This window comes from Coregonus clupeaformis, chromosome 28 (assembly GCF_020615455.1).
Source record: "Coregonus clupeaformis isolate EN_2021a chromosome 28, ASM2061545v1, whole genome shotgun sequence".
Lineage (NCBI taxonomy): Eukaryota > Metazoa > Chordata > Actinopteri > Salmoniformes > Salmonidae > Coregonus > Coregonus clupeaformis.
Genome location: NC_059219.1, coordinates 10,299,189 through 10,425,786, shown reverse-complemented (window position 1 = coordinate 10,425,786; position 126,598 = coordinate 10,299,189). Strand labels below are relative to the sequence as shown.

At 44.7% G+C, this 126,598-nt stretch overlaps 11 protein-coding genes and 2 pseudogenes across 27 annotated transcripts in view; 5 read left to right on the top strand and 8 right to left on the bottom strand.

Moving 5' to 3' along the window:
* The window catches only part of LOC121542767 (derlin-1), a 14,521-nt gene extending 11,554 nt beyond the window's left edge, over positions 1–2,967 (bottom strand). The window contains exons 1-2 of the mRNA XM_041852298.2: positions 2,596–2,967; positions 209–320 (exon numbers count right to left, since the gene is read on the bottom strand). Of these exons, the coding sequence (XP_041708232.2) occupies positions 209–320; positions 2,596–2,748 (265 nt within the window). The 5' untranslated portion in view covers positions 2,749–2,967. The remainder of the gene's footprint in view (positions 1–208; positions 321–2,595) is intronic.
* Positions 2,968–5,332: 2,365 nt separating this feature from the next.
* Positions 5,333–30,663, top strand: LOC121542769 (TBC1 domain family member 31). Of its 4 annotated transcripts, none has more exons than XR_006657550.1 (23): positions 5,333–5,833; positions 6,051–6,197; positions 6,496–6,611; positions 6,829–7,007; positions 7,171–7,322; positions 7,495–7,654; positions 7,861–8,061; positions 8,223–8,384; positions 8,838–8,917; positions 9,303–9,449; positions 9,646–9,779; positions 9,970–10,103; positions 10,336–10,515; positions 14,874–15,106; positions 15,329–15,481; positions 18,514–18,649; positions 22,514–22,606; positions 23,108–23,248; positions 23,465–23,659; positions 24,484–24,634; positions 25,304–25,456; positions 27,278–27,655; positions 30,571–30,645. XR_006657550.1 is itself a non-coding variant. In XM_045208560.1 (23 exons), the coding sequence occupies exons 1-23, from the start codon at positions 5,760–5,762 to the stop codon at positions 30,577–30,579; spliced, it is 3,186 nt and encodes a 1,061-aa protein (XP_045064495.1). In that variant the 5' UTR covers positions 5,333–5,759; the 3' UTR covers positions 30,580–30,663. The 4 variants fall into 4 exon arrangements, 3 of the variants coding, with proteins under 3 accessions (XP_045064495.1, XP_045064494.1, XP_045064496.1); XM_045208560.1 differs by having other exon boundaries at positions 27,278–27,333; positions 30,571–30,663; XM_045208559.1 differs by lacking the exon at positions 30,571–30,645 and having other exon boundaries at positions 27,278–27,909.
* LOC121542768 (protein FAM83A) lies at positions 29,889–34,303 on the top strand. The gene is made up of 5 exons (XM_041852299.2): positions 29,889–30,701; positions 31,712–31,986; positions 32,557–32,724; positions 32,909–33,033; positions 33,206–34,303. Exons 1-5 carry the CDS (start codon positions 30,455–30,457, stop codon positions 33,837–33,839), a joined length of 1,449 nt encoding a protein of 482 aa, XP_041708233.1. The 5' UTR covers positions 29,889–30,454; the 3' UTR covers positions 33,840–34,303.
* A 176-nt stretch (positions 34,304–34,479) lies between these two features.
* LOC121543791 lies at positions 34,480–39,084 on the bottom strand (annotated as a pseudogene).
* Positions 39,085–41,530: 2,446 nt separating this feature from the next.
* Positions 41,531–47,819, bottom strand: LOC121542771 (zinc fingers and homeoboxes protein 1-like). Its single transcript, XM_041852307.2, has 6 exons — positions 47,731–47,819; positions 46,954–47,231; positions 45,419–45,903; positions 44,743–44,964; positions 44,358–44,519; positions 41,531–44,214 (listed from the first exon to the last, which is right to left on the bottom strand). The coding sequence occupies exons 2-6, from the start codon at positions 47,117–47,119 to the stop codon at positions 42,736–42,738; spliced, it is 2,514 nt and encodes an 837-aa protein (XP_041708241.1). The 5' UTR covers positions 47,120–47,231; positions 47,731–47,819; the 3' UTR covers positions 41,531–42,735.
* Positions 47,820–48,438: 619 nt separating this feature from the next.
* Positions 48,439–61,677, bottom strand: LOC121542770 (ATPase family AAA domain-containing protein 2). 3 transcript variants are annotated; one of them, XM_041852304.2, is made up of 28 exons: positions 61,022–61,677; positions 60,357–60,523; positions 60,120–60,187; positions 59,803–59,968; positions 59,462–59,543; positions 59,059–59,362; positions 58,756–58,870; positions 58,599–58,613; positions 58,163–58,394; positions 57,496–57,611; positions 57,183–57,357; positions 56,907–56,995; positions 56,603–56,762; positions 54,649–54,739; positions 54,137–54,454; positions 53,710–53,830; positions 53,310–53,496; positions 52,539–52,724; positions 52,040–52,175; positions 51,626–51,822; positions 51,263–51,422; positions 50,926–51,048; positions 50,504–50,650; positions 49,639–50,087; positions 49,468–49,534; positions 49,233–49,357; positions 48,800–48,928; positions 48,439–48,649 (listed from the first exon to the last, which is right to left on the bottom strand). In XM_041852304.2, the coding sequence occupies exons 1-28, from the start codon at positions 61,196–61,198 to the stop codon at positions 48,617–48,619; spliced, it is 4,335 nt and encodes a 1,444-aa protein (XP_041708238.2). In that variant the 5' UTR covers positions 61,199–61,677; the 3' UTR covers positions 48,439–48,616. The 3 variants fall into 3 exon arrangements, with proteins under 3 accessions (XP_041708238.2, XP_041708239.2, XP_041708240.2); XM_041852305.2 differs by having other exon boundaries at positions 49,639–50,084; positions 61,022–61,672; XM_041852306.2 differs by lacking the exon at positions 58,599–58,613 and having other exon boundaries at positions 61,022–61,674.
* Positions 61,678–67,683: 6,006 nt separating this feature from the next.
* LOC121542774 (proteasome subunit alpha type-2) lies at positions 67,684–73,156 on the bottom strand. Its single transcript, XM_041852308.1, has 7 exons — positions 73,063–73,156; positions 72,486–72,562; positions 71,268–71,400; positions 71,027–71,149; positions 69,202–69,283; positions 68,163–68,294; positions 67,684–67,974 (listed from the first exon to the last, which is right to left on the bottom strand). Exons 1-7 carry the CDS (start codon positions 73,101–73,103, stop codon positions 67,858–67,860), a joined length of 705 nt encoding a protein of 234 aa, XP_041708242.1. The 5' UTR covers positions 73,104–73,156; the 3' UTR covers positions 67,684–67,857.
* Positions 73,157–73,174: 18 nt separating this feature from the next.
* Positions 73,175–74,706, top strand: LOC121542775 (39S ribosomal protein L32, mitochondrial-like). The gene is made up of 3 exons (XM_041852309.2): positions 73,175–73,348; positions 73,660–73,838; positions 74,250–74,706. The coding sequence occupies exons 1-3, from the start codon at positions 73,255–73,257 to the stop codon at positions 74,502–74,504; spliced, it is 528 nt and encodes a 175-aa protein (XP_041708243.1). The 5' UTR covers positions 73,175–73,254; the 3' UTR covers positions 74,505–74,706.
* Positions 74,575–79,757, bottom strand: LOC121542772 (annotated as a pseudogene).
* A 22,720-nt stretch (positions 79,758–102,477) lies between these two features.
* On the bottom strand, positions 102,478–109,362 carry LOC121542776 (succinate dehydrogenase [ubiquinone] flavoprotein subunit, mitochondrial). The gene is made up of 15 exons (XM_041852310.2): positions 109,245–109,362; positions 108,778–108,861; positions 108,327–108,488; positions 107,854–107,997; positions 107,545–107,709; positions 107,019–107,167; positions 106,638–106,762; positions 105,922–106,090; positions 105,497–105,692; positions 105,095–105,266; positions 104,842–104,960; positions 104,565–104,676; positions 104,020–104,150; positions 103,508–103,621; positions 102,478–103,339 (listed from the first exon to the last, which is right to left on the bottom strand). Exons 1-15 carry the CDS (start codon positions 109,293–109,295, stop codon positions 103,253–103,255), a joined length of 1,980 nt encoding a protein of 659 aa, XP_041708244.2. The 5' UTR covers positions 109,296–109,362; the 3' UTR covers positions 102,478–103,252.
* A 273-nt stretch (positions 109,363–109,635) lies between these two features.
* Positions 109,636–112,618, top strand: LOC121542778 (coiled-coil domain-containing protein 127-like). 3 transcript variants are annotated; one of them, XM_041852318.2, is made up of 5 exons: positions 109,642–109,723; positions 110,231–110,236; positions 110,357–110,486; positions 110,901–111,154; positions 111,718–112,618. In XM_041852318.2, the coding sequence occupies exons 3-5, from the start codon at positions 110,366–110,368 to the stop codon at positions 112,162–112,164; spliced, it is 822 nt and encodes a 273-aa protein (XP_041708252.1). In that variant the 5' UTR covers positions 109,642–109,723; positions 110,231–110,236; positions 110,357–110,365; the 3' UTR covers positions 112,165–112,618. The 3 variants fall into 3 exon arrangements, with proteins under 3 accessions (XP_041708251.1, XP_041708252.1, XP_041708250.1); XM_041852316.2 differs by having other exon boundaries at positions 109,646–109,723; positions 110,231–110,254; XM_041852317.2 differs by lacking the exon at positions 110,231–110,236 and having other exon boundaries at positions 109,636–109,723.
* LOC121542777 (acyl-CoA dehydrogenase family member 10) lies at positions 112,509–124,012 on the bottom strand. 4 transcript variants are annotated; one of them, XM_041852313.2, is made up of 13 exons: positions 123,900–124,012; positions 123,493–123,667; positions 123,164–123,312; positions 122,802–122,996; positions 122,275–122,433; positions 121,899–122,052; positions 121,207–121,333; positions 120,915–120,983; positions 120,545–120,726; positions 119,059–119,209; positions 118,695–118,840; positions 113,842–114,018; positions 112,509–113,532 (listed from the first exon to the last, which is right to left on the bottom strand). In XM_041852313.2, exons 2-13 carry the CDS (start codon positions 123,662–123,664, stop codon positions 113,387–113,389), a joined length of 1,827 nt encoding a protein of 608 aa, XP_041708247.1. In that variant the 5' UTR covers positions 123,665–123,667; positions 123,900–124,012; the 3' UTR covers positions 112,509–113,386. The 4 variants fall into 4 exon arrangements, with proteins under 4 accessions (XP_041708247.1, XP_041708246.1, XP_041708248.1 ...); XM_041852312.2 differs by having other exon boundaries at positions 123,493–123,664; XM_041852314.2 differs by having other exon boundaries at positions 119,059–119,206; positions 123,493–123,664.
* Positions 124,013–124,083: 71 nt separating this feature from the next.
* The window catches only part of LOC121542779 (PHD finger protein 20-like protein 1), a 28,213-nt gene continuing 25,698 nt past the window's right edge, over positions 124,084–126,598 (top strand). For all 7 annotated transcript variants that reach the window (XM_045208558.1, XM_045208554.1, XM_045208556.1 and 4 more), the window contains exons 1-3: positions 124,084–124,189; positions 125,985–126,110; positions 126,229–126,403. In XM_045208558.1, coding sequence (XP_045064493.1) covers positions 124,176–124,189; positions 125,985–126,110; positions 126,229–126,403 — 315 coding nt within the window. In that variant the 5' untranslated portion in view covers positions 124,084–124,175. The remainder of the gene's footprint in view (positions 124,190–125,984; positions 126,111–126,228; positions 126,404–126,598) is intronic.

Genomic DNA, 126,598 nt, shown 5'->3' with positions numbered 1-126,598 from the left:
TCTGTGACCTGGCGTGAACCCACCTGTCTCCGCTGGGGTGTAGGACTATTCAGTGATGTGAAACATTCTGAATGTTGTTGCAGATTATAAGATCTATTCATTCTATTTCTATGACAATTCCATATTCTACATGGACGCTTCTATTTGAACGTTCTGTAACGTTACATGCTCCTGAACAGAACCCTGCTAGAGGACTGTGTGAACCCACCTGTCTCCAGCCTGGTAGAGTACTGGTAGAGGAAATACAGATTGACTAGGTAGAGGAAGCCTGTTCCAGGGCCCACGGGGAAGTAGAGGGTGGAGGTGATTGGTCTCCATACCTGTAGAGAGCGAGAGACATATTGGACATTATTACCAACCACTCACAGAGGCTACAGTCTGTTAGCATTTAGGCTACAGTCTGTTAGCATTTAGGCTACAGTCTGGTGGGGGTGGGTGCCAGGGCAAAATGATGTACTCAACTGCCACATTCACAGGTTTATGAAAAGTTTCTTGGCATTGGGCATGCTTTCCTTTTAATGTAAACACACTAGGGTATCAGGATACCATACCAGTATTGTGATACCACGAAAACACAAAGCAGGCTAAACTCTATGGTCCTTTAAAACCTGCCTGTATGTAACATATTGTCCTTTAAAACCTGCCTGTATGCAACATATTGTCCTTTAAAACCTGCCTGTATGCAACATATTGTCCTTTAAAACCTGCCTGTATGTAACATAGTGTCCTTTAAAACCTGCCTGTATGTAACATATTGTCCTTTAACACCTGCCTGTATGTAACATATTGTGTGATACAGGCCTAGTTTGGAGAAAAAACGAATGTGACTGCTGACAACATAAGGCTGTGTGTTTGCAACTTTAGAATGTTTTTTTCTCAAGAAATTAAGTCTGCTTCATGTTTTGTTGACAACCCTAAAACATACACCCTGGGCTATATGAACAGCTGACTGGGTTGGGGCACTGCACTGATTTCTTTCTCTCCACAAAAACCCAATGGAACAACAGCCCAGCACAGGTGTGCCAGCTGTGGCCTCGCCAATGGAAACCTGCTCTGCCCTCACAAGATAACATTTTACATTACATTTACATTTTAGTCATTTAGCAGACGCTCTTATCCAGAGCGACTTACAGTTAGTGAGTGCATACATTTTTCATACTCGGTCCCTTGACAGCAATTTTGCTCTCTGAGAACATAAAAATGTCAGCCAAAGTGCAATAAATCCACACATATGAATGAAAACATCACTGTGGCGTCAAATTTGTTTAGCCTTTTAGGTACAAGCTAAATGTAGGCTAGCATGTAGGCTAGTTAGCTACATTGTAGATATCTGAACGGTGCTAGCTAAATAAATACATTTTAAATAATTTAGATAGCTAATAAACTGTAAGGAATATATGATACGCTACATGTCCTCATTCTTACCTGCATAACCAACGTACAGCCATAATAGTGAAAAGATGGATAAAATGCTAAACATTACCACGCACAACCACAAACCGAGATGTAGCGATTAGCATAACCAGTAGTCAGCTGAGCTGTCAGGGCGGAGAACTGAAACTGTCCACCCTGGATGTGTTTGTGGTTTGTGTGGGATAGACCAAATCAACATGTGCACAATGGGGCCAGTTTGGTCAAGTTGTAAGCGCTGGCGGTAGCGCTATTGATTCACGGGTGTGTCAGAAATATTTTTGCTATTTTCACAACCAGAATTATGGGCGCAGTAGCTGGTGGTGGCTACTGTGCCACCACTACCTTCAACTTGAATAAACAAGTTAAAGGTGTAAGCAAGTTGAAGGTGTGTCAAGGCTTGACCCCTCACTGGCCAATCAGAACGTGCTCCATGGCTAAATATAGTTGAAGTCGGAAGTTTACATACACCTTAGCCAAATACATTTAAACTCAGTTTTTCACAATTCCTGACATTTAATCAGAGTAAAAATTCCCTGTTTTAGGTCATTTAGGATCACCACTTTATTTTAAGAATGTGAAATGTCCTGTATGAAAATGTATGCACTCACTAACTGTAAGTCGCTCTGGATAAGAGCGTCTGCTAAATGACTAAAATGTAAATGTGTGTGTTTGTGGTGTGTGTGCCTGACAGCTGGGGTCCAGTAAGAAAAGAAGGGTCTAGTGACATCTAGTGACACCACCTGTCAGAAGACGATGATGATGAAACCCTTGCTTGCTTGAGTCATGATGACTACTGTATGTAATGTGGGAGGTGCCAGTTAGGCTGTCCAAAGGTGGATGGGATAGCACCACCTGGTGGAATTGTATTGAGATGATTTTGGTGAAACCTCACGACCAAACCTATAACAAATGCAGGAATATCACCATATATTTGTGAGATATTCACCAAACCTTTCGAAATAACCTTGTAGTTAATTTGTACATATTTACTATTGAAATTGCTGCTATCCTATCATCGAACTAGCGTCTTCATGCATCCCGGAAGTCCAACCTCTTTGTTTTGTGATTGGACTGAATTCACACCCCTCGTACAATCCAAGGCCTACTAGCCTTGATGCTAGGCTATCATAGCAACACAGCGAATTGTAGCGCACATAAACAAACCCACTGCCCATAACGTACCTGAAATTTGTGAAAGAAGTTCTCTGGCCATAAGACGAGGTACATGGGACTGATTAGTCCCAGTTTACCTATCAAGGGAACCGCAATCGAACCAGCAAACCAGTACCGGGTGATGAACGGGATGCTTTTGAACCAGTCCCCGATATCTGACATCTTTCCATACGATCTTGGCAAAACGACCACAGTTAAATAATTGCCTAAAGGCAAATTAACAGACCCGAAGTCCTGTGGCGACTGGCGATATCCCTTGTGTTATAACTCCCTTTCGATGACAACAATTATTCACGAACGTTGTGTTCCTCAGTCAAGTTTTCATGACGTGGCTTCTTATTATACCTCAATGTTCTCGCGACTAGCTCTTGAACTGCTCACTTCCTGTCAAATTTGCACATCAGTCCTTGCTATCTGGGATCCTTGGGACGTCACAACTCTGACGTTACCCCATTGAAGTTGACATTTTAAATGATTTACACTCAACAAAAATATAAAAACACAACATGCAACAATTTCTAAGATTGTACTGAGTTACAGTTCATATAAGGAAATCAGTCAATTGAAATAAATAAATTAGGCCCTAATCTATGGATTTCACATGACTGGGAATACATATATGTATCTGTTGGTCAAAGATACCTTTAAAAAAAAGGTAGGGGCATGGTTCAGAAACCAGTCAGTATCTGATGACACCACCATTTGCCTCATGCAGGGTGACACATCCCCTTTGTATAGAGTTGATCAGGCTGTTGATTGTGGCCTGTGGAATGTTTTCCCAATCCTCTTCAATGGCTGTGCAAAGTTGCTGGATATTGGCGGGAACTGGAACACACTGTTGTACACGTAAATCCTGAGCATCCCAAACATGCTCAATGGGTGACGTGTGGTGAGTATGCAGGCCATGGAAGAACTGGGACATTTTCATCATCCAGGAATTGTGTACAGATCCTTGCGACATGAGGCCGTGCATTATCATACTGAAACATGAGGTGATGGCAGCGGATGAATGGCACGATAATGGGCCCTCAGATCTCATCATGGCATCTCTGTGCATTCAAATTGCCATTGATAAAATGCAATTGTGTTTGTTGTCCGTATATTATGCCTGCCCATATCATTAGCTTATGCCTGCCGATTCCATAACCCCACCGCCACCATGGGGCACTCTGTTCACAATGTTGACACCCGCAAACCGTTCGCCCACACGACGTCATATACACTGTCTGCCATCTGCCCAGTACAGTTGAAACCGGGATTCATCCATTCATCCATTGAAGGTAAGCATTTGCCCACTGATGTCGGTTACGACACCGAACTGCTGTCAGGTCAAGACCACAGGAGGTTGGTGGCACCTTAATTGGGGAGGACGGGCTGGTGGTAATGGCTGGTTCCCATGTGTTTGATGCCATTCCATTCGCTCCGTTCCAGCCATTATTATGAGCCGTCCTCCCCTCAGCAGCCTCCTCAGATCAAGACCCTGGTGAGGACGACGAGCACGCAGATGAGCTTCCCCTGAGCCGATTTCTGACAGTTTGTACAGAAAGTCTTTGGTTGTGCAAACCCACAGTTTCATCAGCTGTCGGGGTGGCTGATCTCAGACGATCCTGTAGGTGAAGAAGACGGATGTGGAGTTCCTGGGCTGGCGTGGTTCCACGTGGTCTGCGGTTTTGAGGCCAGTTGGAGGTACTGCCAAATTCTCTAAAACGGCTTATGGTAGAGAAATTAACATTAAATTCTCTGGCACAGCTCTGGTGGACATTCCTGCAGTCAGCATGCCAATTGCACGCTCTCTCAAAACTTTAGATATCTGTGGCATTGGGTTGTGTGACAAAACTGCACATTTTAGAGTGGCCTTTTATTGTCTCCAGCACAGCTGCCAGGTGGATGGATTATCTTGGCAAAGAAGAAATGCTCACTAACAAGGATGTAAACAAATTTGTGCACAACATTTGAGAGAAATAAGCTTTAAGCGCTTATGGAAAATGTATTTTTTTTAAATTTCAGCTCATTTACATGAAACATGGGACCAACACTTTACATGTTTCATTTATATTTTTGTTAAGGTTAGGGTAGGTGCTTTTAGCAAGCGGGTGTAGTGTTTACATACAGTAGCATTGCATTCAATTGTGTTGGGTTGCACAAAAACATTCCGTGGGAAGCCAGAAGTTAAATAGAACTGCATTTGAACTTACTGTGCCGGTAGGCAGGACGGTTGACCATTATGGCTGGGGAATTTGAGACAAAATATCTAGAGGATCAAATTATTAAACACACTTTCCAAACGTGGGTCTGTTGTAGACCCACATCCTCTCTAATTACCTAATGTCAAAATAAAAGTCCCGACACAAGTTTTTCCTTTTTTGTCCACATATGGTGCACGTGCAGGACTTGTATTTTGACATGAGGTCAGCAGAGAGGAAGTGGGTATACAACAGACCCACGTTTGGAAAGTCTGTTTAATAATATGATCCTTTAAGATAATTTGTCTCAATACAATTGAGAGCAACGCTAGTGTATGTAATTACACCCGCGTTGCTAAAAGTGCCTAGGTTTAGGGTAGGGACTTCCCAAGGGTTCCAGATAGCACTAACCTTTGCACAGCTAGCTAACATTCAGCCACAGAGAATGAGCTACAACACATGAAAGGGGCGTTTTTTGCACTAGCACAGGCAAATAAGACAGTTGTCAAATACTGTAGCTAGCTACATACATTTGATACAGTATTGTATTGTGATCACTTTTTAACTGTGGTAAATCTACACAGGGAGGTTTCAAATTGCAAATCCTCAAATTTAACCAATTTGATCCTAAAGAACACCAACACCCACAATTCCTGCTACTGTTTACATGCCATTCGTGACGTCAGTCAAGAAGCGACAACATAACCGCTGACAACTTTCTAACTGAAGACAGATTTATAATTACGGATTTCATTTGAGTTTTGTTCTCAATAAATCATTTAGCGCGATGTTGATTGCTCGATAATATACTTGTGAATTTTCTTCTTGCGATTGGAGACCAGCAATAACGTGTTCTTTCAAATTTCGCGCTGTACTGACTGCCAGACGATAGGCTGGTATTCCGGCCAGCTAATCAACTGTGATTAAGTTACCACTGCTAGCTAGCTAGATCCAAACAAATAATATCTCAAATTCTGCTCATTAAAAAAAATGCAGACGACTGACATTGGAAACAAGGAGGAGGGAAAAGTATGGCATCGAAAACCAACACCAAGTAATGCTGGGTAGGTAGTTTCAAAGGATTACGTTAGCTCATAACCCACTTGTTGAGTCTCCATCATCTTGTGATAGGGAAGCCTGGCTGTTGAGTGTTTTTGATCGTAAACGAGAGGCGATTGTTATTGTCTGTTTCTACATATCTTCAATAGAAGCTGTGCTTTGCATTCTTGTCTAGACGCGCATCTTGTATGTTGACCATAATAACCGTTTTTGCTTTAACAGGGTGATGGTCACAGTGATTCGCAGTGCAGCTGCCTACCAGTCCAAAACAGTCCGCTTCCTTCATGTCACCTTTGACACTACAGGGGACTCTTTCCTGGCTGGAGACCACCATGGGAATATTTATGCCTTGGACATCACCAGAAACAGGTGTGGTATGTCAGTCACTGTCAACACCACAATATTGCATTGTGTAACCGGTGTGAAATGGCTAGCTAGTTAGCGGTGCGCGCTAGTAGCGTTTCAATCAGTGACGTCACTCGCTCTGAGACCTTGAAGTAGTTGTTTCATTTACATTTTACATTTTAGTCATTTAGCAGACGCTCTTATCCAGAGCGACTTACAGTTAGTGAGTGCATACATTATTAAAAAAAAAAAAAATCGGTTTCATTGCATCGCAATACTCTTACTTATGCAGGCCGTGCTCATCTGTTCTGTCTCTCTCCAGATTTAGACTTGTTCAGAAAACGGGTCAAGCATGCACTGCCTTGGCTTTCAACTTACGCAGAACAACGGAATTCTTGGTTGCTCTTGCAGACTACTCCATCAAGTGCTTTGACAAAGGTATGACTCCCTACATTGCTGCTTAATTGTTTCCCAAAAGGTTAGGAACTGATTAGCTCATTGAGGAGGGTAAAGTCATCTTCTGTGGTATATTTGCCTGTATACCCAAACTTCCAGTACATTGAAAGACCAATGATTCCATCAGATAATGGAGTTTTTGGTGGGTGTTTGCCAATTGGAACAATAAACTGATTGATTGTTTGTTTGATTCCATCAGATACGAAGCAGCTGGTGAGCTGGATGCGGGGTCACGAGGGGGCAGTATCCTCCGTGTCGGTCCATGGCTCTGGCCGCTACGCCATCACTACATCAGCTGACACGGCTCAGCTCTGGGACCTAGACACCTTCCAGAGGAAGAGGAAACTCAATGTCCGTCAATCTGTCGGCATACAGAGGGTTAGATCATTTGGATTTACAGAACAGAATCATTTCATTTTTCAGATTAGACAATACAATGAATACATAATGGCAAAATTCATACAGTGCCTTTTTATATTTTACATTTTGTAGAACTCTAAACAATTTGTAGAACAAACTGTGTGTGTGTTCTTTTTTCTAGGTGTTCTTTCTTCCTCTGAGTAACACCATCCTCAGCTGTTTCAACGATGACTCCATCTTTGCCTGGGAGAGTGACACGTTGTTCTGCAAATACCAGCTGCCTGTTCCTGATGAGGGACCCAGGATACACTACAAGGCATTTGCAGTCACACGGTGTGTGTGTGTGTGTGTGTTTTTGAAAGGTTAAGTGGAAGTCTAATGTACAAAAGTGTGTCTGTCTGTGGGGTTATGACTATTACAGATAAGCCCTGATAAATCCTGAACAACAAAACAGATAGTCAGTACCAGTGATGTCTTCCTAAAACCGTCTGTGTTCTCATCACAGTGATGGGAAGACATTGGCTGCAGGGGGAAGATCCAACCTTCTCCATCTGTGGTGTCTGGACACCAGGCAGCTGCTTAGAGTGGTCCAGATGCCTCCTAAGGTCCGCTCTGTCAGACAGCTGGAGTTCCTACCAGACAGCTTCGACGGTGGGGCCAGCCAGGTATGTATTTATTCATTCTATTTATTTAACCAAGGAAGTCACATTGAGTTTTACATCTCTTTTTCAAGTGAACTCTTGCCAAGGAAGCAGCCAATGTACAGCCAATGCTATCTGATACTTATGTTTTTTTGGAGAACATGCTTTATTTGTCTCGGCGGTTGGTCTCAGACAAGTAAATTAGAAAACATTTTGTTTTTGTTCTTCAGACTCTTGGGGTGCTGAGTCAGGATGGTATGATGCGTTTCATCAACATCCAGACCTGCAAGCTGCTCTTTGACATCGGATCCCATGATGACGCCATCACCTCAGCCACCATCAGTCCCAACGGACGCCATATTGTCACTATAATGGACAACGGCAGTCTGAACATCTACAGTGTTCAGTGTCTGACCCAGGACTACAACAAGGTAGCAATAATCAGAATGATTAGAAAGGCAGTTCATCTGATAAGTCTCCTTGAATTTTGCTAAATGACACAGGCAGCTTTGTTTACTCTGTGTAGTTGTTAGATTAGCACGCATCAGTCATGTTTCTGCCTTCCCCTGAGCCTCTCCCTATCCTCTCCTAGCCTCTTCCGCCCCTGGTCAAAGTGGTGTCTGGTGGAGCGTGTTCTGCTCTGACGATGAAGGTGAAGTCAGAAGATGTCCAGCGGCCGGCCAAAACCTCCGGTCGACGGGTCAAGACCAAAGTCCTTAGGCCTCCAGCTGTCCCCATGACAGAGGATAAAGAGGTACATATGTAGGATCTTCATTTGATCACTCTTTTGTTGCGCAACAGGAAATGCAAACTTATTTTCAAGGTTTTAAAAGGCTTCTAAAGTTAGTAATTTCCACTTAAAAGTGTCAGACTTTAACCCCTACACAAAATGTCCATTAATTAAAATCAACATTATAATTCATATTTCCTGTTGCTGCAGAATTATTTTCCTTCTGTAGAAAACTGCCTCAAATGAAGATCCTACATCTGTAGAGCATACAGAAACACATGGCAGACAGAAGCATAGATACTTGTGGTATAATCTCATAGTCACCGTATAATAGCATGACCTTATTTCTCTTCTCTTCTCTGGTCTGGAGACACGCTGTCTGATGATTTCAGCATTGGTTTTCCTCATCCAGATTTTGAATGATGTTCTTTTGAATCAAGTGAGGCATTCAACTGATTTGTGGATTTGCTTTTTCAGAATGAACTGCCTGACGTTCTAAACAAGAAGAGGCTCGTGGCGTTACTGAAGGCATTTGGAGAATATCCAGCTAAATACAGGTAACTAGCTACAAATCAGGAATCGGGGCCAAGGTGTCACAGTTTAACGAGGGGCAGCAATCTGCTCCTTATACACTACAGTACATGGACTCCATTATGATGATCTTATACACTACAGTACATGGACTCCATTATGATTATCTTATACACTACAGTACATGGACTCCATTATGATGATCTTATACACTACAGTACATGGACTCCATTATGATGATCTTATACACTACAGTACATGGACTCCATTATTGATGACCTTATACACTACAGTACATGGACTCCATTATGATGATCTTATACACTACAGTACATGGACTCCATTATGATGATCTTATACACTACAGTACATGGACTCCATTATGATGATCTTGCGTTTATTTCTCCTCAGGATGTTTGTGTGGAGGTCCCTGCTGCGTCTGCCAGAGAACCACGCAGCCTTCAGCAGTCTGACCGATAAAGGCCTGCACTCTGCCTACCTCAGCATCCAGGAGCGGTACCCCATCAAGAGCCACAAACTGCAGCGCGGACTACAAAGGTATAATTACCACTTACCTGGCTGGCACTATAGGCCTGCTGTCATAATGGCCTGGCACGGGCAGGTTCAGATGATCTGGAACTATTCATAGTAGGAGTTAATGGTCCTTCAATATTTATAAAAAAGTCATAGATTATTAATTATTGTGGTTATATCTGACAATGCTGTCATTTCCATCTCTTGTCTGCCTACACAGAGTGTTGTCTGCACTAGCCCACTGGGCGGCCATCTTTGGAGAGACTGACTACCTCCCTCTGGTGGCATTTCCCTTCGTCAAGCTCTTCCAGAACAACCCACTGCTCTGTTTTGAAGTGGTCGCCACCATTCTAGGTTCTGGACATACAGTACTAGAAACTAAATCATGTTTCACTTGTCCTTTTCATGTTGGCCCTGTTTGCTATCTTAGAGTTGAATATTTGTCACTTTTTCAGTTTGCTTGTCATGTACCTTGTTTATGTAACTTTGTTGATGCACTTTGGTTGGAAAATAGGATATCAACAGTTTTGTTTGTACTTTCCAGTGAACTGGTGCCAGCACTGGTTTGAATACTTCCCCAACCCCCCTCTCAACGTACTGAGCATGGCAGAGAATGTTCTGGCTCACCATGACAAGGAACTGCTGCAGCACCTCATCGACTGTGGAGTCACCTCTCAGGTGAGACGACCAGGAGATCTCTTTTTAAACTCTCTTTACAACTTTGTTGTAATGACACAAGTGTTGTATGATAGTTTTTTTTTTATCTGCTCCCACAAACAAGAGTTCAGTGATATACATGTTCTACTGTTGTTCTTCCGTGGCCAGCTCCTGTGCCAAGTTGGATGTGCGTATAACAGGTTTTACTAGTATTGAATGGTGCATCATTTCCTCCTCTCCCTCTGTCCTCCAGCTGTATGTCTGGCCCCTGTTAGAGACTCTGTTCTCTGAGGTGCTGACCAGAGATGAGTGGCTCAAACTGTTTGACAACGTCTTCTCTAACCATCCTGCCTTCCTATTGGTTTCTGTGGTCTCCTATGTCACCTGCTGCCGCGCTCCACTACTGGTCTGCAGCCACAAAGAGGACTTTGAGGTAAGATGTTTTTATATAAACCATGGGAAGGTTAGAGGTAAGATGTTTTTATATAAACCATGGGAAGGTTAGAGGTAAGATGTTTTTATATAAACCATGGGAAGGTTAGAGGTAAGATGTTTTTATATAAACCATGGGAAGGTAAGATGTTTTTATATAAACCATGGGAAGGTTTGAGGTAAGATGTTTTTATATAAACCATGGGAAGGTTAGAGGTAAGATGTTTTTATATAAACCATGGGAAGGTAAGATGTTTTTATATAAACCATGGGAAGGTTAGAGGTAAGATGTTTTTATATAAACCATGGGAAGGTAAGATGTTTTTATATAAACCATGGGAAGGTTAGAGGTAAGATGTTTTTATATAAACCATGGGAAGGTTTGAGGTAAGATGTTTTTATATAAACCATGGGAAGGTTAGAGGTAAGATGTTTTTATATAAACCATGGGAAGGTTAGAGGTAAGATGTTTTTATATAAACCATGGGAAGGTTAGAGGTAAGATGTTTTTATATAAACCATGGGAAGGTTAGAGGTAAGATGTTTTTATATAAACCATGGGAAGGTTAGAGGTAAGATGTTTTTATATAAACCATGGGAAGGTTAGAGGTAAGATGTTTTTATATAAACCATGGGAAGGTTAGAGGTAAGATGTTTTTATATAAACCATGGGAAGGTTAGAGGTAAGATGTTTTTATATAAACCATGGGAAGGTTAGAGGTAAGATGTTTTTATATAAACCATGGGAAGGTAAGATGTTTTTATATAAACCATGGGAAGGTTAGAGGTAAGATGTTTTTATATAAACCATGGGAAGGTTAGAGGTAAGATGTTTTTATATAAACCATGGGAAGGTTAGAGGTAAGATGTTTTTATATAAACCATGGGAAGGTTAGAGGTAAGATGTTTTTATATAAACCATGGGAAGGTTAGAGGTAAGATGTTTTTATATAAACCATGGGAAGGTTAGAGGTAAGATGTTTTTATATAAACCATGGGAAGGTTAGAGGTAAGATGTTTTTATATAAACCATGGGAAGGTTAGAGGTAAGATGTTTTTATATAAACCATGGGAAGGTTAGAGGTAAGATGTTTTTATATAAACCATGGGAAGGTTAGAGGTAAGATGTTTTTATATAAACCATGGGAAGGTTTGAGGTAAGATGTTTTTATATAAACCATGGGAAGGTTAGAGGTAAGATGTTTTTATATAAACCATGGGAAGGTTCGAGGTAAGATGTTTTTATATAAACCATGGGAAGGTAAGATGTTTTTATATAAACCATGGGAAGGTTAGAGGTAAGATGTTTTTATATAAACCATGGGAAGGTTAGAGGTAAGATGTTTTTATATAAACCATGGGAAGGTTAGAGGTAAGATGTTTTTATATAAACCATGGGAAGGTAAGATGTTTTTATATAAACCATGGGAAGGTTAGAGGTAAGATGTTTTTATATAAACCATGGGAAGGTTAGAGGTAAGATGTTTTTATATAAACCATGGGAAGGTTAGAGGTAAGATGTTTTTATATAAACCATGGGAAGGTTAGAGGTAAGATGTTTTTATATAAACCATGGGAAGGTTAGAGGTAAGATGTTTTTATATAAACCATGGGAAGGTTAGAGGTAAGATGTTTTTATATAAACCATGGGAAGGTTAGAGGTAAGATGTTTTTATATAAACCATGGGAAGGTTAGAGGTAAGATGTTTTTATATAAACCATGGGAAGGTTAGAGGTAAGATGTTTTTATATAAACCATGGGAAGGTTAGAGGTAAGATGTTTTTATATAAACCATGGGAAGGTTTGAGGTAAGATGTTTTTATATAAACCATGGGAAGGTTAGAGGTAAGATGTTTTTATATAAACCATGGGAAGGTTCGAGGTAAGATGTTTTTATATAAACCATGGGAAGGTTAGAGGTAAGATGTTTTTATATAAACCATGGGAAGGTAAGATGTTTTTATATAAACCATGGGAAGGTTAGAGGTAAGATGTTTTTATATAAACCATGGGAAGGTTAGAGGTAAGATGTTTTTATATAAACCATGGGAAGGTTAGAGGTAAGATGTTTTTATATAAACCATGGGAAGGTAAGATGTTTTTATATAAACCATGGGAAGGTTAGAGGTAAGATGTTTTTATATAAACCATGGGAAGGTTAGAGGTAAGATGTTTTTATATAAACCATGGGAAGGTTAGAGGTAAGATGTTTTTATATAAACCATGGGAAGGTTAGAGGTAAGATGTTTTTATATAAACCATGGGAAGGTTAGAGGTAAGATGTTTTTATATAAACCATGGGAAGGTTAGAGGTAAGATGTTTTTATATAAACCATGGGAAGGTTAGAGGTAAGATGTTTTTATATAAACCATGGGAAGGTTAGAGGTAAGATGTTTTTATATAAACCATGGGAAGGTTAGAGGTAAGATGTTTTTATATAAACCATGGGAAGGTTAGAGGTAAGATGTTTTTATATAAACCATGGGAAGGTTTGAGGTAAGATGTTTTTATATAAACCATGGGAAGGTTAGAGGTAAGATGTTTTTATATAAACCATGGGAAGGTTAGAGGTAAGATGTTTTTATATAAACCATGGGAAGGTTAGAGGTAAGATGTTTTTATATAAACCATGGGAAGGTTTGAGGTAAGATGTTTTTATATAAACCATGGGAAGGTTTGAGGTAAGATGTTTTTATATAAACCATGGGAAGGTTAGAGGTAAGATGTTTTTATATAAACCATGGGAAGGTTAGAGGTAAGATGTTTTTATATAAACCATGGGAAGGTTAGAGGTAAGATGTTTTTATATAAACCATGGGAAGGTAAGATGTTTTTATATAAACCATGGGAAGGTAAGATGTTTTTATATAAACCATGGGAAGGTAAGATGTTTTTATATAAACCATGGGAAGGTAAGATGTTTTTATATAAACCATGGGAAGGTTAGAGGTAAGATGTTTTTATATAAACCATGGGAAGGTTAGAGGTAAGATGTTTTTATATAAACCATGGGAAGGTTAGAGGTAAGATGTTTTTATATAAACCATGGGAAGGTTAGAGGTAAGATGTTTTTATATAAACCATGGGAAGGTTAGAGGTAAGATGTTTTTATATAAACCATGGGAAGGTTAGAGGTAAGATGTTTTTATATAAACCATGGGAAGGTTCGAGGTAAGATGTTTTTATATAAACCATGGGAAGGTTTGAGGTAAGATGTTTTTATATAAACCATGGGAAGGTAAGATGTTTTTATATAAACCATGGGAAGGTAAGATGTTTTTATATAAACCATGGGAAGGGACACTTTCATAGGTTAGGCCCTTTCTATGACTTCATGTTATAACTATATGCTACTATGTATGTTGTCATGACTACTGCACCAGTCTCAGAATTGTATATTAAGCATGAATATTGAATAACAGAACATTATTTGCATCCTTTTAACATTGTTACTCTACTCTAATGTATTAGCTGTTCACAGCAAAGCTGCATTTATTTTTTGACATGGTCAAATAACCCAAGCATAGATTGGTACATTTTTCTCTTCAAATTTGGCACACATAAACTATAAGCCATGACTAACTTGATCAAAAAGAATGGCACTAATTGACCTATAGTTGACCTATATTATTTTGACCTCTCCAGAATATTTGGAACAGGAAGTGTAAAGTTCTAAAACCTGTGTCAGATATTCCACTAAGTTTTTAATTGGCTCCAGTGAGTGTAATTTGCTCAATATTAGGAGTTGAGAAATAAAGTTGACGTCATTAGAATGAAGATATTCTCCTCTTTTCTACTGTAGGTATGTCATTCAAAATGCGTTCAGCCCCAGTTGAATACCCCTGACTTAGAGACTTGGAACTTTGTATGTAGGTGTCTTCCTCATGCTGAACAAATTTGCCTCAAGGACCCATCAAAGCACTATCGCATGAGTGGATACTTGCACTGTTCTCAGGGCAGGTCTGCCGGTTTGGACTAACAGGAGTTACTTTTTGTAGCAGGTTAAGAGAACTTACGCAGCAGGTTAGGAGAATTAACATGGCAGGTTGGGAAAATTAGGTTAAGGGTTAGGGTTAGCTAAAATGCTATAGATTTTCCCTGACGCAACTCTAACATATCTATCTACAACCAGGCCTGCCCTGAGAACAGTCTTGGTTTCCACTAATGCCTGTCAACTTCAAACTTTTTAGGGTCATCAAAGACATTACCATGATGAACCATGTTAAATTGGCATTGATATATAAAAAAATAAAATTAAAAAAAGGAAACTATGAACAAGGTGTTCTTTCAGCCATCTTGTGAACCCTGTTCATTGCTGAAATGCACACTTTTGATTCTCTCTCTCTCGCCCCCCCAGTATTTCTTCCACCACCGTAACAACCTGGACATCAGCTCCATAATAAAGGAGACATACAGGCTGATGGAGAGCACCCCAGCAGACATCCACCCCAGGACCATGCTGGCTGACTTTCAGCCTCTGACCAGGGGTCAGTACCCTGTCTTCAACAAGTACCCCACCTACATAGTGGAATACCAGTCTCAGGAGAGAGAGAGGATACGCCAGCAGGAGGTGGAGTACCTCAGAGAGAGGTCAGATTACATCATTATCACCTTGTCCTTTCTGTGGCATTCTAGAACACTGGCAAAGAAAAAATAAGGTTCACACAAAGTAAACTCGAATATCTTATGTCTGTTTTTTTTTCTTGCAGTAGCAGGGGGGGGGGGGGAAGCTTGACACGAACGTTTCGGTCAAAGCCTTCTTCGGTGTTTGTGTCAAAGAACAGTGTCGGATGTGTGCGTTTGTCTCTCCAGGCAGACGGTGCAGGAGCTGCGTGCGGAGGCGGTTCAGAGGCAGGCTGAGGACCAGGCGTGGTACACCCAGCAGGAATTACTACAGCAGGCTGAGGAGAAACGCAGGGACATCCTACAGCAGGAGGAGAGGAAGCTGGCTGAACAGAGAACCAGGTCAGAGAACAGACATACATACAGTCATCTATGTACACCAATTTATTACATCAGTCATTCACCCTCCAAGCCAGAATTGTGCATGCATCGTGTAGGAGCATTCAGTCAGCATCCTCAGAAGGAAGTACATTCTCGCGTAATATCACCCTCAACATGACACTCCGATGTCATAGTTATTGATCCTCATAAATGACTTGGTAGAAGCTCATTAAATGTGATGTCACCAATTAAGCTGAAATAGACTTGAGTTCCCTGGTCCAAGGTTAATTTATCGAACAGTCTGTAATGTGTCTCCAGGTTAGTCTCTCTGACAGTGTGTAATGTGTCCCCTGGTTAGTCTCTCTGACAGTCTGTAATCTGTCTCCAGGTTATTCTCTCTGACAGTGTGTAATGTGTCTCCAGGTTAGTCTCTCTGACAGTCTGTAATGTGTCCCCAGGTTAGTCTCTCTGACAGTCTGTAATGTGTCTCCAGGTTAGTCTCTCTGACAGTCTGTAATGTGTCTCCAGGTTAGTCTCTCTGACAGTGTGTAATCTGTCTCCAGGTTATTCTCTCTGACAGTGTGTAATGTGTCCCCAGGTTAGTCTCTCTGACAGTCTGTAATGTGTCTCCAGGTTAGTCTCTCTGACAGTGTGTAATGTGTCCCCAGGTTAGTCTCTCTGACAGTGTGTAATGTGTCTCCAGGTTAGTCTCTCTGACAGTGTGTAATGTGTCTCCAGGTTAGTCTCTCTGACAGTGTGTAATGTGTCCCCAGGTTAGTCTCTCTGACAGTCTGTAATGTGTCTCCAGGTTAGTCTCTCTGACAGTGTGTAATGTGTCCCCAGGTTAGTCTCTCTGACAGTCTGTAATGTGTCTCCAGGTTAGTCTCTCTGACAGTGTGTAATGTGTCTCCAGGTTATTCTCTCTGACAGTGTGTAATGTGTCTCCAGGTTAGTCTCTCTGACAGTCTGTAATGTGTCTCCAGGTTAGTCTATCTGACAGTCTGTAATGTGTCTCCAGGTTAGTCTCTCTGACAGTGTGTAATGTGTCTCCAGGTTAGTCTCTCTGACAGTGTGTAATGTGTCTCCAGGTTAGTCTCTCTGACAGTGTGTAATGTGTCTCCAGGTTAGTCTCTCTGACAGTGTGTAATGTGTCTCCAGGTTAGTCTCTCTGACAGTGTGTAATGTGTCCCCAGGTTAGTCTATCTGACAGTCTGTAATGTGTCTCCAGGTTAGTCTCTCTGACAGTGTGTAATGTGTCTCCAGGTTAGTCTCTCTGACAGTCTGTAATGTGTCTCCAGGTTAGTCTCTCTGACAGTCTGTAATGTGTCTCCAGGTTAGTCTCTCTGACAGTGTGTAATGTGTCCCCAGGTTAGTCTATCTGACAGTCTGTAATGTGTCTCCAGGTTAGTCTCTCTGACAGTGTGTAATGTGTCTCCAGGTTAGTCTCTCTGACAGTCTGTAATGTGTCTCCAGGTTAGTCTCTCTGACAGTCTGTAATGTGTCTCCAGGTTAGTCTCTCTGACAGTGTGTAATGTGTCTCCAGGTTAGTCTCTCTGACAGTGTGTAATGTGTCCCCAGGTTAGTCTATCTGACAGTCTGTAATGTGTCTCCAGGTTAGTCTCTCTGACAGTGTGTAATGTGTCTCCAGGTTAGTCTCTCTGACAGTCTGTAATGTGTCTCCAGGTTAGTCTCTCTGACAGTCTGTAATGTGTCTCCAGGTTAGTCTCTCTGACAGTGTGTAATGTGTCCCCAGGTTAGTCTCTCTGACAGTGTGTAATGTGTCCCCAGGTTAGTCTCTCTGACAGTCTGTAATGTGTCCCCAGGTTAGTCTCTCTGACAGTCTGTAATGTGTCCCCAGGTTAGTCTCTCTGACAGTCTGTAATGTGTCTCCAGGTTAGTCTCTCTGACAGTCTGTAATGTGTCTCCAGGTTAGTCTCTCTGACAGTGTGTAATGTGTCCCCAGGTTAGTCTCTCTGACAGTGTGTAATGTGTCTCCAGGTTATTCTCTCTGACAGTCTGTAATGTGTCTCCAGGTTAGTCTCTCTGACAGTGTGTAATGTGTCCCCAGGTTAGTCTCTCTGACAGTGTGTAATGTGTCTCCAGGTTAGTCTCTCTGACAGTCTGTAATGTGTCTCCAGGTTAGTCTCTCTGACAGTGTGTAATGTGTCTCCAGGTTAGTCTATCTGACAGTCTGTAATGTGTCTCCAGGTTAGTCTCTCTGACAGTGTGTAATGTGTCTCCAGGTTAGTCTCTCTGACAGTCTGTAATGTGTCTCCAGGTTAGTCTCTCTGACAGTCTGTAATGTGTCTCCAGGTTAGTCTCTCTGACAGTCTGTAATGTGTCCCCAGGTTAGTCTCTCTGACAGTGTGTAATGTGTCTCCAGGTTAGTCTCTCTGACAGTCTGTAATGTGTCTCCAGGTTAGTCTCTCTGACAGTCTGTAATGTGTCCCCAGGTTAGTCTCTCTGACAGTCTGTAATGTGTCCCCAGGTTAGTCTCTCTGACAGTCTGTAATGTGTCTCCAGGTTAGTCTCTCTGACAGTGTGTAATGTGTCTCCAGGTTAGTCTCTCTGACAGTCTGTAATGTGTCTTCAGGTTAGTCTCTCTGACAGTCTGTAATGTGTCTCCAGGTTAGTCTCTCTGACAGTGTGTAATGTGTCTCCAGGTTAGTCTCTCTGACAGTCTGTAATGTGTCTCCAGGTTAGTCTATCTGACAGTGTGTAATGTGTCTCCAGGTTATTCTCTCTGACAGTCTGTAATGTGTCTCCAGGTTAGTCTCCCTGACAGTGTGTAATGTGTCCCCAGGTTAGTCTCTCTGACAGTGTGTAATGTGTCTCCAGGTTAGTCTCTCTGACAGTGTGTAATGTGTCTCCAGGTTAGTCTCTCTGACAGTGTGTAATGTGTCTCCAGGTTAGTCTCTCTGACAGTGTGTAATGTGTCTCCAGGTTAGTCTCTCTGACAGTCTGTAATGTGTCCCCAGGTTAGTCTCTCTGACAGTGTGTAATGTGTCTCCAGGTTAGTCTCTCTGACAGTGTGTAATGTGTCCCATCTCCAGGTTAACAGCCATGAAGCGTGAGTTGAAGGTGAAGGAGCTCCAGCTGATGGATGCGGCCAGGAGACGCTTCCTGAAACACCAGCAGGACCAGAGACTGACTGAACTACACAGACTGGACGACCAGATACAGAGGAAGGTCTGTTTTCACTTCAGGCACCGCCCTGTGTTTTAATATTGAAAGGAAGAGATGCATTCTTTCAACCATCGTTTTATTTTGTGTGTAATGTGATGGTGTTTACATGTACTATACTGTATATAATGGTGTCTATATGTACTATACTGTATATGATGGTGTTTACATGTACTATACTGTATATAATGGTGTCTATATGTACTATACTGTATATGATGGTGTTTACATGTACTATACTGTATATAATGGTGTCTATATGTACTCTACTGTATATGATGGTGTTTACATGTACTATACTGTATATAATGGTGTCTATATGTACTCTACTGTATATGATGGTGTTTACATGTACTATACTGTATATAATGGTGTCTATATGTACTATACTGTATATACTGGGGTGTCTATATGTACTCTACTGTATATGATGGTGTCTATATGTACTATACTGTATATAATGGGGTGTCTATATGTACTCTACTGTATATGATGGTGTCTATATGTACTATACTGTATATAATGGTGTCTATATGTACTATACTGTATATACTGGGGTGTCTATATGTACTCTACTGTATATGATGGTGTCTATATGTACTATACTGTATATAATGGGGTGTCTATATGTACTCTACTGTATATGATGGTGTCTATATGTACTATACTGTATATAATGGTGTCTATATGTACTATACTGTATATACTGGGGTGTCTATATGTACTCTACTGTATATGATGGTGTCTATATGTACTATACTGTATATACTGGGGTGTCTATATGTACTCTACTGTATATGATGGTGTCTATATGTACTATACTGTATATGATGGGGTGTCTATATGTACTCTACTGTATATGATGGTGTCTATATGTACTCTACTGTATATGATGGTGTCTATATGTACTCTACTGTATATGATGGTGTCTATATGTACTATACTGTATATAATGGGGTGTGTATGTACTCTACTGTATATGATGGTGTCTATATGTACTATACTGTATATGATGGGGTGTCTATATGTACTATACTGTATATAATGGGGAGTCTATATGTACTATACTGTATATGATGGGGTGTCTATATGTACTATACTGTATATGATGGGGTGTCTATATGTACTATACTGTATATAATGGGGAGTCTATATGTACTATACTGTATATAATGGTGTCAATATGTACTATACTGTATATGATGGGGTGTCTATATGTACTATACTGTATATAATGGGGTGTCTATATGTACTATACTGTATATGATGGGGAGTCTATGTACTATACTGTATATGATGGGGAGTCTATGTACTATACTGTATATGATGGGGAGTCTATGTACTATACTGTATATAATGGTGTCTATTTGTACTATACTGTATATGATGGGGTGTCTATATGTACTATACTGTATATAATGGGGTGTCTATATGTACTATACTGTATATGATGGGGTGTCTATGTACTATACTGTATATGATGGGGAGTCTATGTACTATACTGTAGATGATGGGGAGTCTATATGTACTCTACTGTATATAATGGTGTCTATATGTACTCTACTGTATATAATGGGGAGTCTATATGTACTCTACTGTATATAATGGGGAGTCTATATGTACTCTACTGTATATAATGGGGAGTCTATATGTACTCTACTGTATATAATGGGGAGTCTATATGTACTCTACTGTATATAATGGGGAGTCTATATGTACTCTACTGTATATAATGGTGTCTATATGTACTCTACTGTATATAATGGGGAGTCTATATGTACTCTACTGTATATAATGGGGTGTCTATATGTACTCTACTGTATATGATGGGGAGTCTATATGTACTCTACTGTATATGATGGTGAGTCTATATGTACTCTACTGTATATAATGGGGAGTCTATATGTACTCTACTGTATATAATGGGGAGTCTATATGTACTCTACTGTATATAATGGGGAGTCTATATGTACTCTACTGTATATAATGGGGAGTCTATATGTACTCTACTGTATATAATGGGGTGTCTATATGTACTCTACTGTATATGATGGGGAGTCTATATGTACTCTACTGTATATAATGGGGAGTCTATATGTACTCTACTGTATATAATGGTGTCTATATGTACTCTACTGTATATGATGGGGAGTCTATATGTACTCTACTGTATATAATGGGGAGTCTATATGTACTCTACTGTATATAATGGGGTGTCTATATGTACTCTACTGTATATAATGGGAGTCTATATGTACTCTACTGTATATGATGGGGAGTCTATATGTACTCTACTGTATATAATGGGGAGTCTATATGTACTCTACTGTATATAATGGGGTGTCTATATGTACTCTACTGTATATAATGGGGAGTCTATATGTACTCTACTGTATATAATGGGGAGTCTATATGTACTCTACTGTATATAATGGGGAGTCTATATGTACTCTACTGTATATAATGGGGTGTCTATATGTACTCTACTGTATATAATGGGGAGTCTATATGTACTCTACTGTATATGATGGGGAGTCTATATGTACTCTACTGTATATAATGGGGAGTCTATATGTACTCTACTGTATATAATGGGGTGTCTATATGTACTCTACTGTATATAATGGGGAGTCTATATGTACTCTACTGTATATAATGGGGAGTCTATATGTACTCTACTGTATATAATGGGGAGTCTATATGTACTCTACTGTATATAATGGGGAGTCTATATGTACTCTACTGTATATAATGGGGAGTCTATATGTACTCTACTGTATATAATGGGGAGTCTATATGTACTCTACTGTATATAATGGGGAGTCTATATGTACTCTACTGTATATAATGGGGAGTCTATATGTACTATACTGTAGATGATGGGGAGTCTATATGTACTCTACTGTATATAATGGGGAGTCTATATGTACTCTACTGTATATAATGGGGAGTCTATATGTACTCTACTGTATATAATGGGGAGTCTATATGTACTATACTGTATATAATGGGGTGTCTATATGTACTCTACTGTATATAATGGGGAGTCTATATGTACTCTACTGTATATAATGGGGAGTCTATATGTACTCTACTGTATATAATGGGGAGTCTATGTACTATACTGTAGATGATGGGGAGTCTATATGTACTCTACTGTATATAATGGGGAGTCTATATGTACTCTACTGTATATAATGGGGAGTCTATTTACTATACTGTAGATGATGGGGAGTCTATATGTACTCTACTGTATATAATGGGGAGTCTATATGTACTCTACTGTATATAATGGGGAGTCTATATGTACTCTACTGTATATAATGGTGTGTATATGTACTCTACTGTATATAATGGGGAGTCTATATGTACTCTACTGTATATAATGGTGTGTATATGTACTCTACTGTATATAATGGTGTGTATATGTACTCTACTGTATATAATGGGGAGTCTATATGTACTCTACTGTATATAATGGTGTCTATATGTACTCTACTGTATATAATGGGGAGTCTATATGTACTCTACTGTATATAATGGGGAGTCTATATGTACTCTACTGTATATAATGGGGAGTCTATATGTACTCTACTGTATATGATGGGGTGTCTATATGTACTATACTGTATATAATGGGGAGTCTATATGTACTATACTGTATATGATGGGGTGTCTATGTACTATACTGTATATGATGGGGAGTCTATGTACTATACTGTAGATGATGGGGAGTCTATATGTACTCTACTGTATATAATGGTGTCTATATGTACTCTACTGTATATAATGGGGAGTCTATATGTACTCTACTGTATATAATGGGGAGTCTATATGTACTATACTGTATGGTGTGTTTGTTGGGGTCAGATGAACACCAGAGACCAGGAGACGGCAGCAGCAGTACAGGATATAGAAGTCAGACAGATGGAGCTGGAAGCACAGAGACGCCTGTTTGAACAGGTCAGTGACTGTCCTCATCACAGCAACAATGTGCTGGCTCTAAGGTTATCTACCACGCTTGTTTGAACTGGTCAGTGGCTCTAAGGTTATCTACCACGCTTGTTTGAACTGGTCAGTGGCTCTAAGGTTATCTACCACGCTTGTTTGAACTGGTCAGTGGCTCTAAGGTTATCTACCACGCTTGTTTGAACTGGTCAGTGGCTCTAAGGTTATCTACCACGCTTGTTTGAACTGGTCAGTGGCTCTAAGGTTATCGACCACGCTTGTTTGAACTGGTCAGTGGCTCTAAGGTTATCTACTTGATAATCAGCATTGTGCACAGACCTGCCCCTGAGACAAACACTTGTCATTCACATTTTCACCACATTGTATTCCTTGCAGCATAAAGTTAAGACACCGCACATCATTTAACATTGGCCATTTTAACGATATCCTTGCTACAGTACGGCTTGGTCTTCATTCACCAGACAGTGATGTCATGATGTAATCCTTGTGTCGTAGCAACTGTCCAAGGAGCAGGTGCGTGTGACTCAGGAGGTGAGAGCAGAGGTGGACACCAGGAGACACAGGTCAGAGGTCGAGGAGACCACCTTCCAACACCTCCTTAACAACGACACTGACATCAGCCTGGGAACCAAGAAGGTGAGCATTAATCTTCTGCATACTTCCAGAGACTGAATATAGTATAATAAGAAGATCTGGGGAGGGGGTATTAAAACATTATTTTTACAATTATTCCGATTTGTGACAGCTGCACAAAAGGAAAATATGAATATCTGTCACGGACCTGAATGGATTAAAGAAGCTCTCTCAGATAGGGGCAGTGCGTTCGACAGACTGACCTCCTCCCTGTCTCAGGTTCTACAGGAGGGTCTAGCCGAAGCAGGCCAGCTGGGAGTGGACACAGAGTGGCAGGCTGAGGTGATGAGGCGTCTAGACCAGGAGGATGCAGACCAGGACAGACACTACCACCAGCTGGCTGGACTACACAGAGAGACCCGCACCAAGGAGGAGCAGTTGGTCGACATCATGAAGGACATGGAGGGACAGGGGGTAGGACGAGAGATGATCATGTTGTGTAGGCTATATGATGTCTGTGGTAACAATAGCAGAGGAGGCTATATTCAGTAGGTTATTGAGGGTCATTGTCAACAAGTCTTATTAGTTACTGTACCTGTTGATGAACTGTACCTTGATCAACTGAATGCTCTTACACTGGGCGGGCTAGTGTCATTGATTTACAGTGGGGAGAGGTGGTGTGTAGTGTGTTTCAGTGGGAAGAGGTGGTGTATATTACATTGTGTGTTTCAGTGGGAAGAGGTGGTGTATATTACATTGTGTGTTTCAGTGGGAGGAGGTGGTGTATATTACATTGTGTGTTTCAGTGGGAAGAGGTGGTGTATATTACATTGTGTGTTTCAGTGGGAAGAGGTGGTGTATATTACATTGTTGTGTTTCAGTGGGAGGAGGTGGTGTATATTACATTGTTGTGTTTCAGTGGGAAGAGGTGGTGTATATTACATTGTTGTGTTTCAGTGGGAGGAGGTGGTGTATATTACATTGTTGTGTTTCAGTGGGAAGAGGTGGTGTATATTACATTGTGTGTTTCAGTGGGAGGAGGTGGTGTATATTACATTGTTGTGTTTCAGTGGGAGGAGGTGGTGTATATTACATTGTTGTGTTTCAGTGGGAAGAGGTGGTGTATATTACATTGTTGTGTTTCAGTGGGAAGAGGTGGTGTATATTACATTGTTGTGTTTCAGTGGGAAGAGGTGGTGTATATTACATTGTTGTGTTTCAGTGGGAGGAGGTGGTGTATATTACATTGTTGTGTTTCAGTGGGAAGAGGTGGTGTATATTACATTGTTGTGTTTCAGTGGGAAGAGGTGGTGTCTCTGAAGGCCCAGCTAGAGGAGAGGCAGGCTGCAGCCACAGCTGAGGCCAACAGGAGAGTCTTCCTCAACCAGGAGGAAGAGGAGACGGCGCAGCACAGAGACGACCTCCGCAGGAGCCAGGACCACTCACTCAGTGAGCCCAGCACCATAGAAATACATGTTGTAGGACAGACATTCTTCTGTGTTGTGAAGAGAGTAGGCAGTTGGGTCCCACTCTATAGATTATATTTCTATCTGCTACATGCTGAGCATTCTACACTACAGTCCTATCACCTAATGTTGCAGTATGCTTTTTATTCATACCAACATACAACACTGACAGAAGGGTACAAATAGGCAATGGTTCATGTTGAAGGTTTCAGCGTTCCTCTAAGCCAATGGTTCATGTTGAAGGTTTCAGCGTTCCTCTAAGCCAATGGTTCATGTTGAAGGTTTCAGCCTTCCTCTAAGCCAATGGTTCATATTGAAGGTTTCAGCGTTCCTCTAAGCCAATGGTTCATATTGAAGGTTTCAGCGTTCCTCTAAGCCAATGGTTCATGTTGAAGGTTTCAGCGTTCCTCTAAGCCAATGGTTCATGTTGAAGGTTTCAGCGTTCCTCTAAGCCAATGGTTCATGTTGAAGGTTTCAGCGTTCCTCTAAGCCAATGGTTCATGTTGAAGTTTTTAGCGTTCCTCTAAGCCAATGGTTAATGTTGAAGGTTTCAGCGTTCCTCTAAGCCAATGGTTCATGTTGAAGGTTTCAGCGTTCCTCTAAGGCAGGCAGTGTATGGCGTGTTGGTGACTAATAGAGAATGTTTTGGCAGGTCAACAGTGGGAGATGAGAGCCAGGTCTCCGTGCTCCACTAGAGGCCTGCTTCCCAAACCTGTTGCTTCTCCTGTTCCTGGTCAGTCTCAACAGCGTCACAGTCCCAACATCTGTCTAAACAACCAGTCTACCTCAGACGACTCCACTAGCTGTGAGTATTGCTGGCTGTCCCTACCACATTCACTGTTTACACCACTGCATTTATAGTTAGGTTTGTCAGATCTGTACTCCATAAGAAAAATATCAAAATAATTCAGATCTACCAAGACATTATTCAGTGTTCCCAATGTGCCTGTTCCCACTGTAATCTTGCTGAGTGTAGATCCATACAGTAAGACCCTGATGAGTCCTGTGGTACAGTGGGGAAAAAAAGTATTTAGTCAGCCACCAATTGTGCAAGTTCTCCCACTTAAAAAGATGAGAGAGGCCTGTAATTTTCATCATAGGTACACGTCAACTATGACAGACAAAATTAGAAAAAAAAATCCAGAAAATCACATTGTAGGATTTTTAATGAATTTATTTGCAAATTATGGTGGAAAATAAGTGTTTGGTCAATAACAAAAGTTTCTCAATACTTTGTTATATACCCTTTGTTGGCAATGACACAGGTCAAACGTTTACTGTAAGTCTTCACAAGGTTTTCACACACTGTTGCTGGTATTTTGGCCCATTCCTCCATGCAGATCTCCTATAGAGCAGTGATGTTTTGGGGCTGTCGCTGGGCAACACGGACTTTCAACTCCCTCCAAAGATTTTCTATGGGGTTGAGATCTGGAGACTGGCTAGGCCACTCCAGGACCTTGAAATGCTTCTTACGAAGCCACTCCTTCGTTGCCCGGGCGGTGTGTTTGGGATCATTGTCATGCTGAAAGATCCAGCCACGTTTCATCTTCAATGCCCTTGCTGATGGAAGGAGGTTTTCACTCAAAATCTCACGATACATGGCCCCATTCATTCTTTCCTTTACACGGATCAGTCGTCCTGGTCCCTTTGCTGAAAGACAGCCCCAAAGCATGATGTTTCCACCCCCATGCTTCACAGTAGGTATGGTGTTCTTTGGATGCAACTCAGCATTCTTTGTCCTCCAAACACGACGAGTTGAGTTTTTACCAAAAAGTTATATTTTGGTTTCATCTGACCATATGACATTCTCCCAATCCTCTTCTGGATCATCCAAATGCACTCTAGCAAACTTCAGACGGGCCTGGACATGTACTGGCTTAAGCAGGGGGACACGTCTTGCACTGCAGGATTTGAGTCCCTGGCGGCGTAGTGTGTTACTGATGGTAGGCTTTGTTACTTTGGTCCCAGCTCTCTGCAGGTCATTCACTAGGTCCCCCCGTGTGGTTCTGGGATTTTTGCTCACCGTTCTTGTGATCATTTTGACCCCACGGGGTGAGATCTTGCGTGGAGCCCCAGATCGAGGGAGATTATCAGTGGTCTTGTATGTCTTCCATTTCCTAATAATTGCTCCCACAGTTGATTTCTTCAAACCAAGCTGCTTACCTATTGCAGATTCAGTCTTCCCAGCCTGGTGCAGGTCTACAATTTTGTTTCTGGTGTCCTTTGACAGCTCTTTGGTCTTGGCCTGGAGTTTGGAGTGTGACTGTTTGAGGTTGTGGACAGGTGTCTTTTATACTGATAACAAGTTCAAACAGGTGCCATTAATACAGGTAACGAGTGGAGGACAGAGGAGCCTCTTAAAGAAGAAGTTACAGGTCTGTGAGAGTCAGAAATCTTGCTTGTTTGTAGGTGACCAAATACTTATTTTCCACCATAATTTGCAAATAAATTCATTAAAAATCCTACAATGTGATTTTCTGGATTTTTTTCTCTCAATTTGTCTGTCATAGTTGACGTGTACCTATGATGAAAATTACAGGCCTCTCTCATCTTTTTAAGTGGGAGAACTTGCACAATTGGTGGCTGACTAAATAATTTTTTGCCCCACTGTATCTTGTTTTCTCAGTCTCTCTGGACCGGGGTCGAGGGGAGCTGGACTGCAGAGAGAGGGAGTTGATGCAGGTGATCAGAGAGCTGCGGCAGAAACTGGCGGCCCGCGCCAAAAACTCCAGCTCAACCACCTCACACTCCCCCGTCTCACAGTGACCACAACACACACACACACACACACACACACACACACACACCATCTCTCAGGTGTCAGCTGTGCCTTTTTTGTTTTGCATATCTAGATTTGAAAACGAAACTGAAATGTTTTGTGGTTTTCTGCTCGTTTATCGTTTTGAAAGAAGATGCTGATGTTATTTGATTTAAGGAACATCTGTCCTCTAACCACCACCCTGGTGGTCACTAGCCAATGAAAACATTCCATGGTCTTAATGAGGTTTGTAGCAAAAAACTCTCTCCTGTGTGCATTTTAAAGTGTATTTATATTATGTTATTTAAGTTGTTTTTAAATGTGTTTTTAAGTATTGTTGAATCAACTTTGGGTCATTTAATCTCTGCCATGTTGACTAGTTTTAAGTCTTTGCCAGACTATACTCACCAGTCGTGCTTTGATCTGATGGTAAGTTATGGCTTGCTTACCTCAGCATAGGTATCCAGGTAATTATCCTTTAATAAAGCCTTAGCAAATTGTATTTGTCAGACGCTTCGTAAACAACCGGTGTGGACTAACTGACTCACGGGCCCTTCCCAACGATGCAGAGAGAAAGAAAATAGAGAAATAATAGAAAAGTAAAACCAGTTATAATAAATACACAATAAGTAAGGATAACTTCCGTACCAGTACCCAGTCGATGTGCAGGGGTACGAGGTAATTGAGGTAGATGTGTACATATAACTTGGAATACATTGACAGATAATAAACAGTAGCAGCAGCAAATGTGATGAGACAAAGTTAGTGCAAAAAGGCTCAGATAGTCCGGGTAGCTATTTGGTTAACTATTTCGCAGTCTTATGTTTTGGGGGTAGAAGCTGTTCAGGGTCCTGCTGGTTCCAGACTTGGTGCATCGGTACCGCTTGCAGTGCGGTAGAAGAGAGAACAGTCTATGACTTGGGTGGCTGGAGTCTTTTTTTAGGGCCTTCCTCTGACACCACCTGGTATAGAAGTCCTGGATGGCAGGGAGCTCGGCCCCAGTGATGTACTGGACCTTACGCACTACCCTCTTTAGCGCTTTACGGTCGGATCCCGAGCAGTTGCCATACCAAGCGGAGGCGTGCTCGGCCCTCCATTTCCTGTAGTCCACAATCAGCTCCTTTGTCTTGCTGATGTTCGAGGGAGATGTTCTTGTTCTGGAACCGCACTTCCAGGTCTCTGATCTCCTCCCTATAGGCTGTCTCCTCGTCGTCGGTGATCAGGCCTACTACCGCTGTGTCGTCGGCAAATTTAATGATGGTGTTGGAGTGGAATTGGAGTGGGTTCAGGTTGCCTGGGATGATGGTGTTGATGTGAGCAATGACCAGCCTTTCATGGCTACAGATTGCAGAGTGCTACGGGGCGATGGTCGTTTAGACAGGTAACCTTGGCGTTCTTGGGCACAGGGACTATGGTGGTCTGCTTGAAACATGTAGGTATTACAGACTGGGTCAGGGAGAAGTTAAAAATGACAGTGAAGACACTTGCCAGCTGGTCAGCGCATGCTCTGAGTACACGTCCTGGTAATCCGTCTGGCCCAGCGGCCTTGTGAATGTTAATCTGTTTTAAAAGGTGTTACTCATCGGCTACGGAGAGCGTGATCACAGTCGTCCAGAACAGCTGGTGCTTTCATGCATGGTTCAGTGTTGCTTGCCTCGAATTGAGCATAGAAGACATTTAGCTCATCTGGTAGGCTCGCGTCACTGGGCAGCTTGTGGCTGGGTTTCCCTTTGTAATCTGTGATAGTTTGCAAGCCCTGCCACATCCGACTAGCGCAAGAGCTGGTGTAGTAATATTCGATCTTAGTCCTGTATTGACGCAATGGATTGTGTATGTGTGCCATTCAGAGGGTGAATGGGCAAGACAAAAGATTTAAGTGCCTTTGAACGGGATATGGTAATAGGTGCCAGGCGCACCAGTTTGTGCCAAGAACTGCAACGCTGCTGGGTTTTTCACGCTCAACAGTTTCCCGTGTGTATCAAGAATGGTCCACCACCCAAAGAACATCTCGCCAACTCGACACAACTGTGGGAAGCATTGGAGTCAACATGGGCCAGCATCCCTGTGGAACGCTTTCGACACATTGTAGAGTCCATGCCCTGACGAATTGAGGCTGTTCTGAGGGCAAAAGGGGGTGCAACTCAATATTAGGAAGGTGTTCCTAATGTTTTGTACATTGTGTGTGTGTGTGTATATATGTATGTGTGTGTATATATATATATATATATATATATATATATATATATATATATATATATATATATATATATATATATATATATATATATATATATATATATATATATATATATATATATATATATATATATACACACACACACACACACAATGTACAAAACATTAGGAACACCTATATATATATATATATATATGTTCCTAATGTTTTGTACATTGTGTGTGTGTGTGTGTGTGTATGTGTGTGTGTGTATGTATGTATGTATATATATATATATATATGTATATATATATATATAATACAATCATTTTATTTCTTACCAATGTTTTGTATTGAATCTATAATCTAAAACATGAGTGGCTCTGTGGATCCATCAGGCAGGCTTGACAATGGTCTCACAGTGCGAGCAAGGGATCGATGCACATTGCAGTGACAGTCTGTGAAGAGTTCAGTCATGTGTTATCGGCCTCCACTGAGCTGATCAGACAGTCATGTTCACCTCTGTCACTCAACTAGACTTCTCTCCCCCTCTAAGGGCGGGAGTGCTTTAAACAGCCGGTCTCTGTCACGCTCTCAATCCCATAACAGCTCACCTGTCCTGCCTACACCTGTCCCCCACCACAAAGCAACCCACAGGTGGAATGTACTTATAGCAATACCTGACCCCATTCAAGTCAATGTAATTCTATTTCTATGGGTGTAGCCAACTGTACAATTGATGGGGGCAGGCCTCAGAAACCTCACAGCTGCTCTTCCATCCCTGTCTCTACCAGGGTTTTTCACTCAGTAGCAGCAGTAGGTAAGTACAGTTAATACGTGTTGATCAGAGAGCCTTGTACAGCTTCACTATGAACCTGCAAAGCAACGGCCTGTCTGTTCAGTGGTACCTGAAGTCCAAGCCGGTGGGAAAGGTGAGGCGGCGTGTACAGGAGATGAAAAACCCATCTGTCTCCCTGGTGTCTAGCGACGTTGACCTCAGCCACAACGAGAGCACCCGATTGGCCATGGACGCCCTGCTGAACGAGGGATTGGACATGTACCAGGAAGTACTGGCCAGAGAGGGCGAGGTGGACTTCCTGTCCAAGGAGGAGAAAGGTTGGTCTTTTTTTTTCTACTTTTTTACCTTTTCCTTTTATCTGCCTTAAACCATCTGTCTGTTCCTGCCTCCTCTTATCTGCCTTAAACCATCTGTCTGTTCCTGCCTCCTCTTATCTGCCTTAAACCATCTGTCTGTTCCTGACTCCTCTTATCTGCCTTAAACCATCTGTTTGTTCCTTCCTCCTCTTATCTGCCTTAAACCATCTGTCTGTTCCTGCCTCCTCTTATCTGCCTTAAACCATCTGTCTGTTCCTTCCTCCTCTTATCTGCCTTAAACCATCTGTCTGTTCCTGCCTCCTCTTATCTGCCTTAAACCATCTGTTTGTTCCTGCCTCCTCTTATCTGCCTTAAACCATCTGTCTGTTACTGCCTCCTCTTATCTGCCTTAAACCATCTGTCTGTTACTGACTCCTCTTATCTGCCTTAAACCATCTGTCTGTTCCTGCCTCCTCTTATCTGCCTTAAACCATCTGTCTGTTCCTGCCTCCTCTTATCTGCCTTAAACCATCTGTTTGTTCCTGCCTCCTCTTATCTGCCTTAAACCATCTGTCTGTTCCTGCCTCCTCTTATCTGCCTTAAACCATCTGTCTGTTCCTGCCTCCTCTTATCTGCCTTAAACCATCTGTCTGTTCCTGCCACCTCTTATCTGCCTTAAACCATCTGTCTGTTCCTGACTCCTCTTATCTGCCTTAAACCATCTGTCTGTTCCTGACTCCTCTTATCTGCCTTAAACCATCTGTCTGTTCCTGACTCCTCTTATCTGCCTTAAACCATCTGTCTGTTCCTGCCTCCTCTTATCTGCCTTAAACCATCTGTTTGTTCCTTCCTCCTCTTATCTGCCTTAAACCATCTGTCTGTTCCTGACTCCTCTTATCTGCCTTAAACCATCTGTCTGTTCTAGTATTGTATTTGTTGCACAATTGTAAAGGGCTTCCTCCCTGAAAAGCGTGGTATAAAAAGCACTAGATATAAATCCAATGTATTATCACTATTATGTTTCTTTAAAGGTTACATCCTGGAGAACGCTACAGACCTGAGCACCAGCAGTCTCTGTGAGACGGAGAACGACGACCAGGCAGAGGGCTCCACCGCCTCTTCCCAGACAGAGACCTGTTGTCCATCCATGTCTGAGAGCGAGCCCCCTGGCCTGGACCATGGCTGGCCGGCAGAGGGCTGGAGCTACCGCCTGCAGGATGAACCCAGTGTAGAGGTCTACTTCCAGTCTGACAGAGCAGCCAGCATGAAAGACCTGCTCAGAGAGTTCATCAGCAAGGCCACAACTGTACGTGATACAACTTTCACCGTTAACTATTTTTTGAGATGTCAATCTACTCTCATGATTATACCTGCATTGTTTTTGCAGACTTTCAGAAAGCTGCTGATGTTTGAATGCCCTTGAACGTTGGATAATGATGTGATGTGTGTATGAGAGTTTGATCAAGCAGATTCAGTACAGTCTATAATTAAGCAATAAGGCCCGAGGGGGTGTGGTATATGGCCAATATACCACGGCCCGAGGGGGTGTGGTATATGGCCAATATACCACGGCTAATGGCTGTTCTTAGGCACGACGCAACGCAGAGTACAGCCTGGATACAGCCCTTAGCCATGGTATATTGGCCATATACCACAAACCCCCGAGGTGCCTTATTGCTATTATAAACTGGTTACCAACGTAATTAGAACAGTAAAAATAATGTTTTGTCATACCCGTGGTATACGGTCTGATATAACACGGCTTTCAGCCAATCAGCATTCAGGGCTGGAACCACCCAGTTTATAATACCAAGAACATAATGACAACTAATAATGTGGAAGATACCATCACAGAAAACATGTCAAATGTCTGCAGGTTCTGGCGATTGTAATGGACACATTCAGTGATGTGGAGATGTTCTGTGACATACTGGAGGCAACCAGGAAGAGGAACGTGTCCGTCTACCTGCTCCTGGACCATGTCAACCTGCAGGTCTTTGTCAAGATGTGTGAGACGCTACAGATCAACAGCAATCATCTCACTGTGAGTATCTGCTAATGGTACTTTTCATAATGATAATTAGATGACACTAATGATTGCAAAGGTACACATTTCAGACATCTCATCTTTTTAACTGTACTGTAAAGTAGCAATTTTATGATAGTTTTTTTGTGTGAATCGTCATTCACTCACTGCTACATGAAATTACACCGTATTCTGTCTGCAGAAAATGTCGGTCCGTAGTATACAAGGAGAGACCTATTGTGCAAAGTCTGGAAGGAAATTCACTGGACAGATCAAAGAGAAGTTCATGATCGTTGACTGCACTGAAGTGCTGGCTGGATCATACAGGTACATTTCTGTTGTATAATTAGCTAATAGTCACATCAATGTCACATTATCATAATGTTATGATGGTTGACGTCATTCTGAATAGCAAAATCAATGCATTATGACTCCCCAGTTGTTTGCAACTATGATGATTTGTTGTAGTAATGTCAGTTCACTGTGCTCTTTTCCCCAGCTTCACCTGGCTGTCCTGGCAGGTCCACAGAAGCCTGGCTGTGCTCTTCAAGGGCAGCGCGGTCGAGCCTTTCGACCTGGAGTTTAGGAAGCTCTATGCCAGCTCCAAGCCTGTGCCAGCCTTCCTCACAGTGGCAGCTGAGTTCAACTTCAACCTTACCAGGCCTCTTCTCACCCGTCTAGCAGCCACCACCTCAAACCCACTGACAAACCTTCCTAGCCCCAGTCCTGGTACCACAACCCAGAACAGATACTTCAACAACCAGGCTATGGTTCAACCAACCACCACAGCCCAGCTCATATACTCTAACCAAAACCCAATGGTTCAGCCAACGACAACTGCCCAGCAAAGATACTCCAACACCCAGCCAACAGCACCACCAACCTCCCAATGCTTGGTGAATCAGTTGAACTACACAGGTCCCCAGAGCCACAGGTTTGACTGGATCACGAAGAGGCACACTGCAACCAGGCCTGTCATGTTCCAGAGAACCTTCTCCAGTGATTATAGTACTGGGGAAAACCTGGCCTGGCGACCCTTTAACAGCAATTACCTTCTTTATGGAGGGACAATCGGCTTGTTGGACAGACACCCACTTCTCAAGACTGGCCAGTGGTTTACTGTTCCTAAATAACTGAAATGGCAACATATCCCAAAGTGACTGAAATTTTACACCCTGTTTGAGGAAAATTATGTTCTCTCACAACTGAAAATGGGCAAGTAAACTTCATGGAGTAAATGTGCCAGTTTTCCTTTCCTTGATGCCTGGAGGACAGGAGGAGTACTTCAATATCTCATGAGGATGATCATTGTCTGCCTTAAGGCCGATAGCTTTGTGTTTCAGTAATGTTCATTCAATAGAGTAAAAACACGTCATAGACATGAATTCCTCCTCCACCCATCAACCCTGATAGAACCACACTGAGTGACAGCCTGGTGATGTGTGCTACGCTTACCCAAGGGCCTGGCCTCTTAAACATACCTTCTGCCAAATCTTGTGATCCATATACTGTCAAGCCTGAGGTAAGGTAGCTTAGTGGTTAAGAGCGTTGTGCCAGTAACCGAAAGGTCGCTGGTTCTAATCCCCGAGCCGACTAGGTGAAAAATCTGTCTGTGCCCTTGAGCAAGGCACTTAACCCTAATTGCTCCTGTGAGTCGCTCTCAGAGCGTCTGCTAAATGACTAAAAATGTAATGCAGAATGTTAAATCAAAAGTTCTTTGTTCTACTTTGAAATTCAATAAAGCAATTATCTAATTAAACTTTACTGTAGATCAAAGTGTGACAATATTTTATTAAATTCAATTTCATAGGGCGGGCAGCACATTGTTACATGCAATATAAAAAATAAATACATTCAAAAATGTGTAGCTTAGTTAGGTCTTTGCAGAGGGTAGTTTAGGTCCGTCCTCCTCCAGTACTCCTGTCTGTACCCGTCTGTTCCACCTTCAGAGAGAGATCTGCCAAGCTCTCTCCATCCTGGTTGTCTTCTCTCATCCTCTCTGGAACTAGATCTGACATCACCTGTAGGGGCAAATCATCAATAACGATGCATGATCAATCTGGTCAGAAGTGTACCCTCTTAAATTGTCAAAACATGTGCATCGTCAATAGTAATACATCTAAAAAGCAAAAACCATGACATCTTGGTGCCAGCAAGCCACACATTTCCTTTAATTTAAAACATACCCTATGACAAACTACAGGACATTATTTGATTCATAGATACCATGTGAGAACAGTAGTCTATATGTACAGTGAGGGGAAAAAAGTATTTGATCCCATGCTGATTTTGTACGTTTGCCCACTGACGAAGACATGATCAGTCTATAATTTTAATGGTAGGTTTATTTGAATAGTGAGAGACAGAATAACAACAACAAAAATCCAGAAAAACGCATGTCAAAAATGTTATAAATTGATTAGCATTTTAATGAGGGAAATAAGTATTTAACCCCTCTGCAAAACATGACTTAGTACTTGGTGGCAAAACCCTTGTTGGCAATCAGAGGTCAGACGTTTCTTGTAGTTGGCCACCAGGTTTGCACACATCTCAGGAGGGATTTTGTCCCACTCCTCTTTGCAGATCTTCTCCAAGTCATTAAGGTTTCGAGGCTGACGTTTGGCAACTCGAACCTTCAGCTCCCTCCACAGATTTTCTGTGGGATTAAGGTCTGGAGACTGGCTAGGCCACTCCAGGACCTTAATGTGCTTCTTCTTGAGCCACTCCTTTGTTGCCTTGGCCGTGTGTTTTGGGTCATTGTCATGCCGGAATACCCATCCACGACCCATTTTCAATGCCCTGGCTGAGGGAAGGAGGTTCTCACCCAAGATTTGACGGTACATGGCCCCGTCCATCGTCCCTTTGATGCTGTGAAGTTGTCCTGTCCCCTTAGCAGAAAAACACCCCCAAAGCATAATGTTTCCACCTCCATGTTTGATGGTGGGGATGGTGTTCTTGGGGTCATAGGCAGCATTCCTCCTCCTCCAAACACGGCGAGTTTAGTTGATGGCAAAGAGCTCGATTTTGGTCTCATCTGACCACAACACTTTCACCCAGCTCTCCTCTGAATCATTCAGATGTTCATTGGCAAACTTCAGACGGGCCTGTATATGTGCTTTCTTGAGCAGGGGGACCTTGCGGGCGCTGCAGGATTTCAGTCCTTCACGGCATAGTGTGTTACCAATTGTTTTCTTGGTGACTATGGTCCCAGCTGCCTTGAGATCATTGACAAGATCCTCCCGTGTAGTTCTGGGCTGATTCCTCACCGTTCTCATGATCATTGCAACTCCACGAGGTGAGATCTTGCATGGAGCCCCAGGCCGAGGGAGATTGACAGTTATTTTGTGTTTCTTCCATATGCGAATAATCACACCAACTGTTGTCACCTTCTCACCAAGCTGCTTGGCGATGGTCTTGTAGCCCATTCCAGCCTTGTGTAGGTCTACAATCTTGTCCCTGACATCCTTGGAGAGCTCTTTGGTCTTGGCCATGGTGGAGAGTTTGGAATCTGATTGATTGATTGCTTCTGTGGACAGGTGTCACGGTTTCGGCCGAGGCTGCTCCTCCTCCTGGTTCGGGCAGGCATCGGCGGTCGTCGTCCCCGGAGTAGTAGCTGCCACCGATCTATGTTTCATGTTCGTTTGGTTTGGTCTTGATGTTGTACACCTGTGTCTAGTTAGTCCTCATTAGTGTTCTATTTAAGTCTCGTTGGGTGTGTCTGTGTTTGTGTGTGATTGTTCCTGTCGTATGTTTGCTTGTCGATTTCCTTATTCGCTCGGTTGAGCTTTACTCCACTGTGTTGGAGCGTTTTACGCACCTGTGTAGTGCGCCTTTTGTTTGTCGCCTACGTGCGTAGTTTCGCCTTCGGGCAAGTTTGTTCTGTTTTCCTTGTTGGATATTCCACTAAAGTCTTTTGGACTATACTTCGGTGTCCTGCGCTTGATTCCACCACTACACCCACCTACAGCATTTATGACAACAGGTGTCTTTTATACAGGTAACAAACTGAGATTAGGAGCACTCCCTTTAAGAGTGTGCTCCTAATCTCAGCTCCTTACCTGTATAAAAGACACCTGGGAGCCAGAAATCGTTCTGATTGACAGGGGGTCAAATACTTATTTCCCTCATTAAAATGCAAATCAATTTATAACATTTTTGACATGCGTTTTTCTGGATTTTTTTGTTGTTATTGTCACTCACTGTTCAAATAAACCTACCATTAAAATTATAGACTGATCATGTCTTTGTCAGTGGACAAACGTACAAAATCAGCAGGGGATCAAATACTTTTTTCCCCTCACTGTATAACCTACACCTGTCTATAACCTCTCACCTCAGAGACGAGCTGTAGTGTTGCATCTTTAGACTCCAGACACTGTAGAGCCTCATCAGCCTTCTGTAGGGCTCTCTCACTGTTCTGGAGAACAAAGGATGACTGCTGGCCCTTTAATGCCCTGAGGAGGAGTCTGGCAAGGCAACGTAATACAGTCAAACAACATTTTGACATTTTATTCATTTAGCAGACGCTCTTATCCAGAGCGACTTACAGGAGCAATTAGGGTTAAGTGCCTTGCTCAAGGGCACATCGACAGATTTTTCACCTAGTCGGCTCGGGGATTAGAACCAGCGACCTTTCGGTTACTGGCACAACGCTCTTAACCACTAAGCTACCTGCCGCCCCAAAACAAAGACTGCGCTAAACAGTGACATTTAGGGTGAAAGTGTAAATATGCTCTCTGCTTTATGCCATGGGCCAATTTCCCAGACAGAGTAAGACTTTTCCTGGACTAAGAAGCACTTTCAATGGAGAATCTCAATCTGATTTTGAGAAACCAGTCCTAAAGAGTGCCCAACAAGTTTGTATCCATGGAATTCCATATAGAATTAGCCAATAGGATCTCTGCTTGTCTCTCTCACTGATTATTTACCTGGCCCGGACAAAACACATGCAGGCCTTGAGCCAAACGACGTCACTCTCTTCCTTCAGTTGCTCCTCAGACTGATGCTCTACACCATCTCGCTGTTGAAGAGGACTGGTGGTTGAGGGTGTTGACAGAGAATGGAGGAGATGAAGGTAGCTTTTGTAGTGTATTAAGATTATGACTTTGATAAGGTTTTAAGTGGAACTTGAGAGGATGTTTATTTAGAAGAAAGAGAGCCGTTTTTAGGGTGACGCCCCATACAAGACAGGGGATTGGACAGTAGAGGGAGCCACCCATATTTTGGGGAAGATTATATATACTGGATGGAGACAAAAAAGACCAGAGCAGACATTGCAATTTGGGGAAACACTGCTCTCCGGGTGATCTAGACATCTGTACACTTATGCTGAAATCTTGTGATATGAATAAAACTTATGATCAAAGTTCAGTATAAGCGGACTCCTTTGTTACAGCATTATTAGCAACATTGACTCGACACTACACTTTCTGCCAGCTTCATTCAGTGCCACTGGTGGTAGGGGTGGAGAGAACACAGCTGCTGCAGACACGTGACCTGGCTCCTGAGGTCTCCGAAGCGCTCGTGGATGTTCTCGGTCAGGTGAAGTAGACCGGTGAGGTGACAGGTGTTGGAGGCTTCGTTTTTCTGTCCATGGAGAAAGTGTAGCTTGTGATTGACTATAACTTCCATTTTCAAACAACCATTTTACTTGTATATTGTAACCTCGTCCCCAGACAAGAGCTGGCTGGTGGAGTATGAGACTAGGTATTTTGTATTATTAATGTATAACAAAGACCATATTATGTTACAATAATGTATCATGCAAGTATAAAGATAAGACTCACTCAACAGCAACGGTTCTTACAAGTGTTTCTGTGATCTCCAGGGCTGCCTCTCTCTTCCCCAGGTGACACCAGCACCTTACCATCCCCTCCATTATGTCCCACTAATGGTCAGGTTGCAGTCAGGGATATAGGAGAGGCAGGTAGTGTAGTCGTTTAAAGCTTCCTGGGGAAAGGGATATAGTTAACAGATGAGAAAAGTATTTGGATACTAGATGGCTATGATAGACAGTGTGTAGCTAAATTACTCAAGGGAAGAAAGGCCAATCCCTGGAAGTTTTTTCGCCTGTACGCCATATCAGCTCGAAATTTGAAGATCTTTTGCTTTTCCAAAAAGTCCTCTGGGTCGATGCTCTCCCAAAACCACTGTTGAAATAGATAACTCGTAGTTAAAGATATGCATAATTGCAATGCTAGCAAAAAACTGATGCTACCTAACGTTGGGTAGCTAGTTAACGCTCACCTCTGCTTCACAGAACTTTGCATTGTAAGACGACAGTGCAACAACAGTTGGCTTCTCTCTTGATTCCTCGAACACCGAATCGTCAAAGGTGCTACCGAAAATCTCAATTTCAAACGATGAATGACAGTGATTTCAAATATTACCGTCACTAAAAACCAAAATAAACGTGTGCAGTGTTACAAGCGAATATGACCGTTGGGAAACAGAAAACGATAGAATTAGTTCCCAGGTGATAACGTTCCAATGACAGATGCTTTACTTTCTTCAATGAAATGCTCTTCTATAATCTTATATCATAACATGCAGAGAACTCCAGTCATATTTTGATGTTAAATATTTTATACAACACCAAAATACACGCCTTTTCATCCAAATGTAGTGTATTTTGTCCTCAAACAAGTATAAAATATATATTTTGTCTAAATCAAGCCACAGCCTCAAAAAACAATTTGATTTAAATTAAAAAGCATTGCACAGTCTATAGCTCAGGGGACTAAAGCTCTTTCCACTGAGTTTTCAGCTCCAAGACTACTCTGTCTCAACATTACAAATTCCATTACAGGTTTGCAAATAAACTTTCTCACTTTTCCCAAAGCATCTTGACATATCCAGAAGCAAATATTATTCTCATTGGTAACATAATGAATACAACAGGAGGAAGGAGACTGACTGCCATTATCCATTAGAGTTGTAGCTAGCAGAACACTATATTAAAAAAGACTAGGAAGACAGTAGATTAAATATTATGTACACACACAATCTAATAGGAAAACTGCTAAGCATGTATTAAGTTATGTATTAAACTGTTATGTATTAAGTTATGTATTAAACTGTTATGTATTAAACTGTTATGTATGAAACTTATGTATTAGTACTAAACAAGCTCTTCCTAAATATTGAGAAATAGCAAAGAGGACAGACAGGTAAGAATTATTGTCCTAGGATAAAACAGTAATGTACTATGGTCACAATGTCACGTCTACTGTACAAAAAGAGTAACTTGGATACATTGAGAGTTGCCAACTGACGAAGACAAAGAGCCACTGGGCCAAATAATATTTTTGAAAAAAAGTATTGTACACATTAACAGTGAACGCCATACAAGCTATTAGTTGAAGTCGAGAGAAGGGATTAATCATAAATAAACATAAAACCATTAAAAAAACGACTTGTCTAATACAAGCACATAATATGCTATTTGTAGAAGCTCACGTCTCTCGACTCCAGTCAGATGATTATTGCATGCAGTATATGGATCTCACAATACAAATGCGTATTTTACCTTAACTAGGTGTACAAATAACTGTTCATGCATGAAAATGTTCAAGATTTCACAGCATAACATGTTGTCCAATTTGAAATGTTCATGATGAGCATGAGGCATCCACGATCTCCTCCTTGATAAAATCCTGCTCAGAAAGAATGAGCTACGCAGGCACATCGTTTTGTCTCCTCAAAAAGGTTCTGAATCCATCCGTCTGCCTGTAAATCGTTGTGATGTTTCAACTAGATTCTAGATTGAGATTCTAGGAGGGTGTCCCGAGCGTACAGGACATGGCTTACTAGGTGAGAAACAATGTCTTGGTTCTACTAATGTGCACATGTCAAAACTTTCTATTGAAATTAGTGGGGGAGAGCATAGTCTGAATACTTTTTTCAAAATAAAAGCAAAACAATCCAAAACGTACAACTGGACATACATTAGAAAAACACTTGTTTGAAAACAGACCTGTATCAAGTCATCCTACACTAGTCTTCATACATACAAGTACTGCAGTCTCAAAAACAAAGGTTTTACATCATCATTATCAAAACTCTCATTACACATTTCCAAGTCAGCAGAGTTTCACATGATTGAAAAAGGGACCCACATTGTGCCAGTTGGTTGTACTGGGAGCAGTAGGCCACATACAGTCCATTGATTTTCATTTGTGCCATATCAATACCCATCTTCGGAATTGATACACAACGAGAAGGGCAAGTCAATAAGGTGCATCCTCTTGAAAATATAATCATTTCAGAGGAGGACAATACAAGGCAAAATACTTTGTTTTACAGTGTTCAAAATGAGCTCATATAAAAAGAGATTTGGTATTTAAAAGCCACTGAAGGGATATAAGGTGACTAATGAAACGTTTTCTTTCCCTACAAGAAACATGTTAAAGAGATTCTCCGGTACTTTTGTATACATTCAGCCAGTAGCCAAAAAAGTGGTCCCTGACAAAATTGTGTACTACCTCACATCACTGGCATAGAACACAGAGACCTTGCGGGGCGGGGCACGAAACCACTGCCTCACATATGTGCAGATATGTGCACCATGTCATCGCTCTCGCTCTCTCTCTCTCACTTTGCTGTGTGTGCATCTTGCTTGCTGTCACGCAAAACTAGTGAGGGGGTGAAGCTCATTGGCTAGAACTCAAATTGCTAGAGGGCCGGCCCACTTGGGGGAAAATGTAGGGAATTTCATGTCCGATTGAGGTAAGACAGTAATTCTGTTCATAGATTATGCATGTACGAACACTGACACATCCAGTTCAAAGCGGGAGGTTTAAAAAATACTTAGTAGTCGCCAAAGTTCCGGAGCATGTCTTTAATACAGTAGTGGGCAAAGTGCACAATTATAAGTGCTACACTGTCAGTTTCCTTCACAGCATACATACTGGGCCTCCGGGCCCTTTTCATAAAGCGTCTTATGTAATCTTGTGACACAATCTCACTTTCGTGGGCTTAAGTCAAATGTAAGTGATTTGCTTTTAAAAAAAAAATCAAAATCAAAAAAGCTTTACATTGTATAAAGCTACAGACTCAGACCTTCATAATGGTATAATATACACTACAGTTGGAGAAAGCTATGTTGCTTTAAACGTTGATACTCTTGTATACCCAGTTTTGAGAAAAAGCCTTGCAAAGTTTTTCCACACTTGCCAGAGAGCTCTAATATGTTCACACCCTCTTAAGCCCCCACACCCATCTCTTTAAGGATTCACATGGGGACATGGGTCTGTCTATGGGCTCCTTATCATCTAAAAGGCTTAACTGATCCTAGATCAACACTACTCAGACACTTTATGAACAAGGTCCCTGATTTTTTTAACTCTTTCATAGCACAGGAATCCACATTCAATTAGTTTCCTTTGGCACCGCAGCTCCTCCAATCAATTTCAAAGGGGAACCCATAATATAATCTGAATTCAAATGATTCATTGCATTCATTCCATGAAGGTACTTACAGTACTTTATCATCTCTATAATAATAGGGATACAACGGATACATCAGGCATTTAAAAAAAGTACCTCTTAATTGCACATCAATAATTGGGCCGAGTACTGTAGATTAACAAATGATGTCAATGTTTCATTCATTTTATGAATTATCATCATATCAAATGTTATTGTATTATCAAATGAACTTCAGCATTTTTAATGTCTGACCAATTCATTTCAAATAGGTATTTAAAGTACTGGTTGTAATTCTTGACTAGATGGACCTACACTAGCAGTGTAAAAAAGGTGCACATATTGTTTGTATTGGTGAGATATTATCATTCAGTCTTGCATTCAGACGATACCCTTTAAAACGCATAAGAGAAAGCTAAATACGTTTGTGCTGTTTGACTAAATCCAAAAGGTTGTGTTCATTTGGGCACACCATAGCAAAATGTTTTGCAACAGAAAGCGAAAAATGGGCATTTCTAATTGGACAAGTCCATGTAGTCCCTCCCTGTTTCAGTCCGTTTTCTTCCATTTGGTGCCTAACGAACACAGCCCAGCTGTCCACCACTACTCTGACTGTGTTTTTCTGGCACCCTGAGAGGGCTCCCAAGAATCACTTTCATCAGTGTCGTCATCCTCCTCCTCCTCCTCCTCTTCCTCCTCTACCACAGTGTCATCCTGCACTTCAGGCGCCATCTCATTCTCACCCGGCAACTTTTCCTCGTTTACCTCAGCGTCCCCGAACGGATCAGCACCCATATCTTCCCTCTTGTGTATCTCAGCGAACCACTCTCTCACCTGCTCGTATCCCATACTAGACTTGGCCACAAGCTCGTCCAGATCCTGCTCATTCAGCACCTTGTGCTTCAAGTAATACTCCTTCAGAACGTCTTTCCCAGACTTGAACTTGATGATGGGCGGCGGTGGTGGTGACTTCTCCGTGCTGGTTGACCTCTTGGCCTTCCTGCTCCTAGACCTCCCCCAGCCCCGGTTACGTATCCTCCTCTTCCTGTTCTTGTTGCCGTTCAGTCCCTCTACGTTGCCGCTCTGGTAGTGGAAGAACCACTTGAGGTTGCCGTTCTTGAAGGAGTACCGGGTGTCTCCGAACCAGTTGACTATGTAGACCCTGGGCAGCCCGCTCTCCTCTGCCAGCTTGTCATACTCCTCTGTGGAGGGCCACTGGGTACGGACAAAGGCACTCTTCAGGACGTGGAGCTGCTCTGGGGTTTTCTTTCCGATGTTCTTGTCCCCCCTGTTTGGCCGCCGGCCACCCGGAGGGGTCTGGGATCCTTTTCTAGTCGAGGTGGCCTCGCTCTCCATCCGCTCTGCTTTCAGATCAGGTGACTCTGCCTCCACTACCTTCCTCTTCTCTGTGAACCAGGCGTCGATCTCTCTCCGGGTCAGCTTGGTCTCCGTCCTCAGCCGGGTCAACTCGTCGTCAGATGGAGTGCTTCCCTTCTGGTAACTCTCCTCTAGAACCACCAGCTGCTCTGGTGTCTTCTCCTTAAACTTCTGCAATGTGAAGTCTGGGAAGGAGTTCCAGGTCTTGGGGCGCGTCTCTTTCTCTTTGACGGATGGTGTGGGCGGTGGAGACTGAGGGGTCTCGTCGCTGGAGTCGATGACGATGGTGGTGCCGCTGCTGTGACCCCTGGGGCTGTGGCTGTCATGGAACACGATGACGTTGCTGTTCTTGGAGTTGCGCTGGTTGTAGCGCGTGTCGCTGAACCACTTCTTGATCTCCCCTTTTGTGAGGCCGGTCAGATTCATGAGCCTGGCGATCTCCGCGTCGCTGGCGAAGTGGTTCTTCAGGTAGCTGGCTTTCAGCTCTGCCAGCTGCTCCTTGGACTTCTTGGGCCGCATGCCAAAGTGGTCGGCGCTGAGGGCTGAGTTCTCCTGTGGGGTCAGGGAGGGAGGCTGGACAGTGGTGGCTCTCTTCATCTCACTGACCGCTGGGCTGGTCTGGTGGGAGGACATCTTGGGGACCTGGCTGTGGCTTGGCATCCCTGCTACTGTCAAGGTGATGGGTGTGGTCACAGGCGTGCCAACCTGTTCAGAGTTTAGAAAAGTTTGTGTCACTCCACAATATTACAACTGACAAGACATATTACAGAGTTGAGAAACTGTAAACAGTAATATTACATTATATCATCCATATGTCATAATACATATCATCATCAATAAGTACCAACCTGTGTGAAAACCAGGCCCGGCTGGCCTACTATCTGGCAGGTCTGGAGGACAGACTGCAGGCCGTTGGCCGCAGCAGAGAGCTGGTGGGCCGGGATAACAGTGATGGTCTGAGGCACCGTGTGCACTGTCCCGTTGAACTGCTTTCTCCTAGCCTCCTCCACCTCAAATCAAATCAAAGTTTATTTGTCATATGCACAGGATACACGTAGTGTAAATGGTACAATGAAATGCGTACTTGCAAGCGCTCCTTTCAACAGAGCAACAACAATTAAAACATATATATTCAATGAGTGAAAAGAAGTTTAAAAAGGCACAATAAAAACACTGTGTCCCAAAAAATGTAACTGTGGTATAAGAGAAATATGAATCTAACAGGAAAAGCACCTCCTCAGGAGTCCAGCTGACCCCGTGCTTCAGACGCTGGGCAGAGAACCAGATCTTTATCTGTTCCTCACTGAATTTGGTCTGAGCCGACAGACCCATGATCTCTGATACTGAAGGGTAGGGGAACTTCTTGTAGGTGTTGACCAGGACTGTGTTGGTATCCATGGATTGGTTGTAGGAGGGGATACTGCTGACGGGGATGAGGAGCTGGGGTTGGACGCTCTGCGGGGGGAAGAGAGGGAGGGAGGGAGAGAGAGAGAGAGAGAGAGACAGACAGACAGACGCAGAGAGAGAGAGAAAGAAAGAGAGCGAGAGGCAGAGAGAGAGGCAGAGGGAGAGAGAGAGGCAGAGAGAGACAGAGAGAGAGAGAGAAAGAGTGCGAGAGAGAGCGAGAGAGAGACAGAGAGAGAAAGAGAGAGCGAGAGAGAGCGACAGAGAGAGACAGAGAGAGAGAGAAAGAGAGTGCGAGAGAGAGCGACAGAGAGAGAGAGACAGAGAGAGAGAAAGAGAGAGAAAGAGAGCGCGAGAGAGAGCGACAGAGAGAGAGAGAACAGAGCGAGAGAACACAGAGTTATTATTCACTTATTTATCAGGAACATTACATAATATCAACAGCAGTGAAAGCTGATTTGTTTTATACAATTTACAATTTCAAAGAATTAGAAAATATGATCACCTGCTGGGCCTGCAGAGCTGAGAGGACCTGGGCTAAACCAGGGGGGAGCTGAAGTCCAGACAGATTGGAGCTGAGGACAGAAGATTTCTTCTGCTCTGATGATGTCGTCATCTTATTGGGAATGTTCAGGAGAACACTGTGTTTCATGGACTCAGTGTAATGTGGGCTCATCATCTCTACAGGAGTGAGGGAACCCAGCCCCAGAGGCTCCTCTTCAGCCTCTTCCATCCTGTCGCTCTCCTCTGCTGCTTTCAGAGACATGGCCATCCTCTTCGGTTCGGATTTACCCCTCATTTTCATGATGGGGGTTTTGCTGAGTGAGATGCCAGCTGAGGCGGTGTCGTCGCCGTCTTCCGTCTCGTGATGTGTGTAACCCCCATCCGAGAGAAGATCACTGACCGTCTGCTCCAAGGTTGGTTGGTTGCTGCGTTTCACCCCTGTGTGGGTGACACCGTCCTCTCCACTGGACTGACTGATGTCGTGCTCTGAAAAGTAAATTGCCCAGCTATGTTAGTTTAACTACATCAGAGAACAAGGGTTATGTTCAGGAGTAGAGCACACCATAGCAAAACGTTTTGAAACAGTAAGTCAAAAAAATTGTAAAGTGGTTATCCCACTGGCTATAGGGTGAATGCACCAATTTGTGAGTCGCTCTGGATAAGAGCGTCTGCTAAATGACGTAAATGTGCCCTTGAGCAAGGCACTTAACCCTAATTGCTCCTGTAAGTCGCTCTGGATAAGAGCGTCTGCTAAATGACTAAAATGTAAATGTAAATGTAATTAGCATTTCATATTGGACAGTACCTCCCCATTTCACTCGGTTTCAAAAGCTTTTCTCCTGTTTGGTGCCTACTGAACAAAATCAAATCACATTTTATTTGTCACATGCTTGGTAAACAGCAGGCGTAGACTAACAGTGAAATGCTTACTGACAGGTCCTTCCCAACAATACAGAGAGAAAAATAGAAAAATCATAACACGAGGTATAAATCCACAATGAGTAATGATCATTTGGCTATATATAAGGGGTACCAGCACCGAGTCGATGTGCAGGGGTAACAGGTAATTGAGGTAGATATGTACATATAGGTAGGGACAAAGTAACTAGGCAACAGGATAAAAAGGATAAATGCAGATAGTTAACCAATAGCTACCCGGACTAACTATTTAACAGTTTTATGGCTTGGGGGTAGAAGCTGTTCAGGGTCCTGTTGGTTCCAGACTTGGTGCATCGGCACTGCTTGCCATGTGGTAGCAGAGAGAACAGTCTATGACTTGTGTGGCTGGAGTCTGACAATTTCTAGGGCTTTCCTCTGACACCGCCTGGTATAGAGGTCCTGGATGGCATGGAGCTCGTCCCCAGTGATATACCGGGCCGTACGCACTACCCTCTGTAGCGCCTTGCAGTCGGATGCAAAGCAGTTGCCATAACAAGCGGTGATGCAGCCAGTCAAGATCGAGCCAGGTGATAACATCTCAAGAAACAGATGTGAGCAACATGTTGAAGATGTGCATGAATAAAACCTTATCCCCACCTGTCTCTGGGTCAGTGGAGACCACAGCAGCATCTGTAGGTCTCTCTGCTGCGCTCTCAGCTCCATCCTTCCCCTCCACCACCTGCATGTCTGCATCCTGCTCCTCCATCACGTTAGAAGATGGCAGGACCATGCAAGGTGTTGTTGACTTCCTCCTGCTTGCCATGATGTAGGTGGGCTATCCTCCAAGATAACTTTGTGTAAAGAGATGTGTCTGGAATGGATTGACCTTCCGCTAGTGATGGTTTCATTCACATGCTAAATCCTCCAATATTGGACTGAAATAAAAAATAATGTATTTGACAGGTTCCATCCTATAACAACTTCACTTGATAAACTACAATCTTTACGGATTACTACATAATGGTAATAGCACATTCACTGTATGGTAATTAGAGTGAAGTTGAAATGTGTCCTAGCTAGACCACTTTTGCACGTGAAACCTTTACAATGATTATTTCTGCACGCGAGTGCAACTTTTTTGTAGCTACTGTCTAGTTTGTAGTAGCTGGTCATTTACAATACGTTCGGATCCAATTGCTCTTAATACCATTCATTTCTGTAGAACAAAATATTGCTAGCCAGTGTGACTATAGCAAATTGATTATCTTATTATATAGCTAGCTATCCAGATCTAGCTAACTAACCTAGCTAGCTTCCATTTCTGCATCTGGCCAGACAGTTTACACCTGGGATACTGTGCAGCTGGAAGCCAAATACTAGCGCTAGCTAGTCACCACAGTAGGCTGTACAGTAGCTAAGCTTACGTTTACTTACCAGGACAAGACGTAGCTTCTGCGCAGGCTCTCCTGTCACCCGCAATTTGTCTTAGGTTCTCGTCTAATGTTAGCTAGCCTCCCTCCGTACCGTTCAGCCCGAGCTCTGTCGGACTGCAGTAGTTTTGCTCGGAGGCTGACGAGTTCAGTCTACTGCTGTCTGCGGATGCAAACATGGAAAATGTTCGCTGCAACAGTTATTTTCTCGACTGATATCTCTTTACAGACGTATTCAAAAAGGTAGGAAACCACTACATTAGTCACTTCAAGTAAGCCATTTGTCCATCAAATTATATCACACTTTGTGTCCTTTTTTTTAATGGCAGTTTTTAATGATTAAGCGGCGTCATCACCGTCAATGCGATACGTCTTGACGTCATTCGTAGGCGACTTTTGGGGAAATCTGTCACGCATGCACACAGAAATTTTGCCATGGTAGCTTCAAATAAATATCAACCAATACAAGGATTTTTTTTTAAAGTGACGTTGCTGACGTTTGTATATATACACAGTATTTGTCGTTTCTTTGACAGCACAAGTATCTGACAACAAAACATCACCTGCACCACTACTCTCCAATTCTAGCTACGTCATGCTCAGTTTGTATTCAGCTATAACAAGGTAGTTACTGGTAATATATATATTTTTCAACCAAATGAACACATCAATGTCTAGCCTTTATAGTATAACAAGACAAGATCAGAGTAAATACTTGTAAAAAACACTTTAATTAAATAAAAGCAACAGTATACAAGTTTAGGAAATACACATCTGTATATTTCTATCAAAATATAGTTATAGACTTGTTCTTTATACATTTAGACAATGGGGGAAATACTATAGGCAATCCGTGACCAGCTACATTGATCTTTATTATATAAAACTCCTTATGAAAAATCTTCAATTTCATTTTCCATTTCCTGGAAAGAGAATTTAAAAAAAAACATTAGAAAACATACAAAAACACAATTTATGGGGCATTGCTCAATATTTGTTTCATAAAGTACACTTATAGCAACAGAAGAATATATATATATACTACAAATTAAAAAATGTATAGAATGACAAACCTTCAGCAGGGCAGTCTTGTCGTAGTCTTTGCGGTGTCTGTAGATACTCTGACATAACAGGGCATATAGCTTCTCCAGTTGATAGACCTCATGTCCCTCCGTCTTAGACACTACTCTCTGAAGCAGCTCCTGAAATGAAGGACCAGAAAACCAGTTCAGCACGGAGGTCTTATATCCTCCATCTTTGTCTAAAAGGAAGAAGTTGCCTCAGTCTGATTCCTGATCGGGTTGTGCTCTTGCCAACTCTATTACTGTCATTGTCAAGCCAAACATGGCTTGACATGACATTTCCATACAGCGATAAGAGCATAAACAGGCTGCCACTGGCTAGTTGCCTTAACCACAGCTCTAGGATCAGATAACACAACCTCAAATCCATTAGGAGGCTGGGCAACGATCTGACCCTGGACCAGCTGCAGTGAGAATCAGCTACCTTTAGTTTGTTGTGATCCACCACCGGGGGCTTTGTCTTCTGTTCCAGTATCGCCTTGGCAACGTCCATCACCTGCTGCATCCCCTGGTACTTCAGGCCCCGCGTCACACGCCTCACTCCCGCTTCTGACAAGAGGACAGGAGTGAGTTTACAATTCAACAAAGTTCACCTAAAAACGACAGATTGAGTGGGGTGGGGTGGGGGGGGTGTCATTGTGTGAAGGGAGGCTACAAACCTGTGGTAGTCTCTTCCTCCACCTCCAATCTCGGAGGCTCAGTTGTGTCTGTAGTGGACACCTGCCCCTGGGTGAATGAGGAAAAAGTAGAAAACATCAAAATACAAATCGATTCAGCAGGAGAATCATCCATACAAAAAGCATCATCCATTTCACAACAAAATAACATACATTGTCTCCCCCTTCTAGTAAGATGTGGTTTTCCTGGGCTCCAGCCACTACCACAGGATCCTGGGTGCCCTCACTGCTCTGGTCTCCAGCCCCAGCCTCCACCACCCTGGGCTGGGTTGCCTCCATTGTAGCTTGGCTAGCCTCCTCCATGGTCTGCCTGTCCTTAGTGTCTTGCTCCATGGGCTGGCCGTCCTGGTTCTCCTGTTGGGCTGGTTCTTCCCGCTCCATTGGGGTCTCCTCAGCCCCAGTGATCTCCAGCTCCTCCAGCCCCGACTCTGCAGCGTCACCCCCCTCCTCACTCTCTGCCCCTCTCCTCTCCTCCTCTTCCTCCTCCTCATCCTCTCCTTCCTCCACCACATCAGAATGGTCTTTAGAGGTGTGAGGAGAGGACCTTTTCCTGATGATGCCATTGCTCCAGCGGCTCTTCCTGCGTTTCTTCTTCTGAGCTGCTGATTAGTAGATGATCAGTTCATCAACAACAATAAAATAAACACCTTTATGAATGACTGAATGATGAGTGTAAACATGGTGAGAGAAACTGACAGGCATTATCATTCATCTCTCAGTATCAGCAGTGATTAGAGGATAGGTGGTCCTCTGTAGCTCAGCTGGTAGAGCTCGGCGCTTGTAACGCCAAGGTAGTGGGTTCGATCCCCGGGACCACCCATACACAAAAATGTATGCACGCATGACTGTAAATCGCTTTGGATAAAAGCGTCTGCTAAATGGCATATTGTTATATTATAGTTCTGGAAAGTTCTCTGTAGCTCATCCTCTGTTGGGAGACAGAAGTCTGTCTGCAGAGTGTTGAAACGCTAACCTGTGTAGCATTGTGTGTCTGTACATGATTGAGATGCTTGCTAACCTGAAGGACGTGGTGTGTTCACAGCTGAGGGAACAGCAGCAGTAGACTCTTTAGAGGGGCCTGCTGTATCGGTGCTCTCCACATCCACTGCTCTTGTCTTGGGATGAACGTGATAGTAGGATGGAGCAAACCTTGAAGTGGCACAACCTGGAAGTTAAGAGAGAGGGAGTTCATATTTAATCCATCAGGAATCCTCTGCTTTCATCCATCTGCATTGCTTGCTTTTTGGGGTTTTAGGCTGGGTTTCTGTATAGCACTTTGTGACATCTGCTGATGTAAAAAAGGGCTTTATAAATACATTTGATTGAATACAAAAAGGAGAGAGCAGCAGAATAAACTGAACAAATGAAAAGCTAAATGTATTTCTACTCTATAACAATTTATTTCTAGAACTACTCTGCACCAATAGAATAACACCTGACCTCTGGTGCTGCGGGACACCTTGATATCCTCGCAGATCTTCTCAAAGTCTTCATCCAGTTTATCTTTGATGATGGCCTGTACAGTGTCCTTCAGAGCACATGCTCTGTGGCGGATCTGACGATCTGGAAAACATCCAGTAAACAGACTTGTCATCAGTAGGATTATGAAGTGTTGAATGGATGGATGAATGAATGAATGTTTGAATGAATTAATAGTGTTGGCTGAATTAAGTAATGAATGATTAGTGGAATTAATACATTTATTAAATAAATGAAACATTCTCCCATGAACAGGCATACAAAATCTTAAAAATTCTGGATATAGCATATTTCCTACCTGAAGGATCTTTGTCAGGGTTGTATTCCAGACAGTTCTTCCAGATGAGATCCACGTCGTGTACAAACTCCTTCACAGTCACGTACTTGTGAGTGTCGATGTTGGAGAGGACAGTGGACAGGTCCATGGGATGCTCGATAACTGTAGCATAGTCAGGCACCTAGACAAGACATAACACAACCATGATCCAAAAGGAACAGGTCAGCCATTCTCCACGTGATACAGTTCTAGAAGATTCCACCATGTCAATGTTTAGACATCATCTGGTCTCTTTTCCTCTTTATTTAACCCTCATCTTATTTTGTTTTTAAAACAAGTTGTCTCAGAACACATTCATTCACAGTAATTGATCGTCAGTCTCACCTCCTCCAGGTCGACGGGCTTGGTGAAGGCCTTGAAGCGTTTGTCCTGAGAGAGGCGGTTGGTGACATCACGCAGGAAGAGGCGGAGCTCCCTGAGAGTGTCTTCCTCCTGCTCCTCCAATCGCTGCTGCTCCTGCTCCGTCAGCGTCCTGGGGGGAGGAGGGGGCGCTACAGGGAGCACCTCCAGGGCTGCGAGCACTGGGGAGGAGGACCGGGAGGTAAGTGACTAACCACATGGCTGATTGAGTGCCGACAGCTTTGGTACAGAGAACCTGCTCCTCTAATTTTCTACTGTTCGATTACCGGCACCTCTTATACAATACTTACTAGTTGTGAAGTTGAGCTTGTTTAACCATTTTTGGACCATTATCCAGGATTCCACAAAAATACATCATAGAATATGGTGCCATCTTACCTGCTTTTTTCTTGGATGCAGGAGCTTTGGCAGCCTGGTTGAGGATGAGATCGTCAAAGAAGTTCCTCCTCTCCTGTGGGGTTGGGATCTGAACCTGGAGCACCTCTCCATACTCAGCACAGAACAGGTCCTGGACCTATTGGGGGGGGTGGATGACATTTACCAAGATGAGTCACCTAGTGAACATAACATTCAGATAAATAGGACTGACTGATCCCCTGCTCAGAAGCCCAATTCCAACCCTCCAGCTTCTCCCACAGGGGAAGGGAGCGATTGCAAATTTTTTAGGGCTTGTGTCCCGTTTCCTGTTGGTGATTTGACTGTATTAGGATCTATTTTTGTTCTCGTTTGGACTAATCTTCCAAGAGTCAATTTATAATACAATCACATTTTCATATGACACACTGTTACAAACAGAAGACATAATACACCGCCATATTGGCGTCTTCACTACATCCTGCTAGACCGCTGTGCGGTGTCGTCTGTCTACTGTACCTACCTCAGGGAAGAGACTGCTGTGGGGGACACTACAGGTGGCCAGCAGCAGGATGGGTGAGAAGGAGGGGATGTCCTGTAACAGGCTGAGGAAGGTAGCTCTGAGAGCAGACCCCACCGTGTCCCACCACTGCTGGATGTGAGGGATATACAGGATACTGGGGGACGTCCTCTTGGCCTCACAGAACATCTACAACACAACCAAACATCATTACAGAAGTGTTTATTTGAACACGCATACCTCCTCACTGAATATCTACAAGTCAAGACATACAGGACATCCAATGGAACATCAATACTGTATATCTCTGGGTTCATGTGCCTTTAAAAAAAAAAAAAAGTATGTAGTTCTGTCCTTGAGCGGTTCTTATCTATTAATGTTCTGTATTATGTCATATTTCATGTTTTGTGTGGACCCCAGGAAGAGTAGCTGCTGCTTTAGCAACAGCTAATGGGGATCCTAATAAAATACCAAATCATCAATACAGGACATGTAATGGAACATCAATACTGTATATATCTCTGGGTTCATCAATACAGGACATCCAATGGAACATCAATACTATATATCTCTGGGTTCATCTCAAAAGTATTTATTTGACTCCTTGATTCCTCTCTCCTTGGACCTTCTCCTCCAATTAGTTTTGAGAAATATGTGAAGAATCAAGGACTCAAGGAAAGACTTGAGATTCACCGTCTGTCATGGCTGATGGCACAGGGCTCAATAGAGCCACTATACAGAAAACAGGGCGTGATCCAAGGGGGAGTACAGTACCTGAGCGCAGGCCTCCTCGGGAGAGGTGGTGCTGACTCCGAACAGCACGGCTATGTCCAGGGTGTAGACTGTGAACTTCTCCAGGGCATGGAGCACGGCAGGGGCCAGGTGACTGCTCTGACCTGACCCAGGACGCCCCGCCAGCAGCAGCCTGGGACGGTACGATGTGGGTTGGTTCAGCACGCTCCTGGGAGAACAGACAGGAGGAGAGGGGAGAGAAAAAGTTTATAAAATACTGTACAAGACAAGAGCTCAATACCCATTCTACCCCCTTTTTCATGAAGTCTACACTTCAGTCCCCACACGGATCTCAAAGCTTTCAAAAAGCACACTTCAGGGAGGAGTAGGAGAAAGACTTTTGGGATACGGATTTATGTGCGTTGGAAAAAACGTTACCCACCTGCTGAAATGCAGGAAGCCCCCATCTGCCTTGGCCTTGTGAGAGAGACCATTGATGCAGACAGAGTCCTCATCTTCACTGTATAGGTGATCATCTTCTAAAACACCAGCTGGGAGGCCACCTAAAGACAAGTGGTAAAATGTCTTAGAACATGACAACGAAGTATGACATTCAAGAATACAACTCAACATATCCATTCTTATACAACCGGCAGGAGGGCATACCAAATCTGGGTCATATTTAGTAGGGGACAACGTAGAAAATACCGTTTGCAACAAAAAACTATTGGGAGAAGTTCCGGTAGTACCTCCCCGTTTCAAAACATTTCACCCTACTCAACACGGCCCTGTGGACTAAAAATACTCAGACAATGAAGACCGTTCACATGAGAAACATAAGAGATTCTCTCTTGTCCCAGTTGACCCACCGTTGTCTCGCTTGTCTCTCTTGAGTCCCTGCTCTGCATGGGGGAACAGCCTGCTAACTGTACCCAGTACAGTCTGTAGGGCTGCACCAAGCAGTGGCTGGACTACAGGAGTCAGAGCCTTGGCTGGGGACGACACAGCTCTCTGGGAGGCTGGGACGGTCTTCCTCATGGCTGACAGGAAGTCCCTGCTGCCGATGGAGATCGACGCCACGTCTAACACCAGCTTCTGGGACGAGGAGTAGATCTGAGGGTATCGTCTCCTCAGGGCACACAGAGCCGCCTCCGCACACACCGCCTTGATGTCAGCACCGCAGTAACCTAGGAGACACAGCAGGTGGACGTTGGTGTGACAGCGTAAGGGAGCATCACCTACATGTTCTGATTACACACAACACTTTCAGTGAGCCTCAGAAAACGATTTGAATATTTGACAGATTGGAATTTAAAATGGCGTTGAAAGAAAGTTTATTTTTATTATAGGTCAGTTTGGAGAAGAGGGATGAACACCATACCAACACACTTGTCCGCCAGTTCCTCCAGGAAAGAGTCTGACGGCTGGGGAGTCCACTGTCTGGTGTGGATCTGCAGAATATCCTTCCGAGCCTCCAGTGGACAACAACATCACCATTTATGTCAAATATTAATGTTTCCAAAAACAGTTTTCCTACATGAAAATAAATACCCTAATCTCAGTAGAACAAAGTAATGTCTGCTACCGGTTTGCTTCTCTCACAAGTGATCTTTTAATATCATATATATATATATATATATATATAACATACACATACACATACACATACACATACACATACACACACACTCATACACTACTGGTCAAACGTTTTAGAACACCTACTCATTCGAGAGCTTTTCTTTATTTTTACTATTTTCTACATTGTAGAATAATAGTGAAGACATCAAAACTATGAAATAACACATATTGTATCATGATTGTAAACAAATCAAAATATATTTTATATTTGAGATTCTTCAAATAGCCACCCTTTGCCTTGATGACAGCTTTGCACACTCTTGGCATTCTCTCAACCTGCTTCATGATTTAGTCACCTGGAATGCATTTCAATTAACAGATGTGCCTTGTTAAAAGTTAATTTGTGGAATTTCTTTATTTCTTAATGCGTTTGAGCCAATGAGTTATGTTGTGACAAGGTAGGGTTGGTATACAGAAGATAGCCCTATTTGGTAAAAGACCAAGTCCATATTATGGCAAGAACAGCTCAAATAAGCAAAGAGAAAAGACCATCATTACTTTAAGACACGAAGGTCAGTCAACACGGAAAATGTCAAGAACATTGAACGTTTCTTCAAGTGCAGTCGCAAAAACCATCAAGCGCTATGATGAAACTGGCTCTCATGAGGACCGCCACAGGAATGGATGACCCAGAGTTACCTCTGCTGCAGACGATAAGTTCATTAGAGTTACCAGCCTCAGAAATTGCAGCCCAAATAAATGCTTCACAGAGTTCAAGTAACAGACACATCAACTGTTCAGAGGAGACTGCGTGAATCAGGCCTTCATGGTCGAATTGCTGCAAAGAAACCACTACAAAAGGCCACCAATAAGAAGAGACCTTCTTGGGCCAAGAAACACGAGCAATGGACATTAGACCGGTGGAGTCCAAATTTGAGATTTTGGTTCCAACCGCCATATCTTTGTGAGACGTGCTGTGGGTGAACGGATAATCTCTGCATGTGTAGTTCCCACCGTGAAGCATGGAGGAGGAGGTGTTATGGTGTGGGGGTGCTTTGCTGGTGACACTGTCTGTGATTTATTTAGAATTCAAGGCACACTTAACCAGCATGGCTACCACAGCATTCTGCAGCAATACGCCATCCCATCTGGTTTGGGCTTAGAGGGAATATCATTTGTTTTTCAACAGGACAATGACCCAACACGCCTCCAGGCTGTGTAAGGGCTATTTTACCAAGAAGGAGAGTGATGGAGTGCTGCATCAGATGACCTGGCCTCCACAATCCCCCGACCTCAATCCAATTGAGATGGTTTGGGAGGAGTCGAACGGCAGAGTGAAGGAAAAGCAGCCAACAAGTGCTCAGCATATGTGGGAACTCCTTCAAGACTGTTGGAAAACATTCCAGGTGAAGCTGCTTGAGAGAATGCCAAGAGTGTGCAAAGCTGTCATCAAGGCAAAGGGTGGCTATTTGAAGAATCTAAAATATATTTTGATTAGTTTAACACTTTTTTGGTTCCTACATGATTCCATGTGTGTTATTTCATAGTTTTGATGTCTTTACTATTATTCTACAATGTATAAAATAGTAAAAAATAAAGACAGACCCTTGAATGAGTAGGTGTGTCCAAACTTTTGATATATGGGGAGGGACCTACCTGAATTTGTCCAATAAAAATCTGGTTTTTGTTGCAAAACTGTTTGCTACAGCATGCACTAATGATTACACCAGTGGTCACTAAGACCCCTGTCTCACCTCTCTGTCAGGCAGGCCAAAGAGGAACTCTCGGTCGAAGCGTCCAGGCCGTCTGAGAGCTGGGTCTATAGAGTCCAGACGGTTAGTAGCTCCGATCACCACAACCTCTCCTCTGCTGTCTAACCCATCCATCAGGGCAAGGAGAGTGGACACGATGGAGCTGTAAGATGGAAACACATACAGAACATTATTCCCACTGTACAAAGACATAATCATACTAAACAAAAGCCACCAAATAGCTAAACGAGAAGCAATAACGGTTGCATTCAAATCAATTCTTCCAGCGATTAACACAGTGTCTGACCTGTGTATTTGGTCCTGTCTGCTTGAGCGGACTGGAGCCAACCCATCGATCTCATCAAAGAAAATAATCGACGGCCGCATCTGATAGGCCTAAAAGATTTGTTGTTTAAAAAAAAAATAGTTTTAGTATTTCTTCCTCCAACTCCAATCATCTCCGTTTCAAGATCCTGGAACAATACATTTCAGAAGCAGAAGCCAACTTCCATGGAGATAATAATGGTAGGTACTGACCTGGTCGAAGCAAACTTCCATGGAGATAATAACGGTAGGTACTGACCTGGTCGAAGAGCAGGCGTAGCTGGCGTTCAGACTCTCCCACCCACTTGCTGAGGCAGTCTGCTCCCTTTCTCATGAAGAAAGAGACCTTCCTCTCTCCCTGACCGCACTCGTTAGCCAACGCCCTGGCCACTAGAGTCTTCCCTGTTCCAGGAGGTCCGTAGAACAGACAGCCCCTACACACACACACAGCAAGTCTCTACACTTACTATACAGCATATCCTAGATCATTTCACCATAAGAGTATGGATGAGTTTATAAAAACACACAGCAGAAATGTATGTTGCACCGTTCACTTTCTTCTTTCTAACTACCTTGGAGGTTGGATCTTGAACCTCTCAAACACCTCTGGGTAGAGCAGTGGGAAGACGACCATCTCTTTCAGGGCAGAGATGTGTCTGGTCAATCCCCCAATGCTGTCAAAACGCACCTACATAAAACACATTACACCATTTCAATGTTGTCCAGGGCTGTCCCAGTTATCTATCCTTTCCCCCTTTAACATGACTGGTGCAAGTATGGACTGGAGAGAGCTCCTGAAGGTTTCCTCCTTACTGTTACTAGTCAGACTTACTGCCTGGTCCATCTGCATGGGGTCAACGTCAGCTAGACTTACTGCCTGGTCCATCTGCATGGGGTCAACGTCAGCTAGACTTACTGCCTGGGGTCAACGTCAGCTAGACTTACTGCCTGGTCCATCTGCATGGGGTCAACGTCAGCTAGACTTACTGCCTGGTCCATCTGCATGGGGTCAACGTCAGCTAGACTTACTGCCTGGTCCATCTGCATGGGGTCAACGTCAGCTAGACTTACTGCCTGGTCCATCTGCATGGGGTCAACGTCAGCTAGACTTACTGCCTGGTCCATCTGCATGGGGTCAACGTCAGCTAGACTTACTGCCTGGTCCATCTGCATGGGGTCAACGTCAGCTAGACTTACTGTCTGGTCCATCTGCATGGGGTCAACGTCAGCTAGACTTACTGTCTGGTCTATCTGCATGGGGTCAACGTCAGCTAGACTGGCTCCAATCTTCATCCTGTCCTTGTGGATTCCCAGGACATCCTCTTTCAGCAGGTTCATGGGAAGACATCTATTCACAGATCTGTTCCTGCTCTTACTCCTCCTCCTCTGGAACTTCTCATCATCAGAGGAGGAGGAGGAGGAAGAGGATGAGGAGGAGGTGGAGTCACTACTGTGGATGGCATGTCTTCTTCTACAGGGACAAGAAAGGAGTATGGCAGAGCCAGACGTCAAAAGGCCAGTAACGTCAGGATTTGACCAGTCACAAGCAGCACCCACAGACAACTTACTGTACACAGACCATCACCCATCACCATGCAGCTCAATGACCAAGAAACCAGCCATTACAGAAACCCTGATGACACCACACACCTAAAACACACTGGCAATGACTTACCTTTCAGACACACTCCTGTGGATGCCAGAAATCAGAAGCGCAAGGAAGTAGCATTTAGGAATGAATTGTGATTTGTTGTAATAGTTAGTAAACAACGTTAAACTAAACTTGATAAGTCTGACATGGTAGTAGGCACTAGGTTCTGTAGCCTACCGACCTGCTGCCTCTCCTGTTGTAAGGGCTTCTTGGACCAGTAGAGCTGAACCTATACCTCCGCCTGGATGGGGACAAGTGTCTTGAAGTCTTGAAGAAGATGGACTTTGTCTTGGGCTCTGTGGGGATAGTGGGAAATAAAAAAGGTCAACCATGAGAAATGAGTCGAAGGACAAGCGATGGGAATAATAACTACTAGTACAGCTTGACAATAAATGTTGAGTACATGTACTGGTGCTGCTGGCTGTAAGTATACAGACTTCAGTGAAACAAAAGATCCAAACAGTTTAAACAGAAAATATCTAACCCTCCCGAGGTGCCTGGTAGCGAACTGCAGCTTTCCTCTGCCTGAAGTCATAGCGTTTCTGGTTGTCATCTTCACCCTCTTCATCATCATCATCATCCTCCTCCTCCTCCTCATCATCCTCATCATCCTCCTCCTCCTCATCATCCTCCTCCTCCTCCTCATCTGCCTGATTATTTTTGCTTCCCTCTTCCTTATCATGCTCTTCTTCACTGGAGTTCCCTCCATTCTCCTTCTCTTGAGGGTCTTCACTTCCTTCATCGGTTGTTTCAGAAGCCCTTTTCCTCTTGGCCCCAGCGTACAGGGTCTAACAGAATGGGGAGCATGACATTGACGGGAGACATCACGGTGACGTTTAACGACCTCTATTATAAAGCTATGAACCTGTAGCATTAATTAAGCTTACCTCCTCTGTAGTATCCCTGCTTCTTAAACGCCGACGCATTTTCTGCATGTCATCCATCTTCTGCAGCACTGCCTCAGCAGTACTTTACGAATAGAATGAAAAAGTAGCGCACATTAATTTCACTGTTATCAACTTTGCCTTTATAAAACATGCAACCCAGACTGACAAGAGGATGTACAACAGTGGTGGCCAACCCTCCTACTAGAGAGCTACTGTGCATGCAGGCGTTTTCTCCTGCCCCGGTGCTTGATTAGGGCTGGAGAAAAACCCTGTGGTAGATGGGTAGCTAGGAGGGTTGGCCACCCCTGATGCACGATGACTGCTGATGGAGATGTTCTTACTTGGTGATGAGGCGGTTATAGAGCACAGACTGGTTCCTGGAGTTGCGCTTGTATCTGGTGATCCTGGAGCTGCGTCTCACAGAGCTGTCCTCCTCCCTGGGACGCAGGACAAACTGGGTCTTCTTCAGAGTAGAGGCCTCTTCTTCCTCAACTTCATCAGTAGCATCTGGAAGAAGATATATAAAATAAAATAAAATCGTAACTTGATGATAAACATTGTAGCTGAAATAATTGAAACTAAATGGTGTCTCCTTCATGCTATACTGTTGGAGGTGGCATTCATTCATGTAAATGTGATCTATAAATGATGTAGTTACCAGCTTCAGATTGCTTGTCCCTGGATGATGTGGAGGCTTTTCCATCACCCTGCAGTCTTGGGGATTTCCTGCAGAGATAAACAAAATGAGAACTTAAAGATGGAGGCCTGGGTTGTGATGACATACCTTCTTATGTTTGTAAACATCATGTTCGGTATCACCGACTATACAGAGAGGAGTGGAAGCTGATTCACATACAATGAATACCATTTATCTGCATAAAACATAAGTAGTTACCTTGTGCTGTGTTCGCCAGTTTCCTCCTCTTTCTCAGGGGACTTGGTTGGGCACTTAGTCTGGCCATTCATTTCAGCAAAGGACACCTCATGTTTGACGGTCTGTCCCCTGGTCCTCAGGGATCCTCGTCTGGGAGGGCTATCCTCCTCCTTCACCATCGAGTGACCCTATGTTAGGATAAAACAAAAACATCAGCTGCATTCACAGAAGGATCCAGTCATTTTAAGTGTGACGTTAGTAAGCGAACTTACAGCTGGCTAACTATACAAGTTAGCTAGCAGGCTACATACCTATCCACATTCAGAAACAACCACTTTTATTGTAGTTCGTCAGTTCCACTTACTAACCAAGGGGCTAGCTAACTAGCTTAGTTTACTCAACTCCACGATATATACACATCTATGGGAGATAGCCCCTATCTCTAGTTTACATCCCTATGGCGTAACAGGCCAACTAATTTAGAACCTTAGCATCCAGTTAGCTAACGTTAGGTTACAACTGGCATAGAATGCGGTTAGCTAGGCACAAACGTCAATGGCGGGCTAGCTAGTTAGCTGGTTAGCTAACATATGCTGTCAGTTAGTTAACATGCTAACACATTTCAATGATCAACAGCGGAGTTTACAGTGACATTTTATAATGTCAACTATTTAAAAGGGCCTCACATTTCTCGTCTTTTCAGTGCTGCTGAAGCTGTCATCCAGGCCCCTCTTCAGACGACTCGACTTTGTCTGCGAGGAGTGCTGCAGGGACAGAAACTCGGAGCTCGTATCCAAGTCAGCCCGATTCCTCTTCGGAGTTGCTGGTTCCGCGCCCACGCCGCTGCTGCGTAGCATCACCATCCTGACTTAAAACAGATTATTTACACTAAAGCATAAATAAGGGATTACTAAATCGTATCAAAATTGTAACTATTTAATAACATTCCTAGGTAACGTGTGTCGCGCCCGATCACACACCCCTTCCCAACCGAAATCCTTGATTTCTGGCGCCACAAACGTCACGGAAGACAAGTGACAGCACGTAGTATCCTGACGCAAGCAAACATAGTTCATCACAAAAGTAGTGTTTCGACATTTCTAATCACCAATTATATCATGCTCTATTGATACCAATGACCACATGAATAGTTATAAATATTATAATTATAGAAATCTATCCCAGGGCCATCAGTGATATTTTCTTACATCGTTCAGTTGTGCGGAAGGATATTATGGGAAAGATGTCCCGGTTATTTTTGGCGCGCTGTAAAGTGCGCATTATGGAAAGCCTAGCTACAGCTTCGTGATAAAGCGTTTTCTTTACGGTTATGAAAATAGAACGTGTTTACCCTAAAATGTTAATTATATTTGAGAGTTCTCTTTCTTAATTGTCAGATCAACTATGCTAAATGTCTAGAGGAGCTCTGTTTCATTCACTCTAAAATTCTGGGGGTAATATTCCACGTTTTGTTGTTACAGCCTGAATTCAAATAGATACAAAACAAAACAAAAAATATTATCCATCTACACACAATACCCCATAATAACAAAGTGAAAACCTGTTTTTTGAAAATTTTGCAAATGTATTGAAAATGAAAAACACAAATATCTAATTTACATAAGTATTCACACCCCTGAGTTTATACTTTCTAGAAGCACCTTTGGCGGGTGAGTACAGCTTTGAGTCGTCTTGGGTATGTCTGTATCAGCTTTGCACATCTGGATTTGGGGATTTTCTCCCATTCTTCCTGGCATATTTTCTCAAATCAAATACACATATTTAGCAGATGTTATTGCGGGTGTAGCGAAATGCTTGTGTTCCCATCTCCAACAGTGCATTAGTATCTAACAATTCACAACAATACACAAATCTAAAAATAAAAGAATGGAATTAAGAAATATATCAATATTAGGACGAACAATGTCTGAGTGGCATTTACTAAATAAAATAGAATAGAACACAGTATATACATATGAGATGAGTAAAGCAGTATGTAAAGTGACCAGTGATTCCATGTCAAGCTCTGTTAAGTTAGATGGGGAGCGGCAGCAAACAGCAATCTTCAAGTCTTTCCACAGATTTTCAATGGGATTCAAGTCTGGGCCACTCAAAGACTTTCACATTCTTGTTCTGAAGCCATTTGTTCGTTGCTTTGGCTATATGCTTGGGGTCATTGACCTGTTGGAACGTAAATCTTCATCCCCAGCTAATCCTACAGCCATTAAAACCCCACCGATATTCCACTAATTTTGCCTCATCTGATCCTACACCAGGCCGGAAGCCTGGGAGGAAGGGACACTATCGTACAACACACCTTGTAACTCTTCTACTCATACACCCAAGCACTTCTCTGCAGCTGCCACCACAACATCTATTTTATATTCCATTTCTGCAGTACAGTTGATAACCATGGCTATGAACGCTAAGAAACCAGACTTTTTTTTTATTTTTTATTTATTTTTTTATTTCACCTTTATTTAACCAGGTAAGCCAGTTGAGAACAGGTTCTCATTTACAACTGCGACCTGGCCAAGACAAAGCAAAGTAGTGCAACAAAAACAACACAGAGTTACATATGGGGTAAAAAAAACATAAAGTCAGAGATACAACAGAAAAGATATATACAGTGTGTGCAAATGTAGCAAGTTATGGAGGTAAGGCAATAAATAGGCTATAGTGCAGAATAATTACAATAGTATTAACACTGGAATGCTAGATGTGCAAGAGATTATGTGCAAATAGAGATACTGGACTGCAAAAGAGCAAATTAAATAACAATATAGGGATGAGGTAGTTGGGTGGGCTAATTTCAGATGGGCTGTGTACAGGTGCAGTGATCGGTAAGGTGCTCTGACAACTGATGCTTAAAGTTATTGAGGGAGATAAGAGTCTCCAGCTTCAGAGATTTTGCAATTCGTTCCAGTCATTGGCAGCAGAGAACTGGAAGGAATGAGCGGCCAAAGGAGGTGTTGGCTTTGGGAATGACCAGTGAGATATACCTGCTGGAGCGCAGACTACGGGTGGGTGCTGCTATGGTGACCAATGAGCTAAGATAAGGCGGGATTTGCCTAGCAGTGATTTATAGATGGCCTGGAGCCAGTGGGTTTGACGACGAACATGTAGTGAGGACCAGCCAACAAGAGCGTACAGGTCACAGTGGTGGGTAGTGTATGGGGCTTTGGAGACAAAACGGATGGCACTGTGATAGACTACATCCAATTTGCTGAGTAGAGTGTTGGAGGCTATTTTATAAATGACATCGCCAAGTCAAGGATCGGTAGGATAGTCAGTTTTACGAGGGCATGTTTGGCAGCATGAGTGAAGGAGGCTTTGTTGCGAAATAGGAAGCCGATTCTAGATTTAACTTTGGATTGGAGATTCTTTATGTGAGTCTGGAAGTTGAGTTTACAGTCTAACCAGACACCTAGATATTTGTAGTTGTCCACATACTCTAGGTCAGACCCGTCGAGTGGTGATTCTAGTCGGGTGGGCGGGTGCTAGCAGCGTTCGATTGAAAAGCATGCATTTAGTTTTACTAGTGTTTAAGAGCAGTTGAAGGCTACTGAAGGATTGTTGTATGGCATTGAAGCTCGTTTGGAGGTTTGTTAACACAGTGTCCAATGAAGGGCCAGATGTATACAAAATGGTGTCGTCTGCGTAGAGGTGGATCTGAGAGTCACCAGCAGCAAGAGCGACATCATTGATATACACGGAGAAAAGTGTCGGCCCAAGAATTGAACCCTGTGGCACCCCCATAGAGACTGCCATAGGTCCAGACAACAGGCCCTCCGATTTGACACACTGAACTCTATCTGAGAAGTAGTTGGTGAACCAGGCGAGGCAGTCATTTGAGAAACCAAGGCTATTTAGTCTGCCAATAAGAATGCGGTGGTTGACAGAGTCGAAAGCCTTGGCCAGGTCGATGAAGACGGCTGCACAGTACTGTCTATTATCAATCGCGGTTATAATATCGTTTAGGACCTTGAGCGTGGCTGAAGTGCACCCGTGACCAGCTCGGAAACCAGATTGCATAGCGGAGAAGGTACGGTGGTATTCGAAATGGTCGATGATCTGTTTATTAACTTGGCTTTCGAATACTTTCGAAGGCAGGGCAGGATGGATATAGGTCTGTAGCAGTTTGGATCTAGAGTGTCACCCCCTTTGAAGAGGGGGATGACGCGGCAGCTTTCCAATCTCTGGGGATCTCAGAGCGTTATGAAAGAGAGGTTGAACAGACTAGTAATAGGGGTTGCGACAATTTCGGCTAGTTTTAGGAAGAAAGGGTCCAGATTGTCTAGCCCAGCTGATTTGTAGGGGTCCAGATTTTGCAGCGCTTTCAAAACATCAGCTGTCTGAATTTGTGTGAAGGAGAAGCGGGGGGCATGGGCAAGTTGCAGCAGAGGGTGCAGAGTTGGTGGCCGGGTTAGTGGTAGCCAGATGGAAAGCATGGCCAGCTGTAGCAAAATGCTTGTTGAAATTCTCGATTATTGTAGATTTATCGGTGGTGATAGTGTTTCCTAGCCTCAGTGCAGTGGGCAGCTGGGAGGAAGTGCTCTTATTCTCCATGGACTTTACAGTGTCCCAAAACTTTTTGGAGTTAGTGCTACAGGATGCAAATTTCTGTTTGAAAAAGTTAGCCTTTGCTTTCCTGACTGCTTGTGTATATTGGTTCCTAACTTCCCTGAAAAGTTGCATATCGCGGGGGCTATTTGATGCTAATGCTGTACGCCACAGGATGTTTTTGTGCTGGTCAAGGGCAGTCAAGTCTGAGGAGAACCAGGGCTATATCGGTTCTTAGTTCTGTATTTTTTGAATGGGGCATGTTTATTTAAGATTGAGAGGAAATTACTTTTAAGGAACAACCAGGCATCCTCTACTGACGGAATGAGATCTATATCCATCCAGGATACCTGGGCCAGGTCAATTAGGAAGGCCTCCTCGCTAAAGTGTTTTAGGGAGCGTTTGACAGTGATGAGGGGTGGTTGTTTGACCGCGGACCCGTTACGGGACGCAGGCAATAAGGCAGTGATCGCTGAGATCCTGGTTGAAGACAGCTGAGGTGTATTTAGAGGGTATGTTAGTCAGGATGATATCTATGAGGGTACCTATGTTTAAGGATTTAGGGTTGTACCTGGTAGGTTCGTTGATAATTTGCGTGAGGTTGAGGGCATCTAGCTTGGATTGTAGGATGGCTGGGGTATTAAGCATATCCCAATTTAGGTCACCAAGCAGTACAAACTCAGAGGATAAATGGGGGGCAATCAATTCACATATGGTGTCCAGGGCACAGCTGGGGCTGAGGGGGTCTGTAGCAAGCGGCAACAGTGAGAGACTTATTTCTGGAAAGGTGGATTTTTAGAAGTAGAAGCTCAAACTGTTTGGGCACAGACCTGGATAGTATGATAGAGCTATGCAGGCTATCTCTACAGTAGATTGCAACTCCACCCCCTTTGGCAGTTCTATCTAGACGGAAAATGTTATAGTTGGGGATGGAAATTTCAGAATTTTTGGTGGCCTTCCTGAGCCAGGATTCAGACACTGCTAGAACATCAGGGTTGGCAGAGTGTGCTAACGCAGTGAATAACTCAAACTTAGGAAGTAGACTTCTGATATTTATGTGCAAGAAACCAAGACTTTTGCGATTACAGAAGTCAACAAATGATAGCTCCTGGGGAGTAGGAGTGATACTCCCTGACTTACTGAGGCACGTTATTCCTATCACTCTCTATTGGCCTCGGCCTACTCACAGGAATCCTCTTAAGATCCCTCGCCCTGTACACATCTTCCTCTACTACGCTCTTCACTGCCTCAGAATATGACACTTTCTGTACTACTCTGATCCTGGCAACCTCAACCTGCCTTTCACTAGACACTGATCTACAGCACCATGGGTACCCCTACAATTAACACACACACCCTTTTCCACTGATACTACACATTCCTTTGTCTCATGCCCTCCTGCACACTTCTCACATATAGGAATCTCCTTCCTACACACTGCTGCAACATGACCATAAGCTTGGCACCTAAAACACCATAATGGTTTTGGGACAAAAGCTCACGGGATAACTGACACGTCCTAACTTGACTTTGTTGGGTAAAGACTCTGCATCAAAACTCAGCAGGACATACCGTGTCTTCTCTGTTCCACAACGCTCTCGCACCAAACGGCAGGAGTCAGACACCGAGAATCTTACATTTCAGTTGATCCTCAACACTTAACGCCACCCGTTATCCCCAGTAGCGATGCGTGGGTAAAATCACTAGGGAAGCCAAGCCAGTAAAAAAATACATATTTCAACCTATAACCAATCATTCATACGTCACTGTGATATACAATAAGGCCGTGACAATAAGACAAGTCACACAGTGGCGGAATAAATTCAACTGCACATACATTTGTTTCATCACAAAACCGGAGAGCAAGATCTGTCCGGTGAAGTCCACAAAGCAAATATTGCATGTAACAAAATGTTTGATAGTTTACTAAGCAACTACTGCTTTAGAACCACAGAGTTACCACAAGTCAGCACAAAGACAGCAGGAGCACTGCCTCCACTATTCCAGCACCATTTCAACTTAATCATCAAATCAACAAGGCTTTATATGCTTAGTTTAATACACTGAAAACAAACTTAAAAGATACCAAAAACAATTTAGTCCAATCACTGTTGTTAAATCTCATGTGGCTGTCCATGGTACTGATATCTGTTTGTGTGTTTGTGTAAAAAAAAGAAAAAAAAAAGGTTGACACCCTCATAGACTAGATGAACACCAATGCCATCCTCCTCTCATGTTGGCAAAATGGTCTATGGCTGTCATACAGTACGCTTTTTGTTTTCATAGGCTACCTAGCTAAAATGCTTGCTAGCCTAACATCGGCAACAATGAACCAGCGAAGTTACAATTGAATTGGACGGTGGACTCCAATCAAGTTGTAGCAACAGCTCAAGGAAGATCAAAGGAAATTGGATGCACCTGAGCTCAATTTGGAGTGTCATAGGAAAGGGGTATGAAAATAATACTTATACAGAAATGTCTCATTTACATATCATTGTCAATAAATTAGCAAACATTTCTAAAAACACTGTCATTATGGGGTAGTGTGTGTAGATGGGGTAAAAAAAATAATCTATTTAATCCATTTTCAATTCAGGCTGTAATTATGGAATAAGTCAAGTTGTATGAATACTTTGAAGGAACTGTATTGGGGTGGGGGGGGGACTAATTTCATGCAAAATGTATATTTACACTTTAGCAATATAGTGAGAAATTGAGATAAATTAAAATAATTTTCAAATCATTAAATTATATGAAGAAAACAAAAATGTATGCAAAGACAAAATATTATTACATAAATCGTAATTTATTAGTAGTATGTGAATAGGTATAACCGGAGGAAAAAAATACAAATTATAGAAATCTGCTAAACTGCAAAAAACTGTATTGTATTTGGTTTGTAAAAAGTATACAGCTGATCTGAAGTAGTCCATGCCATGACTCCCATGGAGGGGGCATTTTATGCAATGGCTGCCAGGTAGTCCTTGACCTCTGCTGTGGTGAGTCTTCTGAAACCTGCCTCGTTGCAGATCCCCACCTCAATGTTATCTTCTGTCATCTGACCCTCAAAACTTTCCTTTAAAACACACACACAGAACAATATTAATGCAATGCAGTAAATGCATGGATTTCAATATAACGACATGACAAAGTAAATCATTAAATATTCAAACTATAACCTAAACACAGTATCACATTTTCTACAATGTTTCTTAAATACTTCTGAGAGGGAAGGGTACTAAAACTGCAGGTGAGATTAATTACCTTCAATGTTAAGATTGCTGTGTGGATAGCGTCTTCAAGTTCCAGATCCATGTTGTATCTCTTTTCAAGGAATGTTTTCCCATTAACGTAGTTCTTTCCCATCGCTGTTGCTTTCCATGCAAAGTATGCACCCTGTGTATATCAAAATAATCATAGTTAGTACCGGAAAAATAATGTGTAACGGAGTTAAGAACGTACGGTAAACTCATTCCACAGCTAGCTTGAAATGTCGCAGATGGAGCTATCCAATTGGTACCTTTTGGGTGGCTCAAACCGTTGAAAGTTGTCAAGGAGGGCAGCCACGTGTTAGCCAAACAGAGGTCCCGAGTTCGAGCCAGGTATGAGCCGAATAGGGGGGGGGAAGTGGTACTCGCTAAGCAAGCAACGTGACGTCCGTTACATATGCACATTTAACAGTTGAGAAGACACAGGCTGTGGCTACACTTGACACTTACATGCGACTTCTGCCATCAGAACACCAAGATTGCATTGAAAAGACTAGTTGTGGTCGGATTGTGTTCAGATCTGACTGACCACTTCAGGTGGTGGTCAGGGGGACATTTTGTGCGGATTTCTCCTCAGTCTGGAGACAATCAGGCTACGGAAAGCGCATACACTGGGCGACGTCATCAGCACGTGTGTTTTGGGAGCAAGAGGCAACTTTTTTCATTTAATGTTGGAGGAAATATGTTCCTAGTGTGTGAGGAATGTGTTTGCTGGCTTCATAAATGCTAGCTGCTAGCTTATTTAGAAAAACTATTTTTTGTTATGCTAACCCGTTTGCAATCCCTTTAGTTCTGCCATCAACTTTCTGTGTTATCAGATTTAGTCCTTTCCACCGTTTACATTATGCATTTGAAAATAGTGCAGGAAAAGGGTATCGGCACATTTAAATTTAGGTTTAGACGCATGACGTGTTCGGAACTCCATGATCAGAACTCCTTGATGAGAATACAAAAGCTCCATGAACGGTCTAGACACGGCCTAGGAGTGAAGCAATTAAATTATAGAGTGGGTTTATACTTCCATGCATACTTACAGAGGGATCTGACTGGAAGAGGTAAGGGTGATCATCATCCCATCCAGCTATCAACAGTGACACACCAAAGGGTCGCACTCCACTGAAAATACACAGGATGTTACTCTCTAGAAATTCAGGTAAAAACAACTACTTTATCAACATATTGTAACTCAGCAGTGGCCAACCCTCCTGGTTCTATACTAGGTGTACGGGCTTTAGGCTTTTCCTTCAGCCCTGCTCTAACACACCTGGTTCTATACTGGGTGTACGGGCTTTAGGCTTTTCCTTCAGCCCTGCTCTAACACACCTGGTTCTACACTGGGTGTACGGGCTTCAGGCTTTTCCTTCAGCCCTGCTCTAACACACCTGGTTCTACACTGGGTGTACGGGCTTTAGGCTTTTCCTTCAGCCCTGCTCTAACACACCTGGTTCTACACTGGGTGTACGGGCTTCAGGCTTTTCCTTCAGCCCTGCTCTAACACACCTGGTTCTACACTGGGTGTACGGGCTTTAGGCTTTTCCTTCAGCCCTGCTCTAACACACCTGGTTCTACACTGGGTGTACGGGCTTCAGGCTTTTCCTTCAGCCCTGCTCTAACACACCTGGTTCTACACTGGGTGTACGGGCTTTAGGCTTTTCCTTCAGCCCTGCTCTAACACACCTGGTTCTACACTGGGTGTACAGGCTTCAGGCTTTTCCTTCAGCCCTGCTCTAACACACCTGGTTCTATACTGGGTGTACGGGCTTCAGGCTTTTCCTTCAGCCCTGCTCTAACACACCTGGTTCTACACTGGGTGTACGGGCTTTAGGCTTTTCCTTCCGCCCTGCTCTAACACACCTGGTTCTATACTGGGTGTACGGGCTTTAGGCTTTTCCTTCAGCCCTGCTCTAACACACCTGGTTCTACACTGGGTGTACGGGCTTTAGGCTTTTCCTTCAGCCCTGCTCTAACACACCTGGTTCTACACTGGGTGTACGGGCTTCAGGCTTTTCCTTCAGCCCTGCTCTAACACACCTGGTTCTATACTGGGTGTACGGGCTTTAGGCTTTTCCTTCAGCCTTGCTCTAACACACCTGGTTCTATACTGGGTGTACGGGCTTCAGGCTTTTCCTTCAGCCCTGCTCTAACACACCTGGTTCTATACTGGGTGTACGGGCTTCAGGCTTTTCCTTCAGCCCTGCTCTAACACACCTGGTTCTACACTGGGTGTACGGGCTTTAGGCTTTTCCGTCAGCCCTGCTCTAACACACCTGGTTCTATACTGGGTGTACGGGCTTTAGGCTTTTCCTTCAGCCCTGCTCTAACGCACCTGGTTCTACACTGGGTGTACGGGCTTTAGGCTTTTCCTTCAGGCCTGCTCTAACGCACCTGGTTCTACACTGGGTGTACGGGCTTCAGGCTTTTCCTTCAGCCCTGCTCTAACACACCTGGTTCTACACTGGGTGTACAGGCTTTAGGCTTTTCCTTCAGCCCTGCTCTAACACACCTGGTTCTATACTGGGTGTACAGGCTTTAGGCTTTTCCTTCAGCCCTGCTCTAACACACCTGGTTCTATACTGGGTGTACAGGCTTTAGGCTTTTCCTTCAGCCCTGCTCTAACACACCTGGTTCTATACTGGGTGTACAGGCTTTTCCTTCAGCCCTGTTCTAACACACCTGGTTCTACACTGGGTGTATGGGCTTCAGGCTTTTCCTTCAGCCCTGCTCTAACACATCAGATCCTACCAATCAGCTGCTCATCAGGACCTTGATTAGCTGAATCAGTTGGGTTGGAGCAAAAGCCTGCACACTCAGTCGGCCAGCCCTGATAAAACTTGAGGAAACCCACAGAACAGAACTGACCCAGACTGTGTGTACTCCTGCATGACAGAGGCTACCCTCTGAACCAGCTGGGCTGTGGGGATTGGCTCCTGATAGACCAGGAAGTACTGCTGGGCCAGTTTCCTCGCTCTCCTCAACAGCACCCTGCAGAGTAACAAGAGATACATTTCAAAGACATCTTTGTCCCTGTTGTAAACCCAATATTTAGAAACTCAAGGAAAGGCAGTCTCACTCTCTCCCTCACACACACACCAGTATGTACCTGTAGTCTGGACCCATTCCACTGTAAACCATGCCAATATGTTTGGTTATCATCTCGATTTTGTGAACACTCGTCTCGTCGTACAGTATAGATTTCTGTTTCTTCTCTGTTGCCAAAACGACTCCATTTGAGGCTAAACAGGGAGAAAGAGATCATCAAAATCTGACTGTCTTCTGTAATGCTGATAAAGAGCGGCTGAACTTCCTGATTTGGCCTTGTTGTAGATTTGGTTAATTAAGGCTGTGTTTAGACCAATTCTGATATTTTTTCCACAAATGGGTCTTTTGACCAATCACATCAGATCTTTTCACCTCAGATCTTTTTCAGAGCTGATCTGAGTGGTCAGAAGACCAATCAGTGAAAATAAATTATAAACGTAGCCTTTGAAATGCTAGCAGCCATGACTGAATTCAAACGTGAGTTGGTTTCGGGTTGTGGTTTGATATGAGGGTCTCGTGTGTGTTCGCAGGTGGGAAGAGTTAGCCAAATTATATCGCCAATTAGCTTCAGCCGGCTGGTGTGCGACCATGGGAAAATTGGTTCGACTTTGGATAGCTCATCTCTGAGGCTAGTTAGGGACCGTCAATAAATAACAATGTAAATGAGACAATATTTTCATGTTGCACACCTTTTAGTTCTCATTAAATACTTTCATTATTTAGGGATATCCAAAGTCAAAGCACATTTACCACAGGCATTACAATCGGGTCGCATGCAGCTGTACTCCGAATGAATAATAACTTGTGTGCTGCCAGCTGTGGACCGGGTTGAAATAAACCCAACCTTAATTTACATACTCCGGTACAAAAATCCGTTTTGGACGAGACTGACTTTATGACCCAAATTATCCTATTAACACTTTGTAGTCAATTTTGACAGAATAAATGTTCCTGACTCATATCGATGGCACATAGGTTGTTTTCAAAACGAGAAGTTGGTTTTTAGGGGCAGTTGCTCTTTAAAAGAGTTTGGTACCATGGACACATGTATCTTGTATATAAAAAGACATTGTCTGGTGGTTGTACCACTTTATACATGTTATAGTACATGGTTTGCGTTTAGACAGGCAGCCCGATTCTAAAAAAAAATTCCACTAATTTACCAATCAGATCAGCTCTGAAGTGATTGGTCAAAAGACCAATTAGTGAAAATATGATCAGAATTGGGTTGCCTGTGTGAACGCAGCCATATTGGGTTATCGTTTAAAGTCTTCTTTACCTTTGATTCCCACTGAGGGGGCTCCTGCTGCTACGGCTGACAGGGCATACTCAATCTGGACCAGTTTACCAGATGGGCTGTGTGGGGGGGAATTGTTTAAACGTTCCATTAATAACGTCATGACAAACAAATACTTTAGGCTTGGTCTGATCAGTCCAATCCTTTTGTTGTGTTTAGATGTATTGGTGTAACGTGAGCTAGTGACTCACACTCTTGCCCAAGGCAATCAACAAACGGAAAGTGAAAGTTGTAAACTTTCAACAGCAATGCCAGATGCCTTTTTGCAAAGTTAGCATCTCAGCTAATCACTTAATTACTGAAAGAGGGCAAATGGCATGAAGAGACAATGTGTTGGCTATTAAAGTTGCCTGTTTGAAGAACTTGAACTAGAAAAATCATACTTCCTACGACTAGCCTAACATTAGCTAGCAACAGAATGACAAAGCATCAAACCACCGCGAGCAACAGTCTGGTTTCTAAACAACTTGCTCGAGTTCGATCCTTCTTCCTTACAATGTTTTCCTGCAATAACCAAACTAGCAAAACTTTCGCCACTACAGTCATTTGTAAAAGTTACCTGAACGTGGTGAGTGAGAAACTGTACCCCCTTTCTGCCATCTTTGCTCAGCACCGGTGATAACGCGTCATACTAATAACAAGATGCAATTGGTTCTTTGGTTGTCGCAGTTCAATGACGTTTGTGATTCAATGACCGTGAGCTGTGTGACATGAGTGTAAAGACAGCTTGCAAACCAAAAAAATTACCGGTATGAATTTGTCTGGTTTAGTGTGTTGTTTGAGACGTTCGTTGTTACAGCTGGAATGCAGAATTATACAGGCTACAGGACTTGACAGACAGTTTGGTGAGGTTGAGCTTTACACAACATTCTGCCTTGTGTTTATCTGTAGCTAGCTAGCTGGCTGGCTAACATTAGCAGTAACAAGTTAGCTAGCTATAAAACTTCCATGATAGCTATGTTACCCTGCATAATCTATGACTTTGTGTTGGACAGTAAGATAACTAGGATGATGATGTACGTTTTTTTATACGTGCATCAATCTATGAGTAGACTACTAGATGTATGATGAGTGATGACATACAGTACATTGGTTCTGTTTATTGCATAGATTGTTGATATATGATTGTGTCTCTGTGTGTTTTGTTTCTGTACAGCCCCAGCTCTAGCTGTCCATGGCCCCAGCATCCTCCCGCAGCCCCACGATGAGCAAGATGCGACCACGAAGCCCAGCTTCCTGGACAATGTGTTCTGGATGGCAGCACCCAAGAAGAGACGGACAATAGAAATCAACAGGACTAGAAGACGAGACCCAAGCTTTATGCTCAAAGTTAAGGTATTCACTTTGGATTGTTTCAGTGCAGTGTGTATTGTTTCACTGGGTGACATTTCACTTGTAATTATTGTCCTCTGATGTCCAGTTGTATGTAGCATGTTTAATGTAATGGTAGCTGCCATGAGTGAACGCTTTTGACTAATTTCTTAGTAAACGTTGCAATAAACACAATCGAAAAGGCAATGGATTTCTCTGAAGTTTCATGCTCTCTCCCCCTCCTTCTCTCCCCCCCTCCCGCCCTTTCTCTCCCCCCCTCCCGCCCCCCCTCTCCCTCTCCCACCCCCCTCTCCCTCTCCCACCCCCTCTCCCTCTCCCACCCCCCCCTCTCCCTCCATCTTCCTACCTTCCCCTCTCCCCCCTCCCTCCCCCCTCATCTCTCTCCCCCTCCCTTCCCCTCCCCCTCTTTGTCAGACCAACATTGAGCCGTGCGTGGAGTGTGGCCACCTGAAGCAGAAGCACATCCTGTGTGGGTTCTGTTATGAGAAGATCAGGAAGGAGACAGCGCTGATCCGAGGTCAGATTAAAGCCCTGGAGGGCAGGCCTCTCAACACAGCAGTGCAGGAGACCCTGGTCCTGTATGACAGTGAGAGTCCAGGGGAGTCCGACAAAGACAAGAGGATAGTGGAGAGAAGCAGAAAACGACCCTCCTGGTTCCGTACCTATTGAGGATAGCATTTAGTCACACCAGTAATTAGTATCGTTTAATTTTTTATATCAACACGTGACAGAACCTTCAAATGTGGTTTATTTTCTGTCTTGTTATTGGAACATGGCACAATGTAACATATTGTACACCGCTACACTTTATAAGGAGCATGCTATACTTCTGTTGTTAATGAGAATAAATCTTTATTTGGGAAAAAATATATATTTGAGGTCACTAATCAATGAGATTAGTTACACAAATCTTTTTTTAAAAGGTAGTCTAATAAAAAATAATTATAGAAAAGATGCATCAAAGAACATATCATTCATCACTTTGTTTGTATAGAACATATCCTAGAGAACAAAATCAGTTCTAGGTCTTTGTTAGCCTACAGGGGAGGGTTAAATCAAATGGGGCCCTGAATATATTTCAAACCTGGTTTAACAACCCCAGGGAGGGCCAAGTCATTGAAACTCTTCAGGTTAAAGATGAGCGCTTTGTCCCTTAGAGTGAGTCGCGGCAACCGCTCCCTGTCAATATCTGATCCCGCTGTGATCGCAACACCCACTGCGTTGGCCCTTCTCATGGCTCCAATACCCTCAGCAAAGTTCTTGTCTGAGGTCACTCCGTCTGTAATGAACACAAAGGCGAGCTCTGCCTCCGGACGTACCCCTCTGAACTGACCTCCAGGGTTACTGACGAGGTTCTCAGTTGCATAGAGAATAGCGCTGCCCGGAGTGGAGGATGAGTCGTGGTAGACCGCTTTAGAGACCAGGGAGCTGATCCGTCTGTGGTTGTTAGAGAAGTCCAGAAGAACCTCAGGGTCCTGCTCCCCTCCAAACTGCAGTACGGCGAAGCGAGCTCCCGAAGAGACCTCCTTGGAGAGAGGGATGGATTGGGAGAGTCTCTCGAATGAAGCGCAGGACACTGATGAAGTTTCTGCCCCCTGTTCTCTCAGAACCGTCAATGAAGAAGAGGATGTCTACGGGGCGCTGGATCACTGGAGCCAAACTCAAATCTTCGACAATAATACAAAAGTCAATGTTATACAGACTGTTGATTCATAAACTCTTAATACTTAATACTCTTAAAACTCTTAATAATGTGGTCCTCTGTAGCTCAGCTGGTAGAGCACGGCGCTTGTAACGCCAAGGTAGTGGGTTCGATCCCCGGGACCACCCATACACAAAAATGTATGCACGCATGACTGTAAGTCGCTTTGGATAAAAGCGTCTGCTAAATGGCATATTAAATACATCTGTAGTTGGCTGTAATGTTCATATCCAGAATATATTGGAAAGACATTAATAGTTAATTTCCAACTGAACAAATATTCAAGGCCAGGGGTTTTCATTAGTGCAATATGAAAGAACAAATAAAGCTTAGCCCTGTAATTATATGTAATAAAATAAAAAAAAGAAGTTGTCTTTTCACCTGAGGCACACTTCAGGTCTGGACAGATATTATCTGGTTCTAGAGAAGTAGAGGAGTGAATGTAGTTCATTTGTCAGGGTGGGTGATTTTCACAAAATAAAAGCATTGAACTGTTGATAAAATGTAGGCTGCTTCCCAAATGGCACCCTATCCCCTATATAGGGCTCTGGAAAAAAGTAGTGCACTATATAGGGAATAGGGTGTCATTTGGGACTGGACCATAGACTTGCCTGGGCAGAGGATTTGTTCTATTTCCTCTAAGAACTCCTCAGCTGTAAGTTCAGCGTAGACACTCAGGGTCTTCACCCGGTCGCCCATTTTACAGGCAATCCTCTCCAGATTCTGCCTCTCTGCCCCAGAGTCAAACATATCCCCGATGGCATACACGTCCACCCCGTTACACAGGGCTCCAAGATTATCCAGGTCTTTAGGATCGTAGCGACCGTCTGTGATAACTATGGCCACCACCTTGGTCCTCCCCCCTGCGACCTGGTACTATCAGCTGGTCGTATGTGTACTTCAGGGCAGAGGGAGTCCAGGTGCCTCCAGCGATCCACTCCATGGCTTTGACCTTTGTGTTGAAGGAGGTCAGAGGTGACGCTTCCATCGTCCATCCTGATGGCCTGAACCGCCCCCTGGTGACTGTACTGGACCACACCAAGACGAGATCCTTTTGGGGGTTTCAAATTGATTATATGTATAAAATATACACACACATATATATATATAATTTTATTTTTTTATCCTGTTCCTAGAAATGTGTGATCTATTGTTTTCCATTCAAACAGTGGTTGTAATAATAATAATAATAATAATAATAATACAGTAACATTAAGTTTACCTGAGACGTCAGATACGTTTTTGGCCATCTTCCCAAGCCTGTTTGCTACCTGATGACAAAGTTTTTAGCCAGCCTGAAGTTGGTTTTTCCTATACTTTCCGAGCTGTCAATCACAAACACCAGGTCCAGGGGAGGGCAAACCTTTTCCCAATCTGCACAGAGAGGAAGTTAACAATAAGACTTGTGACATGGGCATTTTATACACTGCTCAACAAAAATAAAGGGAACACTTAAAACAACACAATGTAACTCCCAAGTCAATCACACTTCTGTGAAATCAAACTGTCCACTTAGGAAGCAACACTGATTGACAATACATTTCACATGCTGTTGTGCAAATGGAATAGACAACAGGTGGAAATTATAGGCAATTAGCAAGACACCCCCAATAAAGGACTGGTTTTGCAGGTGGTGACCACAGACCACTTCTCAGTTCCTATGCTTCCCACTTCTCAGTTCCTATGCTTCCTGGCTGATGTTTTGGTCACTTTTGAATGCTGGCGGTGCTTTCACTCTAGTGGTAGCATGAGACGGAGTCTACAACCCACACAAGTGGCTCAGGTAGTGCAGCTCATCCAGGATGGCACATCAATGCGAGCTGTGGCAAGAAGGTTTGCTGTGTCTGTCAGCGTAGTGTCCAGAGCATGGAGGCGCTACCAGGAGACAGGCCAGTACATCAGGAGACGTGGAGGAGGCCATAGGAGGGCAACAACCCAGCAGCAGGACTGCTACCTCCGCCTTTGTGCAAGGAGGAGCAGGAGGAGCACTGCCAGAGCCCTGCAAAATGACCTCCAGCAGGCCACAAATGTGCATGTGTCTGCTCAAACGGTCAGAAACAGACTCCATGAGGGTGGTATGAGGGCCCGACGTCCACAGGTGGGGGTTGTGCTTACAGCCCAACACTGTGCAGGACGTTTGGCATTTGCCAGAGAACACCAAGATTGGCAAATTTGCCACTGGTGCCCTGTGCTCTTCACAGATGAAAGCAGGTTCACACTGAGCACGTAACAGACGTAACAGAGTCTGGAGACGCCGTGGAGAACGTTCTGCTGCCTGCAACATCCTCCAGCATGACCGGTTTGGCGGTGGGTCAGTCATGGTGTGGGGTGGCATTTCTTTGGGGGGCCGCACAGCCCTCCATGTGCTCGCCAGAGGTAGCCTGACTGCCATTAGGTACCGAGATGAGATCCTCAGACCCCTTGTGAGACCATATGCTGGTGCGGTTGGCCCTGGGTTCCTCCTAATGCAAGACAATGCTAGACCTCATGTGGCTGGAGTGTGTCAGCAGTTCCTGCAAGAGGAAGGCATTGATGCTATGGACTGGCCCGCCCGTTCCCCAGACCTGAATCCAATTGAGCACATCTGGGACATCATGTCTCGCTCCATCCACCAACGCCACGTTGCACCACAGACTGTCCAGGAGTTGGCGGATGCTTTAGTCCAGGTCTGGGAGGAGATCCCTCAGGAGACCATCCGCCACCTCATCAGGAGCATGCCCAGGCATTGTAGGGAGGTCCAGGTAACCAGGTGGCGAATCGCATCTCTGCATGTCTGGCAGATATATCAGTATGGATGACGGATCACCACTTCAAGCTGAACCTTGGCAAGACAGAGCTGCTCTTCCTCCCGGGGAAGGACTGCCTGTTCCATGATCTCGCCATCACGGTTGACAACTCCGTTGTGTCCTCCTCCCAGAGTGCGAAGACCCTTGGCGTGACCCTGGACAACACCCTGTCGTTCTCCGCTAACATCAAGGCGGTGACCCGATCCTGTAGGTTCATGCTCTACAACATTCGGAGAGTACGACCCTGCCTTACACAGGAAGCGGCACAGGTCCTAATCCAGGCACTCGTCATCTCCCGTCTGGATTACTGCAACTCGCTGTTGGCTGGGCTCCCTGCCTGTGCCATTAAACCCCTACAACTCATCCAGAATGCCGCAGCCCGTCTGGTGTTCAACCTTCCCAAGTTCTCTCACGTCACCCCGCTCCTCCGCACACTCCACTGGCTTCCAGTTGAAGCTCGCATCTGCTACAAGACCATGGTGCTTGCCTACGGAGCTGTGAGGGGAACGGCACCTCCGTACCTTCAGGCTCTGATCAGTCCCTACACCCAAACGAGGGCATTGCGTTCATCCACCTCTGGCCTGCTGGCCCCCCTACCTCTGCGGAAGCACAGTTCCCGCTCAGCCCAGTCAAAACTGTTCGCTGCTCTGGCACCCCAATGGTGGAACAAGCTCCCTCACGACGCCAGGACAGCGGAGTCACTCACCACCTTCCGGAGACATTTGAAACCCCACCTCTTTAAGGAATACCTGGGATAGGATCAAGTAATCCTTCTACCCCCCCCTTACCCCAACCCAAACCCCAACCCAAAAAAAACAAAAAAACATTGTGAAGTGGTGATCCCACTGGCTATAAGGTGAATGCACCTATTTGTAAGTCGCTCTGGATAAGAGCGTCTGCTAAATGACGTAATTGTAAATGTAGATGTAATACAGGCACGTGGAGGCCACACACACTACTGAGCCTAATTTTGACTTGTTTTAAGGACATTACATCAAAGTTGGATCAGCCTGTAGTGTGGTTTTCCACTTTAATTTTGAGGGTGACTCCAAATCCAGACCTCCATGGGTTGATACATTTGATTTCCATTGATAACTTGTGTGATTTTGTTGTCAGCACATTCAACTATGTAAAGAAAAAAGTATTTAATAATATTATTTAATTCATTCAGATCTAGGATGTGTTATTTTAGTGTTCCCTTTATTTTTTTGAGCAGTGTATTATTACAGGAAAATTGGTTGTCATTATAACTGGAAATGAACCATTACCACAGCATCCGCATGTTTCTCTGACAAATCCCATGAATTCACACTCCTGAAAGTCGAGAATATTCATCAGCATTCTCTCAGAGAGATAGGGATATGAAAGATATCTGTTAATCAGGATGAATAAATAAAGTCTGTTACTTACCGATAGACCAGAGGCCCCACGAGAACCAGGTACTCCCTAGACACAGAAACATTTAATGGATGAAATTAATCACAAATGAGAACTAAATGCATCTGTATATGTGTACATAGGAATAATACTTACCGGTGGTCCAGGTGGACCCCTCTGTCACCCCTCTGTCCCCAGGAACACCCTCTTGCCCTGGCTCCCCTTGTAAAACAATCCACAGATTTTTTTTAAAAATAGGAATAAATGAATTGATTTAAATGAGTGCATTTATTAATATGATATCTCTGTTTGTGATATACTGCACGTACTGCCAGTCCTTTGGTTCCTGTAGTCCCCTGTGCTCCTTTCTCTCCATTATAACCTCTGGTGCCCTGAGAAAAATATAGACATGGTAGTTTTCCTAAATAAGTACGTTGTTAGAATTTCAATATCACAAACTGTGCTATAAGGAGTTTTATAAACTTGGTGGTTCGAGCCCTGAATGCTGATTGGCTGACAGCCCCTCTTCAAAGGGGGTGACACTCTAGATCCAAACTGTTACAGACCCATATCCATCCTGCCCTGCCTTTCGAAAGTTTTTGAAAGCCAAGTTAACAAACAGATCACCGACCATTTCGAATCCCACCGTACCTTCTCCGCTCTGCAATCCGGTTTCCGAGCTGGTCATGGGTGCACTTCAGCCACGCTCAAGGTCCTAAACGATATTATGACCGCGATCGATAATAGACAGTACTGTGCAGCCGTCTTCATCGACCTGGCCAAGGCTTTCGACTCTGTCAACCACTGCATTCTTATTGGCAGACTAAATAGCCTTGGTTTCTCAAATGACTGCCTCGCCTGGTTCACCAACTACTTCTCAGATAGAGTTCAATGTGTCAAATCGGAGGGCCTGTTGTCTGGACCTATGGCAGTCTCTATGGGGGTGCCACAGGGTTCAATTCTTGGGCCGACTCTTTTCTCCGTGTATATCAATGATGTCGCTCTTGCTGCTGGTGACTCTCAGATCCACCTCTACGCAGACGACACCATTTTGTATACATCTGGCCCTTCATTGGACACTGTGTTAACAAACCTCCAAACGAGCTTCAATGCCATACAACACTCCTTCAGTAGCCTCCAACTGCTCTTAAACACTAGTAAAACTAAATGCATGCTCTTCAACCGAACGCTGCTTGCACCCGCCCACCCGACTAGAATCACTACTCTCGACGGGTCTGACCTAGAGTATGTGGACAACTACAAATACCTAGGTGTCTGGTTAGACCGTAAACTCTCCTTCCAGACTCACATTAAGAATCTCCAATCCAAAGTTAAATCTAGAATCGGTTTCCTATTTCGCAACAAAGCCTCCTTCACTCATGCTGCCAAACATGCCCTCGTCAAACTGACTATCCTACCGATCCTTGACTTCGGCGATGTAATTTACAAAATAGCCTCCAACACTCTACTCAGCAAATTGGATGTAGTCTATCACAGTGCCATCCGTTTTGTCTCCAAAGCCCCATATACTACCCACCACTGTGACCTGTACGCTCTTGTTGGCTGGTCCTCACTACATATTCGTCGCCAAACCCACTGGCTCCAGGTCATCTATAAATCACTGCTAGGCAAATCCCCGCCTTATCTTAGCTCATTGGTCACCATAGCAACACCCACCCGTAGTATGCGCTCCAGCAGGTATATCTCACTGGTCATCCCCAAAGCCAACACCTCCTTTGGCCGCCATTCCTTCCAGTTCTCTGCTGCCAATGACTGGAACAAATTGCAAAAATCTCTGAAGCTGGAGACTCTTATCTCCCTCACTAACATTAAGCATCAGTTGTCAGAGCACCTTACCGATCACTGCACCTGTACACAGCCCATCTGAAATTAGCCCGCCCAACTACCTCATCCCTATATTGTTATTTATTTTGCTCATTTGTACCCCAGTATCTCTATTTGCACATCATCTCTTGCACATCTATCATTCCAGTGTAAATACTTATTGTAATTATTTTGCACTATAGCCTATTTATTGCCTTACCTCCATAACTTGCTACATTTGCACACACTGTATATATATTTTGTTGTATTTTTTACTTTATGTTTTGTTTTACCCCATATGTAACTCTGTGTTGTTGTTTTTATCGCACTGCTTTGCTTTATCTTGGCCAGGTCGCAGTTGTAAATGAGAACTTGTTCTCAACTGCTTACCTGGTTAAATAAAGGTTAAATAAAATAAAAAAATATCACGGGTATGACAAAACATATATTTTTACTGCTCTAATTTAGTTGGTAACCAGTTTATAATAGCAATAAGGCACCTCGGGGGTTTGTGATATATCGCCAATATTCCACAGCTAAGGGCTGTATCCAAGCACTCCGTGTTGTGTCGTGTGAAAGAACAGCCCTTTGCCGTGGTATATTGGCCATATACCACACTCCCTTGTGCCTTATTGCTTAATTAAAGGGTAGGAAGCATGCGTTTTTACTCACCAAAGTAACAACACAGTGTGGTCAAAGACTTAGTAACTTAGTTGTAGTCACTATCCGGTTACCTATAACTACAAACAGTTATTTGGGGGGATTTTTCATATTTATTAACTTATTTCCAGGAATCTTCAAAGCTACCCACAATGCACTATTTCTCAACGTCAAATGGAGAATCTACTCTGCGTTAGCTAGCTTGAGCTGGCTAACGTTGGCCCCAAGCCATGCAGACCAAGTGTTGGCAGTAGTTAGCTACAATCATTATTTGATAACTGGTTAGATGGTGTCATGTATTTCCAAAACTTTGGTTTACTTTAATGTAGCTGTAAGCTAGGTGTTGATAGCAACTGGCTGACTCATGCAGTGCTAACGTAACGTTAGCAGGCTGGTAGGGCTAATGTTAGCAGGCTAGTAGGGCTAACGTTAGCAGGCTTGCAAGCTGATTTGTAACAATAAATTCATAAAGTATTTGCTTGAAAGTTAGTAGAATTTTTGTCTTGAAACCAGCAGTCGTGAGTGCAAACAATTTGGTTTAATTTGAAGTTATACATTTGAAGTTATTTCTGTTGGAGTTTACATTATAGGGAATAGGCTTGCTTGCCGGGTCCTGCAAAAGCATTTTCCGGCATGACTTTGGCATTTTTCTGAATTCTGATCTGTTTTATGTAATAACTCGGAAAATAGAAAAGAGAGGTGTAACTTTGCATTGGGACTTTTCATGCGTATACTAATGCAAATCCATATGTTACATGTGGTTACGTTTATGCTGCTAAAAGGTGAACCCAGATCAACTTACCTTAGCTCCTGCCTCTCCAGTGTCTCCTCGAGGGCCAAAGTCCCCTGCATCCCCCTGAGAACCCTATGAGGACATGCAGAAAACATGGACACTGATGGTGACCGGTCAGAATATCATTTTCTAATTTCATTACATCACCGGTCATAGATATCACCTGTTTGACCAATGGTATATTTGGTGACTGGTTGAATGGTTAGTGGCCTTCGGTCATTGGAGCACTTCTGCACTTACCAGGTATTATTATTATTATTATTTAGGGCAGTATTCACCTGAAGTCCTGCTTCTCCCCCCTCACCTGGTGGACCACGGACCCCTGGGAAACCTGGTGGCCCCTGGTATGTGATGGATATTATAGGGATGGAAAAAGATGATGCAGTTCAATGTATTGATTGAGATACAATACATGCATATTGATTACATTTGATTGATTAAAAGTTGACTCACTGCTGCTCCTTTTTCTCCATTCTCTCCAGGAACTCCTCTCACCCCCTCTGGGCCTAGTTCTCCCTGCAAGACGCAAGACAATGAATACAACCAACCAGTGGCGACGCGTCATATGTCTCCCGAGTGGCGCAGTGGTCTAAGGCACTGCATCGCAGTGCTAGCTGTGCCACTAGAGATCCTGGTTCGTATCCAGGCTCTGTCGTAGCCGGCCGCGACCGGGAGACCCATGGGGCGGCGTGCAATTGGCCCAGCGTCGTCCAAGGTAGGGGAGGGAATGGCCGGCAGGGATGTAGCTCAGTTGATAGAGCATGGCGTTTGCAACGCCAGGGTTGTGGGTTCGATTCCCACAGGGGGTATGAAAAAAATAAATAAAATAATGTATGCACTAACTGTAAGTCGCTCTGGATAAGAGCGTCTGCTAAATGACTAAAAATGTAAAATGTAAATGTCATTCAGGGCAGGTGGGGCCCCACCTATTTTGAGCCCTACCTGTTTAGCAACATTATTATTATTTTTATAACCTGTTTTTCATGTTATTTTGGCATTAATACGTGTCACATATCAGTTTGCAAACAATGTAAAAAAAAAAAAAATTGAGTTAATAAAGCCGCATACAAACATGGTCTCTTTTTTGCTTTCTTGAGTAAGGCAGCTCCAAAATGCAGGTGTTTCAGCCTAGCTCAGTGCTTTCTGTGGTGGTGGTGCAGCCAGCGGAAAATACGGAGCATAGGGGTTGGTAATGTTCTCTAGTTGCGCCGGGATTGGCTCAGTGTTCTGTCACTCATGGGGACACTATGTCACCGTAAAATCTACGGGTAGAGCTCGAAAATTCAAGCCCCTTGGGTGCTGCCATAGACTTACATTAGAAGTGCCCATCCAAGAAGGCTCAAGGTCATTGGCCACAGATAAAATGACGTCAAATCACGTTATATCTACCTTAGCTTTGATTGGACTGATCATGTCAACATCATACTATCAAAATCTTGACTAGCAAGCTAGACAAGCAGTCATCATCATGCATCAAGTCGGCAATCTACTGGCAAATCCTTTTCAAGCCTTGTCATATGAAGAGAAATTATAGATAAAACATATCGGTGCTCATCGGCCATTGGACATAAACATTACACAACAAGTTGGAACAAGTTGGAAATCACAAATTCAACAATGAGTGCTATTGCGCCACTGCAGCTCCGGGTTTGATCCCAGGCTGTGTCACAGCCGGCCGTGACCGGGAGACCCATGGGACGGAGCACAATTGGCCCAGCGTCGTCCGGGTTAGGCTCATCGTGCTCTAGCGACTCCTTGTGTTGGGCTGGTCGACTTCGGTCTTCAGTTCGACAGTGTTTCCTCCGACACATTGGTGCGGCTGGTTTTCCGGGTTAAGCGAGCAGTGTGTCAAGAAGCAGTCGACTTGGCTCTCGACCTTTGCCGAGTCCGTAGGGGAATTGCAGCGAAGAGACAAGATTGTAACTACCAATTGGATATCACGAAAAAGGGGGTAACGCCATGGGCCAGGTCTGAATACATTGGCCATGCTGTCAATCCAGCATGACTTCTGCCGCGTTCAAAACAACTGGAAACTCGGATCTGGAAATCTCAGACTTCAGTGAGTTCAAGACAACTGGGAACTTGGATAAAACTAGCTCCGACTGGGAAAATACGGAAAATAATTGAACGTTCATCCAACTCGGAATTCCAAGTCAGAATTTCGGGCCTCTTTCTACAGCCCACAAGAAGGACCGCCGCGCCACCTTCCTGTTCAAGTGAGCACAGCACAACAAGGTGAGTCCACAAATGTCTTGTATGCTGCTGCATAAATGATGTAATATGCCAGGGAGATATGTATACTGTAGCTAAGTAATACTAAGTGTGTGTTGTGTAGTAAGCTGTTAGTAGCCCATGTGCCTCACCCAATCATTTGGTCCCTTCCCCCCTCATAACTTAGCCTACTGTTCTGACTTGATGGTGCACATGTAGCCTATAGCCTGTTTTAGAGAAATGTCATCATCGAATATTGTAAGAGCTTTCATTGTCTGCTTATATGACCCCTTTATTTATCCTACAGTTCTGACTTGGTGCACAGGGAGAATACTGTAAGAAGGGCCCATGTTCTGAATTCTGTCGCTGTACATTTCAAAAGTGCTGAACAAATAGTTATATTGACCATGTCCGTCCTAGCTCGCTCATTAATGTCTTAATCGAAATTACGGATTGCCTCTTATCCACTCGTCGTTCCCTTATGCCATAGTTTGTACATCTCAATTGTCAGTAGAAACCATATTTGTTTAAGCAAGTCAGCCATATCAGCTATGTTTTCTTTTAAAGGCAGTAAATTAGGCTGAATGAACTGTTTCGCCGCAAGACAAGGCTCCGCTGATAGCCAGGTGTAGCGGTGGTAAGGTGTTGGGACTCTGCTGTTGGGACAGCTTTATGTAGGCCCCAACAGTTTGTCGGCACCGTTTGTCACCGTTATAGTGCAATTCATGTATTGTTTAGTGTTGTGTAGTGACTTTGCTGGCATGCATCTAAAAGAAATTGGGGGAGTTTGCCCCACCAAGATTTACATGCTAAAATCGCCACTGCCAATGAATACAACCAACATGGATTCTCCTGTTGTGATGCAGTAAAAAACAGATCAGATGTTTTTAGTTTGGTTACCTTATCTCCTCTCTTGCCAGCCTTGCCAGCCTTGCCAGCCTTGCCAGCCGTCGTCCAGCTCTGCCACTGTCTCCTCCGCTTCCCTGAAAGAGACATGTTGTCATGTTTCACCAAAATAGAACGTGTCAATGTATACGTTGTGAGATCCCAACGCACACCGCTGTATGAAGACACTATCACTTGGTCTACAGCTGATTTAACACAGACTTTAATATGAGACTCACAGTGTCGCCAGGATCTCCACCAGGTCCAGCTTGACCCTAATGAACAGAAATATTGTTTAAGCAGATGATTAGGTGGTTTGATTTGGCAGCCTAACAATCCTAGGTAGTAAACTAAAATAGTGTGAATCTCTCTGAACGATCCAGATCCAGTACCTTGGTTCCTTTCTTGCCCAGGCAGACCAGGGTTTCCAACGTAACCAGCAACTCCCTGTAACAGAGTCACACTTACTGTTATTATCGTTTAAATAACTAGAAGTTGATCGTGTTTCTGATAACGTGTCCTTCAGCTCCAGACCTTATCTCCACCGTCTCCACGATCACCCTGTGGTCCAGCCCTGCCAAACTGCCCAGCAACACCCTGAAGACAACACAATACCGGATGTACCAGGTGGACAAGAAGCCGATAGAGCCCCACAGTAGGGGTGTCATAATACCCATAAAACCTAGCGGTCGAACAGGGAAATGGTTCCAATTGTTTTTCCACCATTCATTTTTCCCATAGGGAATTTTAGAAACACTTAAAATAAGGGCTGTGTTTCGTGTAGGCTTACACTGGCGTGACGTTTTGATAACCATGTAAATCTCTCTCGGCCAATCGGCTCTATTTACTCTCAGATTCGAAAATGCTAATTAGCATCTAAGTAGACATCATGCAAGACTACAAATCCCTGCAAGCTCCTGCATGTCACCTCTAGCTGACACCTTTTGTCACGAGCGCTGTAGGTGGGTGTAGTGGTGGAATCAAACGCAGGACACCGAAGTATAGTCCAACAGACTTTAGTCAATCTCCAACAAGGAAAATACGACACGACTTGCCCGAAGGCGAAAATTACGCACGAAGGCGAACAAACAAAAGCGCACTAAACAGGTGCGTAAACACTCCAACGCAGTGGAGGGAAGCTCAACCGAGCGAAATAGCTAAATAAGCCCAACACACGACAGACCAAAATCAATAACACACAACACTAGACAAACACAACGAGAAACTTATAGGACACTAATTACGCTAAACGAGAACAGGTGTCACAACAAACAGACAAAAGCAAACGAACATGAAACATACAACGGTGGCAGCTAGTATTCCGGAGACAACGAACGCCGAAGCCTGCCCGAACAAGGAAGAGAGGCAGCCTAGGCCGAAACCGTGACAGTACCCCCCCCCTTGACGCGCGGCTCCAGACGTGCGCCGACTCCGGCCTCGGGGACGACCCGGAGGACGCGGAGCAGGGTGCGTCGGGTGCCCACGATGGAATTCCGTCAGGAGAGACGGGTCCAAAATGTCTCTCCTCGGCACCCAGCACCGCTCCTCCGGACCGTACCCCTCCCACTCCACTAGATATTGGAGACCCCCCATCCGACGTCTCGAATCCAAGATGGACCTCACGGAGTACGCCGGTGCCTCCTCGATGTCCAATGGGGCGGAGGAGTCTCCCTGATCTCACTTTCTTGGAGTGGGCCAGCTACCACCGGCCTGAGAAGGGACACATGGAACGAGGGGTTAATACTTTTATATTCAACAGGTAGTTGTAATTTGTAACACACCTCGTTCAACCTTCCCAGGACTTTAAATGGCCCTACAAACCGCCGACCCAGTTTCCGACAGGGCAGGCGGAGGGGCAGGTTTCTGGTAGAGAGCCAGACTCGATCACCAGGTGCGTACACCGGTCCCTCACTGCGGTGGAGATCGGCGCTCGCCTTATGACGTCGGAGGGCCCGCTGCAGGTGGACGTGTGCAGCGTTCCATGTCTCCTCCGAGCGCCGCGCCCACTCATCCACCGCAGGAGCCTCGATCTGGCTCTGCTGCCAAGGTGCCAGAACCGGCTGGTAACCTAACACACATTGGAAAGGGGTTAGGTTAGTGGAGGAATGGCGTAGGGAATTCTGGGCCATTTCGGCCCAGGGAACGTACCTGCCCACTCCTCCGGCCGGTCCTGGCAGTATGTTCTAAGAAACCTACCCACATCCTGGTTCACACGTTCCACCTGCCCATTACTCTCCGGGTGGTAACCCGAGGTGAGGCTCACCGAGACCCCCAACCGCTCCATAAAAGCTCTCCAGACTCTGGAGGTAAATTGGGGACCTCGATCAGACACAATATCCTCGGGTACCCCGTAGTGCCGGAACACATGGGTGAATAGGGCTTCGGCAGTTTGCAGGGGCGGTAGGAAGGCCCGGCATGGGGAGCAAACGACAGGCCTTAGAAAACCGGTCCACAACGACCAGTATAGTGGTATTCCCCTGTGAAGGAGGAAGGTCAGTAAGGAAATCCACCGAGAGGTGGGACCATGGTCGTTGTGGAACGGGCAGGGGTAGTAACTTACCCCTAGGCAGATGTCTAGGCGCCTTACACTGGGCGCACACCGAGCAGGAGGAAACATAAACCCTCACATCCCTTGCCAACGTGGGCCACCAGTACTTGGCACTGTCCGGCCGATACCCGGGTGTCCAGAGGAGGGTGACGTGTGAGCCCAATAGATCAATCGATTCCGAACCTCGAGTGGAACGTACTTCCGACCCTCCGGGCATTGCGGTGGACTAGGGTCGGTGCGTAACGCCCGCTCGAGCTCAGCATCGACCTCCCACACTACCGGTGCCACCAGACACGACTCCGGCAGTATGGGAGTGGGCTCCACGGACCTCTCCTCCGTGTCATACCGCCGAGACAGCGCATCTGCCTTACCGTTCTGTGACCCAGGGATGTACGTGATCTTAAATGTAAACCGGGTCAAAAACATATTCCATCTTGCCTGCCGAGGGTTTAGCCTCCTCGCTGCCCGGATGTACTCCAGGTTACGGTGATCCGTCAAAATGAGGAAAGGGTGTTGAGCCCCCCTCGAGCCAGTGCCTCCACACCTTTAGGGCCTGTACCACGGCTAACAGCTCCCTGTCCCCTACGTCATAGTTTCGCTCCGCCGGACTGAGCTTCTTGGAATAAAAGGCACAGGGGGCGGAGTTTAGGTGGCGCGCCTGACCGTTGTGAAAGCACGGCTCCTATACCGGCCTCAGACGCGTCCACCTCTACCTGAAATGGTAAAGAGGGATCCGGATGCGCCAGCACCGGAGCCGAGGTAAACAGGTCCTTCAGCCTCCCAAACACCCTGTCCGCCTCGGCAGACCACTGCAGACGCACCGGACCCCCTTCAAAAGAGACGTGATGGGAGCTGCCACCTGTCCAAAACCCCCGGATAAACCTCCGGTAGTAATTCGCAAACCCCAAAAACTGCTGCACCTCCTTCACAGTGGTTGGTGTTTGCCAATTACGCACGGCTGACACCCGGTCTACCTCCATCTTCACCCCTGACGCAGACAACTGATACCCCAAAAAGGAGACCGACTCCTGGAAAAACAGACACTTCTCTGCCTTAACATACAGGTCGTGCTCCACCAGCCTCCGCAACACTCTGCGCACCAGGGCCACATGCTCGACACGGGTAGGCGAGTACACGAGAATGTCATCTATGTACACAACGACCCCCTGCCCCTGCATGTCCCTGAAGATCTCATCCACGAATGATTGGAAAACTGACGGAGCGTTCATCAACCCGTATGGCATGACAAGATACTCGTAATGGCCCGAGGTGGTACTAAAGGCTGTCTTCCATTCATCGTCCTCCCTGATGCGCACCAAGTTGTACGCGCTCCTGAGATCTAATTTAGTGAAGAAACGCACCCCATGCAAGGACTCAGTCATGGTCGCAATCAGCGGGAGTGGATAACTGTACTTCACCGTGATCTGATTGAGACCACGGTAATCGATGCACGGGCGTAAACCACCATCCTTCTTCTTCACAAAAAAGAAACTTGAGGACGCAGGGGAAGTGGAAGGCCGTATGTATCCTTGTCTCAGAGATTCGTCTATGTAAGTCTCCATAGCTTTCTTCTCCTCCTGAGACAGAGGATACACATGGCTCCGTGGGAGCGCAGCTCCTGCCTGGAGGTCTATCGCACAATCTCCCTGCCTATGGGGTGGCAACCGCGTCGCCCTCGACTTACTAAACGCGATAGCCAAATCCCCATACTCAGGGGGAACGTGCAATGCGGGCACCTGGTTTGGACTCTCCACCGAGGTAGCCCCTACGGAAACGCCCAAACATCGACCCACGCACTGGGCAGACCACTCCATCAGAGCCCTCTCCTGCCACGAAATAGATGGGTTATGGGTACTCAACCAGAGCATGCCCAGCACCACCGGATACGCAGGCGAGTCAATCAGAAATAGCTGAATCATCTCCTGATGACCCCCCTGCGCACACATCCTAAGTGGCGCAGTGACCTCCCCTGATCAAGCCCGCACCCAACGGACGGCTATCTAGGGCATGAACGGGAAAAGGGACATCAACAGGAAGAAGGGGAATCCCTAAGGCTAAACAAAACTTCTTATCAACAAAATTCCCAGCCGCGCCTGAATCTACCAGCGCCTTATGCTGGGAATGAGGTGCTACCTGTGGAAAACTCACAGGTATACAGAAATGTGCAACAGAGAGCTCTGGGTGAGTGGGGCGCCTACTCACCTGGAAGGAATCCCCAGTGCGGGACCTGTCGTCCTCTCCCCTAGGAGGCCATCCCCAGCACCTAGCCGCGGTGTGTCCTCCCCGACCACAGTTGGTGCAGGAGATGGACCCCCTAGTAAGCCGACCCCTCCTCTCTCTAGCGCCAGCGCCCCCGAGCTCCATGGGGCACGGCTCGGAGGCGCTGGAGGGTGAAATGGACGGACCCCCCTCGGGACGTCCGCGGGTAGCTAGCAGGTTATCCAGCCTGATGGACATGTCGACCAACTGGTCGAACGAGAGGCTGGTGTCCCTACAGGCCAGCTCCCGACGGACGTCCTCTCGTAGACTACATCTGTAGTGATCGACGAGAGCCCGATCATTCCACCCTGCATCTGCCGCTAGTGTACGGAATTCGAGGGCGAACTCCTGGGCACTCCTCCTCCCCTGCCGGAGGAAGACCAGACGCTCCCCCGCCGCTTTCCCCTCCGGGGGATGGTCAAACACCGCCCTGAAGTGGCGGGAGAACTCGTCGTATGTGATGGTGTCCGCGTCGATCCTCCTCCACTCCGCGTTGGCCCATTCCAACGCCTTCCCGGACAGGCAGGAGATCAGGGCGGACACGCTCTCATGTCCCGAGGGCGCCGGGTGCACGGTGGCCAGGTACAGCTCCACCTGGAGAAGGAATCCCTGACACCCGGCCGCGGTCCCATCGTAGGCCCTCGGAAGCGAGAGTCGGACTCCTCGGGGTTCCGGTGCGGGAATGGGCTGACTGGCCGATGGTGCTGGCAGGGAGGGTGGCGGTGGAGGCGTCCCCCAGCCTCGGATGGTGGTGATCACCTCCTGCAGTGCGGTCCCCATCTGCAGGATCTGGTCACTTTGTTCCCGGACCTTGTCCTCCAGCGTCGCCTGGGCTGCTGCGGCTCCTGCTGATTCCATTCTTTAAGGTGTGTTATTCTGTCACGAGCGCTGTAGGTGGGTGTAGTGGTGGAATCAAACGCAGGACACCGAAGTATAGTCCAACAGACTTTAGTCAATCTCCAACAAGGAAAATACGACACGACTTGCCCGAAGGCGAAAATTACGCACGAAGGCGAACAAACAAAAGCGCACTAAACAGGTGCGTAAACACTCCAACGCAGTGGAGGGAAGCTCAACCGAGCGAAATAGCTAAATAAGCCCAACACACGACAGACCAAAATCAATAACACACAACACTAGACAAACACAACGAGAAACTTATAGGACACTAATTACGCTAAACGAGAACAGGTGTCACAACAAACAGACAAAAGCAAACGAACATGAAACATACAACGGTGGCAGCTAGTATTCCGGAGACAACGAACGCCGAAGCCTGCCCGAACAAGAAAGAGAGGCAGCCTCGGCCGAAACCGTGACACCTTTGTAACAGCTATTGTGTAAATGTAAAACTTGCACAAGACAGTTCACATAATTGTCAATTTAAAGACATTTTGTCCATTTATTAATTACTAAATTTAGCTAACATTAGATAGTTAATCCAGAGATTCTTACCTTTGCCTCGATTCGGCAGTCTCATCCAGATCATCATGGCATTTGTAGTTCTTTATGATAGCCACATTAGCAGCTAATTTGCATTTCATTTTGGGGGGGTAAATACAGGAAAATATATTGATAAAAGTCACCTTGTCCTAGAGAGATTTACACGGTTATCAAAACGTCACGCCAGGGTAAGCCTACACAAAATATAGCCCTTATTTGAAGTGTTTCTAAAATCCCCTATGGTAAAAATTAATGGTGGAAAAATGATTGGAACTATTTCCTGGTTTGACCGCTAGGTTTTATGACTCATACTGTGGTACTCTGTATGAAACAAGACACTGTACAAAGGTACTAAATTCAGGAATCAGGTGAGGAATCCACATACCTTTTCACCTGGCTTGCCCGCGTCACCCTTGATACCAAAGTCACTGGCAGGACCAGCTTCTCCCTGTGAGACCACAAAGGTGGAGGAGGACATTTATAACCACGTGCATACAGACTATGTAGTACATTTACAATCACACATACAGTGCATTCGGAAAGTATTCAGACCCCTTGACTTTTTCCACATTTTGTTACGTTACAGCCTTATTCTAAAATGGATTACATTGTTTTTTCCCCGTCAACATTCTACACACAATACCCCATAATGACAAAGCAAAAACAGGTTTTTAGACATTTTTGCACATTTATAAAAGAGAAAAAACAGAAATATCACATTTAGATAAGTATTCAGACCCTTTACTCAGTACTTTGTTGAAGCACCTTTGGCAGCGATTACAGCCTCGTGTCTTCTTAGGTATGACGCTACAAGCTTGGCACACCTGTATTTGGGGAGTTTCTCCCATTCTTCTCTGCAGATCCTCTCAAGCTCTGTCAGGTTGGATGGGTAGCGTTCCTGCACAGCTATTTTCAGGTCTCTCCAGAGATGTTCGATCGGGTTCAAGTCCGGGCTCTGGCTGGGCCACTCAAGAACATTCAGAGATTTGTCCCGAAGCCACTCCTGCATTGTCTTGGCTGTGTGCTTAGGGTCGTTGGAAGGTAAACCTTCACCCCAGTCTGAGGTCCTGAGCGCTCTGTAGCAGGTTTTCATCAAGGATCTCTCTGTACTTTGCTCCGTTCATCTTTCCCTCGATCCTGACTAGTCTCCCAGGTCCTGCCGCTGAAAAACATCCAGGGATGGTGCCAGGTTTCCTCCAGATGTGACGCTTGGCATTCAGGCCAAAGTGTTCAATCTTGGTTTCATCAGACCAAATAATCTTGTTTCTCATGGTCTGAGAGTCCTTTAGGTGCCTTTTGAAAAACTCCAAGCGGGCTGTCATGTGCCTTTACTGAGGAGTGGCTTCCGTCTGGCCAAACCTCAGTAAAGGCCTGATTGGTGAAGTGCTGCAGAGATGGTTGTCCTTCTGGAAGGTTCTCCCATCTCCACAGAGGAATTCTGGAGCTCTGTCAGAGTGCCCATCGGGTCTTGGTCACTTCCCTGACCGAGGCCCTTCTCCCCAAATTGCTCAGTTTGGCCGGGCGGCCAGCTCTAGGAAGAGTCTTGGTGGTTCCAAACATCTTCTATTTAAGAATGATGGAGGCCACTGTGTTCTTGGGGACCTTCAATGCTGCAGACATTTATTGGTACCATTCCCCAGATCTGTGCCTCGACACAATCCTGTCTTGGAGCTCTACGGTCAATTACTTTGATTGGTTTTTGTTCTGACATGCACTGTCAACTGTGGGACCTTATATAGACAGGTGTGTGCCTTTCCAAATCATGTCCAATCAATTGAATGTACCGCAGGTGGACTCGAATCAAGTTGTAGAAACATCTCAAGGATTATCAATGGAAACAGGATGCACCTGAGCTCAATTTGAGTCTCATAGCAAAGGTTCTGAATACTTATGTGTCACGTTCGTTGAATGACGGGTCAGACCAAGGCGCAGCGTGATATACGTACATGTTTATTAAAGTAATAAACAACACGACAAAACAACAACGGAAACGAAACGTGAAGTCCAAGGTAGCACACACAACATACCTTACACGGAACAAGATCCCACAACTAGACAGTGCCAATAGGCTGCCAAAGTATGGTCCCCAATCAGAGACAACGAGCGACAGCTGCCTCTGATTGGGAACCACACCGGCCAACATAGATCCACACATACTAGAATATACAACATAGAACATACACAACAAAGAATATACACACCCTGACTCAACATATAAGAGTCCCCTGAGTCAGGGCGTGACAGTACCCCCCAAAGGTGCGGACTCCGACCGCACAACATAAACATAACAGGGTAGGGGCCGGGTGGGCATTCCGCCTCGGAGGCGGATCCGGCTCGGGGCGTGACGACCTCTCACTCTCCGCCTCCCTGTTGCGCCCCTGGTCTGGTCTGGACCTCGGCGCGCTACTTCCCCTCTCCTTCCTCCCACGATACGCCAGGCCCTGTCTGGACCCTGGTGTGGGAGACCCCAAACCTGGAGAGGGGCTGACGTCATGGTCTGGACTGGAACAGCTGACCGGCACTGGATCAGGCACTGGTGGAGTGGGCACGGGCTGTGCCGGACTGGACAAACGCACCACTGGTCTGGTACGAGGAGCAGGCACGGGCCAGACCGGACTAGGAACACGCACCACTGGCTTGGTGTGAGGGACAGGAACGGGCCGGGCCGGACTGGCGACGCGCACCACTGGCTTGGTGCGAGGAGCAGGAACAGGCCGGGCTGGGCTGGCGACGCGCACCACTGGCTTGGTGCGAGGAGCAGGAACAGGCCGGGCCGGACTGTGAAGGCGGACTGGAGGTCTGGAGCGGAGAGCTGGCACAACCCGTCCTGGCTGGCTGCCCACTTTCGCACTACATGTGCGGGGCGCTGGCACAGGACGCACTGGGCTGTGCACGCGCACTGGCGATACAGTTCGTAGAACTGGCGCAGGATACGCGGGACTGAGGAGGCGTACTGGAGACCAGGAGCGTTGAGCCGGCACACCCCGTCCTGGCTGGATGCCCATCTTCGCACGGCACGTGCGTGGTGCAAGCACAGGACGTACAGGACTGTGCCGGCGCACTGGCGACATATCCGGCGCACTGGCTCCTCTCCTGCCTGGGCATCTACCTTAGCCCATGGTCCTCTCCCCGCAAATATCTCTTCCCATGACCACAAATCGGCCACCTGTGACATGGCCATTCGCTCCGCCTGGGCACGCTGCTTGGTCTGTGTTTGGTGGGATCTTCTGTCACGTTCGTTGAATGACGGGTCAGACCAAGGCGCAGCGTGATATACGTACATGTTTATTACAAAGCACCATGGCACAAAAAAAAGATAAACCTTAGAAATATCATCATTCCTCTTACCTTCAGTCCATGTAAACCTATCGGGCCCTCGATACCAAGGTCTCCCTGTAGGAAAAAAGCCAACATAAATGAAAAGTTAAATCATATTGAGTGTAATTGGCTAGTGCGTCCTGTATTGTGTCATCATGTATTTCATCTAACCAGTGGCCCAGATTGTCCAGGATCTCCTATTGCACCACCAGTTCCCTTCGCACCCTACAAGACACCAAACAAACATCGATGTCATGAAGTGTCATAAACCGAAACATATTTAGGTTTATCAAAATAAGAGGTTGCTTACTTCCTTTCATTCCCTTGTGTCCTTTCGGCCCGGCGGCTCCTTCTGTTTGGATGCACATAGGAGCTTGGCACTAGAGAGAAATCACAGAAGATATGGTCAGAGAGGTTTCAATTATTTAAAAAAAGAAAGACAATTGTGTCCTTAGTTTTACATCCCTTCAGTGCTTCATATGACTCACCTCAAATTCAGCCTCTTTGATCTGGAAAGAGAAAGAAATGACAGCGTATTAAACAGAAACTAGGATACATACAACACACAGAAACTGTAACACTGCCCCATCTTGGCATCACCCATGACAGCACAAAACATCCCTACTCCACTTCACAAATGGAAGCTTCACTATGAACCTACCATGGTATCAGTTATCCTGATGACAGCAGCCTGGTGGTTGCTAGCTGGGAATGCCATGTAGTCCTTCCTATACAGCTCCACAGGAGAACTGACGATCTGCTTGAACTCACTCTCCATGGTTTCCTCGTTGGTGGCCACTACGAAGATCTTGATGCCAGCTGCCTTGACAGCCTCGGCAGCCTGTGAGAGCCCTCCACAGGGGCTGCCAGTGATGTGGCCGTCAGTCAGGACCACAGCGTACTGGAGCCGGGGCTTTCCCCTGGCCGCTAGCCTCACCTGCTCTGCATTGTTCCTCAGGGCACAGTCGATGAAGGTACCCCTACCAATGTACCTGGTAACGAGGAGAATAAAGGATTAGCACGCTCAACTCTCATGAAGGATTGGTGCGCTCAACTCTTATAAAGGATCGGTGCGCTCAACTCTTATAAAGGATTGGTGCGCTCAACTCTTATGAAGGATTGGTGCGCTCAACTCTTATAAAGGATTGGTGCGTTCAACTCTTATGAAGGATTGGTGCGCTCAACTCTTATGAAGGATTGGTGCATTCAACTCTTATGTAGGATTGGTGCGCTCAACTCTTATGAAGGATTGGTGCGTTCAACTATTATGAAGGATTGGTGTGCTCAACTATTATGAAGGATTGGTGCGCTCAACTATTATGAAGGATTGGTGCGTTCAACTATTATGAAGGATTGGTGTGCTCAACTATTATGAAGGATTGGTGCGCTCAACTATTATGAAGGATTGGTGCGTTCAACTCTTATAAAGGATTGGTGCGCTCAACTCTTATGAAGGATTGGTGCGCTCAACTCTTATGAAGGATTGGTGCGTTGAACTCTTATAAAGGATTGGTGTGCTCAACTATTATGAAGGATTGGTGTGCTCAACTCACTATTACCTTTGTGATGTCACGAGAGGCTACACAGCTTTCAGCGGGATTGCTCAAGTAGTGCAAGGAGACCAGGTTCAACCAAAACAAGGATTTTATTAAAGGTCTTGGGAAACTAACGAAAGTATAACACAATTCTGTTCTCTGGTGGCTCTTTAAGGGTTAACAGTTCAGGGATGTCTCTTCCACATCCAAAATCATAACTCTCCCTCGCTCAAATAACTTTTCCCCAGTCTTACTGTATTCCACGTTGCAGCTAGTGGCCAACCCAGCAAAACGTCCTTCCAAATGTCCCACACGTATTTCCACAGGTGCATATATCCAAAGGTGAGTATTTCCCAAAGGTAAGTATCTCCAAATCCTTATATTCCTCATGGAAGTGGACGTGCAGCACTCTTGTCCTCCAGAGAGCCCAGGTTGGAGACTGTGTTACTTCACAACCCACACACTCACTCTCAGTGTGTCTCTTCCCTTCAAAACCTCCAGCTCATCAGCTCCTGATCTGTTTCAGCTGCGTGGGAAGATTGGCCATAGAGGGGTGGAGTTCCCGACCATACCAGCAGATGGAGCCATAGCTGTCTGGGTTTGCAGCCACCTCAGGGGGATGTAACGTCCCTCCAGGACACAGCCTCTCGTGACATCACACATCCCCCTCCTCGGGACCGACGTCCTCGTCGGGTAAAGGCAGCGAAGAAGGCATCACGCCGGGAGGGCGTCCGCATTGCCGTGGTGCTTGCCAGACTGCTCTCTCTTCAACTCCTCCAACTCTAGGACCAGGGACTCAGCCTCCTGTTGTCTCTCCTTGAGTTTCTTACTGAACGCATCAGCCTTGGTTTTAGCAGAGTTTAGCTTCTGTTGAGCAGCTTTCAGTTCCTTCTCTCTCTCTGCCTCCGCATTTTTCATCTTGTTCTCCAACACCTTGTACTTCTCCTCTGCCTTCTTCTGGACCTCCTTACTACTGCGCAGGGTCTCCTCACACTCCTCGATGGTCCTGCGCAGCCTCTCCAGCTCCTCCTGTTGCTTAGGGAAGGAGCTCTGTTGGAGTTTAGCCTGGAGGATATCTAACTCTTCTGTCTTCATGTCTAACTGTTGCTTTAACAAACGATACCTCTCAGCGGTCCCCTTCAGACCAGACAGTTCTTTGTCCAGATTCTGTAGCTCCGTCTCTGTGTCGGTCTGGGCACCTGCCATCCCTATCAGAGCCCGGGCGGGAGTGAGTAACTCGGAGGATTGCACCGGAGCCTTCCCAGGATGAGTCTTGCCTCTCCGTTTCCGAGGTACTCGGGTTATCCTCTCCTGAGACTCTCTCCAGAGTGGGTAAAAGGCTGGGCAGTCTCGTCCAATTAGGACAGGGACGGGGAGGGAATCAACCACCCCCCGCCGTCGTGTGTATGGTTCCCCGTGTGCTGGTCATTGTAAGTTCAGTAATGGGGTATTCTCTGGTGTCCCCATGGACACAGGAAACTGGGAGGACTTTCCCGGGGGTCAGACACGTTGGGCCCACCAAATCCTTACGCACCAGGGTGGCCCGGCTACCAGAATCCAGTAAGGCCTCCACATCATGGTGATTCACAGTTACCGGGCAGGTGGGGGGTCGATCTGGCCCGCCATCTACGACTCCCAAGAGCGAGGCAAAACGGTGTGTGGGTGCTGAGCTGGAGGACTCCGCAGTGGGCATAGGTTCATCGGCTGGTTTCCCACACTGCCAGGAGATATGTCCCATCTCCCCACACCGGTAACACTGTCGAGTTTCCCCCCTCCTGGTGTACTCTTCTTGGACCCGCCTGGTTTCTGGCTCCCCCTGGAGCCGGGATAAGTCCTGACGTGGCTGGGTTCGAGACCTTGGGGGTCCTTTGGACGGGTTCTTCCCATTTGTGGTGGGGCCGCACTCCTGGGGTCTTTTCGGGAAGCATTCAGCATCTCCGCTGTGGCCTGGTACTTTTCCACAGCTTCCACGGTCAGATCAGCCGTGGTCAAGGCCTGTTGACTGATGAACCGTTTTGCCTCATAAGGCAGGGGCGCGTAGGTAACGATCCACCACAACGGCCTCCACCACCGCTGCTGCTGTATTCCTCTGCGGATCCAGCCATTTCCTTGCGATTCGGACAAGTTCATGCATCTGCGCCCGAGGAGGTTGGTCTGGTTGGAAGGTCCAGCTGTGAAAGCGCTGGGCCATACCAAACTTTGTGAGTCCATATCTGCTGAGGATCTCAGACTTCAGGGCATCATAGTCAGTAACCTGGTCAGGGCCCAGGTCGCGGACAGCATTCAGCGCTTCCCCGGTTAGAAAGGGGGCTAACAGACCAACCCACTGTTGCTTGGGCCAGGCTTCCCTAGTGGCCGTGGCCTCAAATGCATGCAGGTATGCCTCAATGTCATCGGTAGCTCCCATCTTAGATATAAAGTCACTTGCCTTTATTGGGCGGGTATTTTGGACCACCCTCTGTCTCTGCAACTGCAATTCCTCTGCCTTCAGAAGGTTGGCTTTCTTTTGCTCCTCCAAGAGAGCCACGTTTGCTTGCATCTGGGCTTGCTGGCCAGCAACAAGGGCTTTCAATATGTCCTCCATTTCAGTCGGCGGGGAGCCTACGGCCAACTTGGAAAACTGGGTGATCAAACCTTCGGTATCCTCCTCTGACATGCACTATTAACGCTTGAGCGTGCCCGTATTCTCCACCATCTGTGATGTCACGAGAGGCTACACAGCTTTCAGCGGGATTGCTCAAGTAGTGCAAGGAGACCAGGTTCAACCAAAACAAGGATTTTATTAAAGGTCTTGGGAAACTAACGAAAGTATAACACAATTCTGTTCTCTGGTGGCTCTTTAAGGGTTAACAGTTCAGGGATGTCTCTTCCACATCCAAAATCATAACTCTCCCTCGCTCAAATAACTTTTCCCCAGTCTTACTGTATTCCACGTTGCAGCTAGTGGCCAACCCAGCAAAACGTCCTTCCAAATGTCCCACACGTATTTCCACAGGTGCATATATCCAAAGGTGAGTATTTCCCAAAGGTAAGTATCTCCAAATCCTTATATTCCTCATGGAAGTGGACGTGCAGCACTCTTGTCCTCCAGAGAGCCCAGGTTGGAGACTGTGTTACTTCACAACCCACACACTCACTCTCAGTGTGTCTCTTCCCTTCAAAACCTCCAGCTCATCAGCTCCTGATCTGTTTCAGCTGCGTGGGAAGATTGGCCATAGAGGGGTGGAGTTCCCGACCATACCAGCAGATGGAGCCATAGCTGTCTGGGTTTGCAGCCACCTCAGGGGGATGTAACGTCCCTCCAGGACACAGCCTCTCGTGACATCACACCTTATAATACTCCCAAAAGAGATGAAGAGGATTCATTAAGTAAGTAAGCAAGTAATAATGAGAGAGAGAGAGAGAGAGAGAGAGAGAGAGAGAGAGAGAGAGAGAGAGAGAGAGAGAGAGAGAGAGAGAGAGAGAGAGAGAGAGAGAGAGAGAGAGAGAGAGAGAGAGAGAGAGAGAGAGAGAGAGACACACAGAGAGACAGAGAGAGAGAGAGAGAGAGAGAGAGAGAGAGAGAGCTGGCTGAGTAATGTACCTGATGGCCTGTGCCCTTCCCAGGAAGACTGCCGCATCAGTGACCACCTGGCTGAAGACTTCCACGCGGTCTGAGAAGTGCAGCCCACCGTAGGCCCACTGCACCCTTTTGGCCCTGAGGGTGGTGATCTGGAGCCTCTTGGCCCTGAGGGTGGTGATCTGGAGCCTCTTGGCCCTGAGGGTGGTGATCTGGACCATCTTGGCCCTGAGGGTGGTGGTCTGGACCCTCTTGGCCCTGAGGGTGGTGGTCTGGACCCTCTTGGCCCTGAGGGTGGTGATCTGGAGCCTCTTGGCCCTGAGGGTGGTGGTCTGGAGCCTATCCACAAACATCTGGAGGAACACCTTGAGCTCCTTCACCAGACTGCCCCAGGGGAACTCCCTCGGAGCAACACTCTCAGAGGTGTCCATGGCGAAGTACACGTTGATGGGGCAGTCGTCCTTTTTGGTCTGGACAGAGGGTGAGAAAATAACGTGAAGTAGTTCATGAATATCAACCATTATTCCACCACAATGGCTAAGCTACTTGTGTACAATAGACCTACGTTTACGACACGTATCTACAATATTGCTAAATAGTATATCGATCATATCACAACATTCGATGGCTAATTTGTAATTCAGATCCACAGCCACGGTCTCTATGCTTCCACCCCGCCATACCATTGATGTTCCTGGGCCTCACTAGCAGGTGGTCGTATTCTGAGCCCTGGGCAGAGACCCGGGTAGAGACCCGGGTAGAGACCTGGGCAGAGACCCGGGTAGAGACCCGGGCAGAGACCCGGGCAGAGACCCGGGCAAAGACCTGGGCAGAGACCTGGGCAGAGAACCGGGTAGAGACCCGGGTAGAGACCTGTGCAGAGACCCGGGCAGAGACCTGGAGGACCCACAGCAACAGGACAACTCTCAGCACTCCTGCCATGATGCCTCTGTGTGTGGAGGTTTTACAGGTGGCTGATCTGTATGAGACTGTCTCCACAGAAAAGGAAAAGGTTTAGCGTTATATTACCTACTGTGTGGAACGTAATACACGTGTCACGCGCCCTGACTCATGGGACTCTTGTATGTTGAGTCAGAGTGTGGAGATCTATGTTAGTATTTCTATGTTTTGCATTCTATGTTGTGTGTTTCTAGGTTTGGCCGGGTGTGATTCCCAATCAGAGGCAGCTGTCGCTCGTCGTCTCTGATTGGGGATCATACTTAAGTAGCCTATTGGCACTCGTTAGTTGTGGGATCTTGTTCCGTGTTTGAGGCTTGTATTGTGTTTAGCCGTAGGACTTCACGTTTCGTTGGTTTTTTGTTCGTGTGTTTATCGGTGAAATAAACGTGTGCCTTTCACGCTGCGCCTTGGTCTGACCTGTCCTTAAACGAACGTGACAGAAGATCCCACCGAAAATGGACCAAGCAGCGTGCCCAGGAGCAGCAGACACCCTGGACACAGGTAGTGGAGCAGAGGTCATGGACACAGCCTGACTGGTGTTTGCGTCCCAAATGGCACCCTATGGGTCCTTGTCAAAAGTAGTGTACTACATAGGGAATAGGGTGGCATTTGGGACGTAACCTGGACTTTATCACAGGGGGTACATATAACAGCAACAGTTGACAGATTCGCTCACAATTGGAGAGAAGAGGAACTTGTACTGTACCCGCTTAGGTAGCCAGGTGAGATGAATGAAATGGTCAGATACAGTCAAATGAATAGAAAAGAAAGTTGACTAGAGCTGATTTAATTTCTAAGTTTAATTACACATTTTTAATAATACACAACACGAGAACAAAGCAAATCCAAACGAATTATCGGTAACATACATAGTATTTCATTTATTTTCCCCATCGTAATTGTCATAATGTCTACTATATTCCACCAGTAAGTAGCACAAAGACAACTGTAGTTAAGTATATTTTAAATATAAATAAAGTTGCCATAAAGTTAATAACCTGTAGCAAGCAGAGTGAAATCAAACATCCCAGCAAATATTGCTGGTCACACGCCAGTTCTACACACGCGTTTATCCTGAAAGGATAATCACTAAAGACTAGGTGTTAGTGAAGCTGAAGAGACATCTACAGGACATAGGATATCTTAGCACTCTGAACTACAATGATTACACAATATTCAAATTCAGTATTCCATTATGAGCCCTAATATTATGGTATCAGCGGACAACAGAGAATGGGAGTATTTAAGCAACTATACACCTATAGGTTAACTACTCTACAACTTCATATGACAACAGACAATTATTATTATTATACAACAATTACATATTTACAAACTTCAATCACAATCCCTTAACAACTCCTTTGCTTGCGGTGTAGACGACACTATTTGTGTTGAAAGTCAAAGCGGCATGTGAGAAGGCAATAATACCCTATTTACAGTGCTCCCTCACACAGAGTGAAGGTCATACAGTGAAATGGATCCTAGGTAGGTTTTGCCGGAAGCGTACAGTCTGGCACTAATGAATACGAGGGGAATGTTCCTGTTGAGATGATCTTAATAGGAGCGGATGGCTGGAGGGATGGCTGAACACGCCTCCTGGTCCAGAGAGGTGTCAATCACTGGTCGGTACTCCAGAGCCACCTGGGACATGACAGAGAGAGAGAGAGATCAGTCTCCTAGTATGCTCAATGGAAAGAAATGCTTTTTAGTCCGGACAGGCTTGATTTTGTTCAGGGAAATTGGCCATTTGCGTTTCCACCAACGCATTACCACCAGACACACAGACAGGAGTTGTGGTAGTTGTTTTACCTTGCCAGTCTTAGGATCCACAGTGGACATGGTGTGTTTCCTCCAGTGCTGTTCGAAAGGCTTCCTCTCCTGTCCTGCCAGAGGCCTGGCGTAGTCCAGCTCATCCATACGGTCCTGGAACACACAACGTCCGATTTAAGTCCACTGCCTATCAATTAACCAATCAACCAATCAATCAATCAACCAACAAATCAATCAATCAACCAACAAGTCAAGCAATCAACCAATAAATCAAGCAATCAACCAACCAATCAATCAATCAACCAACAAGTCAAGCAATCAACCAACAAATCAAGCAATCAACCAACCAATCAATCAACCAACAAATCAACCAACAAATCAACCAATCAATCAACAAATCAATCAACCAATCAATCAATACCTGTATCGCTCCAATTGGGAGATTTGTAGTGCAGCTTTGAGGCCCTGAGTTGTAGATCCCTTTATTTGAGTGTCTGGTTGGAGAGCTCTCCCCGTCTTATTTATCTATGTCTTATTTAACCTTCTCTCACCTTGTAGTCCTCCCGGGAATGTGCTCCCCTGCTCTCCCTGCGGGCCTCGGCAGAGTGGATCGTCTGGACGGCGTTCAGCATCAGGTTCTGCAGCTCCAGAGACTCCACCAGGTCAGTGTTCCACACGATACCTGACAGAACGGGAGGGAAACGTCAGTTAGAACAACCAACACCAATCCTGGGGTCTGATGATCCTGATCCTGTGTTTTTAATCTAGGTATGGTAAAACCATAACAGCGCAAATTAGTTTGGGGGTGCTGAGATTTTTTTGCGGACGGGGACGGGGGGGGTGTTAAATGTTTTGCCTGTGCTACAGACAGCTACATCAGTCCGCTAATACAGGACGAGTAAAGGCCCAGTGCACTACTTTTGTGAACAAATCATTTCCCCAAAAAATATAATTTTCATGGTGTGCTGCAGCACCCTCAGCACCACTACGGCTATGAGTAAAAGTGTCTTAAATCAAGAGATATGATAACACAACATAAAGTCAACAAATGTAAGTGAGATCAACTCTGAATATTAATTTGAGGTAAACTACTGACCTCGGTCAAATGTCTTGATGTCCTCCATGGTCTGGTAGATGGCGTCCATCTTGTCACATCCCTCCTTCAGAACATCTCCGGTACGGAACACTGCTGCATGGTTCTGCATCGTCTGGAGACAGAGACAAAAAGACGAGAGGATTGGTTTTAAAAAGCTCAGACATGACAAATGAAAAATCTATGTGTACCACTGCACTGCCTAGTTAAATACACTATACTGTATACAGATGCCAATACATTTCAACAGAAAACCTTTTAGCCAACATGTATTCCTCACTCTCTGCATGTTGAGTCTGATCTCGGAGGTTCTGGTGTTCCCGTTAGCGAACCTTATCTTGTCCAGGTTGGCCACAGACTCCTCACCAGCACTGGGCTTCAGTGGGGAAAGCTTCTCACCTAGAATGTCAAAAACAGAAAGTCAAACTCCAAGCATATTAAAGCATTATTAACTATTCGTTTTTAACATGACTGATAAAGAACAATAAATCAATAATCTAACCAATCAGTCATAATGTGAAGAGCCTGCTTACCTGGAGTGCAGGTGTCAGCGATGGTGAGGGCACAGGCTCTGCCAAACACCACCAGATCCAGCAGGGAGTTGGCACCCAGCCGGTTGGCACCATGGACACTGGCACAGGCAGCCTCACCACAGGCATACAGCCCTGGTACCACCTTGTCCTCCCCTTCAGTATGAGTTATGACCTGAGGGGGAGATGACCAAGATAGTTACAGGTCGGTCTAGAGTCAAATACTGTCTATCTAGTTCCGGGTAAGATTGATTGATTGATTTACGTGAAGTTTCTTGAAGGACAATAAATGTTGTCAGCTAATCAATCAATCAATTTTACCCAGCCATAGTGATCACAATCCCTTACGGAGAAAATAAAATCCCCAAACAAACAGTGAGAATTGTAAAGAGTGTTATAATCTACCTGTCCCTTGTAGTTAGTGGGGACTCCTCCCATGTTGTAGTGGACGGTGGGCAGGACGGGGATGGGCTCTTTGGTGACGTCAACCCCAGCGAAGATCATGGCCGTCTCAGAGATACCAGGCAGGCGGGTGGCCAGCTGCTGGGGGGGCAGGTGATGCAGCTGCAGGTACACATGGTCTTTCTCTGGACCACAACCCCTGGAAATGAAAAGAGAGTTCTGTGAGAGAGTGTCTTTCTGTGAGAGAGTGTCTTTGAAGTAGAATCATTGATTTTAGTGCCGATTTCAAGATGTGGCCTCAAATTCCAATTCAATTTTCACTTCCATCTCCAAGAATGAATGCTATTAAGGGGGTTAGGGATTGAGTCAACTACTGGTGGATAAAAATATGTAATGAAATCAATATTGAGTATTGTTGATGATCATACCTTCCCTCGCGGATCTCAATGGTCATGGAGCGTGACACCACATCCCGGGAGGCCAGATCTTTGGCGTTGGGAGCGTAGCGTTCCATGAAGCGCTCTCCTTCACTGTTGATGAGGATCCCTCCCTCGCCACGACAACCCTCAGTGATGAGGCAGCCGGCGCCATAGATACCTGACAGGGTTACATCACAGCTATGGTGTCAGGTGTCACCTCAGGTCAAATATACACGGATGACCTTGGCATTTACGTAATGAAAGGTCAGTCAGTTGACCTTAAAACAAATCCTCACTGCTTACAGTAAATATGGATTTGGGGAGTGGGGAGTGGCTATGGCTCTCCTTACCGGTTACAGTATAGTTACAGTCTGGTTACAGTGTGGTTACTGTGTGGTTACAGTGTGGTTACAGTCTGGTTACAGTCTGGTTACAGTGTGGTTACAGTGTGGTTACAGTATAGTTACAGTGTAGTTACAGTGTGGTTACAGTGTGGTTACAGTGTGGTTACAGTGTGGTTACAGTATAGTTAGTGGCTGTGGGTTTACCAGTTACAGTGTGGTTACAGTGTGGTTACAGTGTGGTTACAGTGTGGTTACAGTGTGGTTACAGTGTGGTTAGTGGCTGTGGGTTTACCAGTTACAGTGTGGTTACAGTGTGGTTACAGTGTGGTTACAGTGTGGTTACAGTATGGTTACAGTGTGGTTACTTGCTGTGGTTCTTACCGGTGGGGTGGAACTGTACAAACTCCAGGTCCTGGCATGGTAGGCCAGCTCTGGTTACCATGGCGTTGCCATCCCCGGTGCTGGTGTGGGCTGAGGTACAGCTGAAGTAGGTACGGCCATAACCCCTACACATACAAAGAGAGATAGTTAACCCCTACACATACAAAGAGAGATAGTTAACCCCTACACATACAAAGAGAGATATTGGATATAAGGACACATATGAGAACACAAGATGATATGCAGCATGGTGGTTGCTATTGGTGTAGACATTTGAGATGCATAACCCTACTGACTCAAAACCGATTGTCAGGACATTACAGGGCTTAATTATGAGGGATATGATACATATTAAAGGCTCTGGGACAATAACAAGCATACCCAGTAGCAATGACAGTGTTCTTGGATCTGAAGCGGTGGATGGATCCGTCCTCCATGCAGAGAGCGATCACTCCTCTGCACTCTCCATCCTCCATCAGCAGGTCCAGGGCAAAGTACTCCACAAAGTAGCTGGTATCGTACCTTAAGGACTGGAGAGGAGAGGAAGTACAAATGGGACATTTAAAATCAAAGATACATGGTTGTATAAACAACAGTCAATGTGTCCAAGGTCTCAGACTGAAGCCAGACTCGTGAACGCCAACTAAACCCTTTGCCTCAGCTCTTTTTCCAGCTTTTGTTGTTGAACCACCACACATTGGCCTTGAAATGTTTTTGTACCATTCACCTTAGGGACCACAATGGAAATAAGTTGATTTACTTTTTGTGTTTATCCCTGTCAAGTTTTTAAAATCTATGTACTTGTGTTTTAACTGCCAAATAAAATCGGTCAATGAATCAATCAAACTAGAGATGATATTTGATCAAGCGAGTCTCGTAACTGTCTCATGATAAACATTAGACATACCCGTCCATAGAGTGTGTGAAGTAGGGAGTGACCAGTCCTGTCAGCTACACAGCAGCATCGGTGTGCTTGGCCTCCCTTTCCAAACTGCAGGCTCTGACCCCCGAAGGCCCTCTGATAGATCTTCCCATCCTCTGTCCGACTGAAGGGCATACCAAAGTTCTCCAGCTAGCGGGGGTGACAAAAAACAATGTGATACAACCATATTACAGCGCTTTCTTTTATGTCTTTGGGGAAGAACAGACTAAAACACCAGGATCTGTGTCTGAAATTGCACCCTATTCCCTATATAGTGTAGTAATAATCTCTCACCTCCACCACAGCAGCTGGGGCCTGCTCTGTCATGTAGTGGATAGCGTCCTGGTCCCCTAGCCAATCAGATCCCTTCACTGTGTCGTAGAAGTGCCACCTCCAATCATCTCCCTCCATGTTACCCAGGGCTGCATTGATCCCACCCTGGATTAGACAAGATCAAGATCAACACTAATGAATTCAACATTCATTCATTATTTATTTATTTAGGATAGGACACCATTGTAGAACGGTAAATGAATAAAAGTGCATTTCTATTCATTCATCATAATAGTACTGTAATGATCATGTCATTTCACACGCACTTGAACTACATGTGATTGTTGAGAAGCTACCCAACTACTCCCAAGCCAAACCCCAATTCCCTCCAACTAGTCAAATATGAAAAGATGAAATAAGGCACGAATCCTTGATGCATTGATGTCAACGGGAGACTGAAGTTAGGATTGACCCCTAAATATGCGTAGGCATACCTGTGCTGCCACAGTGTGAGACCTGGTGGGGAACAGCTTGGTGATACAAGCTGTGTTGAAGCCAGCCTCAGACAGACCAAAAGCAGCTCTCAGACCTGCTCCCCCAGCCCCTACCACCACCGCATCAAACTCATGATCCACTACCGGGTACTGGGTTGAGATCTGAGGATCAGAATAATATTGACTCAGATACACACAGACAGACAGACAGTGACCTCCTGTGAATATTGATAACAAAAAAAAACATGGCTGATATGACATTGTAACAAACAAAATTGCGAGCAAATCATACAAATTAAAAGGGAATCTTAAAAATATTAAAATAAACTATGCATATTGTATGTATATATGCAAATACAATATGTATATACAATGACTTCATAACAAGAATGTCTCTTGAATACATTTATTGGAAGAAAAAAACAGTCGGTGTTATCCTTGTGTAACTCACATCATCTGACACTTTGGCGTAGTCCTTCTTCCCATAGATGGAGAAGTGAAAGCTCCTAGAGCTACATTGGGCTGCTGCAGGGAGCTATTAATATGGGGATAACATGATAAATCAATCATTCATCAATAGGTACAGATCATAGACATATAATTATCAGTCAAATACATAGAAAACAGAACCCACAAAACCCCAATGACATATTAAATAAAATCAAGGTGGAAAAACACTCAAAACCTCAAAAGAATATCCGTGTCATTATGAATAGGTCATTTTGCAAATACAGTATATATATTTTTAAACATTTTTACAGACAGGGTCTGGTCTGGCCTGGATGACAGTTATGAAAGGCTGTGTCTGCTACTGGTTACGAAAGCTGTTGGAGAGGCATTCCCTCCCCCTTGCAGTTACAAAACTGACTTTTCACAGACTACACAAATGCATTATTCAAAAATAATTATTAAACTCACGGCTTTAGATGATAAAACCTTCTTGGTCAGGACTCTGGATATACTTGCCATCCTTGTTATTCACAGGTGTAATGCTAGCAGCTACAAAGAAACTGTGCAGAATTGAACAGAGATATATTGATTGGGAGTAAATTAATACGTTCGTAGGGCCCCGCCCACTGGAAGAAACCATCTCAAACGTCTGGAAAGCAAGGGGGAGGCGTATGCCTTTTGACAGCGCTTGAAGTTCTAAATCCATTTCTGCACACATTAGATAAAATAATTTAATTAAGACTGACAAAATATTAAGTTTTAAATGAACAATTGCTCTTTGCACATATATTGTAATGACATAGATACTATATCTCAACTGCAACACCCTGGTACAACACAGGTGGTCTCTTTGTAGTGTCTTTCATAAAGACGTTGTATAATCGCTTTCCCCCCCATAGGTTCAGGGACAAATGTGTTGCTAATTGACCTTGCCACATTTTGTCAAGGTGAGCGTCTGCTCAAACATTTAATATACTGCATTTCTTTGCAATGTGTTATTTGGGCGTGAAATAGCCGTGCACTAATGCAATGACTCAGTTAGCTTTTGCTAATTTTAGCCTGCAAGCTAACCACCATGTAAAGCTGTGTTGTACTAGCTATGGCAAGATAGCTAGCAAGTGTGCTAGCAAACCGCTCTTGTTTAATATTAATTAATATATTAATATGCCATTTAGCAGACGCTTTTATCCAAAGCGACTTACAGTCATTTGTTGGTGTTAGTTAGCTATTCATGTTCACGCTAACATTGTAAAAGTGTTACAATGACAACAAAGAGAGACTGGCATTAGCCACATTGCAGTGCCAGTCGTCATGTGGGATGCATGCCAATGTTGACATCAGGGAGTTGTCATTTGAGATCAATAAATAAGACCAACCATTTCCCCTGTTAATATCTATTAGTTGAATTGACAAGCTATTTATTTAAATCTAATTATTACTATTCTTCATTTTAGGTCAAGGTAATGCCTCCTGGTCAGGTTGGTTGTATGTAGCAGCAGCCAGTCAGCTAGCTAGATAAAACAACGTCTGTGTTGGTGACTTGTAAATGTGTATAAACATTAGACTCTCCTCTGGAATAGGACACCTCCATGAACAACTTGAATGACCCCCCTAGATGGAACATGGGGCCAGACCCACGAGGAGGTGCTGCTGACGGGAACCAATGGAATTATGCCCCCCTGGTGCCAATGCTGGCGCTGGCTGCCTTTCGTAAGTAGCCTGCACAATACAGTGTTACACAAGGACAGAGTATTCACTATACATCATATGTGGCGTATAGAACTGAAGACGAAAGCTGTAGACCTATCTTGCACTTACTTTGACAGACACTGACTAGCCTTATTCTCTTTTGTGGTGACTTCACTGCATTGCCCTACACCAAAATAGGTCGTCATTACAATATTATAACAGTATTATTACAGTCACTATATATATAATATTGTAGCAAAGTGATGGGGTAGTTCCGACCGGGGCTTGAACATGGGACTGTTGACCCAACACCTTCTCTGAGGAGGGGAGGTTGGTGGGTTATTAGATGAGAAGGGATCAACAGCCACAAGGTCCTGGGTTTAAGCCCTAGTCAGGACTACCCCCTATAATAACCAAACAACCTCCCATCCTCAGGCTGGATCTGGACCAGAGAGTCTCAGAGAGAGATCATAAAGGTCAAGGCCCAGTACGACCAGGACATGTCTGCCGTGACCTCCAACCTTGAGATGAAGTACAGAGACACCCTGACGGAGAACCGGCGGGCGGCGGCCATCTTAGAGCTGGAGCTGGAGGAGGAGAGGCAGACGGTTCAGGGGTACCGCCGGGCCCTCATCTCACAGAGCCAGCGGGTCATGGAGGAACGCAAGCAGCTCCAGGTGGAACGAGAGGTGGGGGGACTTGACTTAAAGATGCACTCCGGGATCTTAAGCACAACAAATTCGTAACATATTGCAAAAATTGGATTCGTAACATATCACACATATTTCTAAATTTGTATGATGTCGCACAAATTGCAAAATTCGTAGCATATCACACGAAATGGATGACGTAGTACACAGAAAACGGGGACCACTTTTGGCTCGTCACCAACACTTTCAAAACTACTGGCTTAAATTATCCAACAGTTAGAGAATGAATCTTTAACTTAGTTTTAGCTCCTAGTGGAGCCTTGTAAGGGCCTCGAAGGTGTGAGAGGAATGTTGCTTTTACGATGGAGTTGTTATAAGCTAAGGTTATTTGTTGATGTTTAAATTGAACAGATGGGGGACAGTGAAAAAGAGACAGGAAAGGTATGAGACGTGTGCCAGAAAGAAGATTAAAATCCAAGCAGACACTGGTATACCAATACATGTGTGCTGAAAGGCTGTGGAACTAATGGCTAGAGCACCCAAGCCACAGTTGAGGTTTGTATTATCTTGTGTTGTATAAACATGTCATTTTCAATCCCCAGGCTCTGGAGCAGGAGAAGACAAAGCTTTTAGAATCCGGCGCTGCTGGTGCCATCCTCCAACGCGCTCTGGACAGAGAGAGCAACTGGCACCAGAGGGCCTCAGCCATGCTGAAGGATCTGGAGGAGGGCCTTGTAGAGAGACAGGGGGCCTACTGCAACCTGCTCCTCCCCAGGGAACATAGGCTGGAGATGGAGAAGAACCTGCTCCTCAAGGTGGTTAAGGAACCGTTGGGGACTGATACAGATCTGGAGGGAGACCTGAAGGACATCTTTAAGAACGACCGCTACTGTGCCAAAGGCAACAATCGCCTCCTCAACGTGAAGAAAATGGACAAGAGGAAGAATGGTAGCTTGATGTGGCTCTACCTCAGATACTGGCAGCTGCAGGTTACCATGGAGACGCATAAACGGGCAGAGGACTCAATACTGGGAAACCATCTGAAGTGACCTTGATAGGGTTGACATTAAGGATATAGTATCAGTCTTCTTGACTGCACAAATGTTTTATTTTTCACTAAAGGTGAATTAGTGTGTATATTTCATTTCCTCTACATCATATTATGACTCCTGACGAATGTAAACACTTACTTAGTTACTATTGAAACACAGTAAATGCCAATGGAATTGTCATTGAATGTCAGGGATATTTTCATGACTGCAGTTTTGCCTATGCACTCCAAACCCAATGTTGGATGATATGAATGATACAGTATCATGAATTATAGAGGAATATTTCCTTTTGTAAAATCCTGTTATTTCCACTTTGGACATCACAGCTGTTTGGTCAGTCATGTAAAAAAGAGTGATATACTTTATTTTGATATCACAGAAGATACAATGTTATAACAGAGACTGTGGTTGTGTCATGCAATCATTCAATATACTGACATCTCTGACTGGATACTTTGTGTGGTTTATTTAAATTTGAATAATGGTTGAGTAAAGCCCAGGAGCACTTGACAATCATTGCTGACCATAGCATCATCAGGCTCTATAAACTTTGAACAAATGTAAACTGAATCTGAGAAATAGTCAAGCGAACTGTAATCTCTCAGATCAACAAGACCTTATCAGATATTTACATTTTATTCATTTAGCAGATACTCTTGTCCAGAGGTGCAGGTCTGTTGGAAAAAGACAAACACAGTTATTGCAAGTAAACCCTTCTTGGAAACAGCCGCTATCAGCAGAAAAAGCCATGAAGAGAAAAACAAGTGCAAAAGATTCAGGTGACTGTTGAGGCACGGCAACCGCCTATCAGCTTTAGCTCATCTACGACCAGGGGCAATCCAGCCCAGCCCAGCCCAGGGAAGGGTGCCGTTTCCTGGCTGAGGCAGTAGCCCTGGGTGCTCTCTGCCCAGGGCTCCTGGAGGGAATAGTGGATGAACAGCTGAGCTCTGGAAGTCTGGGTAGGATGAGAAGTCATCCTCTCTAAGACACCCCTTAAAGTCCCGCTCCAGTTATTTTTGAACTCTTCCCGTTGAAAAACAATATCCCGGGCATAAATGTAGTAATGTACACGTACTTAAGCGCCAAAAAAAGCATTATTTGGAGCTAAATAATGCTTTTTAGACTCAACTAAGACGACTTCCTCTACGCCGCCAATCACTTCAGCTACGGAAATCTTGTCTTAAAGGGGCAATCCTGGATCCTAAAAACAAGAAAGCAGTCACCCTGCTATTTGCCCCTTTAAAGGGGAGGTGCCTGCATGAGGCGTACTGGGCTTTGCGTTGAAGATACGGAAGCCCTCTTTGGTGGCAAAGTCCCAGGCCAGGTCAGCCACCTGCTCAGCTATCCTCCCAGAGCCGGTTTGTCCTGCAAAAGAGGGATAGTTAAGCCTACAACTACATATTGTTCATATAACGGATGTAAGGTTTTATCCAAAAGCGAATTACAGTCATGCATACAATTATTTTATTTTTTTTACACATATGGCTGGTCCCGGGAATCGAACCCACTATCCTGGCGTTGCAAGAGCGATGCTCTTCCAACAGCTACAGAGGACCAAGTAATAGCTGACAAGCTTTAAAAGATCCACACGATGTACCTTTCCGAAGCATTATTAATTATCGTTGAAGATATTGCATGAGACACACTCCTACACTCTGGTCTACGTTCTGGTACCTGCGATGGTGTTCTTGCTCTCCCCCTGGTGGCTGGCTGCCAGGCAGAAGAGATGGAAGGCCATGTAGAACTGCCAGTCCGGGACTCCCTCCTCCAGACCCATAGAGCTGCTGTATTGCCCTATCACCTCCTCCACACTGGGGATACCCAGCTGTTCTAGGCCCTTGTCAGATATACCTGTAGGAAACACAATGAAACCACCACTGTGTTGATAATATTGAATCATACCTATACTGAACAAAAATATAAACGCAACATGTAACAATTTCAAATATTTTACTGAGTTACAGTTCATATAAGGAAATCAGTCAATTGAAATACATTAATTAGCCCAACTGGGAATACAGATATTCATCTGTTGGTCACAGATACCTTTAAAAAGAAAGGTAGCGGCGTGGATCAGAGAACCAGTCAGTATCTGGTGTGACCACCATTTGCCTCATGCAGCGCGACACATCTCAAATCAAATCAAATCAAATTTTATTGGCCACATGCGCTGAATACAACAGGTGCAGACATTACAGTGAAATGCTTACTTACAGCCCTTAACCAACAGTGCATTTATTTTTAATAAAAAAGTAAAATAAAACAACAACAAAAAAGTGTTGAGAAAAAAAAGAGCAGAAGTAAAATAAAATAACAGTAGGGAGGCTATATATACAGGGGGGTACCGGTGCAGAGTCAATGTGCGGCGGCACGGGCTAGTTGAGGTAGTTGAAGTAATATGTACATGTGGGTAGAGTTAAAGTGACTATGCATAAATAATTAACAGAGTAGCAGCAGCGTAAAAAGATGGGGTGGGGGGGCAGTGCAAATAGTCCGGGTAGCCATGATTAGCTGTTCAGGAGTCTTATGGCTTGGAGGTAGAAGCTGTTGAGAAGTCTTTTGGACCTAGACTTGGCACTTCGGTACCGCTTGCCGTGCGGTAGCAGAGAGAACAGTCTATGACTAGGGTGGCTGGAGTCTTTGACAATTTTGAGGGCCTTCCTCTGACACCGCCTGGTATAGAGGTCCTGGATGGCAGGAAGCTTGGCCCCAGTGATGTACTGGGCCGTACACACTACCCTCTGTAGTGCCTTGCGGTCGGAGGCCAAGCAGTTGCCATACCAGGCGGTGATGCAACCAGTCAGGATGCTCTCGATGGTGCAGCTGTAGAATTTTTTGAGGATCTGAGGACCCATGTCGAATCTTTTCAGTCTCCTGAGGGGGAATAGGCTTTGTCGTGCCCTCTTCACGACTGTCTTGGTGTGTTTGGACCATGATAGTTCGTTGGTGATGTGGACACCAAGGAACTTGAAGCTCTCAACCTGTTCCACTACAGCCCCGTCAATGAGAATGGGGCGTGCTCAGTCCTCTTTTTTCCTGTAGTCCACAATCATCTCCTTTGTCTTGGTCACGTTGAGGGAGAGGTTGTTATCCTGGCACCACACGGCCAGGTCTCTGACCTCCTCCCTATAGGCTGTCTCATTGTTGTCGGTGATCAGGCCTACCACTGTTGTGTCGTCTGCAAACTTAATGATGGTGTTGGAGTCGTGCCTGGCCATGCAGTCATGGGTGAACAGGGAGTACAGGAGGGGACTGAGCACGCACCCCTGAGGGGCCCCCGTGTTGAGGATTAGTGTGGCAGATGTGTTGTTACCTACCCTTACCACCTGGGGGCGGCCCGTCAGGAAGTCCAGGATCCAGTTGCAGAGGGAGGTGTTTAGTCCCAGGATCCTTAGCTTAGTGATGAGCTTTGAGGGCACTATGGTGTTGAATGCTGAGCTGTAGTCAATGAATAGCATTCTCACGTAGGTGTTCCTCTTGTCCAGGTGGGAAAGGGCAGTGTGGAGTGCAATAGAGATTGCATCATCTGTGGATCTGTTGGGGCGGTATGCAAATTGGAGTGGGTCTAGGGTTTCTGGGATAATGGTGTTGATGTGAGCCATGACCAGCCTTTCAAAGCACTTCATGGCTACAGACGTCAGTGCTACGGGTCGGTAGTCATTTAGGCAGGTTATCTTAGTGTCCTTGGGCACGGGGACTATGGTGGTCTGCTTGAAACATGTTGGTATTACAGACTCAGTCAGGGACATGTTGAAAATGTCAGTGAAGACACTTGCTAGTTGGTCAGCACATGCTCGGAGTACACGTCCTGGTAATCCGTCTGGCCCTGCGGCCTTGTGAATGTTGACCTGCTTAAAAGTCTTACTCACATCGGCTACGGAGAGCGTGATCACATAGTCATCTGGAACAGCTGGTGCTCTCATGCATGCTTCAGTGTTGCTTGCCTCGAAGCGAGCATAGAAGTGGTTTAGCTCGTCTGGTAGGCTTGTGTCACTGGGAAGCTCGCGGCTGTACTTCCCTTTGTAGTCTGTAATAGTTTTCAAGCCCTGCCACATCCGACGAGCGTCAGAGCCGGTGTAGTACGATTCAATCTTAGTCCTGTATTGACTTTTTGCCTGTTTGATGGTTCGTCGGAGGGCATAGCGGGATTTCTTATAAGCGTCCGGGTTAGAGTCCCGCTCCTTGAAAGCGGCAGCTCTACCCTTTAACTCAGTGCGGATGTTTCCTGTAATCCATGGCTTCTGGTTGGGGTATGTACGTACGGTCACTGTGGGGACGACATCATCGATGCACTTATTGATGAAGCCAGTGATGATGTGGTGTACTCCTCAATGCTATCTGAAGAATCCCGGAACATGTTCCAGTCTGTGCTAGCAAAACAGTCCTGTAGCTTAGCATCTGCGTCATCTGACCACTTTTTTATTAACCGAGTCACTGGTGCTTCCTGCTTTAGTTTTTGCTTATAAGCAGTAATCAGGAGGATAGAGTTATGGTCAGATTTGCCAAATGGAGGGCGAGGGAGAGCTTTGTATGCGTCTCTGTGTGTGGAGTAAAGGTGGTCTAGAGTTATTTTTTCCTCTGGTTGCACATTTAACATGCTGGTAGAAATTAGGTAGAACGGATTTAAGTTTCCCTGCATTAAAGTCCCCGGCCACTAGGAGCGCTGCCTCTGGATGAGCGTTTTCCTGTTGACTTATGGCCTTATACAGCTCATTCAGTGCAATCTTAATGCCAGCATTGGTTTGTGGTGGTAAATAGACGGCTATGAAAAATATAGATGAAAACTCTCTTGGTAAATAGTGTGGTCTACAGCTTATCATAAGATACTCTACCTCAGGCGAGCAAAACCTCGAGACTTCCTTAGTATTTGATTTTGTGCACCAGCTGTTGTTTACAAATATACACAGACCGCCACCCCTTGTCTTACCGAAGTCAGCCGTTCTATCCTGCCGATGTAGCGTATAGCCCGCTAGCTGTATGTCCATGTCGTCGTTCAGCCACGACTCGGTGAAACATAAGATATTACAGTTTTTAATGTCCCGTTGGTAGGATAACCGAAATCTGAGGTCATCCAATTTATTTTCCAATGATTGAAGATTGGCTAATAGGATTGATGGGAGCGGCAGTTTACTTGCTCGCCGTCGGATCAAGGCACCCCGACCTACGTCCACGATATCTCCGTCTCTTCCTCATGCGAATGACGGGGATTTGGGCCTTGTCAGGTGTCTGTAGGATATCCTTCGCGGCCGCCTCGTTGAAGAAAAATTATTCGTCCAATACGAGGTGAGTAATCGCTGTCCTGATATCCAGAAGCTCTTTGTGGTTATAAGAGACGATGACAGAAACATTATGTACAAAATAAATTACAAATAACGCGGAAAAACACACATAATAGTACAATTGGTTAGAGGGCTGTAAAACGGCAACCATCTTCTCCGGCGCCATTCTAGTATCTTCGCATAGAGTTGATCAGGCTGTTGATTGTGGCCTGTGGAATGTTGTCCCACTCCTCTTCAATGGCTGTGCGAAGTTGCTGGATATTGGCGGGAACTGGAACACGCTGTCGTACATGTTGATCCAGAGCATCCCAAACATGCTCAATGGGTGACATGTCTGGTGAGTATGCAGGCCATGGAAGAACTGGGACATGTTCAGCTTCCAGGAATTTTGTAAAGATCCTTGCGACATGGGGCCGTGCATTATCATGCTGAAACATGAGGTGATTGCGGCGGATGAATGGCACAACAATGGGCCTCAGGATCTCATCCCGGTATCTGTGCATTCAAATTGCCATCGATAAAATGCAATTGTGTTAGTTGTCCGTAGCTTATGCCTGCCTGCCCATACCATAACCCCACCTCCACCATGGGGCACTCTGTTCACAACGTTGACATAAGCAAACCGCTCGCCCACATGACGCCATACACGTGGTCTGTGGTTGTGAGGCCGGTTGGACGTACTGCCAAATTCTCTAAAACGACGAAATTAACATTCAATTCTCTGGCAACAGCTCTGGTGGACATTCCTGCAGTCAGCATGCCAATTGCACTCTCCCTCAAAACTTGAGACATCTGTGGCATTGTGTTGTGTGACAAAATTCAAATTTTAGAGTGGCTTTTATTGTCCCCAGCACAAGGTGCACCTGTGTAATGATCATGCTGTTTAATCAGCTTATTGATATGCCACACCTGTCAGGTGTATGGATTATCTTGGCAAAGGAGAAATGATCACTAACAGTGATGTCAACTAATTTGGCCACAACATTTGTGAGAAATAAGCTTTTAGTGCATATGGCAAATCTCTGGGATCTTTTATTTAAGCTCATTAAACATGGGACCAACACATGTTGCGTTTATATTTTCTTTCAGTGTAAATGCATACTACTTCTTGGCTATGCACCCTATATAGTGCACTACGTTCAACCAGGGCCCATAGGAATAGGGTGCCATTTGAGTGTTCTATCTGTGGACCTGGTCAAAAGGAAGGCTGGTAGGGTGTAGTAGTACGGTTAGGTAGTATAATGGTACCTGTCAGTAGTGGGTTGTCCTGGGGCAGGCAGCGAGCCATGCAGCTGAAAGTCAGGTCTGATAGGGGGTCACCCAGGTTTGAGCGGCCCCAGTCCAGCACTGCCACCACCTCCGGCTTCTCTGGGTGGAACACAAGGTTCTCCAGTCTATGGACCAAAGGGGGTTTGGGTTGGATTCATTTCACCATGTCTGTGTCCAAAATGGCACCCTTTATAGCGTACTACTTTTGACCAGAGCCATGGAATTAGTGCACTATATGGGGGAATAGGGTATCATGTGGAACGCATACCTAATCAGGACTTTTCAAATACAAATATTACTGCTGATTATGTAAATGTGTACACGCTGTGCGTGTGTGTTACACCTGAAGCTGCCATGGATCAGCGTAGATCTCTGGTGTTTGGGGAGGTGCAGAGGAAGCCACTGTATCAGTCTCTCCATGGCTGGGATGGGCAGAGTCTCACTGTCCCTGTACCGCTGACTCCACCACTCTACCTGAAGCCCCATGTCATCTACTACAGAGGAGAAAGAAGGAGAGAGAGATAAGAAGAGAGAGATAAGGAGAGAGATAAGAAGGAGAGAGAGATAAGGAGAGAGATAAGAAGAGAGAGAGAGACAGAAGGAGAGAGACAGAAGGAGAGAGAGATAAGAAGAGAGAGAGAGAGAAAGAGAGAGAGATAAGAAGAGAGAGAGAGAGAGACAGAAGGAGAGAGACAGAAGGAGAGAGAGATAAGAAGAGAGAGAGAGAGAGAAAGAGAGAGAGATAAGAAGAGAGAGAGAGAGAGACAGAAGGAGAGAGAGATAAGAAGAGAGAGAGAGAGACAGAAGGAGAGAGACAGAAGGAGAGAGAGATAAGAAGAGAGAGAGAGAGAGAGAAAGAGACAGAAGGAGCGAGAGATAAGAAGAGAGAGAGAGAGACAGAAGGAGAGAGAGATAAGGAGAGACAGAGAGACAGGAAGAGAGAGAGATAAGAAGAGAGAGAGAGAGACAGAAGGAGAGAGAGATAAGAAGAGAGAGAGATAAGGAGAGAGAGACAGAAGGATAAGAAGAGAGAGACAGAAGGAGAGAGAGATAAGAAGAGAGAGAGAGAGACAGAAGAGAGAGAGAGAGAGAGAGAGAGAGAGAGAGAGAGAGAGAGAGAGAGAGAGAGAGAGACAGAAGGAGAGAGAGATAAGAAGAGATAGAGATAAGGAGAGAGAGACAGAAGGATAAGAAGAGAGAGACAGAAGGAGAGAGAGATAAGAAGAGAGAGAGAGACAGAAGGAGAGACAGACCCACAAAGAATTCGAAAAAAACAAATCCAATTTTGATAAACTCCCATATCTATTGGAGTGTGCCATCACAGCAGCAAGATTTGTGACCTGTTGCCACAAGAAAAGGGCAACCAGTGAAGAACAAACGCCATTGCAAATACAACCCATATTTATGTTTATTTATTTTCCCTTTTTTACTTTAACTATTTGCACATCGTTACAACACTGTACATAGCCATAATATCACATTTGAAATGTATTTATTATTTTTGAACTTTTGTGAGTGTAATGTTTACTGTTCTGTTCTATTGTTTATTTCACTATTGTTTATTATCTATTTCACTTGCTTTGACAATGTTAACATATGTTTCCCATGCCAATAAAGCCCTAAAATTGAATTGAGAGGAGAGAGAGAGTGAAAGCGAGAGAGAAAGTGAGAGAGAGAGGAGAGAGTGAAGGAGAGAGAGAGAGAGATGAGAAGGGGAGAGAGAGATGGAGAGAGAAGGAGAGAGAGAGAGAAAGAGAGAGAAGGAGAGAGAGAGCGAGAAGGAGAGATAATGACACAAAACAATCTTTGTTAATTCATTAATGAATCACCTGGCTCGCCGTAGTCCTCCAGGCCGACTGCTCTAGTATCTAGACAGTGGATCTGGCAGAGTGTGTGTTCCATGGCTTGGTACAAGGCCCTCCTGTCCCCAGGGGTCAGGCCTGGCAGGGAGGGGTTACTGAACATCCTCCCTAGACAGACCTCCATCAAGAGGAAGGGAGCACCCAGGACACTGAACAACACAACCACATACAGAAAGAAGACAGAGACAGACAAACTGGGATAAAAAACTCATCTACAACTATGTAACGTGCATGAGTGTATGTATGTTTGTGTTTGTGTTTGTGTGTGTGTGTGTGTGTGTGTGTGTGTGTGTGTGTGTGTGTGTGTGTGTGTCCATCAGGCAGTGTGTGTTCTCACCTTGGGTCCTCACACAGACCAATGATCTCTGGAACAGGGATGCCGGATCCATTGAGAGCTTTCAATAACCTGTGGAGTACAGAGAATAGAGTGATGTATGAAGAAATGGCACCCTATTCCCTCTATAGTGCACTACTTTTGACCAGGGCCCATAGGGAACATGGTGCCGTTTGGGACGCGGACAAGTGATCTAGATAGGAGAGAGGGATGATCAATCCAGATGCTGATCACTTCCATCTCACACCCATCTGATTCCCACAGCTAGGTAGGTGGTGTGTTGGAGCGACCCTACCTGTACTCGGTCTCCATGGCTTGGGAGCCCTTCTGCTGTTTCCTCAGGAGTAGATGGCGCCCTCCAGTGGTCAAGTGATATAAGGAGTTTGACTGGCTGGGGCTGAGTTGTTGGACAGGAACAGGGTCTAATTCAGATATAGAGACAGACTGTATCAACAACAGTAAATAGAGACACCGGCTGTGTCCCAAATGGCATCTTATTCCCTTATTCCCACTTCTTTTGACAAGGGCCTTTAGGAATATGGTGCCATTTGGGACGCTGCCACCGTCTTCATACAGGAGAGCTTTGAAACAGACAGCATAGATCAACATACATGTCCCTGGTCCTTCCTTCCCCCAGTGCCTTTAGAGGCTACTGAACTTTGTACTGACAACACTGAGGTAATATCAATTCTATCCATTTCTAGACAGACATTTTTGAAATGGATATACAGTTGAAGTCGGAAGTTTACATACACTTAGGTTGGAGTCATTAAAACTTGTTTTTCAACCACTCCACACATTTCTTGTTAACAGAATATAGTTTTGGCAAGTCGGTTGGGACTTTAGGTGGGTGTTAAGAAGCGCGGTTTGGCGTGTCATGTTTCGGAGGACGTATAACTTGACCTTCGCCTCCAGAGCTCGTTGGGGAGTTGCAGCAATGAGACAAGATCGGAAATTGGGGAGAATAAAATACATTGATAGATGTACCTTTGTCAGACAGATGGAGAGCCTTCCTCAGGTACTGTGTGAGTTGGTCCATAGGGAGCTTTGTGGCCCCAGAGCCAGGCCCAGGAACAAACCCTGACAGGGGGATACCCAGCACCCCTTCCAGCTCCTTCACTGCCACTGCAAGGTCCCCTACCTGGATAACAATATCTATCAACAACTAGTGGCTCTGTCACAGTCTGTGGGTTATGTTCCCTAGTGTTTTGTGACTACTACGAAGCTTGGGGAAGACCTTCAGGTTGAAACATTGCTCAATGAAACAACAAGAGCATTCACTTGCACAGTGCACCACAAAATCTCCAAGATACAGTGGTATTGGTAAGGGGGAGTTATGAATGCAGAGATGGGGCTCACTCACCTTGATAGCATGCATCCCTAGCTGGGCAGCTGCCTTAACGTTGAACTCCAGGTCATCCAGGAACACAGCTTCATGGGCAGAGACACCCAGTCTGTTCAGACACAGGTGGTAGATCCTGGGGTCTGGCTTACTGAGGCCCTCCCTACACGATTCAACTATCTACAACCAGAGATGGATGGAGGGGGAGAGAGAGAGAGGAATGGTTAGGGGGTACAGCAGTAATGAGAGAGGTGGGAAAGAGGGATGGTGAGAGAGGGGATGGGAACAGATGGGGGAGAGAGAGAGAGAGAGAGAGAGAAAGTCTGCATTGAATTCATAATGCAATTTCTGCACTAACTGTTACACAGCTACTATTTACTTTTAATATCATTACTACATAATGCTTGCGTCCCAATTCCTATGTAGTGCACTACTTTTGACCAAGGTCTATAGGGCTCCCATAGGGCTCTGATCAAAAGTAGTGCACTATATAGGGAATAGGGGGCTATTTGGGACGCAGACAATGTAAACATAAAATGCTTAGTCACCACATCGAAGAGAGAGTGGTCCAGAGGCAGGAAGGGGTCACCGTTCAGCTGGAGGAAGTTGTTGCTGAGGACAGCAGTCTTCAGGCCCCTGGAGCGAGCACACAATATGGCCTCCATCATGACGGGTAGAGGCTTGGTCATTGGCCCACTGGTCAGGTCAGACAAGAATGAGCCAATGGGAACAGGACATCCTGCCTGAGGGTGGAGCAGCAGAGGGGGATAATGAATGAAGATATGGGGGTGAATTTCAAACGGCACCCTATTCCCTTGTTTAGTGCACTACTTTAGACCAGGGCCAATAGGGTACAGGCTGTAGGTACAGAGATACATGGCTAGTCGTGATGTAATAGACAGAAGCTCACTATCTCACTGCATTGCCTGCCGAAGGCCTCCACAAACTCCTCAGCCCCAAGCTCTCCACGCATGAACCTCTTCCACGCGTTCACCTCCCCACCTGTCCTGATGGCCTTGCCCAGCGTGCCCAGAGGAACACTGTTCTGTTGTTCAAACACTACAGAGAAAAAAAGAGACCAAGAATATTATGTTGCACTGTATTGACTTGTATGTCTTGAGGCCATTAGGAGTTAAACGGAAATAAGTAGGCCTCCCGTAATTGACTATTTTTGATGTTGTGTTAGACAAGGCTTGTGTGGTACATTGTGTGGTACATTGTGTGGTCTATATGACATACCTGTTGCCACTTTGACAGGTGACGGAATGAGCACTCCATACATGTCAAAAATGACAGCTTTGTAAGTGGAGATGGCAGCAAAGCTTCTGTGACAGAGGCTAGGCGTCTTCAGACTCCACAACTGAGACCTGAATTGTGCAGCAGTCCGCATCTTCATCATCATCATCATCATCTTGGTTTTGCACAAGAAAAGGGTACAAAGATTGTTAGTCAAATGAGAGAAGAGAACACTCTAAAACAAGTAAAGATTGCTACCCTGCGTCTGACAACAATACCTCATTGGGTAAATCAAAATCCTAACATTGGAAAGTTACTAGGAGACAGTAGAAAAGTGTTCCCCTTCTTTCAATCTGACCTCTTACTTCAACGTTGTCACTGTCAGATTGTTGTCAACGTCTCTCTCTTACCTGTGTTGACCTTACGCTGGCTAACGTTGATTGCAGAGTATGATGTGATATTCTTGTATTCTGAAGAGATACATTTGCAGTACTGTTTACAACGCAGACATGTTGTACTTGAATGTAGGTCATGTGATTATTACGTGGCTTTGGGGGCAGGGTGGTTACGTCGTTACGTTGGAACGCCCTCTATTTGGTTTAGGGTAAATATCTGAGCAGAAGAATGGGATGAAGACTGATATGTACTCATGATATGAGTTTATAACAATAACTATAATTTACCAAATGTGTTCGCAAAGGTAAAACAATTTGCAATTCATTCCAAAGAGGACAACGCCCTCACAAAATACATGAGAAATGTATGCCATTAGATAGCTAGAAACTGCCTGACAGTTTTTGGCTAGATATTATTCTGCAGAGCTAACGTTGGCAAGTTAGCTTGCTGCTAGCAAGTTAGCTAACTTGCTAGCGTTATCGTCGGACAAGCTAATAGCTAACTTAACTAGCTAACCCAAATAGTAGTTCGCTTGCCATTTAGTCTGTGAAATACATGGATTTCATTCATATATTCATCTAACTTTCTTTGCCCTTGTCATATCACCATCTTTTAGTTAGCTAGCTAGCTATACGTTAGTTAGGTAGTTAGCCCTGTTAAACATGTAACGTTAGCTAGCTAACTTAGCCAGCTTACTTATTGCAAAGTTAACTAGTTACTGTAGCATTATTTACCATAGTAAATTGACAACTAACGGCCAGCTACCTAAACGTTTTGTTGCTAATTAATATACTATCTTTCGATCATTAAATGTTCATATAACGCTTGTTTTATCACTCGACTGTTGCCACTTTTAATAACCGACATGCTAGTTGGCTAACTAACCGCTTGTGTAACTTTAGCTAGTTAGCGGTAATCTAGCTAGCTAGTTTACGATAGCCTGCTAGCTAACTACCTCGTTTAGTAAATTAGGCTAGCTAGCTATCTTAGTAAATTAGGCTTGGTAGCTATCTTAGTAAATTAAGCTAGCTAGCTAGTTAAAGAATAATATGAAAATATATGGTTGACGTTTGTTAGTCAACTCAACATACGAGTTGATTAACTAGCTAACTAGCACTGGTATGAATGATTGTGCATGATGTTTTAATTAGTAAAAGGTGTCAGTTGGGTGAGTATATGTGGTGTCATTTTAGCCAGAATAGATTCTGACCCTACACTTGCTTACAGTTGCACTGGGGTCAGACAGGCTTCCTGTTTAGATTAAGACACTGCTGAGCTGGCACAAGATATGGCTCAGAAAACGTACCTCAATACAGGGATGAGAAAGATGAGAAATGCATTGTACTCTGAATTGTCCCATTATTCCAACTGTTACACAGAGAAGATTGAACGACTGATAGCTAATAGCCACAGCTGCCATTATGGAATTGCTGCTGTGGCTTCTGCTACCTACTATGAGGACGAAAAGGTCACTTTTATGGAAAAACTAGAAGTTATTAAATCTTCTGTGTAACAGTTGGTATAATGGGAGAATTCGGAGTACAATTAATTTCTCATCCCTCGATTGAGGTACTTTTTTTGAGCTATATCTTGCACCGGCTCCGCGGTGTCTTAATCGAAACTGGAAGCCTGTCTGACCCCAATGCAGCTGCAAACAAGTGTAGGGTCTGAATCTATTCTGGCTAGTGGCATGTCTGAACAGCTTGTTTGAAAGCCATTTGGCTTACTAGAGAGGACGTTAGCTAGCTAGCCAGCTATCTGTTTGAAAAACGTTTTTGCTTTATGAATCAACTGGAATACTGCTGACCAATGTGAGCAAACTATCATGCTAGCTAGCTAGTTCAACAAGACAATATTGTTCATTCTGTTACTTAAGCCATATAGCTAGCTAGCTAATCACCTTCCCATAGGGTGCCAATTGAACGGGTATCAGATAGTTAACCTTCGTGTAGGGTTGTGGGTTCGTTTCCCACGGGGGGCCAGTATGAAAATGTATGCACTCACTAACTGTAAGTTGCTCTGGATAAGAGTGTCTGCTAAATTACTAAAATGGAAAATGTTAACCTGGTCTAACCATGACCTTTTTGTTTTGTTTTCAGCTGCCACAGACAGACCGATCATCAGTCTCCAGACGTTGTGAAGATGAGCAAGAAGGTTCCTTATCGTCCAGGGATCACTTTTGAAGTTGGTGCTAGAATTGAAGCTCAAGACTATCTACAAAAATGGTATGTAACAGTCAAGTTCCTTTATGTAATCGTGTGCATAGTGACAGACATACAGGAAACATAGTAGAGGTTTTATTTTGTTCTTGTTTTCATTTGTCTTCTGTCTTATACAACCCAGGTACTCCTCACGCATTGAGGACATTGATTTCGATGAGGGGAAGATGCTTGTCCACTTTGATCGTTGGAGCCATCGCTATGACGAGTGGATCGCCTGGGACAGCACTCGACTGCGGCCTCTTGAAAGGCCAACACTCCGTAAAGAGGGACTGAAGGAAGAGGAGGGGGAGATGACTGTAGGTGTTTTTGTCCAGCCACAGACTATTTCTCAATTCGTCTCTCCACGATTCCTCGCATCCTATTTCCTTGACGCGTTCTCAATCGTATTGGAGGAGAAGGTCCAAGGTCCCTCCCCTCAGACCTTCTTCTCCATTTGAGAAGATGTGAGGAATTGAGAAAATATTAATTGGGAGAGTCACAGACTCCCCCAC

Excerpts from the sequence above, each read along its gene's own strand:
- LOC121542768 (XM_041852299.2), top strand. The coding sequence starts at position 30,455 with ATGAACCTGCAAAGCAACGGCCTGTCTGTTCAGTGGTACCTGAAGTCC. Across the intron at positions 30,702-31,711 it reads CCTGTCCAAGGAGGAGAAAG|GTTACATCCTGGAGAACGCT; the intron begins GTTGGTCTTTTT and ends GTTTCTTTAAAG. Across the intron at positions 31,987-32,556 it reads TCATCAGCAAGGCCACAACT|GTTCTGGCGATTGTAATGGA; the intron begins GTACGTGATACA and ends AAATGTCTGCAG.
- LOC121542771 (XM_041852307.2), bottom strand. The coding sequence starts at position 47,119 with ATGGCAAGCAGGAGGAAGTCAACAACACCTTGCATGGTCCTGCCATCT. Across the intron at positions 44,520-44,742 it reads TCAGCTGGACTCCTGAGGAG|GTGGAGGAGGCTAGGAGAAA; the intron begins GTGCTTTTCCTG and ends ATTTGATTTGAG. Across the intron at positions 44,215-44,357 it reads CGGGCCTGGTTTTCACACAG|GTTGGCACGCCTGTGACCAC; the intron begins GTTGGTACTTAT and ends AACTCTGAACAG.
- LOC121542770 (XM_041852304.2), bottom strand. The coding sequence starts at position 61,198 with ATGGTGATGCTACGCAGCAGCGGCGTGGGCGCGGAACCAGCAACTCCG. Across the intron at positions 59,544-59,802 it reads TATAACCGCCTCATCACCAA|TACTGCTGAGGCAGTGCTGC; the intron begins GTAAGAACATCT and ends CTATTCGTAAAG. Across the intron at positions 51,823-52,039 it reads TGCATCCAAGAAAAAAGCAG|TGCTCGCAGCCCTGGAGGTG; the intron begins GTAAGATGGCAC and ends CCTCCTCCCCAG.
- LOC121542777 (XM_041852313.2), bottom strand. The coding sequence starts at position 123,664 with ATGATGATGATGATGATGAAGATGCGGACTGCTGCACAATTCAGGTCT. Across the intron at positions 121,334-121,898 it reads TCTCCATCTGTCTGACAAAG|ACCCTGTTCCTGTCCAACAA; the intron begins GTACATCTATCA and ends TATCTGAATTAG. Across the intron at positions 114,019-118,694 it reads GGACAACCCACTACTGACAG|GTATATCTGACAAGGGCCTA; the intron begins GTACCATTATAC and ends TGTTTCCTACAG.
- LOC121542774 (XM_041852308.1), bottom strand. The coding sequence starts at position 73,103 with ATGGCAGAAAGGGGGTACAGTTTCTCACTCACCACGTTCAG. Across the intron at positions 69,284-71,026 it reads CAGGAGTACACACAGTCTGG|TGGAGTGCGACCCTTTGGTG; the intron begins GTCAGTTCTGTT and ends GTGTATTTTCAG. Across the intron at positions 68,295-69,201 it reads TCTTCCAGTCAGATCCCTCT|GGTGCATACTTTGCATGGAA; the intron begins GTAAGTATGCAT and ends TGATATACACAG.
- LOC121542769 (XM_045208559.1), top strand. The coding sequence starts at position 5,760 with ATGCAGACGACTGACATTGGAAACAAGGAGGAGGGAAAAGTATGGCAT. Across the intron at positions 10,516-14,873 it reads GCCACAAAGAGGACTTTGAG|TATTTCTTCCACCACCGTAA; the intron begins GTAAGATGTTTT and ends TCGCCCCCCCAG. Across the intron at positions 22,607-23,107 it reads AGAGACGCCTGTTTGAACAG|CAACTGTCCAAGGAGCAGGT; the intron begins GTCAGTGACTGT and ends CTTGTGTCGTAG.
- LOC121542776 (XM_041852310.2), bottom strand. The coding sequence starts at position 109,295 with ATGGCAAGTATATCCAGAGTCCTGACCAAGAAGGTTTTATCATCTAAA. Across the intron at positions 104,961-105,094 it reads CGCTGACACCTGCACTCCAG|GTGAGAAGCTTTCCCCACTG; the intron begins GTAAGCAGGCTC and ends TTGACATTCTAG. Across the intron at positions 103,622-104,019 it reads ATTCCCGGGAGGACTACAAG|GACCGTATGGATGAGCTGGA; the intron begins GTGAGAGAAGGT and ends TGTGTGTTCCAG.
- LOC121542778 (XM_041852316.2), top strand. Across the intron at positions 110,487-110,900 it reads GCTGGCGCTGGCTGCCTTTC|GCTGGATCTGGACCAGAGAG; the intron begins GTAAGTAGCCTG and ends TCCCATCCTCAG. Across the intron at positions 111,155-111,717 it reads AGCTCCAGGTGGAACGAGAG|GCTCTGGAGCAGGAGAAGAC; the intron begins GTGGGGGGACTT and ends TTCAATCCCCAG.
- LOC121542775 (XM_041852309.2), top strand. The coding sequence starts at position 73,255 with ATGAATTTGTCTGGTTTAGTGTGTTGTTTGAGACGTTCGTTGTTACAG. Across the intron at positions 73,349-73,659 it reads AGGACTTGACAGACAGTTTG|CCCCAGCTCTAGCTGTCCAT; the intron begins GTGAGGTTGAGC and ends GTTTCTGTACAG. Across the intron at positions 73,839-74,249 it reads GCTTTATGCTCAAAGTTAAG|ACCAACATTGAGCCGTGCGT; the intron begins GTATTCACTTTG and ends CCTCTTTGTCAG.